Source organism: Arctopsyche grandis, chromosome 3, assembly GCF_051622035.1.
Source record: "Arctopsyche grandis isolate Sample6627 chromosome 3, ASM5162203v2, whole genome shotgun sequence".
NCBI classification, from domain to species: Eukaryota; Metazoa; Arthropoda; class Insecta; order Trichoptera; family Hydropsychidae; genus Arctopsyche; species Arctopsyche grandis.
In genome coordinates, this window is record NC_135357.1 from 16,830,002 (window position 1) to 16,974,180 (window position 144,179).

At 33.1% G+C, this 144,179-nt stretch overlaps 8 protein-coding genes across 11 annotated transcripts in view; 4 read left to right on the plus strand and 4 right to left on the minus strand.

Moving 5' to 3' along the window:
* Window positions 1-3,273, plus strand: part of salm (spalt major) — a 13,198-nt gene extending 9,925 nt beyond the window's left edge. The window contains exons 7-8 of one of the 2 annotated variants that reach the window (XM_077427860.1): window positions 973-1,152; window positions 2,563-3,273. In XM_077427860.1, the coding sequence (XP_077283986.1) occupies window positions 973-1,152; window positions 2,563-2,988 (606 nt within the window). In that variant the 3' untranslated portion in view covers window positions 2,989-3,273. The remainder of the gene's footprint in view (window positions 1-972; window positions 1,153-2,562) is intronic. The other variant, XM_077427861.1, reaches the window with a different exon arrangement.
* Window positions 3,274-5,516: 2,243 nt separating this feature from the next.
* On the minus strand, window positions 5,517-8,512 carry Rpn7 (regulatory particle non-ATPase 7). The gene is made up of 6 exons (XM_077428142.1): window positions 8,015-8,512; window positions 7,738-7,912; window positions 6,671-6,830; window positions 6,303-6,487; window positions 6,054-6,229; window positions 5,517-5,969 (listed from the first exon to the last, which is right to left on the minus strand). The coding sequence occupies exons 1-6, from the start codon at window positions 8,278-8,280 to the stop codon at window positions 5,756-5,758; spliced, it is 1,176 nt and encodes a 391-aa protein (XP_077284268.1). The 5' UTR covers window positions 8,281-8,512; the 3' UTR covers window positions 5,517-5,755.
* Window positions 8,513-9,516: 1,004 nt separating this feature from the next.
* Window positions 9,517-11,854, plus strand: FRG1 (FSHD region gene 1). Its single transcript, XM_077428393.1, has 4 exons — window positions 9,517-9,690; window positions 9,792-10,168; window positions 10,260-10,455; window positions 10,602-11,854. Exons 1-4 carry the CDS (start codon window positions 9,632-9,634, stop codon window positions 10,747-10,749), a joined length of 780 nt encoding a protein of 259 aa, XP_077284519.1. The 5' UTR covers window positions 9,517-9,631; the 3' UTR covers window positions 10,750-11,854.
* Window positions 11,855-12,364: 510 nt separating this feature from the next.
* bchs (WD repeat and FYVE domain containing 3 bchs) lies at window positions 12,365-30,514 on the plus strand. The gene is made up of 50 exons (XM_077427037.1): window positions 12,365-12,539; window positions 14,506-14,731; window positions 14,810-15,055; window positions 15,546-15,704; window positions 15,783-15,975; window positions 16,091-16,155; window positions 16,253-16,374; window positions 16,524-16,562; window positions 16,688-16,892; window positions 16,987-17,306; window positions 17,390-17,784; window positions 17,880-18,049; window positions 18,124-18,291; window positions 18,370-18,515; window positions 18,585-18,741; window positions 18,828-19,039; window positions 19,120-19,278; window positions 19,358-19,644; window positions 19,731-19,955; window positions 20,029-20,178; window positions 20,258-20,427; window positions 20,510-20,884; window positions 20,960-21,244; window positions 21,326-21,906; window positions 21,986-22,141; window positions 22,212-22,518; window positions 22,589-22,709; window positions 22,777-22,985; window positions 23,059-23,268; window positions 23,343-23,700; window positions 23,794-23,996; window positions 24,074-24,258; window positions 24,332-24,590; window positions 24,667-24,827; window positions 24,904-25,093; window positions 25,574-25,809; window positions 25,902-26,007; window positions 26,092-26,241; window positions 26,328-26,546; window positions 26,625-26,904; window positions 26,979-27,213; window positions 27,286-27,512; window positions 27,588-27,841; window positions 27,919-28,152; window positions 28,233-28,424; window positions 28,497-28,743; window positions 28,818-29,186; window positions 29,675-29,947; window positions 30,020-30,171; window positions 30,245-30,514. The coding sequence occupies exons 2-50, from the start codon at window positions 14,528-14,530 to the stop codon at window positions 30,512-30,514; spliced, it is 10,836 nt and encodes a 3,611-aa protein (XP_077283163.1). The 5' UTR covers window positions 12,365-12,539; window positions 14,506-14,527.
* Window positions 30,515-33,874: 3,360 nt separating this feature from the next.
* LOC143909574 (uncharacterized) lies at window positions 33,875-43,734 on the minus strand. Of its 3 annotated transcripts, XM_077427620.1 has the most exons (14): window positions 43,319-43,734; window positions 40,148-42,685; window positions 38,829-39,031; window positions 38,453-38,756; window positions 38,027-38,364; window positions 37,828-37,950; window positions 37,528-37,697; window positions 36,601-36,702; window positions 36,333-36,523; window positions 36,008-36,254; window positions 35,838-35,942; window positions 35,627-35,739; window positions 35,475-35,542; window positions 33,894-34,197 (listed from the first exon to the last, which is right to left on the minus strand). In XM_077427620.1, the coding sequence occupies exons 1-13, from the start codon at window positions 43,509-43,511 to the stop codon at window positions 35,490-35,492; spliced, it is 4,680 nt and encodes a 1,559-aa protein (XP_077283746.1). In that variant the 5' UTR covers window positions 43,512-43,734; the 3' UTR covers window positions 33,894-34,197; window positions 35,475-35,489. The 3 variants fall into 3 exon arrangements, with proteins under 3 accessions (XP_077283747.1, XP_077283746.1, XP_077283745.1); XM_077427621.1 differs by lacking the exon at window positions 35,475-35,542 and having other exon boundaries at window positions 33,875-34,197; XM_077427619.1 differs by lacking the exon at window positions 33,894-34,197 and having other exon boundaries at window positions 34,455-35,542.
* Window positions 43,735-48,384: 4,650 nt separating this feature from the next.
* On the minus strand, window positions 48,385-55,243 carry LOC143923086 (UDP-glycosyltransferase UGT5-like). The gene is made up of 4 exons (XM_077446590.1): window positions 54,197-55,243; window positions 49,267-49,489; window positions 48,973-49,189; window positions 48,385-48,895 (listed from the first exon to the last, which is right to left on the minus strand). The coding sequence occupies exons 1-4, from the start codon at window positions 55,040-55,042 to the stop codon at window positions 48,592-48,594; spliced, it is 1,590 nt and encodes a 529-aa protein (XP_077302716.1). The 5' UTR covers window positions 55,043-55,243; the 3' UTR covers window positions 48,385-48,591.
* Window positions 55,244-57,932: 2,689 nt separating this feature from the next.
* Window positions 57,933-58,886, minus strand: LOC143909137 (UDP-glucosyltransferase 2-like). Its single transcript, XM_077427038.1, has 2 exons — window positions 58,047-58,886; window positions 57,933-57,977 (listed from the first exon to the last, which is right to left on the minus strand). Exons 1-2 carry the CDS (start codon window positions 58,884-58,886, stop codon window positions 57,933-57,935), a joined length of 885 nt encoding a protein of 294 aa, XP_077283164.1.
* A 24,056-nt stretch (window positions 58,887-82,942) lies between these two features.
* LOC143909477 (uncharacterized) lies at window positions 82,943-85,127 on the plus strand. Its single transcript, XM_077427474.1, has 2 exons — window positions 82,943-83,401; window positions 83,746-85,127. The coding sequence occupies exons 1-2, from the start codon at window positions 83,053-83,055 to the stop codon at window positions 84,768-84,770; spliced, it is 1,374 nt and encodes a 457-aa protein (XP_077283600.1). The 5' UTR covers window positions 82,943-83,052; the 3' UTR covers window positions 84,771-85,127.
* Window positions 85,128-144,179: the final 59,052 nt, after the last annotated feature.

Sequence of the window (144,179 nt, forward strand, 5' to 3'; positions counted from 1 at the left end):
CGCCTATGTGTCTATCAGTGGCGAGCCGTGGAAATCTCCCTGTTTTTGTCTCACAGCCTTACTTACATGTGCGCGAGAACGATACAATAGTATTAGGCGCACACGTAAAAATACTGTGCGACAAAAATAGAAAAATTTCCACGGCACACCACTGGTGTCTACATAAGTGAAATTCATAGACATATAATAAATGTGTGCAGTAAAATTATTTGGGATTTTTATTGATACTGTTCGATGTAATGTCATTCACTGGTTGCGTACTGTCACTTTACTATTACTGTTTGCGACGCCTAGAGGACATTCATGTAACTGCTGTGTTTTTGTATGTTAGTGTGCGTGTTTATACTCGATGCTCGTATGCGCCCGTATAACCAATAAGTACCTAAAATAAAACAAAAGCACAATTAGTAAAATCACGTGGAAAACTTACGACACAATGAGCTATAAAATCGCAATGTTTAAATATTTAAATAAATAAAAAGATACAGCTTAAAATATATATGTGAATTTTTTTTTAGTCATTCGTATGAGAAAAAAGCTTTTAAAAATACGCTCGTCTGATAAAGGACTGTACGTCCATGTGTTTGTAGATAATTATAGAAGCAAAAAAATGTTTATATTAAAAAAAAATAGTCACAAATTATATTATTTTATTTTATTTTGATCCTTATGACAGTACCATTTGATGTACGGATATAATAGATGTAAAATTTTGTCAAATTGCAAAAAATATCGATACGGCGCAATCTTTTAATTGCTAGTCGGTGAGTCCCTCAACATCTAATCGAATTGCTATTTACTAACGCTTCGCCATTCGCTTCACTCACATCCTAACATCTAAGTCCTCAAGCAATCATTTTTTTTTTTTTTACTTTTTTTTTATTCACATCGCATCGCTAACATTATAAAATACACACTTGTAAAATAGAATGTGTCGAGTGGTGTAATTTCAATCATGTCTGAACATTTCAGGTACATATGGGTACACACATGTGGTCGAACGGGGCGTCGCGACGCGGACGCCGCATGTCCCTGGAGCTTCCTCCGCGTCCACTTCCTCTCAGCCCCCAGGACTCGGACTTCCTGCAGCGACGTCCCGATCTCTTCTACCCGTATCTGCCGGCCCCATTCCTTAACGGCATGCAACAGAAGGTAAGCAAGACATGTCAAGCAGATTTTATCCATAAAGACAATGGAAACGACGTTCAGATTACATATGTTCATACAAGTTTTTCATCAGATCCTTAGAAACCGATCTTAAGTAACACATTTACTTATATACATAGTAGAGGTTGCATCTATTAGTAGATTTTATATACATACATATGTAGGTACTTCAATTGAGAAAGTGAACGCTCATCTGGGTAAGCATTGATCAGCTTTTGACAACACCGAGACTATCTTTCCATGGTACGTGGTATATCCGGAAATGAAAGCTTGTGCTTATTTCGCTTATTTGTTAAAATCCAGTCTCATACACATTCTTTCCAATTCGTCAGACTGAAAAATTACTTGATGATTCTTTGTATTTATACAAAATAAAAACTGCAGTTTTATATACATATGTAAATATGTAACTAGTGTTGTACCCAATGAAATATCATCGCATGGGTGTTGGCATATTAAGTAAAAAAAATAAATAAAGAAATGTGTCGGTCCTGTGTTCGATCCGCACGTGGTTGAATTTTTTTCAAATACCTTAATATATTTAATTTAATGATTATATTTAATTGTTTAATATGAAAAAAATAGTAAAAACTACCTACCTACATATAGGTTTTTCTTTCCAAATTGACCCTTTTTCATTCCAAATTGACCCTTTTTCATTTCAAATTAAACCTTTTTCATTTCAAATTGACATTGTAAAGGGGTCAATTTGAAATGAAAAAGGGTCAATTTGAATACCGATAGAAAAATTTATTGAACAATTAAACAAATTTTCAATAGATGGTGGTAAATGCTCAGAGACTTAGCGCCGTCTATTAGCTCAGAGGAAACATTGGTAGCAAACAGTATATATAGAAGTTTTTTTTATTTTGTTATTATTATATATTCGTATGTTTTGTTGGCATTGTTTTAGCTGTGACATACATACATATGTCGAATCAAATGTTATAGTATGGCGAGCGTTATCTTACACAGACACACAGAAAAGTGATATTACATATATAAATGATATTAATATATATATATATATATATATATATATATATATATATATATATATATATATATATATATATATATATATATATATATATATATATATATATATATATATATATATATATATATATATATATATATATATATATATATATGTATATATATATATATATATATATATATATATATATATATATATATATATTGTATTAACTCTATACTATTTTATCAATATATGATTCAAAAAGAGAAAGAGTTCGTTTGTAAAGGTCGTTTCATTCCTAAAGGCCTACCCGTTAGACGGAAAAGAAGAGTTTTGTGCACCATTTCCCTGAAACGGGGGTGGTGGGCCATCATAATGGGACTAGTTTTACAGTATTTTTGCTTGATTTTCAGCTGAACGAAATATCTGTGATACAGCAGAGTGGCGGTCAGAACGGGTTGACCTCTCCTGGGGGCAAGTTCCCCGGCTTGCTTGGCTTTGGGCCGTTCCCACCGCCTCCACCTCCGCTGTCGCAGCCGGCTTCGCCCCTCAGCGACCGGCAGGCTTCGTCGCTGGGGTCTCCGCCCCCAGACCGGGACGGGGACGAGCGGAGGCGCGATCTGAACGAGAGGGACGCAGCCCTCCTGGACGAGAGGCGGCGTGAGCTCGCCGAGAGGGACGCCGCCCTCATGGAGTTGGCTGAAAGGGGCCGCCCTCCTTGGGAGTTGCACTATGAGCGTAACAAGAGTACTGAAGGTGGCGAGCGCATGGGAGGCTCCCCCGGAGGGCCTTTGCCCCTCTTGGGGGCGCCGCCGCGAGGAGAGGGACTCGCCGCGTGACTGCCTCCACACCTCGCCTTTACCACATATCGGACACTCGGACAAGTGGCATCGTTTCACACCGAGTAATAAAACCATGTAATTAATCCCAAAACCCCCATTTAAAAATACACACACCCTCCCCCAGCATACATATATACTCGATGTGATTTGTAAAATTAAAAGTATTTTTCCACGGAGTCTCTACGATTAAAAATCATTAAAAAAATAAAATAATAAAAAGTGCAATCGTTCAAATCGTAGAGTTTGTACATTAGCGGTGAGTCAGTATATAAATAAAGTTGTAAAATATAAATATAATAATGAAGAGAAAATGGTATTCGAAAGACTGTTCCGAGGACGCAAGCAGACTGGCAACACTAACGAGGATGAAATTGTTCCTAAATGAAAACTAGTCTGTAATTCTACATAATCTGCATCAATCTTGTTGCGAAATTCCATAGTTAATAAACCGTGTGCACGATGATCATAGTGGATATTAATAATTGAGTAGTAGCATCAGACGTGGGGGCCGAGCGTCCTCTATAGATCTATGTATTGCATTCTATTTCAATTTGTCCTACAGTTGTACCTATAATTATATTTAAAAAAAACCATTATCAGCAGTAGTACATAGATTGACCATAGTATTATTATGAAAAATCAGTTTGAAGTAATTAAAATTAGGATGTTCACTAAATTTACTCAAAAAGTATATATATTAGGTATAATTTACCTCTCTCTCTCTCTCTATCTCTCTCTGTAACATGTTTACATAAAAACCCAGTGTATAGTAAATTATCATCAGTATTAGTTGATAAGGTGACAAAACGGATGGTGATACCGGTGGACACTTAATAAACACTTTATAAATAGATGAATCTGATATAAGCATTTGTGCGAGAAGAGCAAGCACTCTCCCATCTCTAGTGGTTAAGTATTTTAGCATGTAAGCACTATCGGGCCCGAGGCAATGATCTGTGAACCTGTGATACACACCTGAGCCAACGGAGGGCTGATGTTTTGTAATATTTTTAAAAATTAAAACATGTCGAATAATCACCGTCACCACTATTTATTATAAAGCATTTCTTTTGTACTGTGGCTGCTCTATAGCGATCGTACACAGTCAAATTGTGTATAAAAAATATTATATTATAATATACGTATATGCTAATTTCAAAATCATAATGCTGATTTTATTTATTTATTTATTTGGAAAGTTCAAATGAACCTTCAGTATTAAAAATATCGTGTTCAAGTATGTATGTCCGAGTACAAAATATTTTATTTGCAATATTAAGAGAAGTGCATATCACGAGGAAATTATTTAATAATATTGTAATATAACTTACATATACTACATTTCAAAAGTAGATTGATGAGAAATTTTTCGAGGCAATGCCTCAACAAACCACTTTAAAATCGATGAAGCTGATAATTGATACTAAAACTGCTTGAATAAACATGTTTTATTTATTTTTTATATGCATCTTGCTGTGGCAATTAGTATATCAATCAACGATATTCATATCACATTTGAACTTTCGCACAATAAAAGCATTTCGATGAAACGGAACAGCATTTAAAATTGAAATTATCATATATTGCATTTCTACTGTGTTGCGGTTAATTTATAGTTGCAAATGTGTAATATATTTGTTCCCACGACCGAATCTATAGTGATTATTTAAACGTATATGTATTAATTGATATGCAAACCGAGTCTCCGTTGAATTTATATATGAAATATATATATATATATATATATATATATATATATATAAATACACTTATATATCACACATTTCGATTTTATTATTATTGTACATAATAAAAACTGTGACTGTAATAGATATTTGATGTAAAAATGAATATATTATATGTTTCTAAAAGTATTGATATGAATGAATCTTGATTACGTTGATGAAATCATACGAATTGCGAATTTTATATTTGATACGGTGAAGTTTATGTTTGAGATTATTCGAGTTTTTTTTTATTTATGAACCGAGTTTCCGCCCAACAAGCATAACAATTTTTTATCTTAAATTTTACATTATAATTTAATTTAATTGAAAAAAGCAAATATTTAAATATACATATATGTGTATATATTACACAAAAAAGAATATATACATATATATTATTGAATATATACAAATATAAAATGAATTATATTGTTACCCTTAAAACGAGACTTTTATTTTACTCCAACACTGACGTGTATGTGTGGCATTATTACGATTATATTATATTATTATCATCATATTTGTACATAAGTATTATTAGATATGTAATTTTATGGAAATATTTTATCTATTATTATTATTATTATTATTGTAATTGTACTATCAGTGACTGCCTAAAACAATATTGTAATCAGATTGGAAATATCAAAAAGAAGAGGACGAATAAATAAATGTGTGCTTAATTCATAAAATATAATAAATTATTGTCAATCCCTAAACCCATCCTTCCTCGACGAAGACATGTAAAAAATAAAACCAACATATTTTGAAGACATGTAAAAAATAAAACCAACATATTTTACAGAATTACTTTATTGCCATAAATTTAATAACACATTCAATTTTATAATTTTGAATGATAATTTTCACTTAAATTTATAAAAAATATTAAACAGTTGTGTGTGTTCTGCAATATTTAAATAAAATATAATCCAACATTTGGAAAAGACATCTGAATATTTGTTAAGATTTGCTTTAGCCACTTGACTAATTAAAATTAATTTCAGTACAAAAGAATATCAAGTATTTTAAAAGCCTTAAAAATTAATAACACTGGCTAATTTCTTCACTCTATTCAAAAGTAGATCTCCTTCACGAATAATGCCTTGATATAGGGCGCTTCTATCCGTGGCACCTGGAGTACTACTACCAGCTCCGCCACCAACAACAGCTACACCATTTGCAGCACCAGTAATCACACAACCGTTAACTGCATCAATTCGGCATTGCAGACGACCTGCGGCAGTAAATCTAAACCAAAAGATTAAACAGTACAGCCACCACCCTTTAAATATCAAACAAAACATACAAATATTTTCATGATCAAATATTTACCTTGAAATTTCATCCTCGATATATTCTCTAGAGAGGCCGAATGTAGTAGCAATATTATTGAGACTGAGACTACGGTAAGCGCGCAACAATTGTATATATGCTTTAATGCGCATCTCGCGAACGTAATAGTGATAGTGAGGATGGAATACAGGATCAGTACAAATTTGAGTCTCAACCTAAGCAAAAATAGTAAAAATTAGACTCTCAATTCATAACAATAACTGAAAGTTAAATAGGAAAATAACACACCCAAGCAAGACTCTTCATAAAATCGGCGTAGCGACACTCATGAAGAGACTCTACGAATTCTCTCAACTCGGGAAATTGGCATCTCAATGCTTGAACTGTGGCGCCTTGTTTCTGCAGAGTAGTCTGTAATTCGTGCCTGGCCAGAGCTATCATGCATGCCAAGACACAATATTGAACGATTGTACCTGAAAATATTTTGATTGAATATAAAATTGGATTCTAAATGATAAAATGTAATAATTGTATTGATGACCAAACCGAGCAAAATGGCAAAGTTTGAAAACGATTGGATAAGAACCCAAACTTCGTCAGGCGACAAAATCGATTCTGAACTAAGAGGTTAGTAATAAAAATAAATAAATTATTACCAAAGTCAACCAATTCGTAAGATTCGAAAGTGGAGACACAATCGATGAAAAGTTCGGCAGCGTGGGTGTAATCTCGCACTGAAAGACAATATATTGCTTCATATGCTTTCAATTTGTTACGAGACCTCCAATCTCCACCGCGATCGACCAGCTCATGCGCCTGGAAAATATTAAATAAGTTTGGTAATATTAAGAAGAAGCCAACTATATGTATTTTCTGTAGACTTGTAAGAATTTTTAGAAGTTGACCTTCTTTGGGGCCATCTATATACATATGTTTTCTATTGTCAAGATAAGTATATGGAAAACATTTTTTTTCATACAATTTTCTTGTAAAAGAAGCTAATTTTATATAAGCAACAGCATGGATTAGTGGTGAGCATATAATGCTTTCAAAATGAGTTTTCACAGATTCAATCCATGTACGGTACTGCTGACCAGACATTGGATATATTGATCATTTACTATCAGAGTTTGCCAATTTATCTGAACTCATTTGAAAGGATTCCAACAAATTGACAACCTTGTCCTATTTCTTCTGCATATCAATATATAAAATTCTGCTAAAATGTTTGTTAAATGTATCCATAGATGCTTCTATGATGTTCTACAAATTGTTTTATCGGCTTTTGTAAGTGGCCAGGAAGGCGCATTGAGGTTTACCTGCTAGGCCTTCGTGGTATATTTATAATAATAATAACAATAACAATGAAATGACCAGTGTGACCTGACAGGTTGCCCCAAAGCGTCACACCAGTTTTACATAACAAAAGAAAGAAAATAACAAAATAAAAATTTCAATCATTCATTCATTCAAATAGTCTCGTGTTGAGTCTCAAGAAACTAACCGTTATACGTTAAATACGTATACGTTAAATTTAAAAACATCTTATATTTGGTTTAGTCATTGTTGGAAACCATAGTCTTATCCGGTCAATATCATTTTCATATCCATTGAATACATCAATCACACTACTATAGGTTACTATGTATAAGTCTGTACAGACATATCTAACAGTTGATTGAAATGAAATTCATTTCTTATAGCCAAATTGAAGTATAACTACCTTGTGGATAGCTTTTCCCATATCTTTAACATTGCAGCCGTGAAAGTAAGCAATACGGAAAAGTGCGAAAACAGCATCTAAGCGTTTGTTGGTAGTGAGTGATGTATCTTCAGATTTGCTTATAGCGAGTGCCGTGGCTTCGGTTTTGTCACCAATGGAGCACAAGTATTCCAATCTGAAAATATCAATAATCGATTGGGTTACAAAATGTGCACACACAACGAGGAATGTAGAAAGCAATTTCGAGGGGTGGGGGTGGGGGTGGGGGTGGTATAACCTCTGTGGCCAATGAGGCGTGTCGGTGTCGTCGTCCTTCAGCTCGTCCAGTTTGGTCTGCACTTTGGCCTGGATGGCGGCCAGCCTGGGTTCGGCCGGCCACGAGAACTGTTTGGCCAACGAGACGTACCAGGGAGCCATCTCCAGCTGGAGGACGCGCGACTTCAACTCGGTCTGCAGCGCCGCGTCGCCGGGCCGCAGCGAAGCCCGGAATCGCAGTTTCGACAAACACATGTACTCCGGGGTGACTCCCTCGGCCGGGTCCATGCTGCTACACAATTTGACAACTTTTGACTGGAACTTTTCTCACCGCTTCGGCACTTCCTTCCACCGCACCAAAGACAAGTCAACTGTCAAAAGTCTGCAACTCACGCCGAGTCGCGCTCTCGTCGAGGTCCAAACCACTGCAAACTACAGCCATTTTATTTACTTATGGAATTACACTTTTGGCGTTTAATAAATTAAATTAATTATATGTAGCTAATTAAATAACACATTAAATAATAATAATAATAATGACTTTTTTCCAAACGATAAAATGGATAGTGTTTATGTCGGAGCATCGCAACGTGGTGATCGCGGAACTTGTAGTAGCGCATAACACCATATATAGGTAGATCTAACGCGTGCGAGCGAGATCGCGTGTGAGGTTTGCGTGGCTCTGGTTTATATATATAGAAAATAAAAAAAATATAATATGTAGATTGGCTAGTATGGAAATTATATGTCTATGGGGCCTTCGACATAATATGTAGTCAAGATTTACTAACAGTATCAGCCGTATACGGGAGCTGGATACGGGTGATATTGTTAGTAATATTGACTGTATCGAAGGCCCCTATGTGAAAACTGCGTGCTGTCAGTTGTAGAAAGAGGGAATACGTACATGGTACATATGTATGTGTATTAGACAGAATGATAAACTCAGTTATGTTTTAACGAAATTATTGTTCATTGATATATAAATTGGACACGTATATTATACTAATTATGGGATTGAAATACAGATATATAGTACAACAAAAATTAAAAATGTAAATAAATAAATATGTTGATAAATAATAAAAAATAATAGCTGCTGCAGCAAAAAAACAATTTGACGATAAAGGTCTGTTCATACCTATCCAGCACGACCCGTATCCTGCAGGTGTCATGCAAGTGCGGATAGTATTCTTTGGTACATTATATGGACGTATTCATACTCCATTCACGCATGCGCATCATTGATAACGTTAGAAGGCTGATTTTATCTTAAGAATGACATCAACGTGAGGTACGTGACTTTCCACAAATATCTGCAACGCACTGCCACCTTTTAGTAGCCCGAAAAAAGCAAAGTAGCAGTTTTTGTATTGTACCCTTATCTTCTTTATAGTATTCTGCCTATGTCTCATCCAGAATTCTCCAGTATAAAAATAAAATAGTTGTCTCTTCACATGATAGTCATAAATCATACGATTGTCTTCGATTGTTTGGATTAATATATATTTTTTAAAATGATAATTTTTTTAAGTGGTAACACTTTTGTTTTTGACAGTTCGGTTCTTTGTACTCTATTGGGCGTCTGTTGCTTTAGGTTGTTCTTTGCGAGTGCTAATTCTGTCAACTAAATTGAATTATGTCTGAATACGATGGTGTGCGTAGAGGAAAGTTGATATTGAAAGGCCACGACAACAAGTAACTATTTTATATTGATTACTGCTATTATTAGGTTAAGTTTTTGTTCTTTTCTCTAATGTACTATAATATATACACCATTATCACACTCACTCGTCTAGGTCAAGAAAGAGGAAACATAAAAAAAGCTCACATAAAGAAGTAGACGAAGAAGCTGCAAAGATAGATGCCGATGCTCTAAACCATGGAGGGTGGTGGCTCGTACAAAACTTAGAAGATATTAAGGGATGTGTTGCTATAGAATGGGGAGGTGCATACGTGGCTGCACTGGACAGTGGACTTCTGGCTCTTGGGCCTCCACGTGGTACAGATGGTCCAGCACCTGAGGAGATATTAACTGCAGTACCCGCTGGATCGCGTAGTGTTGCTTTTAAATCAGGTTATGGAAAATATCTTAGTGTAGATCAAGCTGGTCATATAATAGCACGCTCCGATGCTGTAGGACCATTAGAGCACTGGGAACCCGTCTGGGAAAATGGTATGAGCTTTATTTTATAATTTGATTTAATTTAATATGTGTTGGTAAATGATTCATTATATCATTTATGATTTATGTGTTTTTATTTTAGGTAAAACTGCCATATTGAGTGGTTTGGGTACATTTATTACTATAGATGAGGACGATTCTCTCATTGCTAAAAACAAAAAAGCTTCTGATGCAGAATATTGTACCATACGCTCATCAGCTTCCAGAATAGTTGATACCAAATCAAACGTGCCATCTGAAGAAAGGGGGAATCTTGACGAAATCGAAGAGAATTATGTGTAAGTATATTTAATTTATTAAAATAAATGTTACTACTCTTTTGTTCACTTTTTGATAACTATTGATTTTTATCTTTTACATTATTAAAAAAACAATAAATGTTTCCTGATGCTTTGTTATTTTTTTTTTTTAATATGAATTTCAGGAAAAAATTCCAGAAGTTTCAAGATAAAAAACTTAAAATTAATCAAGACAGCCGTGACAATTTAATGACTGCTAGGGTTGAAGGAAATCTTCATGAGACCTTGTTGGATAGAAGAAGCAAAATGAAAGCAGACCGATATTGCAAATAAATTATTCTTACATACACTACAATGTTAGCACATATTTTAGAATATTTTATAAAGGATCCATATTTATAAATGTAGTGTACACATTTAATTTATAATTAATTTTATTGTGTGTAATTAATTTTCTATCCACTGTTTTTGAAGGTTTGCTTATGACTAACAATGAAATAAAATTATTTTCGATCTTTATAGTGTTGTATATTATGAATTATAGTCATTAAAATTCATGTTTTTGTGCCAAATAGTCATTTTTACAAGGTTTATATTAAGTTTTATTATTAAATACGACTATAAGGTAATTATGGAGAAATTTTTTTTTTCAAATACATTTAAAGTAAGCACTCACTGATTAATATATTTTAAAGCTAATGGAAGAGTCTTACATTGCTATTGGATTAGAGTGAATAAGATTTTCATTACTGTTGATATACATAATTTAACATTAGAATCTAGAACATTAGAACTACAGACGAGACTGAAAACTATGGTTTCCCTATTTTGGTTATTTGGCCAAGTTCGTCACTATCTTGATCCATATACAAATTGGAATACCTAAGTAATTAGATATGTAAAAGTTTTTTTTGTCTAAAATAAGGAGCGAAAATAATACCAGTGGCGTACAGTGAGTGTTGATATCGAATACGGGCTCGGTGATTATTGGGGCCATCGACACCAACAAAATTTTCCATATCCAGTTTCCATATTGCAACCCGTGGTTGCTATTTAGGAACTGGTTATGGAAAAAAATTGTAAATAATATTGTAGGTGTTGACGGCCCCATAGCGCTCGCCCAAAAGTCACTAAAATCTCTATAACGGAACATATGGCAGCCGAAAAGTCCATCATACTAACGAAAACTCGAGTGTCAAATATTCCGTATTCGCGATATTCGTGGCAAAAATTGTCTTTTGGGCGATCGCAATGTGCGTAATAATCCAATTACCCGAATATGCTTTGTAAAAAACGAAAAAAGTTTTTATTACAATTTGTTGGTTAATGTTGTCAAATAAAAATGGTTAAATCTGTTTTTAAATCATTTGGAAAGTTTTTTATATTCATATTTTTTATTTGTAATTTGTTTTAGTTGAAAATATAGTATTAGAGAGCGAAGAAAATCTAATTTTGTATGAGTGAGTAAAATCTAATATCTAAACATTACAAATTGGTTATTTCAAACAATTGTGATGTAATTTGAAGAGGTTTAATTGTTTACAAAGTTATCAAAAATTTGATTAAGCATTGCCAGAGCTTTTTTCCCATGTAACGCGATGGAGCGGCACCTTTTTTCTCGGCATTTTTTTATGTTTCAAACGAATATTCTATATAATAAAGTTTGAGTATAATCTCTTCAAATAAAAAACTTAACAATAAGTGAGATCCGGCACCTTTTTTTTCAAAAAAAGTCTTGAACAGTAACCAAAATAAATTGATTTGAACGAAGGTTGCGATACTCATTCACGAGGAGACTAAAGTATATAGAAACACCTCAGGAGTGGGGAAAAAGTGTGGTGATAATTTTAAGAACCTTAATATAGCATTAATAGTATGTATAATATGTGAATATTTATTTAATTTATTTGACCCGAGATGGGAACACTCGATTGATTTGTTATTTTGAACGGTCGTCGAACACGAGGCTTAGGCCAAAGCCGAAGCGAGACAGAAGTCAGCGAGTGAGCGAGAGCGGAAAAGCTCTGAAGAGAGCTGCAGCGGCGCCGCGGGGCTCCGCGCCCCCCGCGCCCCGCCCCCCCACCACCCCACCACCCCTCCGCTCGCAATCACAAATGCTGACGGTGAATATGCGCGCATCGTCATATCCCATGCCTCGTTTGTTCATCGTTGTGCGTCGTGACAGTTGACATCGAATGACAGTTCCCGTGACGTTATCGACACCACCCCGCCCCCCTTCCCCTCGTTCCCTTCATCCTTCCTACCATTTCTGGTCTCCCATCAGGGTGATTTTAACCGTGGACGATTATTCCATAGCCATTATTGCATTTTCAGATTCAAATCGATAATTTGTTCTGTCAACATTTTGTACACAATTGGTAAAGCTTATAGAACGCTGACCTCTGATTATAGTGTTGACATACGATTGTCATCTATATATATATGAAATTCTAGCGAGTAACTTGTATTTTTCATTTTGCGCAATTGCGTCAGTAGTTGACTTTAAGTTCAATTATATCATATTAATTTTAAGTATATTTTAATCAGGGTTGCCAGACGTTCCTATTCTAGTGGGACTGTACCGAGTTCAATAGACAAATCACAAGTCCCGCATTGCCTCTGAAAAGCCCGACAACAAAATTTGCATATTTACAAAAATACAATATTTCAAAAGTAACAAATTTCAATCCATTTAAGTCTTGTCGTTAAACCAAACATGAAAATCGAATTTTCTTCAATTGAAGAATTAACAAAATTATTCTATACCAAGATGTCTGTTTATTAAACAAATTTTTACTGAAGCAAACGAGAATAAAACATTGTGTGAGAAATGGATAATATTTTTTTAAAGATCATTCCGCTTGCAATAATGTATATAGACTTGTGGATCACAATTTGCGAAATAATATTTAGCCTAATGAGTGCAACCTAGGGAAAGGAGAGAAACGGATTATTATTAAAAACCGTAAAAGCTGAATTAATGCAATTGCAATGACTGTAGACAATTTTTATCAAGCAAAGCTGGCGAACATATTTTGAAACAAGTTAAAAGCTAGGAAACTTTTAATAAACTTGTTATGATTGCATAATTTTTTGTATTTAAACCAAAATATAATTCCTGTAATTGTTCCATTATATTTTAATAACTATGATTTATGTGGATTATTAAGTGACTATTTTTTTATTTGTTCTCATCTACATATATACATACTTATGTAGTTATGTACTTATTTACATACATTATTATTTAATTAAAAATATTTTTTTCTTAATTTCTTCATTAATTTGTTAAACATAGTTTTTTTGTTGATCGTTCGAAACAGTGAATGTCCTGATCTTTAATTTTGGAAATCTGGCAATCCTGATTGTAATTGAAAATGATGCCTTCAACTCTTGAACTATGTTCAAATCAAATATCCGATGTTTTTTTTTAAATTAAGTTACCCGATTGCTAAAGGAAACATGATAAGGAGATAATTTTTTATTTTAGATACATATTTCGACATAAAAGTCAAATACTAATCGACTTTATACAATATTTATTTTATATGCTATAAATATGGACGAAGTTTTGCACGTTATTAAAAAAAAACATAAAAAAATGCTATAGCCAAGTTCCATTAGATAAAACGATGTCTATACATTTAATCTAGGCCAAGAATTCTATTTGAGGTTTATTTTGTTGCTTTCGATAATATTTTGAAGCAAATTTCTCAATTTGCGTCTTACGAAATATCGTGTATGGAAAGTGAGCTATGACTCATTACCACTTATAATATGTTTAAATTGAACTCAGTTATCATTTGGCATTTGCCAAGTAAAGTGCATTGAACGTTCTATTTGTTACTGTGTCATAAGCTTCAAATTATTATTGTTTATATGTACATAAATACATTTGTAATATAAAATCAAATCATTTTATTGTTATGGAAGGTGGCTTAAAGAAAAGTGGAATTATGATGTAAATTATGTTTTGTTATCTATTATGACTGTGTTTTCCTTTGTATCGTTGAATATTATATACAGATTAAATATGAAGTAATAGAAATGTTATAAATACATTCAAACATTTTTTATCTATTCTTTCAGTAAAGGCAAAAATATATTCAAGATGAATTTAATGCGTAAATTACGCGGCACGAGCACCATGGGGGGCTCCGAGCCTTCCGAAAGTACATCTGGCAGTTCACCGCATACCCAACTTGGATTAATGCATCTTAAAAAGCTTTTCTCCGAATATTCTCATCCACCGCATCCACTCTCCGATGTGGAACGCGACGATAAATTATACAATATGCTTCCGCTATTTTATAAGGTTTGTTGTTTGCTCTTCTATGGTTTACTTCGCAAAAAATTGTTTTAGAGATTTTACTGATTTTTTTAAAACTTTTAGGTGTTTGAATCGACTCCTTCGAGCGATATGAATGGAAAATTTTGTGATATATTAGCTTTTTGCCAACAAGTTTCTAAATTGATGGTCACTGAAATCAGGCGGCGTGCATCGAACCAAAGCACGGAAGCTGCCAGTTGTGCTATAGCAAAATTTTTGGAAATTGAAAACAGTGAGGAATCTAGTAATGGTTGGATGTTATTGTCAGTACTAAATTTATTGGCATCTGGAGACCAGACTTTAGTGGAGGTTTGATTTGCATTGTATTTATTTCTTATATATAATATAGGTTACAGTACAAGTGAACATTTCGTTCGTTCATGAACATACTAGTTTGTTTTATACACAAACCAATCTGACCAGTATAGCAGTTAAACAAATTGACATATGTACAAACTAGTTTGTTCATTTCTCAATCGTCTGTTCCATCTTCTATTACATATTTATGATTACCTTGGATTGCAATATTTTAAAAATTAGCTGAAACGGGAATTATAGCAACATTGTAATGTGGTTTCTATAGGATTTTCCTTTTAAATACTCAGTGTTTTGAAATCTCAAAGGTTTTGACAGCTTAAACTTTAATGCAATACCTGGTGGGTTTATTTGAAGATAGACTTTGACTGTTTTATTCATGTATGAACAAACTAGTATGTTCATGAATGACCCGGAGTAAATATTTGGACGGTAACATACACACACAATTAGAATGGTGGAATTTACTCAATGTCTTTCAAAGGTAATGACAAATGCTGCAGTTCCATCTACTCTGGTGAAATGTCTATATTTATTTTTTGACCTTCCGGAAATACCTGAGGATGAAGCCGATGTCCAAGATGGTACTAGAAAATTTACTCTTCGTGAAAGACGAATTCTTCTTCAGAAAACTTTTGTTCAAGTTTGTATTCAACGATGTATTATTTGGCACTTAATAATTTTGATGTTTCGTAATTATTTTCATTGTTTAAAATTTTAGGTTTTGGTGAGATTATGCAGTCACAGATTTCCTTGTGAAGAATTAGCTAGAAAAGATGACTTAAGTCTGTTATTTTCTGCTATTACTTCATCTTGTCCATCACACAATGTAATGTGGAGAAAATCGGCTGCTGAAGTTTTAGTCACTTTGTCAAGACATGGGCTGTCACAGAACGTTATTCAATACATACACAGTATGTATACATAATTACGCCTTTTAAATGTTGAAATTATCTCTTTATGAATTCTTTTGAAACTCTAGATTTTTTTTCAATTAACAAAATTTGACTAAACATGTTCATTTTTCAGATAAAGGATGTGTGTCTCTCTGCTTGGAAAATATGCAAAGAGTGCCTGAACTATCTCCATTGGAGGTATTACATTGTTTTATTTTTAAATACTTATATCACGTTAAGATTATCTTGAAAAAGTTCCTTTGTCCAATTCAAAATTTTTTCTCTATCTCTTCAGGTAGTGGAAATGTTTGTTGCCGTATTTTGTTTCCTAAAGGATTCAAGTGATATCAGTCAGCTTCTATTAGATGATTTCAGAGCATTCCAGGGATATCACTTCTTGTCTGAATTTTTACTCAAGTAAGTGCTGTCAGTTTATTCTATAATTTTTATTTTCTTGCAATTTGTATTACGTTTATTTTTTTTTCTATTTGCAAATGTTTTATTTATTTTAATCACAGATATTTATGATTTTTTATTATTTTATGTTTTTGATTTTATTATTTCAGAGAAAGTAAAAAACTTGTACCTGATAATTTAGCCAATAGGTCAGTGTTATTTAGTTTTATTTTTTTTCCTACTCACATATTATCAGATGTGCTGATTATGTTGTATACTTATGTATTTTATCAAATACTAATCAAGATTTTATAAAATTTCTTAACCATTTTAGATTAGAAGAAGAACGTACCAGGTCTGCCGAAGGTAATGCTGCAATTCGAAACCTCGTGTTAATGGTGTCTTCACTTTGTTCATGTGGTTATACCGAATTAAGACCTCATCATGCATCGGCATCAGAATTATTTCAGTTGCAAGGTTTTATTTTACCTCAACCATCAAATAGAGGGCAAGCAGTAAGAAATGTGCATGCATTTCAGGTGCTTAGTTTTCTTATTGCATTCATATAAAATATTTATGAGAAAAATCAAAATAAATTTTCAGAATATTTATCTTTCAATTATATTGTTCTAGGTTTTGCAATCTGTTTTTATCAAGTCGACATCACCAGCTCTATGTTGTACAATATTAGATGCCATATCGAGTGTTTATCATGCTGATAATGCCAATTATTTCATTCTTGAAAGTCAAAATACATTGAGTCAATTTTCCGAGAAAATTTATATGAAAAGTCCTGAGATACAAGAAAAGTTTTTTGAACTACTAGAGTTTATTGTATTTCAATTAAACTTTGTTCCTTGCAAAGAACTCATTTCTTTATCAATATTACTAAAAACGAATACTTCTAGGTCATGTAGCATACTATGTGTAAAAACTTTGCTGAACATACTAAGGTACTTATACAAATGTTATAATGAATATATGCAATGTGAAATTTTTTAAGTATATATTTAAAATTATTTATTATTTATTGCAGGCATAATGCAATATTTAAAGATGTTTATCGTGAAGTTGGACTGTTGGAAGTTTTTGTGACATGTCTCTCGAGATACTCCAAGTTATTAAAAGAAAAACAAAATAATTTAGAAAAGGTTGACAACGAAAATCCAACCGCTCAGGATTCTAACAAAAATCAATATGGCAATGATATTAGAAAACCACCGAGACGAAAACATTTAGAGTCAAAACTTATCAATAATGACATTTTGAAAGATGGTTCAGAAGAGGAGGAATTAGGATTTTTGGTGATGGAAGGCTTGACCGTTCTTTTGAGTGGGAACATCAGCAACTGCAATTTGTTCAGGGAATGTGAAGGGGCAAAATGTGTCCATAACATGGTGTCCTTTGTCGAATGTAGAAGTAAGGCTCTAGGTATGAAAAAACACTTGATATATTTTTAAATATAATTTCCATTTACTCTATTGAAATTGTTACTTATTTCGTTTTTACTTTATGTATGTCTTTAGGTATTATAAGGGAATTAATTTTGAGTGTCGGTGGAGAGGATGATATGGCAGCTTTACTCGAAACATTACATTCTGCCCCGTCAAGTGCTTTGATATTAAAAACTCACATTTTGAAAGCTTTGTTAGCTTGTTTGAGGGAATCTCACAGGACTCGAACGGTTTTTAGAAAGGTTCATTTTGTTTTGTTCAATTGAATTTTTAAAATTTTGTGTAATGAAAAGTATTATAATGATTATTTTTGTAGGTCGGTGGGTTTGTATATATTACAAGTGTGCTGGTATCACTCGAAGGTAAATTGGGAGAAGGAGAACAAATAAATAAGGAATTGATAACACTCTTGCATGTGGTTTTCCACACAATAAGTACTGCAATGCGATTCGAACCTGCGAACGCAAAATTTTTTCATCATGAGGTTTGAATATCTTAATTGACTTATTAAGAGTTTACATTCTTTTGGATTTTGTATTTAAATTCCTTTTTTCTTTTTTAGATATGTTCAACAAGTCTTTGTGATACTGTTCGACTATTAGGATGCTTCACATCATCCTTATATTTGGAAGTCAATAATGAACCCGTTGATCCACAATATTATGACACTATCCATGCCCTTTTTACTGGAAACATTCTGGAATCTAAGTAATATCTCTTTAATTAAAGTTTGTCCATTATCAATGCTGCATTTATTAATCATTATTATTTTTACAGTATTTCTGAAGACATTCCACCCGTGTTAGCTCACGCTTGTGTAGTGCTTCGACTCATGTATGATGTTGCATTAGATGCTTTTGATAAACCCGTATTTTGCGGATCGCTTGCTGTAAGATCTCCAAGCTTGGTACGGCAAAGCAATGTTTCATCTGAGGTATAATTTTATAAATTATTTTTCACACATCTGATGTAAGTTGTTTTATAACATATATCAATTTGTATTTATTTTGTATGTTATAGAGACAAAGATCGTTGGATAGTAATCGGTCATGCGTATCATCTTTAAATCTGTCTCCTCCAAATCCGGAGCCGTTGGTTGTTCATGGCGGTGTAGTTGTTTGCTTGATGAGGTTGTTGCCATCTTTACCTCCCTTAAATGATAATCCAAACCATCCACATTCAACAGCACTTCAAGATTATTTAGCGCATGTTTTAAAATCATTAGTGAGGAGGTATGTACATACATAAATATGTTTATTTGTTTTATTATTATATTCTATTTGATTAATTATTTCATGTGTATAACTTTTAGTGAACGAAATCAACAAGTCATGTGCGAAGCAGCATTGACTGGTGTCCTATTAGAAATAGGTAAAGTTGCTTTGCAAGATGAACAACATTGCATACATGCACCTTTACAATATTCCCTCGAAAGACTTGCTGCGCAATCTCTTGAACCAAAAGATTTGAGGTTTTTTCATTTAAAAATGTTTATTATAAGTTTTACGTTGATTAATTACAAAAAAATTAATTTTTATTGATGTTTTCAGGGAATTTCTTCGAATGGGCAATCCACTCAATTGTATTTCTCCTGAACAAGGAGCAGCATGTAAACCAGGCGGTCCTGTACCTTTGACTCGTATTAAAACTCTAGTCTCAATGACAACACCTAGAGATTACAGATCTCATGGATCATGCACGCTTCCCCCATTTGTAGAATTTGATATGTCAGCTGAAGGGTTTGGCTGTTTGTATCTGCCGAGTATTGCTCCACAATCGGCTAATATAAATGCGTTAGGGCCTCAAGATAATTCAACTGCGGGTGGTATCGGATCAGGTAATTTCTCATACAAATGAAAATATTCATAATAATTTTATCATATCCAGCTCTGTATTAGTATTAATATTTGTTTTAATTTACAGGTGACCGAGTGTTTCCACCACAGACTGGATTAACATATTCAACTTGGATATGCGTTGATAAATTTTCTGATCCTCGTACTGATCCACATTGTGTTAGATTGCTCACTTTGGTTAGAAATTTGAATAACAGCGCACGAGATGAACACCTCGTTTGTCTTGCCGTCGTGCTTTCAGCTAGAGACAAAGCAATCATTGTATCGACACACGAAACCCTCGTTCCACACAGTAATGAATTATTCAGTAGTATTGTATATTTTGTACTATTTTTGAAATTTTTTATCATACTACTTCTTTCTAGATGTTGGAGAATGGGAACCTGAAGGTAGTGGTGAATGTGGGGCAAGAGTGTGGTGTCCAGATTTATTGCACGAAGGACAATGGCATCATTTGACTTTAGTATTAAATAGAGCTGTTCTTAAAAATTCTTCATTTTCTCTATATCTCGATGGTAAAAATATATTCATTGTTGAATTTTCATAAAAATAAAAGAAGTGTGTAATTTCAAACATTTGTGCTTTTAAATGTAGGTCAACATATGCATTCTGGTAAACTTCATTATATAAGTGTAAATCCGGGTGGCGGTGCAGCTACTTTAAGTGTTGCTAGTGCTGTATATGGAGTTATTGGTACTCCGCCACCATGGCGTCGTTATTCAAGATTAGCTTGGCGTCAAGGACCCGCTCTGCTTTTAGAGGAGGTAGCTGCTTCTTTTCATGCTAAAAATGGTTATTTATCTCTTACATTTTATATCACAAATAATAAATTTAATATTTCATTAGGTTTTAAGTCCGCAAACAGTGGCAACTATATATCAACTCGGTCCGCATTATGTTGGCTCTTTACAATCTCCTTGCATTGGGGGAGCAAGCCAAGAAGCTCTCACCCCATTAGTTGCTGAAGAAAAGGTAATCTTCGGTTTAAATGCAAAAGCTATGTCACAGTTGACTCTGGCCAAAATACGAAAGGTATACAGTAAATCTGACAATAAAGCGATTGCAAAACAACTCGGAATGTCGTCGCATGAAAATGCAACTCCTATAAGAATTTTACACAATTCTGCTGGACATCTATCTGGCCCTGCCAGGTGTTTGGGAGGCACTGTTGTCGGTTATTTAGGAGTTCGGGTATTTTGTCCCAGACCTGCTGCGATTATGGTAAATAAATTAATAATCAAATATATTTTATTTATTATGAAAAATATCCATATTTATTTCATTTTGTATTTTTAGATCGACACTGTCGGAGGTTGTTCAGTGTTGTTGGGTCTGATTGCGATGGCCCAGGATGTAGAAAGTTTGTATGCTGGCGTAAAAGCCTTAGTCTGTGTAGTCAAATCGAATAAATCAGCTCAAGCTGAAATGGATAGACGCAAAGGATATCAAACACTAGCTATGCTTCTGAAAAGAAAACGACAATTACTAAATTCACATATTTTGCATTTGACATTTGGTCTAGTTGGAACTGTCGATAGTCAAAAAGAAACATCTTCCATTCCCAATCTAATGGCTTTCCAGGTTAAATTTTTTTTTTTAATAGTGTATATTATTTCAAACATTGCTTACATACTATAATGTCGGATTTCTTTATTTTTTTAGGATCTTATATGCGAATTGGAAGTCTGGCTTGGTGCTCCTGGCGGTTTAATTAAATCTCTTTTAGAGCATTTGTTAGAATTAGCTACAGAAGCAGCTCATCGGACCCACAACTTACGAACAATGCGTGAATTGCAGTTGGTTAATAAACTTCTGCATATCATACCTGAAGTGAAGAATTTCAGCACAAAACAAGTGCTTCTTCAATTACTAAGTGTCCTTTTGGGTGGCCAACCGAGACCCAATGATCTTCTTTGTTTCGGCCAATTCATTTCATCCACTCTACCCATTGCGAATCAATCTGAGAAAGACTTAACTTTGAGAGAAGGAGATGGTGACAACGAAGGGGAAGGCGATCAAATCTTACTTAGAAATCGTTGCTTTCAACTATTGCATGGTCTTCTCTTCACTGCAAGAAATACAGTTAATGGAATTGTGTGTGAAGAAATAGCGCGTGTTCTGGGAACAGATTGGTTGATAAGTTTTATGCAACTTCATATTCACCCATCTACTGTTATATGGTCTATGAGACTTTTAGTAATTTTATGTGCTGGTCAAGGTACTCCTTCACCTCTATTGCAAAGGTAATAAATATGTCAAAATACTTGGCTTTTTACCGTTATCCTAAAGATTCTGAATATATCTATTTTTTTTATTCAATAGGTTTCGTGATGGTCAAGGCAATGGTGGCTGGTTACGACATACAGAATTAGTCGCACACTCTCAACAAGTAGGAGTTGTACTCGGTGGTTCGCTTACTAATGGTGGTCAAATTAAAACTGATCTTTTACATATTTCTGGCTTTCAAATGATGGGATGGTATGTGAAGCTCCATCTGTAAATTTTCTAAATGTATATACATGGTTTTCAATTCTTTGGTTTCTTTTAGGCTTATGCCCTCTCATTTAGAAGTCGGTGAAGTATACTTTTTACTCGTGGGATTATTGTTGGGACAACCTGTAAGACTTTTACCAGCTGACACTAGACTAGCCATGGATACAGTGTGGCCGTTTTTGTGGGGCATAGCTCCGAATCAAAATGCGTCGACTAAACAGAGCATGGCTGCCGTTGCTTCACGCATATCTCTATGTCCAGAAGCCATGATAGTTCTGCTATCCATGGTGAGATGTTTGATACATTCTGATCAAAACAGTCTCCCCGAATGGATTAAAGATCATCCCGTTACCATTGTTCAGGTAAATAATTGAATTTATTTGTGACTTGTGATGGAAAGCTTTCATGGTTGTAATCAAATTTTAATTTTAGGTTCTATTCTCACTGTATCACAACTTTCCCGATTTCGCTCCAGTTGTAATGACAGCTGAAGTTCTTACAGCTCTAGCTTCAACGCTATTCACCCCAGTGCCGTCTGATGAATTACAAACAGGTTCATTCCATTTTAAATCAAATTCTGTCATATTTAGGATCTCAGCTAATTTGATGTTAATTTGTAGTAACAATTGGAAATGAAAGTGGTGAAAGTTCCGGAGCATCTACTCCTGGTTCTGAGCAAGATGCACCAGTTCTTTTAGGCAACACAAATTATCTCAAAGATGCAAACGTTAATCTCACCGAGCATTCTGCCAGAAAGTTTGTTATGGATTTTCTTAGAGTCATAGTTATCGATTCTCTTCCACTCGGTGTTACTAGTAAACAGGCGCCAGTAAGATGATTTAAAATTATGTATAGATTAATATTTATTAGAGAATTTTTATTATAATCCCAATTTTTTTTAGGTTATTGATTTGGTTCTTGATGCATCTCCACCTAATGCAAGCAGCAATCAGCAAGTTGAATATCAAACTGAAGTCCTATCAACTTTAATGGAGCATTTGCTATCTATGGATATTTTTTCGAGTGAATCAAATGTGACTAATGTGTGTTATTTGAGTGCCAGGCTTGTAGACAAACTCTGGCAAGGACAGTTATCACGGGATCCTCACGAAGTAATTATTTAAAATTTAATAAAATATAATGCATTACGTATCTTTAAAATTTATAACAACAATATTTATTTCAGGTTTTCGATTTTATTGTCAAATTAGTTGCGCAAGCAAAACGTAAGTCAAGCTGTATATCACTAGAAGGCTTGCATCACTGTCTCAATAGAACAATTCTGTTTTTATTGTCTCGGTCTACTGAGTCGATAGCCGATCAAATGTCTGTATTAGAAGCCCTTCATAAGCTTACTACGAATAGATTGCTCATATTCGGTGCCGGCAATCACGAGTTGGAATTTATCGGTTGTCTTACGTACTGCCTCTTGCAATTAAGCGCTGATATGAAAATAATTCTTGACTCTCATATGCGTACTACTTGGCACGTGAATCCGAATAGCGATCTAGAAGCTAGAGATGACAGATTAACTCAACATCAAGGTAAGTCTGCCATTTTTGAAATGATATATTTCAATTTTTTTTACTATATTTACTATATTTACATGTATTTTTTTCGACTATGTTAATTTTTAGGCCGTAACTTAATGGCAGGTGCAGCTCGACGCGTTTGGGAGGAATTATATGCGTGCAAAAAACCCGCTATAGAAGAAGTGTTTAAAATGTCTCTCATTCCTCCTGCCGCCAATGCAAAAGCTCCAGACCTAATGAACGTAAGAGAACAGCTTTGCGAGAGTGCCACTAAGCTTTGGTTACATTACATTGAAACAGAGAGAAAGGTTTATTTTACTACAGAATTTTTTATACATGACTAGTTTGTTTTTCACTGTGTTTTATATACATCATTATTTTTCAGGCTTCTTATCGTATTCCTTGGGAATTGCATAACCAAATACAATCGAAAATACAAAAAGTTACAGGAGGTCTCACACGTTTGGCAAGTAGAACCAAAGTGAAAAAAGAAGACCCTGCAAGAGTCAGGGTAATTCTCACGAAGGACCAAGCTCTTTCGTATACCGATTGTCATGTACAATTAGTCAGGTTAGTTGTTTATTTTAATTATTTGAAATGTTTAAAGTTTTTGTGGTTTTCATTGGGTGTTATATTTGTTTAGGGAGCTTTGGAGTTGGCGTTGTACTCAGCATATGAATACCCAACAGCATACTCAACGCTATGTACATCAAGAGTGGGTGCAATCTGAAACTGAATTAACTAGGGAGAGAGGTCTGTGGGGTCCTAAAAAAGGGAGCCACCTCGATAAATGGATGCTTGACAGCACCGAAGGCCCAAATAGAATGAGGAGAAAACTGAGAAAAAATGATATGTTTTATCAACACTATCCATATCGACCTGAAATGGACAATCCGGAAAATGTAATTATTATTTATTAACTATTGTGTAATCTTCCATGTTGTCTTTTTTATTATATTACTTGTGTAAATCTTTTAGAAACAAATTAAATACAAAGTCGCTCATAGTCTCGACAGCAAAGAGTATTACAAAGTGTATCAACAGTGGAGAGTGGGAAGCTTTGGCGATGTCGATAAAACTGAAAATATTGGATGTTCTTCAGAATCACAGACATCTAATGCCTCTGAGGACAATAATGGGTTTGTGTTTCGAAGGTTTTCCTCTGTAATTTCTCAAATATCTATTTTGTTTGTGATTTATTCCTCTTGTTAATAGGTCGAAAGACTCTCAGGATGTGTCACATAATAATGGATCACCCTCGAGTATAGTTGGAAATTTGAGTGCAAGAGGTGCTTCGTCTTCTGTAGACGCTAACGATGATGGAAAAGAGGATGAAGATGAGGAAGAACAACCACCTCCTCCCGATAATCAAACTCTGCTACGTTTGTTAGAACATCATGAAAAGGTGTGGAAAAATATCGCATAAGTTGTTACACAATGTAGTTAACTATTTTAATTCTCCCGTGCCTTTTTTAATCTCTTGCCCGTACAGTTCTTTATCGGATGGCTCCTATTCCAAGAGCTATCCGACTTAATGAAATCGTTGTTGCCTTACCTGAATGTGATATTCTCCATCTCAGCGAGCGTAGGTTATTAGAGATTATTTTAACCTACACATTTGTCTGGTAGCCTGCGCTCATCATTATTTTCATAATTGGATGTGATGTTTGAGTGGAATTTTGATCTTCTCTCTTCCATTTGGGCCTTGTAGAGATGTTTTGTATTTACGACTGGTTCTATATATTGGTGCTGGCTGTGGATGCAAGACATCCATTTTTATGTATTCTGTGTATTTGATATTTTGTGGCGTAAATATAAAGGCGTAAACCGTAAAGGACCAAAACTATAAATAAATAAAAATAATTCTATTCATACATTTTTCCAGATAACTCACATGTTCCGATGTGCAAGAATACAGGGATTGGACACAACTGAAGGTCTTTTGCTTTTCGGCAGAGAGCATTGCTACGTGATTGATGGATTTACGCTTTTGAAAAATAGAGAAATCAGAGATCTAGATAGTTGTCCATCAGATTATGAGCCCATATTACCTGCCAGTCAGGGATGTTCATCTAAAGGCGTTCTGAGACTTTGTTCTAAATTTTCATATGAAGACATAAGGTATTTTTCTATCACAGCCAGTAATTAATGAGTAAATAAATTATTATTTTAAATCGAAAATATAAAGTTTTTTGTTTTGTTTTTCGTTTTAGGGAAGTTCATAAGCGGCGATATCTCTTGCAACCAATGGCTTTAGAAGTTTTTTCTAGTGACGGACGTAATTATCTCTTATCTTTCCCACGAAAAGTTAGAAACAAAGTAAGATTTGTGTTTTACGTACATATTTTTAATACGAATTATTAAACTATTATGATTTAAATAATTAATTATAATATATTCTAGGTTTATCAAAGGTTCATGTCATTAGCTACGGGAATATCTGACAGTGCAGCAGGATCTGTTGCTGGTCAAAGAAGAGGTGTTGCTGTAGAACAATCTCAAGGACTTCTTGCTACTTTGATCGGAGATACATCTGTGACGCAGAGATGGGTCGTACGTATCAATTTTAACCGAATTTAATGTCTAAATGATAGTGTTTTATTTTTAAATTTATCGTTTTTTGCATTTTTATTTTACAGCGTGGAGAAATATCTAATTTCCAATATTTAATGCATTTAAACACATTGGCTGGTCGGTCATACAATGATTTAATGCAATATCCGGTATTTCCGTGGATTCTCGCCGATTATGATTCGCATGATTTGGATTTTAGTGACCCAAATACTTTTAGAGACTTTTCAAAACCCATGGGAGCTCAAAGTAAAGATCGTTTGGAACAATTTAGAAAACGTTACAAAGTAAGTATTGTACAATAAAGCACGATACATAAAATTCGTTGCAGATTTAGCATGTTTTGTTTTCTTTAATTTTATTAGGAATGGGATGATCCACATGGAGAAACTCCACCGTATCATTATGGAACTCATTACTCATCTGCTATGATCGTTTGTTCGTACTTGGTAAGAATGGAGCCATTCACCCAACACTTTCTGCGTCTTCAAGGTGGTCATTTTGATTTGGCAGACAGAATGTTTAGTTCGGTAAAAGAGGCTTGGAGATCTGCGTCTAGGCATAACATGGCTGATGTGAAAGAATTAATCCCGGAATTCTTTTATCTACCGGAGTTTTTGGGCAACTCAAATAATTTCGATTTAGGTAGTATTCTATTTTTATAATCATAAATGTATTTCTGTCAATAAATTTTAATGTTTTAATATTTAACTACCCAGGTTGTAAACAATCCGGTGTCCCACTCGGCGATGTAGTATTACCGCCATGGGCTAAGAATGACCCAAGAGAGTTTATTCGTGTTCACAGAGAAGCTCTCGAAAGTGACTATGTTTCTCACCACCTCCATCATTGGATTGATCTTATTTTTGGCTACAAACAGCAAGGACAACCTGCAGTCGATAGTCTCAATGTGTTTCATCATTTGTTCTATGAGGGAAATGTGGATATTTACAAGTAAATTTTTTTACTTAAGCTGATTTAAAAGTATGTGAATATATGTTATTAAAAACTGTATGTCAATTCTAGTATTGACGATCCATTGAAGAAAAATGCAACTATCGGATTTATTAACAATTTTGGACAAATTCCAAAACAATTGTTTCGTAAAGCTCATCCTAGTAAAAAAATGTCCCAACGTAGTTCTACAATATTAGATCCAAATATAATTAATCCAACTGTTGGGATAACACCACCGGAGAAACTATTCTTCCATAATTTGGACAACTTGAAACCCACTTTACAACCTGTTAAAGGTATGCATATCTCATTGAATCGGTAATTTAAAATCAGTGTAGTGTACATTTGATCATAATTTTTCAATTTCACAGAGGTCAAAGGTCCAGTTGGTCAAATTCTATATACGGATAAAGCAATATTGGCTGTCGAACAGAATAAAGTTTTGATGCCTCCATCTTATAATAAATACGCTGCGTGGGGTTTCGCTGATCATTCCTTGAGGATTGGAAACTATGACAATGATAAGGCAGTTTTTGTATGTGAAACTGTCGCTCAAGCGTGTGGAGAAATCGTTTGCTGCGTTTGTCCATCATCAAAAGCTCTTGTTACATCTGGAACTAGCACGGTGAGAATATGATTTTTTTTATTAAAAAGTGTTTTGATTTCAAAAAACTGTACGTATATTTTATTTTCTTTCAACAGGTACTTACTGTGTGGCAGTATGATGCAAATCGTAAACTTTTATCAGTGAAACAAAGTTTATACGGTCACACCGAAGCTGTAACATGTTTGGCGACCAGTCCCGCATATAACGTAGTTGTGAGCGGAAGCAGAGACGGTACGGCTATCGTCTGGGACTTGTCTAGATGTTTGTTTGTTCGACAATTGACCGGTCTTGCAGGACCTATTTCAGCCGTTACTGTGAATGACCTTACGGTTAGTCAAAAACAAAATCCTGATACAGTTATTGATAAATAATATAGAATCTGGAATTGAATTGAATAAATATCTTACAGGGTGATATAGCAACTTGTGCCGGCACATGGCTACATGTTTGGTCCATCAACGGAGATGTTTTAGGATCTGTAGATACTTGTGTCGGGCGGGCTGATAGAATGCAACAGATTCTCTGTGTCGCTTTTTCTCAAACCAGGGAATGGGATCCTTTGAATGTTATTATTACAGGATCTACTGATGGTGTAGTGAGAGTAAGTGCATTTCAATTTGTGTACATATTTAGTTTTGTATGTATTTTATTGTAATATGTTCTGTTGCTTTAGATGTGGTCCATAGATTATGTTCAAGTTCCTGCCGATGAAGAAATTTTGACAGATAGCATACCGGTATCTCCGATAAATTTGAAACACAGAGTTTTGAATAAACTTGATTCGAAATTATCTAGCGAATGCAGCTTAAGCGACAGTGAAAGAACTGTGAAAAGTAAACATTTGTCTGATTCATCATCTAGGGCTAAAAAGCATGTCGAACAACTTGTCAAGCAAATCAGTTTGTCTGCAGAAGATAATGGTAATTTTGCTCGAATTTTTTATTTGTATTTGTGTTGAAAGGTATGTAAGTTAATATTTTAATTTGAACTTCAGGCGTTTTAGTTAAATCAGGTTCTGAAAGTTCTCTTTCGGATGCAGCTGAAACAACTAGCACAAAGGAATCGTCTCGTATACATGAAGAAAAAGAAACTTGCAGTGACAATGATGAAAATCCTAATGATAATACTGAATATCCGTCAAACGATCCACCTGATAATTGTAAATTACGCACTGAAACATTAACGAGTAGTAAGGATGAATCTTTTCAAAATGATTGGGAAAGAACACCTTCTATACAAAGCCAAGATGACGATAAACTAGAAAGTGAAATACAGGTAGAAGAAGCAAGGCAATTGCAAAAACAAGGTGCTGTAATTTTACGTAGAAAATCAAGAGGCAATCCGCTATTTAGAAAGAGTGAAGGTGTGTATCTATATACATATATATAAAAATTTATTTTTACCCGTCTGTCACGTATGCGTTCCTATACCATTCAACCGATTGCGATGAAACTTACATGAGTTATTGTGTGCATGCCCGCAATGGTTTTTGTAAAAAAAATCGCCCTAAAACGGAAACAGTAATGAGTGGCATTGCAACGCAATAATTTCAAATGTTTTCAATTTCAAATTTCAAATGTTTGCATTGTTAGGGTAAAATTAACAAACAATTGAATAATATCAATGTGTTCGTCGCCTGCGTTTTTCCAACAAATTATCATTACTGTAATTTAATTTGATTATCAAGTATTAATTTGAAACTGAAACATTTATCGAAACACGTCGAGAAACGGGAATGGGAACCGGAATTGCATGCGTTATTGTGGCATTGCAACGCATGCCGGGTTCAGCTAGTACAATATAAATTCATAAATAATAATAATTTTTTTAAAATGAAATTGTACTTTATAGGGGGGAGCAGTATGGGGGATTCTACAGATTCTAGTGGTCCTCCCGTGTCAATAGATAGTCCTTTACCGACATCTACTTGTCATTCTGATTTATCTGGAGTTCCTCAAGATGATATAGCATACTCTCAATCTAACAGCGGTATGCGAGCGAGTAAATCAGACACGAGTCTTACAGATTCCTTTGTTGTTATACCTCCAGTTTCCAGTACTGGCCAAATTGACGAATCAAACTCTAAAAGGAAAACAGTAATAAATCAAAATTTGCTGAAAGAAGGTATGTTTATATCGAACATTTTTTACATCATAAGCTTTTTCCTGTTTATTTACAATTGTTTTTAATGTCAAGGATTGAAATGGCAAAGGCAACTCGTCTTTAGAAGTAAACTAACGATGCATACGGCCTACGATCGAAAGGATAATACCAGTCCCGCTTCCGTCACCTGCGTCACAGCGGCTAAAGGTGGTAGAGGAGTCGCCGTTGGAGATGCTCGAGGACGTGTATGTTGCGTTTAAGTTTGATTGTGTAACTCGAGTGCGAATTGCATGATGATATGATTTGTTTAAATTGTAGATTTTCCGATGGGCAGTGTGTGAAGCTGGTGGAAAAGGTGGGGATCATTGGGTTCGGGATGCCGGTGCAGTGGGCTGTGCTGCCTGCGGCACTCGCTTCACGTTGTATGATCGCCGTCATCATTGCCGGAATTGCGGCAGAATATTTTGTGGTCGTTGCTCTCGGTACGAAGCCCTTGTCGCAAGGTTGAGGATATTGAGGCCTGTACGGGTCTGTCAATCTTGTCACACGGAACTTAAGCAGCTAGACTCGGCTGAATCATCTACGTGAATCGGAAACTATACGAATTCAATAAATTTATCTAAGAATTGAGAAAATGCGGAGCTTTATCTGAGTGTATTATGTAATTAGATTTTGTTAGATGATACTTTTCAGGTTTATATGTATATTTTGGCGTTTTCTTCAACGAATGTTGAATCTTGAGATGGTTTGTGTTTTTAATGCTGGAAAAATGTATGCTGTTTGGATATTTGGTCAGTATGCTATTTTTTCATTTTATTTTTCATTGGAAATGGTATACTTTGAAAAGTGTAAACAAAACAGATTTTATTGAATGACATTTGATACAACAAATACTAATGTATATTAAAATATTAAGTTATTAACGTAAATGATTTTTTTAGGTCATTTTATCGTTTTATAATCAGGCTTTATTATCAATTATTTTTATTATAAAAATTATTTATTCTTAATTATATGTACATGAATTTCTGCATAATAGCACAATTATCCAAAAAATGTTATACGCTTTAAAATTTATTTATTTTCTAATATATTTATGTATAATTTATTTTTCATGCATGCATACATGATATTTAAGCTGAAGTATTTATGATTTTTTTTGAAAAACAATATATATATTATACATATAATTATATTGTATATGTGTGTGTTTATTTTGTATTTGATTTGGTTTTTCGTTTTAAGGTGGATATATCATATTATAATAATACAAATTTCGTATTTAAACGGTGGAAAATCAGTAAATTCATAGTAAAAAATAAACATGTAGTAACAATATAAATATACAATATGGTAAATGAACAAAATTCTTGGTACTCATATTGGTATTCAAGGATTAAGTATTATATAACCGTGAAACGTTAAGTAATATTAATAATGAGATTTTATTAAATATAATGTCTTCGCATCTCATACAATTGATATTATCAATTTGTGTCCTTCAGAAGATATTGGAAATATGAACACTAATTTTCTTGTAATTAGTAAACTCACATATTAATACATAGTAATGTTTGATAGAGCACATATTGATAAAATATAACTACTATTAACTATGTTTATAAGAATGTTTAAATGATTTATTTAAACTCTATTGTTGACATAAAGAAGCGAAATTTTTTTTTGTTGAATTTTGTTATATCTTTTCTTGTTATTAATATATTAATGATTTTTATTTTTTGTGTCGTGTGCAATTTATTTATTTCATCATGAACATTATTTTATTTGATATGATATACATTTTGCAAAAAAAAATCGTGCACATCTGTAAATATGTAGGATTCAGCCTTAATTTATTTATATATAAAATTAACAATTGTTTTTTTATTGATTGTGGATGATGATATTTCGGTTGCCCAAATTTTTTAATGATTTATTGCATTTGAAAAAAAAAAATACATTCCCCTCAAATAATAAGACTTTAAATGTAAGAGTAGTAGATTAATACATTGAAAAAATTTGAATACCATTTGATGATGTATTTTAAGAAAAATTAAACATGAATTTATTATTTATTTATTGTATTAAAATTGGCTTTAATGCATAAAAGCCTTTGTCAATTACTAAATTGTCTTATGGAAGCTAGTCTTTTATTATTATATTTTAAATTTCTCTGCACTGTTGATTTTTATTTATTAAAATATTGTGATTGAGTTAATTTTCTGATCAAATTTGAACAATATTTTTAGAAATTTGCTCGCCGTTTTATGATTTTCTTAGTACTTAATACTTTTATAATATTTTTATCATAAACAAATAAATTTTAATACAATAATCATAATCTAAATGAATTATTGACGACAAAAATGATTTCCTTTATATACTTATAATGTGTTCTTTTATATTACATATATTTAATCTGGAATGTAATAAATAATGTTATTATTTTGTAAAATGAATTAAACAGGGCACTCTAAATGTACAACCAAAGTAGGAATACGTTTTTATTCAAAGTGTTTGCCTGGAAAAATGTTTAAATCTTTTCGATCAATTCACCGAGGTAATAATTTCCATTTATACTAACATTCATTAGAAGAATTAGGAATTTTTGTACTAATTCTATAATAATTACGTCAGATATTTGGGATTTTCCCTTAACATAATATATTGAATATTAGTTCTAGCATACTATACATAAATACAAACGTTACGTTTTATTTAAGTTTCACTACAGAAATTTTGTAACGTTTTTAAAAAATTTATATTCAAGTCATAATTTGAACAAAAATACATACCTAATATATAACTATGTAGTTTACCGAAGATCGGAATCCATCAACTATGTAAAATTAACCTGTATAATGTTATTCAATATTTCCCGTTATGGAATATAAATATTCTGCTTCGACTTATGCATAAACGTTTATTATGTGAATACATAAATATATTTATAATTATAGTATTATATATTATATAATGTTGTTATATTGTACAATTGGAACCGAGTGTGAATAATTTAAATACTTTAAAGGTTATCAAACGTTTGCGTGCTATATTGCATTTATTTTTTCCTGTCCATCAATTTTGCGACTTTTCATGTATGAAATCCATTCAATGTTGATGCATTTTCCATTTCGTTCATTCAACATTGTTGATGACGATAGTGCTTTTAAGTTACCGTGTCTTTTTTTAATAGAACATCCCCCGAAGTGTAAATATTGTTCAGTGTCACCTCAACATATCTTCAATAAGTATAGTTGGTGATTTGATATATGTATGTAGTATCACGTTCGAGTTTGGCAGAACATCTTTATAAGTAGGCAGATCTTTTTTAAGTATTGTTCACACATAATATGTACTACACACAGTTGATGTAAGGCTTTAGAAAGATATTACGTTCCGACCTTTTTACATCAGTATTTCCATTTGATATTTTGTAGAATGATTTCTAATTTGATTGTATGTATCTTGATTTTTGACTAGGTGTATATGTATATACATATTTAACTAATACTTCTGTATTATATTATGAACTTTGTGAATTTATTATTGTGATCGAATTTTGAAAAAAAGCCATAAAGACAGTATTTTCCTAATTTATCGTTTTAAGTTATCGGTTTCCATAATCTTGATATTATTGATTGTGTATGTAGATACCAATTGTAAAAAATAATTAAAATATTTATTCTTATATAAATGCATTTTGAGATTTTGAGAAAAAAATACATATGTATGTATGTATATTGTATACATAATTCTATATAGAACAGATTTTTAATATAAACATATTTATTTGTATGTATGTATGAGTTGATTTTAATGGATCTCGTGTTTATTCGATAGGTGTTTTAATTTATTTATGTCCTCCGTGTTTGTGTTCTTGAAATGCATGTAAATTTATTTTAGGGTGTTGTCGGTAGGTTTGAATATTTGGCGAAATTGTATCTTCTAATTTAAACCACAGTTTTATTCAATTAGTTTTATTTAAATACTGGTGGGAATAAAATTTACACAGGAATATATAACAAAACAATATAACTAATGCACCGTCTCAATTTTGAATTCCAAAATCTGATTGGATGTTTAAAAACAGACATAATAAATAATTATATAATTTCTGCATAATTTGATTGATTAATATATAAACGAACATCCCAGCATAATACTGTAAGTACTCATGCATTTATTTGTATATTTTGAAATTCAGCTGCGAGTTTTCTCTTCTTCCAAACTTTTGCCGAGAAGTTTTCCTTTTCAATATTATGACAGATCTGTAAAAATTATCGAAACTGTAATAGTCAATTGCAAATTTCAAATTAAAATATGATTTTTGTTAAAAAAAAATATATTCATGTACATATATGCACGCGCACATACACACACACACACACTCGTATATGTACGTATAGTAAAGTTGAAAATGTTGGTTAATCCAAAAGTATTAAATTTTAGGTATTATATTTATAGTATTTGACAAATATTTTACTGACAATGTGCAAATAAGATATATAGTTTTGCTTTGACTTACATATATTAGATACTATAAATGACATGTATTTGATTTGCACGTTTCCATATTCGAATTACAAGTGATTTTAGGGCTTTGTAACGCCCGGTTACGATTCATTTTTGACTAACATATTTTGATTGAAATATTCTTTGTATATTCTGATAAAACAGTATGCAGACAATATAAACATGTTAGATGTAGATGACCGACTATGTAATAAAATTTGTAATCTACTCTGGTGTAAAAAATAAAATTGATGTCTAAATTATATCTCGTTTCATTACATTATTATTATACATATGTTTATACTTGATGAATCACGAAACAGCAGTTTCTATGAGAATGTATGGGTGATATATTAAATTATGTACACGGAATATGTGAAAAAGCGAATTTTAATCAATTAAGTATATGTACATAAATACAAAGGTGACATAGTTCATGTAAATAGTGAGCGCCCATTTAACATACAATCGAATTTATTAACTACATATTTAGTCATTCAAGTGTGTCAATCGATTACATTGGAAAGATTCAGGCATTGTTTCTTAAATCGCAAAACAAGGAATAGTTTTAAGGCAATATATTTGTAGTATGAACACTTATGTAAATAGTAAACATTCATTCATTTGTTTTTTTTTATTAAATTTATTTGAATCGGAAAAAATGAATAAACAATAGCCAATCAGAAACGAATTGCACACACAATTATGAAGTAGAATTACATATTATGTAAAAATAATCAAATCCTGGAAAATAAACATTACTTTTCCAAGTCACTCTCTCACCATATATGTACATAGCCATGAAACCATATTGAACTTACTTTTATATACATACATACGTCATGTTAAAAAGATCTAAAATAACTTGTCATGCTAGAGAGGTAGTGTAGAAGTAAATATAATCGGTTTATAAAATTAAATTACTAATAACTTATTTAGGTAAAAATATAATAAAAGGATTACACACAGCGTATGTTAAATGGGCGTCAAGACTGTATTAGTTTTTAAATATATGTTATAAAAAAAAATGAACCGCAGGAAGTTTGATTTATTTATATTTTTCTAATGAGTCGGAAGATTGGCCGGAGCCGGAACGAGCACCTGTAAATAAAACACATGCACACACTCCGTTACGTATAAGGATCACAAATAAATAGAAACACATATAAACATATAAAGAAAAACCTTTATGATTTCTAGAGTTTGGAATTGGCGACGGTGGAAGAGTATTTACAGGGCTGAAATCAGTCTCAGTCTCATATCGTCTCGAACGCCTGTCTTCCTCACTATCATAATATCTGAAAATATTTGTAAATTGTAATAAACATAATATATATGTATGTATATATATTTCACTCAAAAGTCACAACTCATTAGGAAAGTTTTGGTGACAAACCTGTCATCGTATCTCCTATTATTGTAAGCTCTTCTTCGTGATTCTGAATTTGAAAATGGAGATCTTCCCCTTTGTTGCGGGCTATAACCTCTGTCAGGGCTATACCTGAAATGAATTGATTCAATAAAATCATACCATTTAATAAGTTGAATTAGTTTTATTATACATGCCTAGAATCTGGTGAGTATCTATCTTGACGCATCGATTGTAGAGGTGGTGGACTGCTCAGTCGGCCGAGTGGTGGTGGTCGATGTGGAGGCAAAGGTGGCAAGGGTGGTGGCAACATCATCGGTCCACCCAGAGGTGGTGGAAGAAAACCTAATGGCGGTGGAGGCAACATACCACCAAGAGCACCGAGTGACGGCAAGAATGCCGCATCAGGTAAAGATTCACCTGTGGTTAAAGGAGATACGACGCCTGAAAATAAAAAAATTGGTGCTTTAGGATTGGTATGTCAAATGTAAAGTATAGCTGAGTGAATATTTGGGGTCTGACGTTTATCAGGAGACGGTACGGCCAGACGCTGCCGTAGCGTTTGAGCTTCGCGGGCTGAAGCTTCAGCAGAACGTTCTGCAGCACGACGGGCCAGCCAGTGTTCATGGGAACGCTGCTCCAATGCAGCAACTTTGGCTCGCCAAGCTGCCTCTTGTTCGACAACTTCACGGCGTATGCTTTCAGACGTTTCTCTGGAAAATTTATAAGACAGAAATATAAATTTCGTTTTGAAATAGACAAGAAATAAATGAAAATTTATGTTATTTACTTGTGTTGTTGAATTTCTTTCTGTAAACTTTGTATTTTTTCAACTGTTGACATAGCTTCACCTTGTTGCGACATCCATAAAGATTCTTTTGTACTTAACTCCCTACGATAGTTAAAAATTAATAATAAAAAATGTTTTAATGACACTGAGCAACAACAAAAAAACAACACGTTTTTGAGTAACCGAATGAGAGACTAATCAATCTTTTGGTACTAAGTTTGACCCAATGAATTTGAATATGATAATGATTAAAGAAATGCGAAAATTCTTGTTTTTTGACTTTTGCAGACTCAAAATCTAGTATTTCTGTTCTCAAAGTGAGCATTAGAATCAACAGTCAGGTGTTTTTTTTTATATTGATAATGATTTTTTATTGCTTTAAAATACTCGTAATTAATTATCTAGCAAATTTTAAAAATCAAAAATATATATTTTACATGATAATGTGAGATTAGGTGAGTGGCGTTCGTGGTCCGATGATCACCTGATCTCGCGTTCGCGTCAAAATGGCCTCTACGTGTGGAGGAGTTTTATATAATTAAATAAATAAATAAATAATGGTCAATAGGATCGCGCGACTCATCGACCAATAGAATCTCGCGAATATCTGTATATAGAGAGCGCCCGATGAGTATAAATATTGGACGCTATTGAACTGTAGAGCATTCAGAGCTGGAGAGCCGACGAGTGCAGACTAATAAACAACGTCTACAACACTACTGCGTCTTTCTCTCCGATCCTAGAAACCCCTCTTGACGTCCACGCAACAATATTATACATTTATTTTGCCATTTTTTCATTTTGTAAGGATTAATTTTTATCTAAACGTACTAATTCGAGCGGTAAATAATTGATTAGTCTCTGCTCTGGAATTTTTTTGTTCTTGCTAAGTATTATTAGTTGCAATAGTTACAAAAGTATAAGTACTTGAGTAAATCTGCCTCTTTCTGATTGAAATAATTTGTTAGTACTTCGAGGCGAGTCGTAGACTGGAGAGTTTTCTGATCAGCTTCGTGTAACTGTTCTCTTATCTCCGATATCTTCAAATTTTGACTGTCAATTTTCGTATTCAAATCGGCAACAAGTGCATTCTCAGCCTAAAATTAATATATGAACTTGATGATGGTGAACATTTTGTACATGTATTTATGTATAAATAAGAACCCAAATATTGTCAGACGAAAAAATCGAAAGCAATTTGATAAGAGGCTTGTAAAAATGACTAACCTCAAATTTCTCAATGAGTGAGCTTTTTTCCGAAGACACTTTAACTAATTCAGCTTTAATATGACTTACATCTAGAATTGCGCTAATATTTTTTTCATCCATATTTAACATTTTAATACTATCCTAGAAAAAAATACAAAAGCAAAATAATAACAGAATAATATTGTTAATCAAAAATGTTTACGTAATATTAATTTACCTGCAAAGACAGTACTTCATGACTGCTGGCTTTCAACAATGCCTTCGTCGTATTGAGGTCATCCTTGAGATCTTTAATTAATAACTGTAATTCCTTAACTTCGGCATTTTTCTGAATTTCTGCTTGAAGCAAACTTCTTTCTAAATTTGATGCCAACTCCAAAAGTTGTTGCGATTTATTTTCATTCTCTTGAACAGCTTGTTTAAGCGATTCTTGGGTATTTATAAGTTGTTTTTCAATAGAAGACGACCGATTATTGGCATCCATAATTTTTAAAAGCAACAGTTCATTTTCTTCCATCTTGGCAGCTAACTGAGCTTTCGTAAGATTCATTGTGGCTGAAAGATAATAATGCAAAGGTAGCGGAAAATCAAATCACAAATACAGTACATATGTATATAATATTGAAAAATATGAATAAATTACTTTGTTGGTCATCGAGTTGACTTTGAAGATTGGTTATAGTGAAAGCTAACGATGAACTGCTTGTATCTTTAACCGAAAGCTGCTCATCCAGAATGGATTGAAGCTCTAAAGCAGCTTCAGTTGAATTTGCCAACTCATCTTCAGCAGATACAATCTTTTCTTGCAGATCAGAAATGACTTGTTGAGAATCAACTAATTCCTTTTTTAAGCAAGCGACCATTTCATCTGCTCCAAATGAACTGTCTTCAATCCCTATTAACTTTTCTTTTGTTGTAGTCAATTCTTCTTTTAATATGATACATTCCTAAAATAAATTAACATCGGTAATGAATTGTTCACAGCATTCTTCGACGGTGAAGTATTAAAAAAAAAATACCTTTGATGAGCACAACAGTTCTTTCTGCAATGAATTTACCATCGCAAGTAATTTCCCATCCTGCTTTCTATTCTCAAGGTAATAATAGCCGAGAGTAAACATTAAAACACTAATAGCTGATATGATCAGCCAAAATATGAAGTCGGTCGATACATCGGATAAGCTCGGTAAGGTTTTTTCCTCAGCACTGCAATGTGATGTTTCTAAAATAATTAACAATTCTATTAGATTATTTAATTTACAATTAGCTACATACAGAAACATTCAGTATCGATTAGATTTACATATATGTATACACTCCGTAAGATAAATGAAAAAAATTAAGTGCGAAAATTACACATACAAATTTGATTAATAGACTCGTGTTATGTTTTATGAAATATCTCATAAAGTTAAATTACATATCTTATGAACATTACAATTTAATATTATCCATCCATATAATAATGTGTTACGCATAAAAGCAAATATATACAACGAAAATATAGTGATTATATAGATAAATTATTATTAAATACCAAAGGCCGTTGAAATAAGAATAAGGTACGATTTAACTGTACATTGAGAAAAATACTTTGTATCTTAAAAAAAATGTTTGTGCATTAAAAATTCGCATCATTTTCGGTGCATTAAACAATCTCGTATTGTGCATCGAATAAAATATTTTGGCATTATAAAGTATTACCATTAAAAAATATGGAACGATCATTCGAAAAAATAGATTTTAGCATTAGAATGGATACAAAAAGTGGCAACGTTGCAGTCTTCCGCTATAGACAATTGTCAACTCTCAAAAGTGTTTACTTTTGTTTCTCATTAGTTAAATTATAATCTCACTAGTGAGATGTAATCTTAAATAAATTAAACCAACCCTAGACAAACCATAAATAAATAAAATCTAACTGAACATTGGTTCGTATTTTAGTATTCGTGACGTTGCCGATAAAGTTCATCTGTCATTTCATCCATTTTTTCAGTAGCAAATATTTTTTTCAATGATCATAGCAAACTTTCTAATGCAATCTGTATCCGTCATTTAGAAATGCACACAATTTTTTTGTAATGTACAGAAACATTTTTTTATCTACAAAATTTTTTCTAAATGCACATTTATTTTATAAAATGGACGTTTAAATTGTTCCCATAAGAATATATAGAATTATATCATCTAAAATTTACATACATATGTAAGTTGCCAAATAAAAATTATAAACAATATTTAAGGTTTTGTGAATTCAACATAGTAAATAGATGTGCAAATGTAAGTAAAGCTAAGGCATTATAACACAGAGAAAAATTTGAATGATAATAAAACAAACCTGTTAATACGGGTATGTATTTGTTGGAATGGTGAGCATTTTCGTACTGCTGTTGATATTCATTCGAATTAATTTCCTCGGTGTTGAATATGTTTGTGTTAGCTTTTTCGACGGTGTTAGAAATGCCATCCGATTTGAATATGTTAGATATGCTTTCATACATACTATTGAGTAAAATGAGAGGACTGGAAAAGAATGATTTTTCATTTGCAATGTCGGAATCGAGTAGATTGGACGGTTGATAATCGTCGCTTAGATTTTCTGCATAGTCAAACATGTTCATCTCAGTCGTAGAAACGGGCAACGATGCATCCATATCTGACGTCGAATCTGAAGTGTCAGTTGCAACGGTGGTCGGAGCAGGTTCAAACATAAACTGTGATTCATATGCTGGATCGTTTGTTAGCGTCGTCTCTGGTGATTCAACACCAGATACATAACCCTGAGAAGTACTTTCAATTTCTGGATTCACATTTGTATTAATCGGTGGAGGAGAAGACATTATAGTGTGTATAAGGGGGATTTTATAAAACGGTGCATCATTTCCTACTTCTTTCGACGGTGGCGTAATTTCAGGCACATCGGTTTCATTTGAATTAAGTGAATCAGTTTTTTCATTTTCATTATAATACTTTGATTCTTCAGTTTGAGCAACTTCTATAGGTTCATATTTTGTAATGATCACGTCTTGGGAAGGAAATTCATTTGCATCAGTTATAGTTGTATTGGTGTCATTTCCATCTTGATCTGAATTTAAAACATTGTTTTCAGTAGGCAGAATATTTGATTGAACTTCATCGTTAACTGATTCAACAGATGGCGCAACTGTTGATGTTAATTCAATAGATTCTGAATTATTATTTCCAGACTCGGTTGTTTGTTCTATATTAGTATCTTTATTGGAAAATGTAATGTCTGAAGGTTTATCCAATTGCTCTGGTGTATTTTCAACACCAGTACTAGATACGGGAGATTCTTCTGGAATATCTTTATTAATGACAATAGAACTAGCATTTTCTTGATTGGAATCTACTGCAGCCTTTACTTTATTACTCACAGTTGACATATTAGCAATGTCGGTATTTTCTTGATCTGCAAATACATAATCTGAATCAACCGTTTCTTCGTCGTTTTCATCCTCTTCGTCAATGTCATCTTCATCATCATCATCATCATCCGACTCCTGAGATGTAACTTCCTTTGGTTCAAGATTATTATTTGATGTATTATCAACATTCGAATTCTCTTGTACCATATATGGTGTAGGAGTTAGATTTGAAGAAAGAGTGTTTTGTTGTTTTTCATCAACGTCAAGAGATTTTTTGTCTTCAGTAATATTTGATTCGATTGCAGTAGCTTTTTCTTCAACACTTTCTGGTTTATTAGTTATTGAATTATTCACATCCTTGGAAGAATCATTTACAGTATTATCATATTGTGAAATTTTAGAATTTTTATTATCTTGATTGTACGGTGCCTTCTTATAAATTTGTTCTTCACTTTTCATGGAATCGTAAATGGTTGTTCCATCAATAACAGTGACTGATTGTGTTGCACTAATATTTTCAGAATTGGGGTCACTTTCTGGTAAAGCAGATGATATGATAGGCTCTACTGTAGTTGTGCTTAATTGTAACTCTTCCGTATATTGCTTTTTTTCCCTCGGCATCTTTGAGTCTTGATATTTTTCATCATAATAAGATGGATCAGTTTTTTCGAATTTTTCACCATCAACGGCATCTTTTTCACCATAGTTAGGTGGATCAGTTTTTTCACGTTTCTTATGTGAAGGCCTTTTGAAGTCGTCACCGTCAGCGGCATTGTTTTCATCATAGTTAGGTGGATCAGTTCTTTCACGTTTTTTATGTGAACGCCTTTTAAAGTCGTCACCGTCAACGGCCTCTTTTTCATCTTTGTTGGGCGGATCAGTTCTTCTGTGTCTTTTATGTGGAGGTTTTGTAGGATCATCTTCGATTTTACCTTCAGCATGTACGTCATCAGTATCTATGTAAGACGGATCGGTTCTTTTACGTTTTCTGGTTGAAGGTTTTGTAGAATTATCTACAAAGTCATCTTCCGCGTATAAATTATCAGCATCTTTTACATCTTTATAAGGTTGATCACGTCTTTTATGCTTTTTAGATGGGGGTTTTGTGGGATCCACTACATGGTCATCTTCCATATATGCATCTTCATCATCTTCATCTTCTGTATCTTCATCTTCATTATCAACGTCCCTGTTTTCAATTTCTTCAAGATTTCTCTTTGACTGACGTTGACTGTCGTAAGAGTTTTTAGATAAAATCTTAAAAAAATCATCAATATTAACTAAATGCTTAGCACGACTGAGAACACCACTTTCGCGTAAAAACATTTTCGGAACAAATCCGAAAGCACCATTCATTTCAACAGCCCAATATTCTTCTTTATCATCTAAAGGCTTTGCAATTACTCTTAATTTAGTATTAGAATTAAACGATAGCAAAAAATTATCTTGTTTAATGTATTTTGACGTGGTTGTTGCGGTGGAAATCACTCCTGAAATTAAATGGAAATGGACAGTGTTAAATTGAATCCAGCGCATAGTTAAAACAATGAAAATGAGCGGTAATATATTGTTAAACAATACAACGCAGTTTATATGTACCATATATGTAAGGCAATTAAAATATTACAAACATTTACCGATCACCTGTAAATTAAATTAAAGAGTTAATTTAAAGAAAAATTATATTACCCATCCACTTTTCAAGAAACGATATTTCATTATTGAATCAAATACAAAAATTCGAGTGTCTTTAATATTGTACAATTGTACAAGTCATAATAAATATTTCAAAACCAAAAGTAAAATGAAAAATGGTATAAATTTGATTATTAAATACGGGGCATGAAAACATACATTTGAAAATAAGGAAGAGTGGACATGCAAATCTCTTACATACATATAGCGGAAGCGAGTAAATGTAGTGCACACATCGGATGTCGACATTACTACCGTCACCGAAATTTGGAGTCGTTCACAGAGTGCGTTGTCAATCATGAACGACAGAACTACTACATTAGTGAAGTAAGTGAAGACTGCAGAGTGCAGCCGTCGAAGTGCAGCAGCTGAGCTGGTGAGCCGAGTTTACATAACGGGGCGTATTTACATAACCTATAGAGTGTCACCTAAGCAGCTGGGATCGACGCAGAGGACCTGCGAAGGTGGCTGCGCGGCTGAGGCCGAATCGGGAGCAAATGTCAGCGGCCACAGAAACACGAGGGTTAGAAGAAGCGGCCAAGACGAGGCCGCTGACGAGATGCTGTGGCTGAGGCTGAGGCTGAGGCTGCTGCGGGACCCCGCTTCTTGGCGACCCCTCATCGCTCGCACTCTGGCTGTCGCCACATCACCGGTCAGCGATCACACTGACAACCACTGCTGCCAACTTACCACTACCTCACTCTTATAATTGATGAGTGACGACACGTTCGCGATTCGTCACTGCCAATTGTCGTCGTGAGATTTTTCCTTGTTAAGAGGGCTGCACAGCAGCATCTTGTCCATACAAACGTACTATACTTCTCCCTTCCTCAATTATGGCACTAGAGAAATTATTTTTTAATATCCTATGGATATCCACCATTGGGGTGCATCTATAGTTTTATTTTTTTGATTAATTATTTTTTATAGGACATAGGATTTTATAGATGTTTGGAGCCGCCAAACATCTATAAAATCGCGTCTTTTTTACACCCATGAAACGGGTCCAGCGTGCTTATTTAACGGTCGATTTAAAAAAAAATACGCCGATAGATGCATAGAAAGTATCTTTCTCATACCGATGATATATATTTTTTTTAAATTGGTCCGGTTTTGGAGATGAAAATAGTAGAATACGAAACCTCGATTTTGTCAATTTAAAATACGTTTTATCTGGTCGAAGCGCAACGGTCGCATTCACTCAATATATATATTGATATATATTGTCGCATTCACTCAATATATACATACACTCAATATATATATCGAAGACAGGAACGGTAACAAAATTAAGGTTTCGGGTGTACAGCCCTCTTAATATTAATTCATTTTTTAATATTAATTTGTTAATATTAATTCATATTTCCTTGTTAATATTAATTTACATTTTTAAATATGTAAAATAATTTTAAAGTTGGCAAAAATATTCTCAAATTTATTTGGTTTATAATAACGTTGAATTCAGTAGATATTTTTAGAAATATTTAGGTACCTCCCCAGGTTCGGTGATTATTCCGCACCAAACGATCTCGCACACGCCACTAAAATCTCAATCTCGGAACATCTGACACCCGAAAATTCAATCCATCGAGATTTACCCACGTGAAATACAGTGGCGGCTCGTCTATATGGGCTGCAGACCTCCCAGTATAGTACATATTCATGCTATTTTTGTCTGCTTCTACAACCCGATTAATCTCTACAGCCTCCCCCTCTATGAATTCTTACGAGCCGCCATTGGTGAAATATCATACTAACGAGAACTCAAGTGTTAGATAATCCGTATTCGCGATTTTCGTGGCAGATTGTCGTTTGTGTGACAGCAATGTGCGAAATAAACCATTCACCACGTCCCCATTATCTGGAGCAATTTTTTTGGGGAGGTACCTTTTATCATATTTACACATGTTGTTTTCATTTTGTAATTTTATTATTTAGCATAATTTGTATTTATGTTGGTTTTATCTTTATTTATATATGTATGCTATTTTTTATTTATATATATATATATATATATATATATATATATATATATATATATATATCATCATCATCATCATTTACAGCCATTCGCCATCCACTGCTGGATGAAGGCCTCTCCAACACGCTTCCACTCGTCTCTGTTTTGCGCAACACTCATCCATCTCATTCCGCACATTTTCCTAATTTCGTTCACCCATCTTCCTTGCGGTCTTCCTTTTACTCTTTTGCCTTCTCTCGGGTACCATTCAAGCACTTCTTTTGTCCACCTTTCGTCCATCCTCCTAGCTACGTGACCCGCCCATTGCCATTTCAATCTCTTCACTCTATCCACTATGTCCACTACCCTTGTCATATTTCTCACCCACGTGTTCCGCTTCCTGTCTTTCCTCGTTATGCCAAGCATACAGCGTTCCATACTTCTTTGAGTGCATTGGATTTTATTTTGCATCTTGGCGTTCAGTGTCCAAGTTTCACATCCATACGTCATCACTGGCAAAACGCATTGATCAAAGATCCTTTTCTTCAGGCAGAGTGGCATTTTTGATTTAAAAACAGCATTCATCCGTCCAAATGCACTCCACCCTAATTTCATACGTCTCTTTATCTCTTCATTTTTACTACCAGACATGTCAATTATTTGACCTAAATATAAATAATTATTTACTACTTCTACTGGTTTATCATCTAAGGGGATGCTATCAGGCATGCAATAACTATTGAACATTAGTTTAGTCTTATCTACGTTAATTTTTAATCCTACTTTTCTACTTTCCCTGTCCAGCTGTGTTAGTCTGATAAGTAGGTCAGCTGAATCACGAGCTACTAAAACTATATCGTCTGCGAACCGAAGGTGACTCAAAAAGCGACCATTGATGCTTACTCCGGCTGTATCCCAATCCAATTTCCTGAAAACTCCCTCAAGCACCGCATTGAATAACTTGGGCGAGATTGTATCTCCTTGTCTTACTCCTTTTCCTATGCTAAATCTATCTGTACCTGAAAAAATTTTAACCGAAGCTGTGGCATTCTTATATATTGCAGCTAACAGTCCCACATAGGGTTCCGGCACTCCCTGTGTTTTTAGAGCGTTAAGTACTGCATTATGACTAACTGTATCGAAGGCTTTCTCATAATCGACGAAACCTAGGCACAATGGCCGTTGATATTCGTTGGCGCGCTCGATTAGTTCGCCAACTACTTGGAGGTGGTCCATTGTGCTGAAATTTGCCCTAAACCCTGCCTGCTCTATAGGTTGGTTCTCGTCGAGGATATTCTTCAGCCTTTCTGTAATAACCTTCGTGAAGAGCTTGTAGACCGCTGAAAGTAGACTAATGGGTCGGTAGTTCTTGATATCGCTTTTGTCGCTTTTTTTGTGTATTAAAATGATAGTTGCGTTATTCCATCCTTCTGGTATAGCTTGGTTCTGGATGCATTTGCTGAAAAGCCTAGCTAAGATATTAATTAGGGGGGGGCCGCCACATTTTAGTAAGTCAATGGGAATATTATCTTCCCCTGGGGTTTTACCGTTCTTTGCAGTTTTTAGCGCGGCCTCTACTTCGCTAGGCAATACTGCAGGAACCCTTTGGCCGTGTGTCGATTCCAGAGCGGGGAATTGGCCGTTGTCGTTCTCGTATAGTTTTGCATAGAACGTGTAAACTCTGTCTATGATTTCTTCTCTATTCCTAATTATTACTCCGCTCTCTGATCTGATTGCGATCATTTGGTTTTTGCCTAAGAAAAGATCCTGTTTGCACTTTTTCAGGCTACGGTTATTCTTAATGGTATTTTCTATTAGCTTGCTGTTAAAATCCCTGACATCCCTGACTATTCTCTTTTTAATTTCCTTATTTACTAGATTGTATTCTTGCTTATTATTATCCCTATCTAAATTCCTTTTATGCTTAATTAGGTTTTTTGTTTCCGCTGAAATTTTGCTTAATTTAATCTGTTTCCTGAATCCACCTAATTTCTTACCTGTTGAGGTTAGAACCGAACTAATTACAGTGTTCAATTCCTCGATGTCTGCTTCTGGGTTTAATTTCCCGTATCGATTTCCAAGTTCGAGTTCGAATTCCTTTTTCCTAGACCTTAGTTGAGCGAAATCTGGAGAGTTACTGCATCCTTTTATTAATTTCCTACGTTCGCAATTTATATTAATGGCCATCTTGGCACGGACTAATCTGTGATCGCTACCTATATCTACTTTACTTAAAACACTAACGTCTTTAACGGAGTGCAGGGCATTTGTTAGGATGAAATCGATCTCGTTTCTGTCTCCTTTAGGACTCTCCCAAGTCCACTTATTGTTGGTGTTTTTCCTGAAAAATGAATTAGTGATAAAGAGCCTGTTGTGTTCTGCGAATTCTATGAGGCGATCGCCTCTGTCGTTTCTTTGGCCGGTACCAAAATTGCCTACTGCTCTTTCTGTATTTGCCTTTTGTCCTATTTTTGCGTTAAAGTCGCCCATGATTATTTTAAAGTGGTGACGGCTATTATCGTATGCGTCCTGTATTTTTTCGTAGAAGTCTTCTATTTCCTCGTCTGGGTGGCTAGATGTGGGGGCGTACACTTGGAAGATTTGACAAGTGTACCTGCTCGAGATTCTTAATACTATATAGCATATACGTTCCGATATGTCGCTTATTTCTATAATATTTCTTTCTATTCTCTTATTGATAAGAAACCCTACTCATCCTATTCTACCATTTGGTAGCCCTCTCCAGTAGAGACAGTTACCACTTTTTAGGATTATTTGGTTTTGCTGTTTTCGTCTTACTTCACTAAGTCCTACTATATCCCATTTGATATTTTCTAATTCATTCTCTAATGCAAGCACACTTCCTTCACTCGATAACGTTCTTACATTGTACGTGGCTAAATACAGGTTTCTATTAGCTAAGCTATCATCCATCGTCACTCTTACCTTGTTGGAAGTTTGGATATTATTTTTCTCGCATTTATCCAAGATGTGTTGAGAAAAAGGCGGTACTTGAGAGAGATTTCCATTCAAGGAGTGAGTTCTTACCGCCATATATATATATATATATATATATATATATATATATATATATATATATATATATATATATATATATATATATATATATATATATATATATATATATATATATATATATATATATGAGTAATTTATCTTTATTTATGTGTATTTATGTGTATATGCATGTATAATGTTTGTATGTTTATGGATGTATGTAATGTATGTGTATGTGTATATGTATATGTGTATGCATGTATATGTGTATATGTGTATATATATATATATATATATGTGTAGGTGTGTATGTATGTATATGTATATATGTGTATTTTTATATTTATGTATGTATGTATGTGTATTTGTGTATACGTGTAAGTATTTGTGTATATATGGATGGTGTACATATATGTTTATATAATTGTCTTTGGCCAGGAAGGCGCATTGGGTTTACCTGTTAGGCCTTCTTGGTGTAAATTAAATAATAATAAAAATAAAATAAAATAAATAAATAAAATAAATCAATTTTAGCTAAATATGTAAAAGACTTGTTTTTATGTTTTTATTGATATGAAATTTAATGTTTTTAAAACATAACCAGATAATTATTTTATAATGTATTACAAAACAATGTAAATAAATTATACGATCTTTTAATATCACAACACAGCAATATCATCATAGCACAATAAATCTAAACATTAAAGTTAGTAGTGGTATCTATTCATTTTTTGATTTTCCTTTTTGATTAGAACACGATTTTTTACTTTTGATCAAATAACAACACAATTTTTTAGAGATTAAAAATAGTTTATAAATAAGATATAAAACTAAGAAAAGACACACTACTAAAAATAATATTACATCAAGTAAAAGAACTTGGTGAGGTAGAAGATCTCTCGCTGGACTTCTGCGTCTCTTACCGCCGTGGCGAGCAACACGTTCAACTTCAGCAACGGCCACATCCAATGGATCAGGTCGATCTCTCCATTCATCTGATAAACTTTTTGCAGATGCTCGCATTCTATTAAACAATATAAAATGGCATTAATTTCATTTCCATAAAAAAATGTTCAATAATTTGATGTACACACTACTTACTCAGTAGAGAGAACTTTCCCCAATGCACTTTGAAATCGTTGTTTATTTATTTCTGAGTACGGCAGCATTACACCAAGACCATTTTCCTGACCGGCTGCTGAATTAACAAATTGATCTCCAAAAACAGGTAAAAACACCATCGGCACTCCAGCGTGCAACGATTCAGTTGTACCTAAAAGACCGCCGTGGGAAATAAAGGCTACAGTTTTCGGATGATCTGCAAATATAAATGAATAACATTAACATAATTTAATCAAAATATATACAAAATTCATTAATTATATTGAACCGTACGCAATATTTCCATTTGGGGTGCCCATTTAACAATGTAAACATTTTTAGATAGTCCCGGCGGCGGTTTGGACTCCCATTTCCAGATTATTCTTTCTTTTAGTGTGGCAAAGGTCTCAGTAATGGCTTGAAGTTTATCGGCTGGAAACGAGGATGCTTTAATCATTGAACCCATGCTGAATAGTATTACACCATGCGTTGATTCATTTATAAATGTTTCTATGTTCTGAAATGAAAAATGATTGGACCGTCAGTTAAAATATTTTATAAAATTCTAATTTTAGAATATATTTCTGCTAAATATAATAATAAAATCAATGGTACTTTTTTAATATTTTATAACATGAAATTGGTGCAAATTTTTTCATATAAATACTAACAATTCATAATTCACACACATATGTATGTATATTTTAAGTGTTGAAACATGTTTTGAAAGGAAATTTTTTTGTCATTGTTTGAAGATCTTTTGGGGGTCTTTTACTTGAATGTGAATTTATTTTGATTAAAATACATGACCCAGGTTCCTCGTTTAATATTGGCACTCACCGTGCTCAACGGAGATAAAGTCCTCCTAATGTGCATTCCACCCACTTCGACAACCGAGGGCATAAAAGGTTTCACCCCATTTAACGTATAATGAGTGTTGGTTAACATTGCGCTTGTATTCTTGGCAATCTCCCTCAACGGTGGAATGCTGTGGTTTAAATTCCTTTGGATTATCTCGCGCTCTTTCCTCAAAACGTACTGCTCGTAGAAATGCTTATGAAAAGTTCGAAAAATGGTATTTTCTAATCGTTGAAAGAAGTTCATTTTTGGGCTGAATCTTAAAAACAAATTCGGAACATATGCTGGATTATCAGGTTGATCGAACATGTCATAGGACCACGGCATCATCGTGTGTGATTGTAGAGCTACAACCGGAGCATCTAGCAAATGAGCCACACCCATTCCGCAATCACTGATGAAGTGTTCGACAAGAATGATGTCGAATTTCATATTTGTTTCCACCATATATTTAACTTCTGGGCTTTGCGTCATCAAGTCACACATTTCTAACGACATGTCGGCTATTAAGAATGTATCCTTCACGTGCAAGTGTCGTCCTAGCATACTCGAAAAAGCGACCAAATCGAACACCTCCGTACAATCTACGTGTGTGTTGTTGCTCAGATTAATTTGGTACCAATTGGGAACGTCGCTCTTTGGCGGGAAGTGAGACACGATGGTCAACTTGTGTCCAGTCTTAGCCAGCTGAACCAACAATGGTTCGAAGACATCGTGATGACTTCGACCAAGATGAGGGAATAGTCCTAGTATATTATAGCACTGTACACTATTCAATCGTATGTGCAAGGATACTATTAGCACGAACAAACTACAAAAACGCATTCTTAACGATCTCTGGATCCAGACAAGTGACACAAAAATACTGACTCGATTTCATAGGAAAAATCTTTATATGTTATCACGCGTTATATGGTATTACAACATAGCATGAATAAAAAACCTTTAGAGGTATATACATGTTGAAATTCCATATGTTGCTGTGTAAACAAGTCACTGCATACAATATTTTAACTAATACGCATATAACAGGTATATGTTTAAAATATGAGATCGATTGCTACTTTGCTAGCGAGTAACTGGGTCTACTTCACGGGCCGGAATGTGAAATTACTGAAAACGCAAATATCGGAAGGCAAAGATCGAAAATCGAAAGATCTTAAGTCGAAAGATAAAAAAAGGGTGCATGGTAAACGGTACATACTCACGTACATACTCACTTAATTTGCGCGAGCAGGATACAACAGGAACAAGAGGAACGGGCTTTTCCTCCCGTATTCTGCGCGCGCACATTAATACGGGAGGAAAAGCCTGTTCCTCTTGTTCCTGTTGTATCCTGCTCGCGCAAATTAAGTGAGTATGTACCGTTTACCATGCACCCTTTTTTTTTTGATCTTTCGACTTAAGATCTTTCGATTTTCGATCTTTGCCTTCCGATATTTGCGTTTTCGGTAATTTCACATTCCGGCTCGTTACGGAGACCGCAAGTAACTACATCAGTGGCGGCTCATGATAATTTTTAGTGGCGGGGCTGCACTGAAAAGATGTCTATTAAATGTCACCATAATTATTCTATCATGTCATAACAGGACAAAATAAGTACAATTTTTGGCGTACGACCACTTACATGTGGATTTAAGTATTATTGAAAAAAAAACTAGCAAAATTCACCACCCATTAAAGGGGTGCGTCCAAACGCGATGAAGATTTCGAAAAATACGCTGGTACTCCAGTAAGATAGCTAAAAAAAATTTGTTCTTGCTGGTTTCGCGACGCGGATTAAAAAAAACCCCAAAACCTTTCAAAAACTTAACCCCCTAATTCGTAACGAAAAACATTAACCTGTAGACAATGCATCGATACATCGGTTGTTTCATCTGCCATAACAGCTAGATAAGTTGCTTTTTTTTTTCAGCACTTATTTGTTCCCTACACACGTTCAAAATACAATCTAAAAGTTCATTTTGAATAGTTTTTGATGTCCCTTTAAAAACCGAAGAAGTTTGAAAATGTTTTTTTAAAGAATCGTCGAAATTTTGTGAATATTCTAGAAGCCCCCGAAAAACTCCTGGATTTTTTAAATTATCTGTTTCATCGTGTCCCCTCATTGGCATTTCAAATTTACCGCAAAATTTAACGCAATCAATAATTTTAAATAAAACATCCCGATTTTTTTTGACGTTTTCGTTATGCTTATCTATTTCCCGCCGACAAGCTTCCCAAAATCGTGAGATTGCACACATTTTTTAAGTGTTCGACACTTCCCTCGTGTTTTTAAATTTATCGTTCAAATGTTTTAAGTCAATAACTCCTGTTTTCGTCCAAGATGCTTCGCCTGGCGACTCGCCTCCAAACAAAAGACACGGATAACAAAATAACGCGTTTTTTTCTGTACATCTCGTTAACCAATTTTGGATTTATTTTATAAATTTTATAAAAAAGACAATTTATAAATGTCTGGATTAAATTTTCGCGAGTAACTAAAAGATCTACTAGTTGCAGGCTGTGAAATAATTAAATTGGGCGTGAGGCAGCCTAATGCTTTTATAGCGACTTTTTCGGTAAGTTCTAGTCGCGAAAAGTGCAAATTTTGTAAATATTTTACTGAATTCTTTTGTTGTTCCATTTTTGAAAGAAAAAAAATCTTAATATATTTAAATAAAAATTACGAGAAAAAGTTAAACAGATTTGAAAAAAGTTTGCTGTTATCAAAATGAAAACGACTCACCGAAGATTTGATGAGGGCTCGTACACAACCAATTAAGAGTAACGAAAACGAATAAAGCTGTGATCGTGCGATTCAACTAATCAAATGTAAGATCAAGCGCGCGAAATCTTAAACAAACTGACAGATGAATGTCGTTTAACAGGCGAAGGCTGCCGACTGTCCAGCCCAAAACGGCAGAGTGAGTGAAAGAGAAAGAGCTATCTGCAGTTGCAAATAGCTCTTTCTCTTTCTCATTCCGAAACTCCGGGCTGCGCAGCGTTCAGCGCGGCGCTGTAACACTTTACAGCCAGTACAGCAACATTTTAATTCATCTGTCACCATACAAGTTAGTGGGGTCTTCGAAACGGTCAACATTACTTACAATATCACCCTTTTGGATATGGGTGATATTGTAAGTAATATTTACTCTGTCGAAGGCCCCAATAGTTCGTCCATCCAACTAATAAAAAAAATATCATTAATAAATAAAATATTAAATGTATTATCAAACATATATCTTAGAATTTTATAGGAGGGGCTGCAGCCCGGCAGCCCATTAGGACGAGCCGCCACTGAACTACATATTTAAGTAGTTACTACAAATGTAAATATATTTTCCTATGATGCCATTACGGGTTGCCCCTTAGCGACACCTATGGTATTAAGCTTGTGCATATATAAAATTATAGATTATAAATTTGGAATCATATTCAAATAGTGGTGACATAGTAGGTAGGATAATTTTTGCCAGTTTGACGAGGAACCGTTTCAACAATAAAATCAAATAAATTGGCAAACTATGATAGGAAACAATCGACATGGAGTCACAAATTTTCAAGTCTGACCAGCAGCACTACAGAAATACTCCGAATAAATTATTTTTCAACCCAGGGCTTGAACCCGGGAGTTTCTCGGTGGTTAGCATTAAAACAACTACTAAGTTATACCAGTATATACATACTGCTGAGTATATCTGTCATCTATTATAATTAAATATTTTAAAAGATTTGCTGTTCTATATGTAATATTTAGATCAGACGCGAAAAATAATTAGTTTTTTATTGAATGCAATACGGTTCATCGATTGCTATATCAGTTTGATTTCAATAACATTTTCATAACAATTTGTTTTAATTGTAATAAAAATGGAATAAATCATTTTCCATTTTTTGATATTAATTTTAATTTAATTTCAATTTTGATTTTAATTTTAGGAAATATCTGCAAATTACAAGATCATATTTATCAAGTTCCTCTTTTAACAAAATTTTGTCACTATGTATGATTTTAGAAACATCATTATAAATCATAAAATAAAATCTAAGATATGCCAACAAATTTATTATAATTTCAAATTAAATATGTTGTAGTTTGTGACAACTGTTACTAAGATGTAACATCAGAATTACTCAATAGTTTCTAGATATGAATTTGGGTTAAGTGTTCGTTAACCTTGACGTACGTTATATTTGTCATTAATAGGTTGAAGTGTCAATAAACATAAATTTGTGGTACCTACCATTTTGTATCACAGATTAAATAACGTTTTTATCTTTAATAGACATACATAATTTTAACGAAATCACATTGTTTGTATGCAATGAAAATAATTATAAATGTATCTAAGAATTAAAACTTAAATGAACTTGAAAATATTACCTTTTCCAATGGATTAAAATTTCTTTTTAGATGTATTCCTGCGATTTCTACGATTGAGGGCACCATAGGTTTAACTCCGTGGAAGGTATAATGAGTATTAGACAAAAGGATTGATATATTTTTGGAAATGTCTTCGAGGCGTGGTATTTTTCGATTGAGATTTTTCTGAATAATCTCTCGATCCATATTCAATGAAAAGTATTGGTAAATAATATTGTTAATATTGTGAAACACAGTATTTTCCAATCTTTGTATAAAGCTCATATGTGGAGGAAGTCTCGAAAATAAATTCGGAATGAATGCTAGGTATTCAGGTTGTGTGAATCTTTCAAAAGTCCACGGCATTATGGTGTGGGATTGTAATCCGATAACTGTGGTATTCAGAATATGTGCAATACCCAAACTGCAATCGCTGTTAAATTGCTCCACAAATATGACATCAAATTTCTCGCGCTTGTCTAGCATTTCTTGAACTTCCGGAAGCTTGGTCATGACGTCACACATCTCTCTGCCGAATCTGATTATCGTGATCGCATTTATTAATTGCTTTAACGCATTATATCCATAGCCCATTTCATCAATCATCGACAACTCCACAAAACCTCTGTAATAATTCGAAAAATTTCCCATGCTTATAAAACGCCATCCTTTCGGCTCTTCTTTGGGGTTGAAGTGTGACACGGCTGTAATCTGGTGACCTTTACCAGCCAAGGTCAATAGAAGAGGTTCAAATACATCATGATGACTCCTTCCATGGTGCGGAAATAAGCCTAGTATTTTCAGACTCTCACAACTGCACGAAAGCGCGATGAAAATGAATGTTATTACGTTTAAATGCATTTTCATTTAGTGTTTTGCCAAGAAGAACATGCTCTAAGCAAGTATTAAAACGTTCGCGTCGAATAGAACTATGTAGATCACTGTGACTGTTTTTGCCAAAATCTATTTTAATCCGCCGCGTGTGCTCTTCCCAGTGTCGACTAAAGAACTGATTGCCCCTCGCTTATACTGATAGTTGTTATGTCATATTTTTCAATTGGTTCTATAATCATTTCATTGGCTTCCCTTGGTTATTTTCTTATAGTAGTTTACACAGGTGAGTTTTATACAGGTGAGTCAAATAGCAATCATGAATTTGAATCATTGATCAGAAATGAAAAGAATTTTGGATGCAATAAAATTATAGTAAAAATATGGTGTTTAAAAATATATTGATATCAAATACTTCTTCACAATAAATTGTAATATTAACTCGGTGGTATTTAATTATTTCAAATTAATATTATATTTATTTTATACATGTAAGTCGATTTGGATGGTTGCTTATTCATTGAACTTTGATTTATCGATCTTTTGTATGGCTTGACTTGTTCGGTTAGATCTGGTATAAGTATACGTACATATCTCGATAGGTCGAGCTACAACGATTTGAAGTCAGATTTCTCGATGACCTTGGACCCTTTATTGACATGTGATTAAGGTTGATAAATATAAAATCATTTCATAATTAGGTATTCATTTTAAAACCAGAACTTTTTCAGTTCTGGTCCGCAGAAAATGTTGACACATATGGAAATAAATCTCACCGGTTATGAAATTTTGGAAAGTGGTTAGTTTTTTTTTTATAGAATACCTATGTACAGGGCCGCGCCTATCATATGTAAATGATGTTGAGTATTGGTTGGTCATCGAGAGAACAATGTCCTAGATGTGGGATTGGGGGTAAAAACACTATATTTTCATGAATGAACTTGAAAACGTTATCGTCTGGTCCTGTTTAGAACTAAGCGTTTTAGTTTTCTGTATATTTTCTGGCTAATTTCTATTGTGATAAAAATTTTCAACACTATATTTCATTTTAAATTTTTGCACTACGCGTATGAAATTCATTTTAAATTTTTTTATTTATTAATATGATTTATATGTACATATGTATATGTATGCTGTAAAATTAAAGAGCGGCCGAATTAAGTTTGCACACATTCGGCTGAACTCTTAGGCGCGGCCCTGAATATGTATGTACATACATATGTACGTACATACACATGTAAGTATGTACAGTTCTCAAAATTTTAGATTATTTTTTTTTTCAAAAAGGTTTCTATCTACGTCTATAATATAGAATAAAGTTTTCGAGAATTATATTATAATTTTCAAAAAAATATATAAATTTTTTAAAAATGATTTTCCTATTGGAGATTTTTTTTGGCAGTTTCTTATCTATATTGCAAGATACAATTGAGTTTTTACGGTTTAAAATGTAATGATATTGACCATGGTAACAACCTTGGTATAGTATGAATGGTATCTGATTTTTATTATATAAATATAAGCATGGTTATAAGTGATTACTGATTATATGAGTGATAACTGATCACATGAGTGATAACTGATTGAGTATGAGTGGGGTAAATAGAGGATAATAATAATAGGGTAAATAGAGAACACGTCGTGATATTTCGGTTATATATAATACATATGTACATTTGTATGTACATATATGTACATATGTATATCATACCAACGAAATTGAGAGTGAGCGTCAAATGACCGATAAATTAGTTTCAACCTGTCGATCAGTTGCTTGGTGATATCGCTGGAAAATTTTCGTGTCTAGCCTAGTTTATCGCTTTTTGGAAATCCAAACTAAAGATTTTTGTCAAATTTGTAAAAAGTAACACTTTCTTAAAGTAACATTATTAAGGTTTGATTTTGAATTGGTAAATTTTAATTTACAGCTATGAATGTCCGCCTAATTTAGAATTACAAGTGAGATGGGGATCACTGTAATAGACTTACTATGATGAAACCAGGGCTCAAAATGGACGAGAGCGAATGGGAGCGCCGCTCTATCTCGAGAAAAATCCAAAATATATGTACACCCTTTCTTAAATTTTCAAAATAATAAAACTACCGAAAATATTCTGCCAATTTTATCAATATTGATTGACTATGTAAAAGGTTAAAAAAAGTTTTTACATTATCAGTTTATGACTCTTGTGAATCACAATTGTTGACAGCAAGTAAAACGCTTTAAATTTCAATTCCCTCAAAGGCATTTATCTATCTATTGCCAAAAACCATTTAAACTGTTATTGTGCTTTTAGCAAGTTCGGTGCAATAATGTTATTTGAAAATAAAGGATTCTTAATTATATTTAATCCAGGTTTTTATGAAAACCTGGACTATTGAACTAAATGACTGAGGAATCAAAGATTAAAATTTGTTTAGTCTTTCATGTCAATTGCCTGAGAAAACTTGAATTTAGCGTACGTATTAAATAAATCAGTCATGATTAATTTGAGAAACCTTGACTTGTCACACACAAAGATACTCTTCTTCGAACTTTGGCCCATTGAGCTCATATTCTACAATAGGCTTTTTTAAACATCCGAAAACAATTTACGATTTTTTTTTAATTGAACATCTAATCTATAATATCTAAAGAAACTTTGTATGTATGTTCAATATTTATGTAATTATGTAAGGTTTAATATAAGTTTTGGGTGGTAGAATCTAGAAAAAACCTGTACACGAGCATTTAGCGCCATCTATTAAAGATTAATTGAATTAATAATTGAATTTTTCTATTGCTGTTTTATGTTTATATGTATGTAGGTAGGTAAGTAGTTTTTACTTATAATTCACCCGATGAAATTTTCATCGGGTCTATCGCAAGTATTTAATAAGAATAAAATTTTATTTTTAATATTCTACTCTTAAAAATATATAAAACTTATGTTATACACACTATAATATAATCTTTTGTCCTCGGTCCACTCTATGAGTTTTCAATAGTGTTTTTTTAATAACATTAAAATATATTAAAAATAAAAATATGTATACTCACTGAGTTTAATGGTTCCAAAGTTCGTTTCAAATGAACTCCACCCACTTCAACAATTGCAGGAACTAATGGTTTTACTCCGTTCAATGTATAATGCGTATTGCTTAGTAATATGCTGGTATTTTTTGCCACTTCTTCTAAACGTGGTATAGTTCTATTCAGATTGTTCTGAAGAATGTTTTGATATCCTTTAGAAAAGTGTGCGTATAAAAGTTTATCAGAATAGTGAAAAAATGCGTTTTCCATTCTTTCGAAAAACGTCATGCGAGATGGAAACGGAAAGAAAAAGTTTACAATGTACGACGGATTTTCTGGTTGGTCGAATCTTTCGAAAGTCCAAGGCAGAAAAACGTGCGATTGCATTGCAACAACTGGTGCATCCAGAAGATGTGCAACGCCCAGATTGCAGTCGCTTTCGAATTGTTCCGCCAAGATAATATCAAAATTTTCACTGTTGTCCAGCATTTTCTTCAATTCGGGAAGCTTCGTCAGCGCATCGCACATAATATAGCCGACTTCATTCAGAACGAATAGGCCCGGCAAGTTGATGAAGCTGTTATATTTCACCAAGATCATTTCGAACATTGACAAGTCCATTGTATTCTTATGAAGATGCGTGAAATTTCCCATGTTGATGTGTTTCCAATTCAATTTAACCGTTTTGGGCGCAAAATGGGAAATAGTTGTCAAATGATGTCCCCTTTCGACCAAATTCAACAAGATAGGTTCGAATACGTCGTAATGAGTCTTTCCAGGATGGGAAAATAGTCCTAAAATTTTCAAACTTTCCACGTTGCACGACAGCGCAATGAATGTGAATAAAATTTTTAATATTAGGAACATTTTAAGATATGAATTTGAATTTATAACACACTGTTTCTATCGAGGCAAAAGTACTACTAATTGCATTGTTGATGACAATGTCGTGCATTCATCTAAAATGAGGATTGAAATTGCTGCCGATTATTGTAATGTATTTTCAAATAAACCTGTTTTATTTTACTCAAAGTCGTATTCGAATGCATGGGCCATCTGGAAAGATATATTAATCTCAATATATGCATGTACATGTTGTACGGTTAATAGCGTTTCACATGCGAAGGTCAATACAAAAATTCACATAAATATCCGTGTGTCAAAGTCGAGAAAAGTTTACGAGTTAAATCGGAGGCATTGGGAACATTGCCAATTATGATCGCGAACAATATCAGTTTAGCGCTCATTTAGAACATTATCCAGAGGATGTATTAAAGCGGACTATAAACCAAAAATGAGCCGAAACTAACCGAGCCGGTAGGTTTTGGCACGGTGCGGTCGGGGCTTTAGCAAAGCCGCTGCAAACCCCAACTTCTTTGTAAATTAGCAACATTTTATGGGACGTAAGGAAATGATCACGAGTCGGCTTCCAAACTTCGGTCCATTAAGACTTAAAGGGCACAGGATACAATATTTATGCCGGTTATCACGAGCCACGAGAGAGAGAGAGAGGAATTTCTGATTATTCCGCCCATTTAATCTTTACTGCCCAAACCATGCCGTTTTGCCAATTTTTAACATGTCTACAATGACTCACAATATATGTATGTACGAGTACATATGATTATAAGTTCAAATAATAAATTTGAAATCGTCGATTAATTTCGTTTTTATTTAAATACTGCAATGCCGGCCATCAAGTCTATCGTCATTTTTGCATGATACGATAGATGGGATCAAGTATACTTGGAGATATTTGGCTGTGAATTACACTTGCCACACACCTTCAAGTATACTTGATTCAATCTATTGTATTGTTGCATAGGAGTGGGAATCAGGATCCAAATGAAATGCCAAAGTCGCTTCACAGCATTTATTCAACGATTCGGGAGGTCCACATGAAACTACTGCTCACTCCAGAATTAATCTGATCCACCATGTGTACCTCCCTGTTAAGAACAAGTTGCACACCACAACTTCCCCGATCCATTTATGTATCTATTGTCTAGACACGTAAAGGTCTACCGTGGAGAGTATATTGTTTACGCACGCACTCGCCCGGGTGTGAGAACTCCAGCGTATTCTTTTTTCGGGCACTTACTGAGTCCTGTTAGCCTAGTCCGGGGTGTCTACTGTTCACCCACAAATGTAATTAGACAGTGAATACTCTCTCTCATGTTCTCACGTTACAGTATCATGCAAAATGGACGATAGTCTTAAGGTATGGTGGCCGACATAACAAAGCGTTATATTTGAAAGTGGCGGATATCCAATTTTCAGTTCCAATAACACTACTGCAGTTTGACTTAACTCACAAATTGTTATCACTTATTTTAATTCGATATGTCCAGAATCTCAGAAAAGCAGAATAAACGTATTACAGGCCACCAGTACTTTCGAATATTGTTAAACGCAATTATATTTAATGTTTTGCGAAATATTTCTTGAAATGACGAAAAGTGGACTTAAGCCACTTTCAAATATAACGACTTATATGAATGAAAAAATGACTCAAAATCGTACCTATCATTGTTAATACATACATATATATATGCATATATATATATATATATATATATATATATATATATATATATATATATATATATATATATATATACATATATATAATATTATATAGATAAAACTATACCGATTTAAATTTTTGTTTGATTCTACAATTTATATACACATGTCTGCACTTTAACGCTTTGCTTTGGCAAACAAATAAAATATTATATAGTCGGGTAATTGAATTTTGAAAGTTTTTCCATGTTAGATAACACGCAGCTAACTTGAAGCATCAGAATCTTACAAAGTAGTTTCTGATTGCGAAGCCTCGGTTTCCGGAGACTGGAACAAACTTCTAATGAGAGTGTAATCCGACTCGGTCAAAATTACTGGATTTTGACTTTATTCTACTAGTTTCAGATCTAAAATAGTACCTTCAAATAATGAAGAGAGCAGACTGTCATTAATCATCTTGCACAATGATAAATATAAAATTGCTGCAATGCTTGATAAATTCACTATCTACAAAATTAACTTGAGTAAATTAACTCATTTAGAAATCATTTAATCATATCGACAATATTAATTACCTATATATTACAACATAAATATATAATAATAACCATTTTTATTTATTTCCAATATTTTTAAATACATGAACATAAATAATTAAATGCTAGTTTGAAGAAAAAAAATATGCAAAGATTTAAGGATAATATTTCGAACGCTTCCCAAATGATGATTTGCCTTTGAGTGGATATGAAAAATGTGAAGTCGTTTAGAACACGTGTTCGGAACGACTAAGGTATGTAGAAGGCCTATGAATATTTACAACGCACTGTTGCATATGAAAAATGGTTTTAAATCTTATCATTAAAACGTATTTACATTGTACGATAACTGGTAATGTATTTCTAGGCTAAATATAAAATATACCTTCATACGTTGTAGGCAGATCATACATAAGAAAGGTAGTAGTTAATCTGTTATTGGAATGTTATTATAAGGGCATTAGACAATATGTACATGTATAATACTATACAATTATTTTCTATTTATAATATGGGTATATTGTGTACAGTCAGTTCCTTGAAAAGTACCGCGACAATTAAGGTTATAAATGATTTCTATGGAAATAACAAAAACTGTTAAAAATGTACGAACAAACCTGATCTTTTGCTACATTTGAAATCAGTATCGAATTTAATTGCTATTTTATAGTTATACGAAACAGATAGATACATACTATGTCGATAAAAACGGTTTTGTGTACAGTTATTCAATATCTCCATCAATATAGCCAAGTTTATCTGCCCGGCTTATTAGGGGGATGGAATGGGGTAGGGATGGGTGGTTGCTCCCGTGGGAATGTACGAACATCATTAGTTTCGGATTAAAAGTTTTCGCTCGGACGCGTGTGTTGCGTGTTTGTGAGATCAGAGCCTAGAGATTGACTGCCAAGTTACTGGAGGCTAATTGGGTTTTAGGATATAAAGGGAGACTAGATTCGATGTTATATTTGTCCAAATTAGCGAAATCACACGAGATGTAGCGGGGAAAGATTCCTCCACTACGATGAATCCTTTTTTGTTGGATTTTTCCAGGTTTCTGTAAACATCTATTTTTCTTCAATAGTCATTACAAATACTACCTAATATATATATATATATATATATAAGTGTGAATTTAACTAATATAATTGTATGTTGTCGGGTATTGATTTATATGTGTATATGTATGTACATATGTATTTGTAAATTGAGGAGATCAATGTCAGACATTATTACAAATAATCACTTATTCGGATAGGTAGTAATAAACAATAACATGTATTATATTGTGTTGACATTTTACTATGAACTACACAAGGATGATTGATACATTTAATTTATATGACCTTAAATGAGTCACAAACATACAAACACATACGCATATGTAACGTTAGTAAATTGCTTCATAACTGCTGGTAGGCGTGTCACAAAATGCATGTCATTACTTACCTCCTTTATTTTATTATCTTTCAATTGCCTTGTAATGTCTATGATAGTTAGTTAATTTGTAAAGATCTACGATTATATATCTTGAAGAACGATACATGCTGAAAGTGAACATCGCTTCTTTAACATTTTGATGTTCTTGTAATAGTAGATTATAAAACTGCTATCTTTATTGTTATTTTACACAGATCATCGTCATCATCATCATTTTCCGTCATTCTCCATCCACCGCCTCTCCCAACACGCTTCCATTCCTCTCTATTTTGGGAAACTCCCGTTCATTTCATCCCGTAAATTTTTCTAATTTCATCCACCCTTGCGGCGTTTCTTGCTCCATTTTACATTATCTCAGATACCATTCGATCACTTCTTTCGTGTATCTATAATCCATTATTTTAGCAACGTGACCCGCCTATTCCCATTTTATGTAAGAAATGTAATATATGTACAATATTATATTCATAATGCAAAGCAGTGGTGTGCCGTCATTGGCCAGTCCCCTAAAATCTTTTACCTAAAATTTAAAAATATCTACAATTTAATTCAATAAATTCAAATTTTTGTCCATATTGATATTGTTCATACGGATAAGTGAAGTTTGAAAACCAGAATCGGCCCTACCTGAGGTAGTGGTAGTGCTGGTGGATTGATATGGTATGGTCCACCGCGTCGTTCGCTTGCACGGACTCGCCGTCTCAATTCTGTTCCCTTCGTGGTACTGGCGAATTGTATCGTCGAAGACAAAACATTTTTTATTTATTTATATCTCTTCATTCGACATACAAAAAATAATCAACTGAGAATGGATATTATAAAAGACAACGCTGAAGTTGAGTCCAGTAGAGAAATTATGAAAATTATGATGAGTGTTGTTCATTAGCTAGACAAGAAGTCTCTGTTAGAGGGGACAACAAGAGTACAGATTCTCTCTTTAATGGAGAAATATAATTTGTGAAATAAGTGAAGTATGTAAAAAATGAATGTATGTAAATTTGAAATTTATCTTATTTGTTACCTGCAATTAAAATTTTTTTTTTTTATATATTTACATATATATTTTTTGTCCATACCTAGTCCCCTATTTTTAAAGTCATGGTACGCCATTGATGCATATGTAGTTACATACATACATATGTATGTACGTATGTACATATAAAAAATCTTGAATATTTTGCTTTTATATGATTTTTAACTTATATTTATATGATTTAGTAATTGAGATGGTTTCATACAAATTTTGTCTCTATGTATACCAGGGTTGCCAGATTTGCAAAATCACAAATCGGGACATTCACTATTATGAATGATCAAATAAAAGAAGTTTAAGAATTAATGAAGAAATTAAGAAATAAATAATTTTAATTAAATTATAATGTACATATGTAAATATGTAACATATAAAAAATGGTCACTTAATAGTCTACAGGAATCACAGCTATTAAAATATGTTGGATACAATTACAGGAATTACATTTTGGTTTGAATTCAAAAATGTATACAATCATAACAGTTTCATTAAAAGTTTTTTCCTAGCATTTAGCTTGTTTCAAAATATATTCTCCAACTTTGCTTGATAAAAATTTTGCATTAATTCAGCTTCTACGCTTTTTAATAATAATCTATTTCTCTCCTTTCTCCAGGTTGCACTCATTAGACTAAATATTCTTTTATAAATTGCAATGAAATGTAGAATTGAGATGTGGGCCACAATTTTATACAAACGGAATGATCTTTGGATCTTATTACGGAACGGGTATTATCTGTTTTTCATACATTATTTTTAGTAAAAAATTGTTTAATAAATAGACATATTCGAATAGAAGGTCAGCATTGCAAATATATTATTAATTCTTTAATTGAAGATAATTAATTTTCATGTTTGGTTTATGGAGCAGACTTTAATGGATTGAAATTTGTTACATTTGAAGTAAAAAATTTCTTTCTTTCGTAAATTTTTTACATATACAAAGATGGGATTTCCAGAGGCAATGCGAGACTCGGAATTTGTCTGTTGAACTCGGGACAGTCCCGCTCAAATAGGGACGTCTGGCAACTCTGATCTGTATATGTTCTTTTACAATATTTAGCTAAGAGATATACATATGTATGTACATTAATAAAACCTTTTTAAAAAAGATCTTTTATTTAGTAATGGAAAAAAACCTAAATAAAAAGAACTAGGACCAACCAAATTGAAGTCATCTCGCCGATGACCTGGCAAACGTTCATATGGGTTACTACTATGATTTTTTTCCACCACGACATCCAAAATATTAATTTCAAAAGGAATTTCAGCCAAAGGTATATGAAATAACAAATCGATTTGACGATCGGAAGTGGTACCTTGTCCAACGGCGTACAAAGTCATCCCAAATAAAATGTGATGATGACTTTTGGTTTTGAAGCAAAACATATTAAAATAAAAAAAAACCACAAAGCTCTAAAGTAAAAGTTGAAATTCCGGCTTAGGTAAAAATATTTATAAAATAGTACATAGTGTATGAAGATCATCATACCTATGTATTACTACATGCGAAAAAGTTTCAGCCCAATCCGTTAAGCGGCTTGGGGGAAAATCGAATGCAAAAACTAAAACAAAAAAGAGGAGACCTATGTATAAGGGAGGAACCACTTCCGGTCAACCTACAATTTTGAAAAATATTTACAGTATAACATTTCACTATAAATGATATTAAGTTTTAGTTTGATAGGAGTAACGGTGTTCGAACTATGTATCTCCACATTCTACTTGAGCAGTGATCGATTCCCAGTTCAAACAAACCGAATTTTCTCATGATTACAAAACGTCATTTATTGTTACTACATATTATACATAGATAAAGTAAAAATTGGGCATTTATGATGTTTCCACAAGCTACCGAAAACGTTTGGAGACCAGTGCGTTAGATAGGCATGCGGTAGGCAATATTGTGTTGAATCGAAGCGCGTCGGTTCATGCGCCAATAATGCGGCCCCTCTGGGTAAAAGCACTTTTGATATACAGACGATGTGGCCATAAATATTAGGGGGAGGGGTGGGAGAGAAGCCATAATCTGAAAACGAACAAAACGGTGGTGCGCGGTGCCGCATGTTCCTCTCAACATTTCGCATACAGATAATATAAAGTTCCCGTTTTGTATGCGCGCGGACGATTCGACGTGGCCGAGGTCGTTACGAATTTTTCATTGCTGAAACCGCGTGACTGAAGAATTCCGTCGGGGATTTTTTACACCCCCTCCCCCCCCATTTGTCCTCTTCTTTGCTTCGAGACGTTTTCACATCTGAGATAGGGGTGAGTTTTCCGCAGTGGACAATGCAGATAATACCACCAGGATTGTCGGATATTCTGAACGTATTTTAAGCGCAAAAGCGGTTCATTCTTGAACTCCATTATGGTGGATATGAAGCAGTGATTTATTATGGAGTGGAAAACTTGTGGATTTTTCGGAATTTCTATTGGAGTTTATGCTATCATAACTCCAGGTCCGTAGAATTATTTTTTAATAATATTGTCACAGGTATAATGAATCAGTATACATATGTATGTACATACACTTAACCTTTCCGTATCTATGAAACTTTAATGTACACAGGGCTAGTAATATAAAAGTGATTGAAAACAATTTGAGCCGTTATAATTGAAAGTGGCATAAGTCCACTTTTCTTCATTTATGAAAATATGAAATATAATGTTTTGCGTTTGACAAAATTTAAAAATGCTGGTGACCTGTAATACGTTTATTCTGCTTTCCTAAGATTCTGGATATATCGAATTAAAATAAGCAATAACAATTTGTGAATTAACTCAAACTGAAATAGTGTTTTTGGAACTGTAAATTGGACTTCCGCCACTTTCCAATATAACGGTTGATTTTTTGGTGTAAAATTTTTGAAACATTGATATATTAATATATACAATTTGATAATAAATAAAAGAAAATCTTATGAAGTAAAATTTAATTGATATTTTAAGACTTGAAAATCAATTTAAAAAAACAAATTTGCATCATACTGTTGCGTAGGGGTGGGTGGAGGATCCAAGTAAAAGGCCAACAGTCGTTTCACAGCATTTATTGATGATTCAGGAGATACACGTATTGCCAGTGTTCAGTCCAGAATGAATTATATCACCTACGTACCGCCTTATAAAGGGTAGATCTCTCAGGACGCCTAATCTGTTTACCTGTTGTATAGTCACGTATTCGGATATGTATTTCCAAGACATTGGGTCTTCCCGTAGCGATTCTGAGAAATAACTAATAACGGTCATTGTTTAGCCTAAATGTACTTAGAGTCCAGATATAATCTTTGGATGTAAGTGCATGCATTTAGTTAACCGATAACAGATATCCGTTGGTCTAAGTACAATTCGCTCAATCCACGGCGTACGTAACAATACTATAAAATATTTTGTTGAAAAATTTTATTCTTTATACATTTATATATTTTGTCCTATTAATTTATTAATAAGAATTTTTTTGGGGAGGTACCTATTATCAAAATAAATTTTAGCTAAAAATATTGTTGCGTACGGGGTGGGTGGAAGATCCAAGTAAAAGGCCAACAGTCGTTTCACAGCATTTATTGATGATTAAGGAGATACACGCAGTGTCACTGCTAAGTCCAGAATGACATGATATCGCCTACGTACCGCCTTATAAAGGGTAGATCTCTCAGGACGCCTAATCTGTTTACCTGTTGTATAGTCACGTATTCGGATATGTGTTTCCACGACATTGGGTCTTCCCGTACCGATTCTGAGAAATAACTAATAACGGTCATTGTTTAGCCTAAATGCACTAAATGAGTCCAGATATAATCTTTGGAAGTAAGTGCATGCATTTAGTTAATCCGATAACAGATATCCGTTGGTCTAAGTGCAATTCGCTCAATCCGCGGCGTACGTAACATTATGAAATACTTGTTTTTAATTTTTTATTGATATGAAATTTTATATTTTTAAAACATAACCAGATAATTATTGTATGTGTTACAAAAAAATGTAAATAAATGATATGATCTTTAATATCACAATACAGCAATATCATCACAACACAATAAATCTAAACATTAAAGTTAGAAGTGGTATCTATTCATATTTTGATTTTCCTTTTTGATTAGAATAAGATTTTTTAAATGGTGTCAAAAATTATATATGTAACGTATATTTGTCGGTTTCATGAATATAAATACAATGTAAATTCACTAGAGCAATTCTATGGGGAGTCTTTACTATGGCAGACAGTAAAATGTTTATTTAAATGAAGAAGAAACGCCGGGAACGATACAAGGAAAAAATATGCAAGCGATATATTATACACACATGAATTCAATGTGAAAGGGAACGTCAGGTTTTTAGCACGTTTTCCTCAACTTATATATCAAGATGCAATTGCGAATTCAAGAAGCGTTTCGTTAATTTTGCACAAGGGTACATCAAACACATTTCGCGCGTTTTATGCGCGTGCGTAGTTAACGTTTGCTCTCAGTATACATATGCACATATATACATATATTTGCGGCAAGGAAAGTCGTTGCGAGAAAAACCTGAAACGTACGGCGGCGAAGAAGAATGAAGTTGGATATGTGGGTTGGGGGAACGGGGCGGAACAAGTTGGGAAAAAATGATGATGGCTTTTCCAATATGGCAATAGTCCCATTTTGTAAAATAAAAAACCGCCCGTGGAAACTGGGGGGGTTGAAAATGGAGGGCGAAACAATCGTTCGGGGAGCGATATTCCTTATGGCGATATTGCAAGAAGACTAGACCCGGCGAGTTGAATACGTAACACGTTAACACACATATGTATATGTATATACAGGTGATACAGTCAAAACCGCAGGAAATTCATCTGCAATGACGTATGTATGTACATATGTATGTATGTATGTACGAACGTGTACTCGAAAATTTACAGGATTAAAGGGAGACCTTAGTTGGCATAATATTGAGAGCTTCAAGTATTGCCTGGGAGCTTAGTTGGCATATACCTTAGTTACATACATATCGAACACAATGAATTTATTAATAAATGTATGTAACATAATGAATTATTGCTTTTATCAATTGTTAGTTATTTGGTTTACAATATTAATTAGAACAAAATATACTGACGCATAGTAAAATTATGACAGGATAAGTATTTTTAATGGTAATGGTTTTTATAATGGTAATTTTAAATGCATTGAACTTGTCTATATACATATATGGATATACGGACGGAGTGAAAAATGTGAATATTGGGTTTCTCACGAAGGATTTTGGGTCGTTTTCGCGGTTTTTATCGACCACCATGATCGCATGATCGATAAATCGAGTTTCCTGTTTCCTGAAAGTTTTGGGATGTCACAGTCTAAGAATGGAATTTTCTTTGGTGGTTTCAGTGAATAGTGGACCTCTGCCCTCTGTTTCACCTATTTTTGGACAGTCCTACGCCTTCGGTCCAATCCCTCCACTCTTTTAAGGACTTTTTGCGACGAACTCCAGCCACATGGGTGTATTCGGACACACGGACATCAGGAATCTGATGTTGTCCGCGAATCCAACCACTGAACCTGCTCTGGAAGCGCAGGGTCGAACCTGCCCTCTAATTTTAGTTTAACAATTTTAAAATTTTACAATTTTTTCTATTAATTTGTCATTTTTATCAGATTTTTAAATTTAATTAATTGAATGAATGTGTGTGTGTGTGTGTATGTGTCACGCGATCCAACTCAGGCGCTCAATATCGGGAGCACATGTCAGCCGCTCAGGTCCCCACTTCCCAGCTACCCCGCTTCCCCGCTTCCCCGCTTCCCACGTCTCCTCGAAAACCATCATTCGTTACGCCACGTCCACGTATACTTCTGGCGTTCTAAGATTTGTTTTTTTTTAAATATCCATACTTGTCCACGCGTCCGCCACAACCCACATACCCACACACATATATAAATCTCGTCCGTTTTCACGACAATGAACCAGAAGAGTTATTCTCAAAAATGTTGCGAAATTAGTAAATGAATATGAATTTGAACTAAATTTTTTTTCTTTCGTTTGCTATTATGAATGTTTTCTATTTATAAAATGAACAAAAATAAACGTAATTGTTGAATAATAAATAAAAACGATTACATTATTCCCTTAATGAAAACAATAAAGGAAACATTAAAACATGCAAACACATTACGTTTTACGAGAAGACCATTCACATGTTAATAAAGTGTATCATACCAAGTCAGAACGAGATAATACCAATTAGTTTTGGCGTGAATATACGCGCAGTGCGGTCGATAAATATCACTTTTATAGTTATTGCCAAGAGTCCAACATACACATAGAGTTCGAAAAGGGTCCGAGTTCGATTTTGCGAGACAAACGAGTATTGCCAACCACCTCGGGGCCCATGAGGGTGGGTACCAGAACTGGGTACTACACAGTACACCGTTGTAGTTTTCCAATGGCCCCATCTCGGTCCAGGGGGGTAGTTCATGTAATTTTCCACCGGACTTAAACGCACCCAGAAGTGGCAGTTATCCGCTGAGTTATGGATATGGCATAACAATGAGCATTACTGAATGATTGCGGCGCACTAAAAACGCCACTGACCCTTCATCCCACCTCCGCAGTTCTACTTCGGGGGATGCTGCGGGGGTGCGGCTTTTGTACTTTCGTATACGTGAGTATATTCATATATTTATGTTTTTTTTGCGGCGGGGTCGTATTGATGGTCGGGTGTTTTAACGTCTAGAATTGTTGCATTATGCATGAGGGTTATTGTAGCTTTGAATTTTGTATCATCCCCCCGATGAGACCTATTTATGCTGGAATTTATGACTACGGTGCGTTTGCGCTATATTCGATTCGCACTTTATCTGAGAATATTATTACATATTTCAACGTTTTATTATATACGAACCGCTTGGCATGGATTCAAGTATATTGTAAAATAATATTTTAAGCTTAGCTTGATTTTAACAATGAATTACGATAACCATTAATCTATCAACGTTGGATTTGATATGATAGTAAAATTCATATGCTTCCTCGCTTATACATTACGCAAGTTGACCTTTTAGATAAAAAATAATTACTATTTTTAATTTATTTTATTGTTGTACATATACATATGTATGTATGTACATACATATGTATGTAGATAGAAAACAAAGAAACCAAACATTTAATATGATTTTTCATCAGTTTTCTAACTAAGTAATATTATTTTTAAGTATAATATAAATATACTACTAAGTATTCAATGTATAAAATTGATATACGTATATATATATATATATATATATATATATATATATATATATATATATATATATATATATATATATATATATATACATACATACATATGTAAATGGTTTAGTCAGATTGTACATTTCGCTCTTTCACGAACATACTAGTTTGTTCCTATATGCACCAATCTGTTCAGTTATAGTGTACACAAAATAATAAATTGAAAAAACAAATTAGTTTATTCATACACTAACTATAAGTCATGAGTGTAAGTATTCTAAATCGTTTGTTCCATTTTCTATAAATGCTTAACCTGCGTTGCAATATTATAAAAACTAGAAAAAATGGGAATAATGGCAACGTTGTAATATGGTTTCCATAGGATTTCCCTATTAAATAATTGTCATTTTGACATTTCAAAGGTTTGACAGCTTAAAGTTTTATGGTGAGTCTACTCGAAGATAGCTTCATCTAAATTTGTATGCATAATAATTATTTACTATTATTATACGTAATACTGATTGATAGCATTATGGAAGTATCCTGCGCCAAAAAAGTATCCTGGGCCATTAATGAACTTAAAAACACAATTTCCGAAGTCGATATGCATGTTTTCTTTATATATGTTATTAGATTGATTGGCTTTTATTTATTTGGTGAAGCTGGAGACTGTAAGCAACCACTAGATATGTACCTATATTGTATAATTTATATTTGAGAATTAATTTACCAAAGTCAATGACTGTTGGTGTAAAAAGTTTTTAGAAACGTTAATAAAAACCTTAAAAGGATATTATAGTATCTAAAGTTTAGATTTTGAATATTTTGGGCTTATCTTTCAATCTTTTCCAATTTCTTGGAGTTTTCTCACATCTCTGTGTTGAAGTTGATATTGAAATTCATAGTTGTCAATGTGATGAATATTGGCTTTTATCGTTAATTGTGTATAAGTTCGTATAAGTTCGTACAAGTTCGTATATTATAAATCTGTGGAAAATATGTATAGAGTTTGAACACTAAATATTTCAGATAAAGCTTTCCATGCAGTTGCATAGATGGCAGTAAAACAAAACGTATTTAATTTTGTGGGATGCTTATTATCGTCATAATAAATATTTTTACGCAAATTTGACAATTTCACGATTAAAGATTACACATAATATTGTAAATATAATATATTGTATAAAAAGATGGGGATGAATGTTGACACCATTCACGCGATCGTGCTTCCACTTTGATCATCCACTTTGTCATCGAATGCCACTTAACATTTTCCTCGTATTTTGTCTACAGAACGCTCTTCTACCATATTGCCTCGTAGGAATCCTTTTTATTGAAAATTGGAAAGGATACGCATCGTCTATGTACATCGGAGACTACGTCGATATTACACACGCTCTACAGCCGAATGTGTCACACGTATCTTAAAGAGCTCCGACTCGTCGAGAGATATGCAAATTGGCCATATGAAATTCATATTTCGTTTTTTTACTAATACCGATACATAGATATTTTTTTCTGCCTGACTGCGATTTAATATTCACCGGAAGCGACTGTGTCCGGCTTTAATTTGATGAAGCGTTGGCAGGATCCGCACACTGACGTTTCCGGTACACTATCGCACGCCGTTATTTTGACTTTCATTTCCGCATGGACTGGGTTTTGTATGTGTGTGTGTCTTTTTTAATACAATTCGAAACCAGATATGCGCACGTTTATACTAGTGCACGTTTATCACGTCTCAAAAATTGCTGCCAACGTGTAGGGGAAAATATGTACCGTTGTTAGAGTAAATTGGGATGAAATTGTCTATTTAGGTACATGTATTCCTACATAAATATATATGTATTTATGTTAATGTATAAAATATGTAGAATCTAGGCGAAATTAATGCAATTTTATTAATATCGATTGAGCGGGAATTTACCCATTCGGTAAGTTTAGATTAATATTTTGTCGCCAGTTGTTTAATTCAGCACTAAATTGGTGTGATACGTGCATCACAGCATATTATTCAAAATGTATCTAATCGGTCCAGAAAATCGGATAGTGTAATTTCCGCAAGAAATAAATATGTGTATGTCAAAAGATCACAAGTGATGTATTTTCATCTACATAATATACGAGTATAATTTCGAAAGACACTTTGTAAGTATGTATGTAATGTATGAAAAAACAAATGCATATTTACTATCAGATTCACTATATTTAAGATGTTTATATTACAAATACTGAGCGAAGCCGGGTAAAACAACTAGTATTCAATATTTTCAAATGTAATAGTTTTTCGTTTATTTATTTTTTAGAAATTTTTATCTTCTTCTGCTCATACAATTTTTTTTACTATTAAAAGAAAAAGACATTCGAATTTAATCAACTGTTAGGTATTAATTTCAGTGAGCAAAAAATCAGGTTTTTAGCTAAGAGACCGGAGTTTACTAAGTTTGACTCATAAAATTCGAATATGACAATGATTTTTGTTGATTTTGATTCAAAGCACAATTTTTACAGTTTTTTGGCTTAAGCGGTCAGTAACTCAAAATCTTGTATTTTGTGCTCAACGTAAGTATTTGAATCAACAGTCAGATGTGTTTTTATTGATTGTGCTTTTTCATTGCATTTAAGTATAATTATAATTAATGATCTAGCGAATTTTCAAATTCAAAAATATATTTTTTATACATTTTATCCGTGCTATTATGCATTTATAAGAATTTGTTTTTTATGTGAATTTTTTTTAACCAAACGTACGAAATTGAGCGGTAAATGGTTTTAATGTTAAAGTAAAGCATTTTTGATATAATTTATTTTGTATACATAACTACACATTTAATAATTATAATTGTATAACTTAACCATTCAACTAAACAATGCTGATTGTATGTATTTGCATAAAAATATTGTAACTGTAAATTTGTAAATATAAATTTTTCTGGTACAGGTCTTTCATTTGACGAAGTCTCATTGTGTAAAAAACACTGTTACCAATACACATGTATTGCTAGCAAAAGTTTGCATTTTCTGTCGTGGCGATTGTGTGTATACCAGCAGAAACATTTAAATGGTTTAAAGTTTTAAATGGTTCGGTGACTATTTCATTACTAATAATAAACCTTGCTGATGATTCGGGTATCGACGTGGATTCGGAGAATGTCCTGAGTAATATGTATTTGATTTAAATTTATGTTTTATTTCTTAAATGTCATTTTTTGTTATACTTTATTTATTTATTAAAATATAAATTAATTAATTAATGAATTAGGGTTTTTTATTATTATAATATATTATGCCTATATATGTATGTACATACATAGATGTGTACCATAAAATAAAACTGAACAATATGTACTGCCGGCTAAGTGATATTTCTGCCGGTATACAATTTACACGCATCCGTTTCCAATACATACACAAATTATTAATAGATAAGACTTCGTGAACTCAAATATTTGTACTCGATATTAAAAACGTTTCATTTCGAATTCCGCACCATTTTTACACCTATTATTTCATCGATGTATCAACATGTCAATCAAAATACCGAACATATGTACATATACATATATATGTAATTGAAATGGTAGCTATTTTACACCTTTTGTATAATGTCTTTAAGAGTCGAATTGTTACGATGAAGCGTAATGGAGAGGGGAAAAGAGAGGAAAAACCGTTTTATTTTATTTATTGGTCACCCACACCCCGGCGACCGTCCGAGGGGACGAATTTTCCGGGGGTCGCAATTCGAGCAGTCGACGACCTGCGAAAGCTTTTCGTTTTAATTACGGGACCAAATAAAGCGCCTCGCCGAAAACCACAATTAGGATTCTAATATTACTGCGGGCGGCCGAAAAATGGCCCCCCAAAGTTTTCTTCATACGCTCGCGGCCGGGAAAGCGGTGGGGAAAGTTATGAAAGCAATTAGGCGGAAAGACAGCTCACTCCCGGACGAAACTGATAATTTTCGCAAATTCACTTTTCTTTCGCCGGCGGAAGTCCAATCCCCCTCCCCTCGGGGTCCCCTACTCCGTCTCGTCCAACCCCCTCTCATCTGCGAAGACAATTATTTTCCTTTTTCGGCAGCGGTCGGCATTAGCGCTAATAGCGTGCGTAATGAAACGCCATCCCGCTGAGCTATCGCCGGGGATTATTATAATGTCCTCGAGTATTATTTGCACGGGGGGAGGGACACACCTCGCTAATAAATAGGTCGTATTTAAGACGCTGGAATGCTGCGTCCCAGAGGACGCACCGCCACCGCTTCTAATGGCTGCATAATAATGATGGTCGCCATTATCCGGGAACGTCTCGTCAAAAATTTGCCACAGATTAAACCGACTGCATACTTTTGTATTGACGAAACTTATATACTTCTCCTATTAAAAAAAGTCCCCAAAATACACAGGAACGCACACAGACACACACACATTTCTTCTAGATCATGAAAACGTGATAAGTGATCGATTCTGAGTTCGAATCAGTCAAAATATCGAGTTTGAATTTTCGCATGATCACAAAACTTCATCTATTGTTATTACGTACGTAATATAAAAAAACTGATACAAGAAAAAGCCATACGCTTGATCAATGCCGGATTTGACTATTGGGAAGATTTAAAATGCTAAGAAGCCAATGAAATTTCAGTATATTTTAGTAGCGCTGTGTAGTTCTAATTATTTTTATTTATATATTTTTATTTTTTCAATTAATCATGCACACCCGCCTAATAGTGTGCTAAACAGATTAAGACTCCAGAAATTATATTTTACATATATGAAATACATAATTATTACATACATACACATGAAAATCGAAACAATACCTGACATCTATGGTCAGACATTACAAATATTGTATACAATACGATCAATAACATTTTTCATGTCACAATACATAATTTTTACATTAAATAAACATCCACAGAGACATACATATATGGAGAGAAATCTGGTGAAACCTGAGATATAACAATAGCTCAAGGTCTGCAAAACAAAATTAGAGAGGAAAAGCCAAGTTTTACAGGAACCGTTTCAATGAAAATCAGAAAAATTGGCAAATTGTGATAAGAAACGATCGATCTCGACAAACCAATGTCTGGTCGACAACGAGAGTCTAGTGGGAATCGAAACCGTTACACGTATTTATATACAAGTTTGGATATAGGTGTCACTTTGGGGCAACCTTTAATGGCACCTATGATGAAAGATAAATACAAATAGCATTTGTGAATTTAATAAAAAGTGCATTTTTGAAATCGATGAAGTGAAAAGATCACTCACCCCGAGCTAAATGTCTTTTCTTATTTCAGATCTGAAGAGACGTATGTAAATGCGAACGCGAACTTGAACAACGAACTGTTCAATATGGTGGGGTTGAAGAAAATTACAAAAACAAGAAAACAAATAAAATAGAATGAAATGATATAAAATGTCAACGAATGCGCATTGGGTGTCTATTTTAATAAATTGACAAGCAAATATTACCTTGGAATATTAACATCATATCAATATAACAATATAAAAAATACCATAATGGTAAATATTTAGGTAGAAACATAAAAATATTATAAAACATAATGGATGAAAGTAGTGGATATTTACAATATTCTATGGAAAAACAATGTGCTTGTACAGAGTTAATAAACTGATCATGAGTCATACTAAAGATGTAAAGAAAGGTATGATCAGTTACATATTGGGGTAACCTGTGAAGACACTGTGGTATATTTTAAAACAAATAAACCAATAAACAAATATGTACATACATATGTGGCTAATGTTTTTGGAGAATTGAGGAAAATGCTAGACAAATGTATACAATAGGCGAAAATGAAACATACTCATGTACGTATTCTAAGACCATTTTTTGGTAGACAATACTAAAATTTTGTAGAATTAGTGGATTAATAAAAATACCACGAAGTACAAGGAACATGTGCCCTGTTAATTAAAAAAAAAATTACGTCGTATCGATAAGAATTTCAGTAACCGATACTAAGTTTCAGTTCGATAGGACTAACGGTGTTCAAAAAATCACCAAAATACACAGACACACATTTTTTCTAGATAATGAAAACTTGATCAGTAATCGATTCTGAGTTCGAATTAGTCAAAATCTCGAGTTCGAATTTTCGCATGATTACAAAACTTCATCTATTGTTAGTATGTACATACATACATAGATTAAGTAAAAAAGGTAAAACAAATATTATGATAATATTAGATATTTAGGAAAATGGAGTGTTGCTTATGAAAATGTTTCACGATAATAATACAAATTAAACATTTTATATTGTAGGTTTAAAAAGGAGAAGGCGCCTGCAATGGTGGTTATTTTTCAACAGAAATGATTTACGAGCATTTTGGTCGCCCAATAAAAACAAAGTGAATATTGTATGATGTATTATAGGGGGTTGGAAATATGGGGGAAGGGGTGTGAAGACATCTTGGAATCTAATAAATATGAGAAGTTCGATTGAAGTTTGGTCACGTGTCACCGTTGAGCAAACAATGCTGAGCTGCCATTAGCCACCTGGCGTCGTATTAACAGTCGGCGCCCCTTCTGGATGATAAATTGCCAGCGACGTCAACGCCACCTCACTTGTCAGGCGTCGCGACGCCACCAACACCCCGTGGCTTCTGATCAACACTACAATGACAGCTATATTATATTGCCTATAGCTTTTGGCATGCTTAAGACAAACAAATTAATCTAAGTGTGGCGTGACAACCGCTTTTCAAACCTTTTTCTTTCGTCTTCTGTCGACCTCTTGCTGAGTAGTACAATTGAGTCGACAGTTTCGACTTTATTACGGTTCAGTTGTTGCTTTTCATATATTCATATACAAGGTGTTCGGTAGCTATGTATGTAAGTTCAAAGCCTTAAAAGGTTGATGGCTCATATAATTTAGAACATTTTTTTAACTTCACGGGTCTACGTGACTTGACAGAATGTTAAATTACAGAAAACGCAAATATCGGAAGGCAAAGATCGAAAATCGAAAGATCTTAAGTCGAAAGATCAAAAAAAAAAAAATGGTGCATGATAAACGGTACATACTCACTTAATTTGCGCCAGCAGGATACAACAGGAACAAGAGGAACATGCTTTTCCTCCCGTATTCTGCGCGCGCACATTAACACGGGAGGAAAAGCATGTTCCTCTGGTTCCTGTTGTATCCTGCTCGCGCAAATTAAGTGAGTATGTACCGTTTACCATGCACCATTTTTTTTTAATCTTTCGACTTAAGATCTTTCGATTTTCGATCTTTGCATTCTGATATTTGCGTTTTCTGTAATTTAACATTCTGTCAAATCACGGAGACCGATTCATATACAAGGTGTTCGGTAGCTATGTAAGTTCAAAGCCTTAAAAGGTTGATGGCTCATATAATTTAGAACATTTTTTTAACTTCACATACCTCAGTCTAAAGTCTTACTGTTTTTTTTTTTAATTTCATTTTAAAATATTTTTAGTAAAAAACACCAAAATCTCATAGTTAATTGCTAATACTGCCCAAGTTAAAAGTGGTATGTTAGTCAATTATTATTGTTTATTCAATCAAATAAAAATAAACACACCCATCTGTCTCGACAGAAAAAAATATGAGAGGCACAATAAGTTTTCAAAACTTATAGTAGGAAAAATCTGACTTTTTTTTTGTATTTAAAAAAATAACAAAATTTTCTTTAAGATGTAAAACTTTATTTTTATTTTATTTTTTACATATATACTAGGAAGGCCTTACAGGTAACCCCAATGCGCCTTCCTGACCAATTACAAACAATGCATCATTTACTGAAAACTCGCAAATTAACGAGACATTTATGAATTGTACATACATTTTATTGTACATTAATCATACTCAAATAGTGGTGACATAGTAGGTAGGAAGAATTTTAGCCAATTTTAATCGGGAACCGTTTCAACAATGACATCAGAAAAATTGTCAAACTCTGATAAGAAACGATCGACCTGGAGTCAAAAATATCCAAGTTTGACCAGCAGCACTACAGATGTACTCAGAAAAAATCTTTTCAATCGAGGTCAGCTCATGGGATTGAACCCGGTGCCTCTCGGTGCTAAGCAGAAGCTTAACGACCGAGCTATGCTGCTGGCTGATTTTTAAAAATAATTCCTGATTATTGCCCTTTCTTTTAAGATATCACTCATGCAGATGTCTTGCCAATTATTAGAATTAGGGTGTAAAAACATAATTGAAAGAGCGCGCCGAACAAAGACCGCCATTAACAAGCGACTTTAATTTTAACTAATAATGTCAAATGTAACAAAAAAATTGATAAAATCATTTATTGTTTATGTTCAAATGTCAATTTAGTCAAGTAATTTCTAACGCTGGAAATAAGAGATATAATGTGTCAAAGAAAGAATAAACTACTTATTCTTGTATAAGCTGCGTTTTACTAGATTCTTATCAAACTTCCTTACAATGAATTCCCACATATGCTCGTACATACGTATATGTCTAAAATATGTGAACAAACGTGAACCTTAAAACACGCAATTCATCCTGTCAGCTGACCAATAAGACTCGCGTATTTTTCTCCCCACTGCAAACAGCTGTGAAATGAAATGTAGTTGTATAATAGTGCGTGCACTATAAATTTGTTAGTAAAATAGGATATAAATATTGTAGTATCATGATCAATAAGACATAAAGATAATTAATTTATAATGTAAAAAAAATCCAAGAGCCGATTGTGGATCTAAACACCAACTTCTAGTTGAAAAAATGAAGTTCAAATTAAAGAATAATTCACATTGATAAGAAGTTAGATCTACCAATGGAAGACATTTCAAACAAAATTTTCCTGTAAAAAAGTTCACGGATACAAATAGAGTTAATAATAATTATCATGCTAATAACTTGTAAGATAATTGGTCCCTATTAAAGAATATCATCACATCAAGCAATAATTAATGTAATGGTTCAAGAAAACTGTCTGGAAAACAAGTATAATGGATCTCCGATGTATAGCTCAATAATACACTACATATGTAGATTAAGCCTTGAATTTCACTTCGTCGCCGTGCGACCACCGGTGAGTACTTAAGCCAGGTTTGAAATTACAACGCGCCTGCCTCTAAATTCAGCAATATTATTTTCGGTTTTTTACAACGATATCCATCAACAGCTTTTAAAATAGAAATTTGCAGTTTTTAAAAATTTTCGATAAAGGTGTTTACAAAAACATGAGAAGATGAGCTTTTTTTAATTTTATCATACTTATTATACCTTTAGAGCACAATTAATGTTTAATTGAGTTATTAATAAAGTTTGGTTCATATTTTATTTTGTATTGAAGTACACTGTTGACATTTCAAAATAAGGTCACATATTTTGATAATGTAGTGTGTAAGTTTTTGCATTAATGTAAAATTATATATCAATTCTTTCTCATTGAAATGTTAATGGATGAAACAGTGCTGTTTCATCCATTAGCATTTATGGTACTGTTTATTGGACTTATTTATGAAAAATTATCATGTTATTATTCAGTTCGCCTGATTGATTGGAATGTTTATGTAAAATGCTGCCCTGACTGATCGAGTCTTGTGGACATATCACCATTGTGATAAGTCGTCTTTTGTTAGAAGTTTTTATTGTCAAACCCTGGCAAGTATTTTATTGAAATGGTTCAAGGTTATCAATATGACAGCTGTACATATGTACATATATTCCACGCGATAGTATTCTAATTATGTACTATTTCATTTCGTACAGCTTTCCATCTTTAGTGGTAGTTTGGTTTTGCGTTAGTACAACGTAAATTTCGTTTGATTTGAAAATGTATAATTGAATTCAATAAAATTGATTGCAAAATTTAAAACTGTTTAAGAAACGGTTGATGTAAAAAATATTATGTAAGATAAAAGAAAGGATATTTGGCAAACACTGGGGGGGTACATACACGTTAGAGCGTACTGTCGCAGCCAGTGTTGCACCTGCTAACATTTCGCCATTAACTGATTGTATCCGAACGAGAGCGCCAAGAAGCAGCTTTGGCTAGTAAAATAATGAAACGATAATGGATTAGAAAGTCGCTTTTCATTTCGTTCGAATTGCTCATTTTCTCAGGAAAGAATAAATTACAGCGCGAAATTCGCACAAAGAAGCACGCTAAGAGACCTGCTAATCGAGAAATTTCGATTAGCGATTTTTTTTTTCATTTTATATTTACAAAATTGCAAGATTTGAAATTCAAAACGACTTAACTTATTTCAAAATATTGATACTGAAATTTCAGACCTACGATATTTTTTACATTATATCTAATTTATTCATTCATCTTAATATGTACATACATATGTTTATTAAACACCAATTTCATTATATTAATAATTGTTCGTACATATGTACATACATACCCTACACCTACATACACATGTACATATGTAATACAGTGCGCATACGCAGTCTATCAACTTACATCACACTGATTGTTCATATAGACTTCATAACGATACTGCGCAGTTTTTTAAACAGTGCTCATTTTATTAAAGTTCTGTAATTTTTTAAAAATATGATTACAACTCTATATATTAATAAAATCTGACAAAAATAGTAGGGGGGGGGGAAGTCAAACAAAAAAGCTGAATGAGCTGTCACTGTCTTCAAAATTTATGGATTAATAAATGTGTTTATTATGATTATTTTTCACTATCGAACTAGCGGAAGCAATTTAAATCTCTAACGGTTATCAAACCACGCAAATTGTCAAAGTTTCAAACCGGTTGGAAGAATCAAGGATATATTGTCAGACCGATAGGCGAATTAAAACTAATAAAAGTGATCAGTGGGTTCGATCCGCTATACTGCTGGTTAGATTTGGGGGTATTTGTGACTCCAAATCGATTGTTTCCTATCAGAGTTTGCCAATTTTATCTGATCATTGTTGAAACGGTTCCCCAAAATTGGCAAAAAATCATCTTTCCTGGTGTATCAAATCTTCTATATTTATTGTATGTACAATTTGTAAAAATTATATAAAAATCTAAAATCCATAGATGTTTCAATGGATTAATTATTTAATTAATTAATTAATTGTTATTTCGTGCTCTGCAGCTTCTGGAAATACAGTGATTTATGTAATAATAAAATGCTGCATTGTTTGTAATTAATTATCCAGGAAGGCGCATTGGGGTCTTCCTAGTATATATCTATGAAAAATAAAATGTATCAGTCGTTATATTTGAAAGTGGCGGAAGTCTAATTTCAAGTTTCAAAAACACTATTTCTGTTTGGCTTAGTTTAAAAGTTGTTATCCCTTCTTTTAATTCGATATGTCCAGAATCTCGGAAAAGCAGAATAAACGTATAACAGGCCACCAGTATTTTTAAATGTTAAACGCAAAACATTACATTTATTGTTTTGAAATGTAGAAAAATGGACTTATAATATCAAATATAACAACAGCAACACTGGATCAGGGCTCAAACCCGTGACCTCTCAGTTGTTAGCATTATACGCCAACCACTGAGCCATGTTGTTGGACAATGTTGTTGTTTATATAAAATGTATATTTCGCCACACGGATGATTTTAAGTTCAAACGTTACGCCGACAACTTACTTTTACGTTCAGTTACGGTTACGTTTCAAAAATATTATTAAAAGTTTATTTTTGAAACGGAGGTTACTTTTTTACTTAGTACACGAATGTGTCTTCTTAGGTACTATTATAAAATAAATAGCATCTGAAAAAATTATTTTATATACACATGTACATATGTATATAAAATATATCGATGAAGTAATGCACAGATATTGTATGTCCATTTTTGAATTTGTATCGAATTCAAAGTTTTTAGATGGTGGAATAATTCAGGTTTTTCCTTTCAAGGTAATTTATGTATAATACATAAATTACATTGAAAGGAAAAACCTAAATTATTCTACAAACTTAAAATTCGATACAAATTCAAAAATGGACATACAATATCTATGCACTTAGCCATCGATATATGTATTTAGTATACCCATTGTATGCATATATGTACATATACATACTTATGTATATACATAAATTGATTTTAACAGGAAAATATGTACGTGTACGCATTTTTATAAATAATTTTTAATATCCATGGTCATCCTCATTAAAATTGTTTACTACCATTCTATGATTTATACATGATACGTAAGCACATACAAGTACTTATCTGTAATGCTGATAATTTTGTTAGTATGCGAAAGTGTGTCGAACAGAAACAGTCGCTGTTACTTATTTTTTTTTTATTTTTTTATTTCTCATTTATTTTAAATGAATTGTTCTATATAAAATGAACTCATTGAACAATTGTTTTTTGTTGTTGGCGTTTTTGGCACCTTTTGGAGTCTGCTTTTTACCACCCGTGAGTTTAATTGTGTATTATCCCCTCGGATTGAAAGCCTGCATGAAACATGAGAGAGGAATTCAAGAGTTTTCTTTCTACGCGAATGTTAACAAAAATATAACAATATGGAGAAATGGAGAAATTGAAGGATATGTCAAAAAACCAGTCGATGGCTATTGGTGCTTTGTAGAGAAAAAAACGAAATTAAGGCCTGGCGATGTTTTATCATATTGGTATAAAGCTAAAAAAGGATTTGCCAATATTGCAGCTCCCGTTACGCGGAAGGAATTAACACGTGAGAATTTATTATATTTGTTTTAAAAGTTTAAATATATTGTTAACAGAATTTGAAATGTACATACATGCATACATATGTACATACATATACATATGTATGTATGTAGATATGATTTAGGAAAAATACATATAATATTCACATGTAACTAGTATAAAATTAACCTTTAAGCAAACTCAATTTCACGAGTGAATATGTTTTTATGGATATACAAGTTGAATAATACACAATTTAATATACATATAATATAATAAATAAGCGTTGTCGAATTTTTTTAGAATTCGTACATAAACATACATTTGTGATATTTTGATGGTTAATTATAAAAAAATATTCAATTTCAGAGTCACATTTCTTGGATGATTATAATACGGAAAATTTATATTTGAAGTTTGTCGGAAAAGTTGAAACTTTCACAAAACCAGTTAACAAAACCCGTTCAACTACAACTGAAATTCCTTTAATTGAAAAAAGTACGCAAAGCTTTAATACGTCAGATTTAGGTACAATTGGATTTCAAATCAATGATCATATACCAAAAGTAAATGCGTTTTCAATATTACACGAAATAACGAATGAAACGATCAAAAGAATGAATGCGTATTCACCTCATATTATTAACGTCACAAGTTATGTTACAACAACACCTAGATTGGAATTTAACAATCATCACAATGTCCAAGATGAATTTGATCCTACTAATGATGAACTAGATCTGAAATCAAGTGATGATTTACCTAATCCTGAGCCCACGAATGATGTACCAGATCCTGAACCTATTTATGACGTACCAGACCCTGATCCTATATTGTATACGATAAATTTCAAACCCAAAATGCCGATAATTACAGCAACAAAGCAACTAGATGAGAGCAATATCAAAAACACTTCAGAAACTACGACGCAAAAAGCTAATCAAAACGAAACTGTTTGCTTGTGTGAAAATACTTCTACTCCAGCCCCATATGCAAACGAGCGAATGAAAAATATGGAGAAGCAATTGGAAAATTTGAGGTTGTTAGAATTTGAGAACAGAAATCTTAAAGCAGATTTGGAAATGTACAAAAATTTTACGAAAAATTTAATCACTATGTATGAAAGTAAAATTATGAATAAAAATAATAAGCTTATTTTATTCGGAAGAAGTCCATCCAGTGGAGAGAGAGGATTCTTAATCGAGATCCTAAAAGATATATTAGATATTCCACCTAGTGATTTTACGATTGTTTCACACGAGAGGATAAATAAGGATCAATTAGTGTTTGAACTGAAAACGTTTAAAGAAAAAATTAACATTCTTATTCTTGCACAAATCAAATTAGCTGAAAGAAGATTTGGAATAGCCGATTACGATGGGAATTCATCGTAAAGTATTTTTCTTACATTCTTTATAAGCTATTTTCACAGACATTATGTATTACGACTATTAATAAATTATATGTAAATAAATTGAAATTTAATATATTTATTTTAAAGAATGCATTATATTATATTTTAATATCAATATGAATCATAAATAATTATCTACATACATACATCCGACTGGTTGATTTACAGCTCGTGAGTCATATTTTGGTTCGTATAAATAATATGACGACGTTGTTATATGTTATATAAATTATTAAATTGAAAGCGTAGTATACGTACATACATTTATAGTTTAACATAGTAACTTTGGGTTAAAAAGGGGTGAGAGTCTAAAGGGAATTTTATCGTCTGATCGGCAGTTATTTTGTCTTCCAGCCGTGAATACAAAACAGAAGAACAATGCCATGACGAAAAGAAAACAGGTCGCAAAATTTAATTATGTCTTAAGGTGGCGTGGGGTTCTTTTAACTTCCGCTCTTCCTTTTGATCTTTGAAGGAAAGTTGTTTGTTGGAACCGGCGAGCGCGTTGACAAATTGAAAATACGCAGAAATCATAATGGCCAAAACTAAAACGGCAATAATAATTATACAAGAGCGCGAGCAATAATATTTATTAGCTAGGTCTAATTTTGAACGCCAATATTGCTCGGAACCCCTTGATGAATTTGAAATTCCTTTCTGTTTCATCGCAATTTGATTACGGCCGGATGATTAATGAAGACTCGCTCTCGTGTCACAGCCGTCGGGCTTGTTTGTTTCCGGCGGAAACGCGCAAGAAAACCGTATTTTCCGGCGTATCTACCGACCAATCCACCCCGCCTCTCTCATCCAGTTGTTCCAAGAAAAGTAACGTAGCAGAAGGTCAACATTAATTGGTACCGAATCAAATATGTAGCAGCATCTCAACGACAAGGCCGGTTTGTGTCGTGCGAACTGAACCGAACTTCAAAGAAGTCGTCGACTGGAAGTTTCGTCATTTTTAATTCAGAACTAATTTTTATAAAAACATTAATTCTTGCAAAAAAATGAACACGGAAAAAAAATATTCACACTGTATAGAAATGATAATATAGTGACTGCGGTGATTATAATTTTATTCAAACTCAGAAAATCCGTATAAAATGTTTATTGTTTTTGAATGACGTGAGTCAATAGTAGATAGTTGCTATCGTGCATTTGACACTGGAAGACGTATTCACGATAATTAACTAATCAAGTGAAATATTACAATTCTGTATAATATGAAGCTTTTATTGACTGTGCTGTTATTTCGAATGTGTTTGTGTTATGAAAATTTTGTTCAATTGAATCCATTGCAACCCAAAGGTCTCGTAGCTTGTGTAGAGATAAATAACAAAATACGTTTTTTTTCAATTACGATAAATGTTACAATATGCAATACACAAGAAGAGATTGGTATCCCTGGTGAATATTTTATACGTAATGATACACTGTGTTTCTATAATAATAGTATCAAATTGCGTCCAGGTGACGTTTTAAAATATTTGACGTATATAGAAGATAAATTCGGTGTGAAGCAATCAGGTGTTTTGTTGAAAAGTATCAATGGTGAGTTTTTTAAGTATTCATTATTATACCTATTGTGCATTATTATAAAAGGTTTTGTTTCAGTGAAAGAGTTTCTAGCGGCAAAAATTTTTGAAGAGTACTATCAAAAATCAAAATCAGACTTGGAAAAAGAGAATATAAATACAACTGAAGATATGGATAGAGTAGAAAATATTTCAGGTAACGATGTACATACATATATATTTACATTTAATTAAAATAGAAATTCGCTATTGATTTTCATTTTAAATATTTCAGTATATCCAAAAATTGCAACCGATGAAAGTACTACAGAGACAACTACAAACCCCGATTTTACAGCGCAGGTTTCAAACAAGAATGATACTTGTGAGTGTAATCCAAGGTCAAATGGCACTATACAAACGGTGACAGATTTCAGAAATAATATTTTGGAAATTATAGTGCTGAGTGATGAAAATGAAAAATTGAAAGAAGAACTGATTTCTTATAAAACAAAATCGGAGAAATTAATCGGGTTGTTTGAGAAGAATTTCATGGACGATTATAATCAGCTTTTGTTGTTAGGAGTAATTCCAAAAAACATACCAACAACAGATTTTATAAACGAATTGTTAAAGAAATCTCTTGGAGTATTGAGTAAAGATTTAAAAATACTAAATAGTGAAAATATTAAAAAGAATACAATTCTTTTTGAAATGTTAAATTTTAAACAAAAATTAACAGTATTAGCTAATTGGAAAAAAATATTTGATTTGACGAAATTAGAAATCGTGGACATTAACATGTCGGCACATTTGGACTATAGTGATATAAGAAAATAGTTACTCCAAATTAAATATATGTTCATATACATATGTATGCAACGGGTCTACGTGACGAGACAGAATGTTAAAGTCAAAGTCGAAAGATCAAAAAAAATGGTGCTTCGTAAACGGTACATACTCACGTACATACTCAATTGATTTGCGCGAGCAGGATACAACAGGAACAAGAGGAATATGCTTTTCCTCCCGTATTCTGCGCGCGCATATTAATACGGGAGGAAAAGCCTGTTCCTCTTGTTCCTGTTGTATCCTGCTCGCGCAAATTAAGTGAGTATGTATCGTTTACCATGCACCTTTTTTTTTGATCTTTCGACTTAAGATCTTTCGATTTTCGATCTTTGCATTCTGATATTTGCGTTTTTTGTAATTTAACATTCTGTCTCGTCACGGAGACTGGTATGCAACATTTCGTTCGTTCATGAACATACTATTTTGTTCATACGCGTCACAATCTGGTTGGTCATACTGTATACAAAAGCATCAATTTAAAAACGTACTAGTTTGTTCATGCATAAACTATTAGACATAGGTTTGATATTCTCAATCGTTTGTCCCATCCTCCATGTACATATGTTTGCTTACCATGGATTGTAGTATTTTAAAAATTTGTGAAAGCCGAATTATAGCAACTTTGTAATGTTGTTTGCATAAGATTTCCCTTTTAAATACTTGCGATTTTGACATCTCAAAGGTTTTGATGATTCAAAAGTTAAAACTTTTGACAGCTAAAAGTTTAATTCGAAACCTGCCAAGTCTATTTGAAGATAGCTTTTGACTGTTTGCACTTAAACTAAAACCAATAGTTCGTGTATGATAAAACTAGTATGTTCACGAATGAATAAAAATGAATACTTGGACTGTGAAATATACATATGTACATGTATGTATGTACATATGCAAAAATTATTTGTGATGTATACATTTTTCAAAATAAATAAATATAAATTTTATGTTTACCGATTTGTAAAATAACTACAAACATACGTCATACAATTTGGCTTTTATACTAAGACGATTTATCTTCAGCACATCATACAGATGATCAAACTTAAGGTTAAATCAATTATATTTTTAGATATATGTACATATAATAGTTTTAATATATTTTTTTAACCAGCAGCATTGATTAGTGATTGCCATGGTGATCGGATAAATGCACTCAAGAGAGCCACACTCTCGAGACATCAAAACTTTCAAAGATGCTCAAGAAAGACTAACGCAACAGAATTCCACAAAAAAGCGTCAGATGCTAAAGTCTTTGAAAATTAGGATATCTCGAAACTGCGCCACTATTCAGTGCAATTCAGTGAATTCTTTCGGGTACCGATTGGCATATAATGCTTTTAAATAAAGTGGCCAGGGGTTTGATTTCTACTGGTTGGTGCTGGCCAGACCATAGATACATGACTCTAGGTCGATGGTTTCCTCTCAGAGTTTGCCAATTTATCTGATTTTCATTGAAATGGTTGGTCTATAAATTGGCATCCCTGTCCTATCTCGCAAAAAAATTCTATAAATGCTGCAAATTTCACCATATATATGTCTCTGTGGATTTTGATTGTATTTGCCTTTTATAATGTTTACAATGCTTCTGTACAATGTTTGGCCATAGATTTTGTATTTAATGTAAAATATATGTATAATAATTTGTATGTATTTATAATGGAAATTTCTTGATCTGTATAGTACATTCGTTGCATTGGAACGCTCTGTAATGACGAAATAATTAATTTAAGTTACTTTTTAAGCTATACATTATATTTCAAAGTTTCTACAAAATGTCAAACGCACGTAGCTCGGAAGGGTCACGGGTTAACTAGTTAAGGTTTCTTCAAGCGTCCACTCCTTTCGTCGCCATAACTCTGTTCGGTAGGTCTTCCGATACCGGGGAGATGGGAAATGGAGGGAGAGGTGGGTCCTCTTCGCTTCTCAGCCACCTTTTGTTTTAATATCCTCCGGGAATGTATTTATTGCCGCGGGACCACCTCGTCCAAATTAGCTACGTGAGCTGAAAGATCCGACCCTAATGGCGGCCACTGGCGATAATGGATCCCGATGGCGATAATTGTGGAGATTACGATCCTCCGAAGACTTTCGTCTAATACTTTAGACAGCTATTCCTCTTTTACTTACTATGTACATATGTATATAGTCCTGTAGAACACATTTTAAATGTCGGTTTTCTTTATTTGTATCACACTCTTCATTATACCATGATATTTTAAAAATCCTATCCTTTAACAAACTTTCTGTCAGGCGATGACTCACTAATGCTACATTCTTTTTTAAGCTCCTAAATGGTTTCCTTGATTGTTCCGATTTACTGAGTAAGGTTGGTTTCAGTATCCCAGTTAGTTATTTTAGACACGTTGCACTCTTTTCACTTAATCCTTTCAAAACCAATTCCCTAAAATATTTCTATCTACAGCGTGTTATCGTACGCTTAACTAGGAGCTGAATGAAGTTGATCTATTTGTTATTTCCTTACATCAATTCAGGACTGCCATCAGGAGAGTCTTGATTGATTGATCCATTTATTCAATTATATTATATCACTTTATGTTTAATTATGAATTGTCCTATTTTAGTCATATTTTAGTTTTTATTCTTTTATTTTTCATTTGTTTATATATATATATGTACTAGATATATCATTTATTTTGTAAAAATCTATAATTGGCTGAGATATTATTTTGTTATATTTATTCTTTATTTTTATGAATTTCTACATCTGAGGCCTGTTGATTTTTCAATAAACAAATAAATACCATTACAAAATAAAAAAGAGGAAGTCCGAATTAATGTCTAACAATACCAGCATTTTCTAACTGGAGATCATATTTGTCATATAAATTAAGAAGTGTTTGACTACTAGTTCTGTTTGCTCTAAGTCTATTCTATATGTCTATAATTTAATTGGAATTTTATTGAAATTATTCCATGTGAAATTTTATGTAGAACATTTTAGTGTAGTGTCTATATTTTGTTTGTAAAATCAATTGATTATATTACAGCGGGAATTACTACCAATGGTAAAGTCAAATAAAATTTTACAAAATTAAATCACGTAGTGAACGAGATGTTCAGACATCAATCGCCTTCCACGTTCTGGAAACATCAAATGAGAGGAGCGTGAAATGAAAAGTCGCAAGATACTTCTTGGAGCTGTATGTGGGTGGGTAGGTGTGCCTCCCTTATTTCTATGTGTGGCCTATCCTGAAGATGAATGGGTTTTAATATAAAATTGAATTCCGCGCTTCATTGATTTTCAATTTGTGTGCGCCACATACTAGCGGGGTGAAGTACCTATGGGGGCGGACGACAACACCCTCGACCCTTAACCGAAGTATTAAACAGATACAAAGTCAAACAGAAACGCACTCGGTCAAACTCAAGACGTTATTGTTTTTATATAGTAGTCATTTTATATATTTTTAGTCATTGTGGTCAATTTTTTGTGAAAATGAATGCATACATACAACATACATATATTGTATTCGTTTTTGAATCGAACACAATCTAAAATATATTTTATTTGAAACATCGAGTCTGATTACATCTCGAAGATTTTGAATTTCAGATGTCGTTCGATTATTTTGATGGAATATTCGATGGAAGTATGTAGTATAGTATCCCGGCTATTGTTCGTTTTTCAATAAAATCAGCAAAGTGTTTAAATTTCTTTTTCACGACGTTCGTTCTTTCAACGCGAACGAAAAGCGCTGCATCAATGAAAACCGACGAGGCGATAAGCGCGAGAAGTCGCAGATCTGAAAGAGTTTTTCAGGAAAAGCACCAGATTCAACTCACCCCAATCTCCCTTACAAACCTCCTACCCCCCCCCATGGAACTGATAAAAGGTGAAGTGATTGCCGTTCACATAATGAAATGGCGATGTACAGATCCTCGGGGCGTTGCAAATATTAAAGCAAAAAAAAAATCATTGAACGACTTCAGCATCTTCGTCTCGATCTTTATTGTTGCAGACTCATTTATTATCGCACGAAATCTTCAGTATTACGCTTGAAAGTCTTATTTAAATTTTAATACAATTTAAAATTAGACAATTGAATTAAAATAAAATTGTTTAGTTGATGTGGATTGGATACATTCTGTGGAAATCAATTTCATTACATCTTACGTCCTAAGTTGTATATACAGATGTATGCATGTATGTATGGTAATACGGAGTACAATTTGCAATAATTTCCGTTTACCGGTAATCCGATATTTTTACTTTATTTTCTATCAATTACATATTATATTTTTTTTCAATATGAAAAATAAACTACTTTTTTTTGCACTAAATATATTTAACAAAACTCTAATAAACATTATTTATTATATACTAATATTTATTTACCAAAAAAAAAGGAATGAGTGGTATTGAATTCTTTATAAATTAATATTTCATAATGGAACACAAAAATATTTATTTTTTAAGAAAATACCAATAGTTGTGATCTAATTTTTCCGTTTTATTTTATTTCATCAAAAGAGTCATTATCTTTCTCACAATTTTTTTTTTCTTCTGGGTAGGTAGGTCCCTTTCTTAAACTGACTAGTTTTATTTATAATAGCTAATTGAAGCATTTATTTTACTGATAACAAACATTTTTTCGTAGATGGAACTACTGCAATAACATCATCGGAATCTGAAACAGATTTAAATCTTCCTTGTACATCTGTTCTACATAATATAACTATTATTTCATTTCATTATTGTATATTTTTTTCTACCGAATGAAGCACTGGATCACTGGGAATATAAAATGAAGAAGAGGAATGCGATAAAACGCGGCCAATTTGTCTTGTAGATTTATCGGTAAATGTAATAATTTACCGATATATTACCGAGTTATTTTTGAGCCATTTACCGGTAAACCGGTAAATTAAGTTGCCGTAAATGAACTCTCTTTGATTTTTAAATGTTTTTTAGTGTTTATAATTTATATTCACAATACATGTTACTTATACTGATTTACTGATCATCTTATATTTTACAAACGATTTGTTCTTTTGTTTGTATGTATAATATTATCTTATTTTTTTGTTAGTATATAGAATAATAGGGCTCAAGCTGAAAAAATGTTTTTACGGATGAAATACTACAGACGTTAACAGCTGTTGTCATACACATATTAATAATGGACTATAAGTAAGATTTGGAGAAAAGTTCATCAGCTATAAATGTATATGAAATGGTAAAAAGGTATAATGTGAATGATTCGGGAGTGACATTCATCGCAATTTTATTATACACGCTTAAATGTTGGATTGAATAGTAAGTGTGTAAATTTTAGATCTTGAATTTACTTTTGAGAGTCACGCGTTACGAAATGAATATATTCAATAAATTTTTCTTTGAAAGGATATAGGGGTGCCATCCCGTATGACTTTTAAAGAAAAACCTTTCACAGGCGAAATGTGATATACATTACCGCTTCATGGTTAATGTCTTCGATGCGTGAAAGGCTTTCTCGGTACTCAATTTGACATCGAAATAAGCTTCGTTTGGAAATCGTATTAACGACAAAAAAGCGCCGAGTAAAAGAAAAAGAAAATAAAAACATTAAAGGGAGTTATGGCCGAGCGCTCTTCGACCCAGCGAGAAAGCCCTACGGAGTCTTCCTCGAAAAGAAAAAGCACCCGCTCCATTTGTGAAAGACTTCCGTTTTAATTCCGATACGAAAAAATATGAATACATTTACATATAATTACACCGGAGAAAACATTCAAGAAGATGCCAAATAAATTGGTGGTATTTTGTCGTGCGGTCCAGAGCCTCTCTGATGACGCAAGATAAATTAGGTGAAAATATTGTCGCCAAATGACTGGTGAAACGACGTTTTATTTTTGATAGAAGTACACCTACTGAATTTTAAACATGCTACATTCACATTTTGTGACGCAAACGACAAATAAAAGAGTTTGTGTATATAAAATTATACGTACTTAAGAGGGCTTTCCGATTTCATAAACAAATTATTACATACATAATAATAACTGTCAATACATTTTCATATCTTTTGACTTATTAAAATTATATTAGCATACGAATGCAATATACGCACTTCTTGTACAAACATAGTTCTAAATTGGTAAAAAATTTGATGATTGCAAATAGTCATATTGGTCGTAGTAATTTGTCCCATGAATAACTATTGGAATTGGCAAGATGGTCTGAAAAATTAGGAATCTTTTAATATGCAGTTCTCAAAGAATAGAAACGTTAGGTTGATTTTTTAATTGGTTCATAATATTCTCAACATTTGACAAGAATGGTTTATTATTTTTTCACACGTTTCATATTCATAGGAATACTTTTTGACATGTTGAAAGTTTTCCTTTGACTGAAAATAATCATCTTTTTACAAGAATTTTATTTGTTTCGCTTACTATGCCTTCGGCCCAGAAAATTTGTGAGCCGATTTTGAACCACTTCAATGAATCCACTATTTGATATTCCTATCGCTTTGATATTTTCGACAAACAGGAGTTATGTAGATCTCATTAAAGTAAGCAAATGTTTTCATCGTAAAACTAAAGGAATTTAATAGTCAACGAAATCATAAATAATACGTCATTGACTGTTAGATCGAAGTGATGACAGTTGGCTATCAGATTTCTGCTCGCGGCCCCTACATTACTTCACAGGTTACATACTTGAACAGTTAAATAATACTAAAGAAGAATATTATAAAAACAAACTTGATGATTCTGAAAACGACAGTAAGAAAGTTTGGATAATAATCAATGAAATTCTGGAAAATAAACAGAAAACTAAAAGTAATACCATAAAAAATATAATAAACTGTACTGAGGAACCCAAAAAAGGAGCAAACGCTTTTAACGATTTCTTTGCAAATGTTGGAAAGAATCTAGCTGATAAAATTACTGTAAAAAAAAAAAAAATTATATTGAAAAAACTGCGAACATAGAAACTAAACTAGATCTCTTCGAACCAACCAATCCGTCTGAAATAGTACAAATTATATCAAATATGCGAGGTGGCTCTGCTTCGGGTTTTGATGGTCTCTCCGTAAAAACACTAAAAATAATTAAAAATTACGTTTCTACACCAATCTCTCATATTATAAACAATAGCTTTAAAACGGGAATTTTCCCGATCACATATAAAAAAACCATAATTATTCCAATATTTAAATCTGGTAACCCAGAGGATATCTCTAATTATAGACCTATTTTACTCTTATCAAATATATCGAAAATTTTTGAAAAAATTGCTAAAAAAAGACTAACTCTGTTTATAAAAAATAACTCGATCATAAATGAAAATCAATTCGGATTCACAGAGGGAAAAAGTACCCAAGATGCCATTGCAAAAATTTCATGTATTATCCAGAGTACCTTAGACAAATCAAATAAATGTATAGGAATTTTCATTGACTTAAAAAAAGCATTTGACAGCATTTCCCATAAAAAACTTGTATTAAAATTAAAAGAAAATGGCATTGACCTCATAGCCCTTAAATGGATAGAAAGCTATTTAACAGACAGACCTCAAATTGTAAAATTAAATCAAACATATAGTACACCAATTACAAGTATATTTGGCATTCCTCAAGGCACGGTCCTCGGACCATTACTTTTTCTAATATATGTAAATGACATTTTCCAACAGAAAATAAAGGGTGATTTAATCTCTTATGCAGATGATACTGTATTATTAGTAAAAGGCCAAACTTAGGAAATAGTTAACAAACTTGCAAATGAAGATATTAATACTTTAAAATCATGGTTTGATAATAACCTACTTACACTTAATGCAAAAAAAACAACATATATATTATTCTCATTACAAAAAATACCTATAGAAAAAGTTAATATTATAATCCATGATGAAAAATGTGACTATGTAAACTGTAAACTACATGATCCTGTTTGTACTGTAATCAACTCTTCTTCTGAAATTAAATATCTCGGTGTTATCATTGATCAAAACATGAAATGGACAAGCCATATTACAGAGCTAGTAAAGAGAATAAGGAAATGTATATATATATTTGTTAGGTTAAGAAATATTTTAAATGTGAAAATAATAAAAAATGTGTATTATGCCCTTGTCCACTCTCTGCTTATCTATGGAATTATAGGTTGGGGAGGATCCTACAAAAGCAATCTAAATTCAGTAAAAGTTTCGCAAAAAATTATTATAAAAGTAATACTTAAAAAAAACTCTACTTTCTCGACAAAATCGCTTTTTAAACTATTTCCAGTACCAAATATCGATGACATATTTAAGCAAGCTTCCATTATAAAAATGTGTAAAGAAAAAAATAACAAAGAATATCAAGAATTTTATAAACTAATGAGAAATGGAAACCAATTTATCACACCAAATTTTAAAACAACACAAATGCAAAACCATTATATTTTCCAAGCCATAAATAACTATATTAATCTCCCTTCTGAATTGCGCTGTATTGTTAACCAAACAGAACAAGTAAAAAAAATTAAACACTTTTTCAAAAAAAACTTGCACTGAAAAATTTTAATGTAATTTTTATATAAAAAATATTATAATAGATTTTAAGAATTTATAATAGAATCGTAGCTCCCTTATCAGGCACAAGAGCTACTCTTATCTGATAAGGAATACATGTCCAACTTTGTAATAAACATTATATCCTGTAAATATATGTATATGAATAAATAAATTAAAAAAAAAAAAATAAAAAAGTTATAACTAAAGATCGGAGTTTGATGAATGATTTTCGCACAAAAAATGGTTCATTATTGTCATTTTCTTAGAAAAACCATGCTTGATTTAAACAATAATAGAGCAGTCTATTATTATTTTCAAATCATCCATCAACCACCTAAGACTAGTTTTAACAGCTACTTTTTTCACACTATTTTATAATACACATTATATAACAAGCTTTCACACATTCTCATTTACATACATTTCAATTCACTAATAGATTATTATCGTAATATGATATTTAAATTTTTATACGGCTTTATTTCGGTTGAATTTTATGTTTGTCTGTATCAAATTTTCTAGTCCATTTTTGATCCACTTCTACTGGGTCGATTTCATTAAAATTTTGTACATATACCAATTTCAATACAGTAATTTTATTTATAAAAAACTAATTTGTACTAATTTTTTATTTTCATATTCGTTTGTATGCATACATATGTTACAGTGAAAGCATATTTCAAGTGAAAATATATTTTCACCAATTCATGCAGTGAAAATGTATCAAAGAAAGAACTTACAACGTTTAACTCTATAAATTTAACCTACCCAATCTCGAATGAATAGGGCTAACCTTTACTTAACCCAACCTATCCTAACCCTTAAATAATACCAACCTTAACAATCTAAACTTAAATGAATAAAAAATGAATGAATGAAAATGTAACTGGTTATGGTTTCACTTGAAATATAATTTCACTATGACCCATATCTCAGGACCAAGATCAATCAAGAATGTTGTGGTAGTTAAATTTGAACTAATTTTAATTTTTTTTTTATATACATATTATATTTTGTATAATTTTTATTTTCATCAAAATAAGCATCATTATGGCATGTATATAAAATGCATGCCGTCATGATGATATGAAGTGTTTAATTATACGACGGAAATTCGCTCCGTTTCTCTGGAATATTAACGAGCCGTTTTTTCCCTTCTCCCCGCCAACCGTAGATTGTTCGACGAGATCGTAAAGTTTGACATGACAGTTTGGTATTTGCACGTAATGAACAGGAGTGTTTACTAGATAAGCGGCAGAGTGGCGATTTGGCGAACGGGGTGAGGTATATCCTCTGGCCGATCTGATTGATGATGCTGAAGGGATTATCAAAAAGGGACGACCGACCGACAGATCCGAGGCCTGGCAACACTGCAATGCAACGAATGGCCTGCGGTAAAATTTCATGAAGCGTAAAAGTTTACGTTTTGCAACAACTTTGTTCGGTAATAAATGCACCCGAGCCGACGGTTAATTCCCCGGTTTAAAACTAGCTTAAAGTACCGGATCGGACTACATACTGATTCTGGGAAATTTGCCTATGTTCTCTTTCTCAGGAAAAAAACAACGGATTCGTTGTCACTATATTTTTCATCGGAAATTTTAATTCACTCTAACAAAACCGGGAACAGAAATCACAATATTCCGGCTATTCTTTTAGATGTACATAAATATGTATGTATGTGTAAGCACAGTGGAGGCAGATGTATTCAACTTTTTCAGCGCAGATCTGTATTGAAATTAGAAATTTAAATGGAGGAATAAAAAAATATTTCTTCCTTCAAGTTAACTAACTGGGAAGCATCATATTTATTTATTTATTATACACTAGTGTTTTTATCCGGCTTGACTCGGTATTAGTAATATAAACCGCTGAATTTGTGGCCAATCTAATGGTAAACATTTTATTAAATTTATTTGAATAGTTTTATTTTATTAAATTGAACGTCACGGATCCTACGACCCAAACAAACAAACATACGTACATACAAAGTGTCTTTCGAAATTATATATTAGATAAGTACAAGATTATTAGATATGTACGAAATTATATATTAGATATGACAAGTTGCCTCAAGGCGACAGTTATGGCAAAATTGTATTACTAAACAATTCTAAATATTAAAATACACTTATTTTCCGGAAAAAGCGTCACCTATGGACAGACAGGACAGGAAAATAGTGAATTTTTAATTTTGAAAACACCTCTAGTTGGAAAAGATGTTCTGTATCATAGGGAATCCGTAAAGAAATATATAAAAATTATAAAAAAAATGCATTGCCACCAGCCCATTTAAGTTGGTGAAAATTGTAAATTTTAGCGATTTTTGAAGGTTTTTTTTTTAATTTAAACTACTCAAGTAGTTTATTTTTTAAATTTACCTTACCATATAAATGGAATTTAAAAACTTCATATGGGATGTTTTTTATAAGGTTTTATTCACATTGATAAGTCTGAGACTTTGTCGCGCATACCTTCAACGTTAGTATTAGCGCGTCTTCAGCCCACTGTCGATGTTCCTGAAGTATCTTTTCTTACATCCATTATTTACTTATATTAAGATTATTTTGAAATAATTTTATATTCTGATCGATTTTGAAAAAAAAACCTTTTATTTTCACATTGAACAGTTGGTATTGAAATGAACCTTAACTTTTTGCTTCCTTATGTGTGAACAATCACGATTGAACACGTATATTTAATATGACTACTTATTGAATACCGATTAAGAGTCTGTATGGTGATACTTAAGATGTGCTTGATTCATATGAAAATTATAAAGTGTGCACGTTATGATAATGCTAGAAATGGATTAATGCGGTATTAAAGCGACATATTTCATATGCGAGTGGAGAGACCTTGGAGAGTGTAGTATACCAAGGCAAGAAAGTTGCAATAGATCAAGGACAGTTTGGGTCCTGCTGGCGACAGTTATGGATAAGAGGGTCGGCAGTAACTCCGTCGTCGGAGACTACCGGCCCTACTGGAGGCTACCCAAGTCTCAAATAAATTTACCGGCCCCTGTTTCAGCCCTGGAGGCGGTAGTTCCTCTCGCCCACGTCGCTCTTAAATATGCAACGAAATAATTTCAAATTCAGATGAAATTTCCCAAGAGGCTGGTATGCAAATTTGTCTTTGGCTTCAAGCAGATTTGTAGTTGAATAAGTTAAAATTTACCTTCGGTAACTGGGGGCCGCTCTTTGGGCCACTGTGATCGCTCTACCGGGTTTTTGCTTGGTGATGACCGATTTCGATGTTGCCTACTATGTCTCCAACCAACAGCGGGACGTTGTTGAATTCGTAATTTGAAACGACTCGGAAGCGTGAAAATTTGCAACAGATGATAAAACAAGTTAAAGTTTTGGAACGGTCAATCGTTCACGAATAAAGTGTAAATGAAAATTAATTATGATTATTTTGTACAAAATACATACATACATACATTTAGTTTATTTTGAGCGCAATAGCATTTTTCAGTCAGAGAGAAAGGAATTATGTTAAAACTTTTACTACTCGGTTTACAGTCAGCAGTGTGTTCTAATATGAGAATAGGTAGCTCAATTTAATCATTTTATTTTTTTATTTTTTTTATTGAAAAATCAACAGACAACATGATGTAGATATGTATAAAAAACAAATAGTAAATATATAATATATGTAAAATCCGAGTCCAATAACAGATTTTTACAAAGATTATAAAAAAAATGAAGGAAAACAAATGAAAAAGAAAATTATAAAGGCTATAACATGACAAAAAAAACATTGCATAATTAAAATATAGTATTAAAATTTTGGGAAAAGGTTATAAAATAGAATATAAGAAGAAATTAAAATTTACAAATATAAAACAAATGAAAAAGGTAAATACAAAATAAACAAATGAAAAGGAAAAGAATGAAAGCTATAACATGATTAAATAGCATATTACATAACTAAACTAAAGTATAAAAATATTGGAAATATTGGAAAAAGGTTATAAAATAGAATAGGAGAAGAAATGAATCAATCGGTCAAGATTCTCTTGATGTTAGACCTGAATTGATGTAGGGAAATACCAAATAGATTTTGTTCTAAAGACGTGATATATACAATCACATATATGTAAACACATTTATCATAGTCTACGTGTACATTTTGTTCGTTCTTGCAATATATTAGTTTATTCATACACGAACCAATCTAACCAGTTATATTGTACACAAAAGAACAAATTGACAAATTACTACGTAGTTTTTTCATGCACAAACTATTGAGCATAATTTTAAGTATTCTCAATCGTCTTCTATGTACATATGTATGCTTACCCTGGGTTGCAATATTTTTAATACTAGCGAAAGCGGCAATTATAGCAACGTTATAATGTGATCTTCACGGGATTTCTCATTTCAAATACTTGGCGTTTTGACAGCTCAAAAGTTTCACGCGACACCTGGCGAGTCTTTTGATTGTTAGCACGTAAATCCAATAGTTCGTATATGAACAAACGAGTATGTTCATGCATTAACCGGAGTAAACACTTGTACTGTAACATACATATATATTTATAGGTATGTGCATATATCTCAAGAATTTGGGTGTGCCTTATATTTTACCTGTTTTCAATTATTTTTCTATTTATTCTAAATATGGAAAAAAACATATCTTTTGCTTTTCGCACTTAAGTAGTACTGTAGTACTAAATAAACTATATGTAGTACTACATTTTTATGTACTTTTATAAGACAGTTAAATTATGTTCAATTAAGATCTAAAAAAAATTCAACTAAGGTAAGTGGACATATTAAAATTAATAAATATGTATATGAAATATTTTAATCAATTGTGTATATATTATATTTAATATTTATTATTATATGTATGTATGTTAGTAAATATAATAGCACAAAATAAAAATACTTTGATTTTGAAAATATAATATCATTTTATATTGATGTTAAGTAAATCCATATGTTTTCTTCTAAATTGTTCAATTTGTATTATATGTAATTTTTTTTACGACGGAGAGTTAGTTTATATGTACCTATATAGGGAAAATATGAAATACTGAGATCGCCATTTTTTAGATTATAATTTTAAAGAAATGTAATCAAACAAAGAATGAAGAATAGCGAGTGCGAGAAATAATAAAAATCGATGCAAGTTAAACAAAGGATTGGTCTGTGAAAATGTATAACGGAAATTAAAGGTCAGTGGGACAGGTGACTTAATAGGTGATATCATACTAAAATAAAAGGGTGTGTTGCACGTTATTAAAGTTAGTACCTATTAACGAAACTTAATGAAACAGACCACAAAAGCATTTATTATTCATATATATTGAACGTAATCCGATGAACGGTATATTTTTTATATTGTTGAAATAATGGAATCTGTCAAAATATGCATGAGACCTTTGAAGGGTTCGCCTTCATCGCTTTGCAGGGTCGGATTTGCAGAGAAAATACACATAACAGAGTAATGATCGCGGTTCTCTCTTGTTTGTGACTTTTCTCATCCATCCATCTTGTGTCAAAGAATTATAACAAAGTTTATATTGGCGAAAATTCTTTTCAAGAAATAGCGTCGTTTTTTCTTCTGCCTCTCCTTTTTCCACTATACCTTTTGTCTGCGAGAGTCCCCTTTGTATCAATAATCAATCAATTTTGACGCGTCCCCAATAAGTGTAATGGAAAGCGGACAGATAATGACGCACAAATTTTATTTACACCTGAGTCTTGCGAAACGGGATAAACGGCAATACCACAAAGATATCGAATATTGGAGTTTTTCTGATAGATAGTGTATCTCATGAACAAAGAGTGTGTTAAATTAACGCCGTCTATATTTGATTTTGCGACTTGGATTCTACAAACGAAATAAAAATAAAAACACTACAAACAAATCGTACTGCAAATTATTTCTTTCCAAAGAAAAAAGAGATAATACGAAACTCGTGGTGAAACCGTGTGTATGACAGAATTCGAAGCGAAACAACTCAAACAACAATAATCATCACGTTTGTTGTGTGATAGCTCGGAGCGCGTATTTTCAGCTGGTATTTTTCTCGTTTTTGTGATAAGAAAACTTTTAGATTTTTTCCATTGCCTAGTTATACGTGGACCTATCTAGCAGATTCGCAAAACTTTGGTGTCGACCATGATAAAAACGAACGCAAGTGTTTTTCTCCCGTATGAGTATTTATTTACCTATACATATATATGGGTGAAAAGTAAAATTTTGTTATTGAAGAGTATATGTATGTATTATACATATGTACATATGTATTAACAGCACGCGTAACTTTATAATGGAAAAAATCTTTCGAAGCTTTTAATCCAAGCGATGGACTGAAAAAGGTCTCAAAGTTGGATTCGGATCGCGGTGATAAAAATAATCATGCAAATATTTGTAATCGAATCGGTGTAGGCTAGGGTATCTCATATTTATAATCGCAATTCTAAATATTTATAATATTATAATATTACACGCTAATTTTTAAAATAAATATCGGATGTGGATTTACAGGAACGATATTTTTAGCATTGTTTTTTAAAAACGATACGAAATGTCTCGAAAAAGGAAATCTATGTATATTTTATCATATTTTTCCATATGAAGATACTAAATCCTTTACAATATCCGTTACTTTTTGTTTTATAAAGTGAACGACCATTGTTCGCATTCTTCATCATCCTTCTCGAGTGCATTCGACATGTTGTCACTTCAAGATTTTTGAATTCTTTATTAAATCTAGCAACTTGTTAATATTTTACTCTGACATTTTTATTCAGATTCCTCAAAGTTTTTTAAAACATCTTTTAATTTTTGGAATAAAGATTATTGCTTCAGGTACATTCACATAATCTCAAATTTCCTTCGTCGTCGGATTTCTTTTTTACGCTTACAATGTGTCCTAAATAAAACTGATATAGAATCCGACAGCGCAAAGAGAATTTAAAATGAAAAAAGTTAACAAACAATATTTTTAAATGTCACTTTATTACCATTCACAAAAATAAATTCCTAGTATTTTCTTTGGCAAAAAAATTGTCTTTGGGTAGTATGTTTATCGTTAGAGAAACAGAATTTTGGGAGATCCTTGATAATAATATAATAATGTATTCCAATCGCATAAGATAAAAGCATTTGTTCCCTTTTTGGCCGTCCTTACAAGTACTGACAGCGATGTGGAAAAGTGAGCGAGGAAAATTCGGCGGAAATTTGTATCTCGCACGCTACGTGGCTCACAAGGTATAAGCAAGCCGACGGGCGAAAGAATGGAATGCCGAAGGATGATATTGGATTTCAAAAACATCGAACTATTTCCCAATTTTAGTTTGAATTTCCCCTCTTTTCGCACATGTTCCTTTTCGCTGTTCCGCCGCGTGAATGGTGAATTTTCCGATGAAAAATTTGAACGAATTTAAGGAAACGCTTTTCGCGGAATGTTATTTCAATATTGCATGCGTATGAAATAATCAAAGATATCAATAATCATATGTACATTTATAAGAATATTAAATATAATAATCTCTGTAAATATTACATGTAATTTTGTAGCTTTGAGATTGAAATCAAATGGAAAATTCTACTTATTTCTTTATGTAGGATGTTAAATAAAGTTATACGTATATAATATGTATGTAATTATATTGTTATTAAACTAGCTGAACCCGGCACGTGTTGCAATGCCACAATAACGTATGCAATTTCCGTTCCCGTTCCCGTTTCAAGTGATGGTTGGATCTCAACGTCGTGGAGTAACGTACATATCTTCAACGCCGTGCCGTCATAAACCAACCTGTTCTCTTGGTTACCAATATACACATTTCCTTGACTACACAATGGCGCTTCATTCTTTCGCGTCGGTAAAATCTTAATTACGAATATTATTATTAAGATGTTTTTTCCCGTTTTTATTTCACAGTAATCTTCCCGGACATGCATACAACAAATCCTGAAAGTTCCATCGTAATCGCTTCAGTGGTTTAGGAGCCTATTCGAGACAGTCAGACTGACAGACAAACATTCAATTTATATATATATATATATATATATATATATATATATATATATATATATATATATATATATATATATATATATATATATATATACATATATACATTACACGTATTATATTTATTTAATGGAAAAAATTACTTCAGCAGATACTTCTTTTCAAGCAAATGATCTATGATTCCTGAAAATCTTTTCATTCCTCTTTTATATGCGAAAAAAAGAAAACCTGAAAAGGTGATGATGACAATGCCTTAGCTTTTAAAATAAATAGGTATCTATACAAGCTGCTCTTTTATTCACCTTGGCTAAATCGAAATTGCCCTGTCATCCCTAGATAATTTATGAAAATTGAAAATCTCATCTGAATGTACATTATACATATATTATATTCACAGATTCAAATGATATTTTTGTATGATTGCATTATCATACTTGGTGCAAGTTGATCGACATTCATTAGGCACATTAATTCACTACCGAAGTTCCCTTTGAGTCGTTACGGAGAGCCAATTTGTATATCATCGATGGGTTAATAAACGCGAGATTCGAATATGATTTATAAACATCAAAGCTGGAGGAAAATCGAATGCGTAATTTCTCAATTATTATTTCACATTGGAAACATCCAAAGGCGTCGCTTTCGCCTTTGACGAGTTAAATTACTCATAGTTTCACGTACGTGGTATGAGATTTAAATAAATGTCTAAGTTGTACCTATGTATGTATATATGTAATACTCGTATGTATTATGAAGATGATCGTCTTTAACTATTGTTGCGCAATTGCCATTTGGGATATTTTAATCCAATGTGACGCCATTAAAGAAAATTCTCAACGAACAATTGACTGTCAAGGGAGTTTTCACCGGTGCAACAAGAGTGGGGTGGCTTTGGGGGTTGAGGAAGGGGTTGAACGTATTAAGGAAAGCGAGGGTTGGAAAATGTCTCACAAAATAGACCGAAATAATACGAAACCTTTCTTTCGGTTCGCCTTTCATGCGTTGAGCGTTCTAAAAGCCAAAATGCGTAACCTTTTTTCAACCGCGCGCGGCTGAAAATCTGAAAAGACGAATAATTTATTAAAAGCAACATTTATCATTTTGAATGGAAAATATGCAAGGTAATAAGTTAACAGCTTCTTTGTGCCGAGCCAAAGGTGAAGTCCAAAAGGTGATAAATTAGTTTATAATGTGATGTATTTAGAAACCGTATCGGATACGTGATAATAGTGGATTTACAAAGTTTCTTTAACAATTCAATACCACCGTGTTTTCATTAGTAGAATTAAATTACATTATTTGATTCACAGTTTTATCTATCAACAGTTTCAGCAATCATAATAGGTGATGTATGTCTTTGAATACTTTTTACGAATTATACGTGCAAATTAAAATGAATAAATAAAAAAATGAAAAATTAAAAAATATACATACTTTTATATGTGTATTATATACCCTTAAATATTTAAGAAAAAAATGACAAATATCTTAAATTTAAAGTTAAAGACAGCTACTACCTGCCATACTGCTGAAAAGTTTACTACATCTTGAATGTAACCACTTTTAATTTTTTGACTTAACATATAATAAGCTTTTGAACGGTTCTTGATTTAAATAAAATCTGACTACAATCAGAGTGTCCCTTCGGATCGTTCATGAACGTACTGGTATGTTAATATACCAACGATTTGTTTATATTTATGTTAATATATCAAGTTTGAGTGCTAACAATCAAAAGCTATCTTCAAATAGTCACCAGTTGTCGCATGAAATTTTAAGTCAAAGATTTTGAGCTGTCAAAACGATTGAAAATACTTAAACTTTTGGCTAATAGTTGAACAGGAACCAACTAGCTATTTTGTGTACATTACATATGTATGTAAAACTGGCTTGATCGGTTTGTATATTAATAAAATAGTATGTTAATAAATGTACACTCAAACTGTAACATATATTATATATACTCGTAGTATGTATGTACATTATATTTTATATCTTCTTCTAATATATAATTTGAAAAGAAACTTTGTATGTATCACTGGTTGGTTGGGTGGTCTTTGGTTGGTCGTTGGTTGGGTGGGAACAACACGTTTATTTTTACTTTATCTATGTACGTAGTAACAATAGATGAAGTTTTGTGATCATGCGAAAATTCGAACTCGAGATTTTGACTGATTCGAACTCAAAATCGATTACTGATCACGTTTTCATGATCTAGAAAAAATGTGTGTGTGTGTGTGTGTCTGTGTATTTTGGGGATTTTTGAACACCGTTAGTCGTATCGAACCAAAACTTGGTATCGGGTACTGAAATTCTTATAGACATGACGAAAATTTTTTTCAATTTTTTTTTCGATTAGGCGCCGATTCGATTTATTTTTTAAAGGGCAAAGGCTTAGGGGGGTGCCGAGGGCGAAGCCCCAGAGGGCAAAGGCTCAGGGGGTGCCGAGAGCGAAGCCCTAGAAGGTAAAGGCTCACATGGCTTTCGTGTTAGTGGTAATTTTTATCTCTTATCCGATCGTTTTCATACTTTACCATATTGCTCATTTTGGTCATCAATATACGTTAATATATCGTCTGCCATAACGTTGGAGATAAAATATCGTATACAATGCGTATTAAATATCCAGAATCTCGGATACGGTGACGTCTATGACGGTACGTAAGGCTACCATAATCTATCTTCAACCTTTTCGCCTTGATATGCCCATTTCAGATTTTAATTGTTTAAACGCCTATAATTCACTCTATATTTTATAAAATTTGCTCTATTTATTACGTAATTTAATTGGCATAACCGATTCCCGTTTTCTGTTTCAGTTCCGATTCCGATTAATTATTACTATTCATATTGTTACTATTTTAAATCAAGTATCAATCCGAAAGCACCCGTTGAAATTTCAACGGGCAGAAAACTAGTATTATACATATATGTATGAGTCAATTTGTATTTGCAATTTATCTAGGAACTTAGTTCAAACTCTTATATTCTTTGGAAATTTTTACAAGTTGCCCAATCTGACAAGGAAAATTGAATCAATTGTTATTTAAAGATATAATCGTCATGAAATCGGTCGGTTTATAGCGTGATTCGTATGCAATAGCGCGATTCATAATACTGCATCAAAACTAAATACATTATGCATGGAATGCAGTTGGGGAGCCGCAGTGAAGTTTCGATCAGTGAGACGCGACATGTGTAAGATATATTTCGAATGCAAATTGAAAGCGATTCAATAAGCTCCAGAAATTTATTGGCCACGGTGAAAATTGACTTTGAATTTTTTCACAGTGGATTTCCTCGCAGTCGGTGAAAAATGCGCATCATTTTTCACGCAGGGAAGGTGGTGAGGGAAGAAGGGACGGAGGAGGAAGAGCACTGGTCTCGTCCCCTTTTCTTCATGTTCTTATTTACACGCGGTTACATCGGGAGAGCCACGCAACCCGGTCTCTCATCATCCCCTTTATGGCATTTTCAGAAGCATCCCTTCGTTTGTTCGCAATGATAAGTGGGGTGCGCGCAAAAATGCATTATAAAACTCTACACAACGCGAAAATAATGCGTTCAATTTTTTACACGAAAATTACTTTTCTCATTGCATTCTCGAAGAACGGGATACAAAAGCGAGAAAAACAAACCATTCACAAAGAATAGTATATGTAATTGTAGTTTTATCTGAAGATTTTCTCAAGACAAAATATTGAGGTCGAGTTTTCATCGCGATGAAAATACTTGGGTACATGTATGGGTGGATTTGTGTATTTATTTATAAGCGATCAAATGTTGGGTTTGTGTGTACTAGACGCGTCTAGTAAAATTTGATTTTGTCGATTTCCTCGAGTGTAAATATCAAAGTGTTTTGTACGCTTTCAATAACGGCCCCACGTCTTCAAAATCAACGAGTTCACTCTAGCAAACATCGAACGAGAGGCATTTCGAAAATAACGAATTTATTCCGACCGTAATGTAAAATTTTGAAATTTTTTTCAAAGCGTTTTGAATTATAGTGGCATAAGAGTGAGGTTCACTATTTCAAAGTAAATCTTATGTTTTATTTTATATATGTAAATATTTCCAGTCAATCCAAATGCAGCAAAATATTATAATATTATATTCATGTAAATATATAACAGCATTTATTTAACTAATGATGGCAATCTTAAATTGGTGTTGGCTGTACATTTTATTTATTTTATTTTTATTTTTTATTTAATTTACACCAAGAAGGACTAACAGTTACACCCAATGCGCCTTCCTGGCCAAAGACAATTATATAAACATATATGTACACCATCCATATATACACAAATACTTCCACGTATACACAAATACACATACATACATACATAAATATAAAAATACACATAGATACATATACATACATACACACCTACATATATATATATATATATTCACATATACATACATATACATATATATATATATATATATATATATATATATATATATATATATATATACATGTACACATACACATACAATACATACATCCATATACATACAAACATTATACATGCATATACACATAAACACATAAATCATTACAATTACTTATTGAGTTCAATTGACTCATATTAAATAGTTCTGACATAAAAATTAATTCATTAGGAACAAAATATGTAGATGCAAGAAATTCTCTACTTTGTATGTATTTGTATGTAGATAAGTTCACTGCTTATATCTAATATATAATTTTGAAAGAGACTGAAAGTATGTATATCAAAGTTTCTATGACGACGATTCGATATGTTTTTTTTTCGATTCAAATTAATTTAATAAAAAAACAAATGAATTTTTACAATTATATTCGCCATATTTAATCTGTTTATATTACAATACTGAGCGAAGCCAGGTAAAAGAACTAGTAAATAATATATAAGAAACGCTTGTAAAGAAAATTGTAAATGGCCTAAAAATATGATTTCAAGAATGTCCTATGCTAATATTTTATAGCAATAATATTGAAATTATTTTCAATCCCCGTAATATTCAGACTAAGCATAGCTAATAAAAAAAATATTATCGTATATAAAAATTATCTAATGCGTGTTCACGTGTGTGTATGGAGAGTGTGTACAAAGTAAACCATGCTCCGTCTCTATTTCTCCCCATGGAATTGTATATCGTGGAAAGAGACGCGATCTAGTGTGGGCTTTACGCATATCACTGCACGAAGTACTCACTCACCATACTCCGTCTCTCTTTCTACGCTTGGAATCGTGAAAAGAAACGTGGCATACAATAATAATATTTAAAATGTAATTAATGATGTGAAAAATATTATTTTATTGTTTATGTCGGCCGATCAAATGGAGGGCACAATTATGTGCACGCAGGCCACTAGTATAGAATTAAACAGTATATATGTACACATTCCGTGTGTACGTAAATATAATTAAAAACGTTATTCGTAATATACAAGTGTTGTACACTCATCGTACGTTTTTAATTGAGCGCTAGTGTCTCTTATAAAAAACAAACGTCAACGTCGTCCTTTCTTGTTATCATACTTCTCTCTTATTAGAGTATTTTCCAGGAGTTCCTGTCGCGTCTTGCAAACATACAAAGTTTTCCTTTTCTTTCGTAAAGGGAAACAGCCTTCGTACATTTCGTCTGTAGTATTTTTTTAAGCCTTGCGAGGATCATTAGACTGATAGCCGCGAGCGACGGTCATGTTATTTTTTCCCACCACCACCATCGCCATCCCACTTCATTTGTATATGTTTGAAAAATTTTGTCATAACCATGCTACGAGACGTTCAAGTTTTCCATCTCAGATATAAAGTTTTTCGCGTGGGCTTCGAGGGAAATCTTGGACAATCTGCGCGCGTCCGGAAAATTGTGAAAAATGTTCGGTATATTTCACATAGACACTCGCCGATGGTCAAACTTTGAAACACAATCAATTATCAACTAGCTGTTATCAATTTCAATACAAAGTTTAAACTTCAATAAATACGTGTTTGCGGTTTTAATATTCGAGGAGCGTCGTCGTAGTCTGGTCGGGATTTTCAGAAGTCCACGGGTCCCCAGACATGTGTCGGGACTCTCCTGCCTCCCACCTCTCTTTCCACCCATCCTTTGGCCCAGACACACGCCGCGTCTGTTGGCTTTCCAATCCATCTGCCATGAGACAAGGTAAACAAATGGTACCCGAACAAACGGCAGGATGTGCCCGGAAAATATATTATACGGCGGGGGGATGCTGCATCTCCCTCGACCCACTCCCCTCCTTCCACCATGCTACGACTACGAGCAAATAATAAAAGTAAACACTTTTGTGACGGATTAATATCGCAAATAGACCGCTACGCGACCAAATATCTCAAAAAACACCTCGTCCTTGCTACCGAAACTTCGTATATCTTACACCGTGAACTACCACACAAAGTATTTAATGTAGCGAAGAACAAAGGAACAAGTCTCACGTTAATTATATTATATTCACAGTATATAATTAAATTGCGGTTTTCCCACGGAAGAATACTAAGGTCGATTGAACGTAAATATTGTTGCCGTTATTGGGGAAAAATGAATATTTTGCGAAACTTAATTATATTCCACAATGTTTGTTATGAATTTAAAGCGACTTTCCATATTTTCAATTTCCTCAATTTGATCAAGACTTATCGAATTCAGAATACAAAAAATATTTGAACATTAAAGCTCCACAGGTAAAGTTCATTTGCATGTATGCAGAAGATACAGCTATTTAAGTTTTAAGTTGCACATTTCACAACACAAATTTGGTATAGGAGTCAAGGATATCCAACTTTTTAGGGGTTGGTAGCTACTTTTCATTGTGATCGACTTGTTATAAGAATCGTAGAAATAGTTTTTAGTTCTTTATATCAAAATAATTTTTAATTTTTCGTAATTCTTTTCATGTCATAAATGTCTTTTGAATATGCGTATTTTTCTGGATTCAATAAATTCCATTTATAAAATGATTTCTATTGTATCAACGTCATTTTGCAACTCAATCAACTGTAATTCGAAATTTCTCACATTTAAAATCATTGCGATGATTTTTGCTAGACTTATTTTCATTTATATTTGAAGGTGAAAAAAGATGATGGTGATAACTACAAATTTTATGAAGCTCATTAATGTGAGTTCACTTCTTGCTAGATTAATCTAATATTTTTGTTTTAAACGCCATTCCTTTTATGAAGATTTGTCGCATTATTATTCTTTCTCTCAATAAAAAATGTAATAACTATCAATAACTATCGAAACCTTACATAAAACATATCCTTTGCTCAACTTCATTGCGAATCTGCAAATGTGTCTCAGCTTCCAAATTAATTTTGGAGTTTTAATTTAAACAGAATTAATTATTTTTTATTATTTTATTTTGAAATATGATAATAATAATTATTTTTAAAATTCAAAATCGTGATTGAGATCGACCAGTTGGGAATCCTGGTATATCAATATTTGTAAATATTTATTATGTTCTTGAATGGGAAATTTTTCTGAAAGGAAGAAAATTCGCATTTTATATAAAACTAGTGTTGTGCTCGTTGATTTCAACGGATGGTTTCGGAAAGGAATTGATACACGAATTAAAATAAAGTTATATGTTATATATAAATATTATGTAAGGTAATTTATAGGCGCACGCGTACGTATTAATAAAAAAAAGTTGAATGCGCGCATTACACGCTTGTCGATCTAACCCCTTCACCCGTTCGAAATGATGAATGAATGTGCGTGTGTGTGTCTTCGTGGATGTGTGCATGTGTGCACGTTCCCACGCATGCTTAGGCGCATCTGATGCTGACGTCACCCGTCGCTCGGCTTTCAATATCAGGAGTTGGTTGTTGGTTGACGCGTCCGACACACAAACCCACAAACATACATCGAACCTTTTTGTATCTAATATATAATTTCGAAAGAGACTTTGTAACTATGTATGTAAGGTTTATTGGCAAGATCGAAAACAAATCAAAGTTTCTATGACGACGATATAAATATCGTTGAATATATTTTTTTTCGATTCAAATAAATTTAATAAAAAAACAAATGAATGTTTACTATTAGATTTTTTTACCATGTTTAAGCTGTTTATATTACAAATTCCGAGCGAAGCCGGGTAAAACCACTAGTATATTATAAGCATTTATAATTTGAGCGTGTATATTTTATGTGAGCAAATGAGCTTATAGCTATATTTAACAAATACTATGTTGCAAATGAGCACGTTTTTTAACAGCATGTATTATATTTAAACACAACTTCTCCTGTTCTACCGCGAAACCTTTTGAAATTGGATCGTAAGAATTTAAGTAGAATAGATAGAGTATTCCTCTTTGTTAATCTTCATACACTGCCAGTCCCTATCATTTCTTCGTTCTCGATTTATTTAAAGACTGAGTTCAAACGTTATTCGAGTGGAGAATTTTCATAAAAATAAGCCTGATAAAACTTTTAGAATTTGAGCCGTTGTTGGCTTGTACATAGAACGCACGACCGTTTATCATAAGTGCAATGTACCAAAGGTACAACGATGCGGTTAAGCATGCATATCCCATACGGGCTGCATACAGTGCATTCGCGACGAGAGCAACTTGGTATTCCACGTGTGAGCCCAATATTGCACACGAGCACACAACAAATGTGCAGCCTACCCTTACTTGCAACCACCCACCCCAAACTAGAGACGTATTGAGTCGCATTTTTGTATGCCACATGCAGGCCTCCGCATTTCCTCTACCCCCCCTACCCTACCATCCCCTTCCCTATCCAACATAACCCTGTTCGTTTTGTAACCGCTCGCAAACACGACAAACAAAACTGAATCCAAATGGTACTTTATCTGCAATGGTAAGACCTGTATTATACTCCCCACAGACACAGTTGGGAAAAAATTTCGATATATTATATTTGCATACTACGTATTACACTTAATGCTAATCAAATTTTGCAATTTCTTCTTTATGCTGTGAGTTTATGAAGTTGTTAATTGTGGACGTTTACATATGTGAATGAAGTTCACAGATTTGAACATTGAAATGTTTTATGTTGGAATCATCAAGAATAGGTGTCGAGTTGAGCAAAAATAGTTGATATTGCATTCCTACTGTGAAACGAATGCAGTTGAATGTTGTTCTAGCAGATAAATATTGGTTACAATGTTTTCAGTTGTTCCCACGTATGTACTTCTCCCGTGAGTTTAAACGTCGTCGTAAAAATCAACTGCTACAAAAACATCGTAACATTCCCCCGTAGTATATATTATAGCTTTTTGTATAATATAATATGTACTACCCATCTAATATATACTACCCATGGCTTTCTTTGAAGATAGTACCCCATTCGATGCGATTAGCACTTTGACGGATGACCGTTCGGAAGGTTGACATCGACATCCCTCAAACCTTCGATTAGTCACGAGATATCATTCAATATAGAGTAGAAAAAAAACTAGGACGTTGCCAAAGGGATCTTGTGGGGGATGCGGGTAACCATCCATAGTGAGGGACGAGTTGCTGTAATGGCGTCACGTGCATCAACGACGGGCACCGCTCCAACCGTGGTCGAAACAAATTGAAAATAAACAAATTCAGTGGGCGGTTGGGTGGTTTTACAGGAGGTGGGTCTCGGTACATATGCTGGGGATCTTTTGGCGCCAAATCGTGCATGTCGACTGCCCGCCCCTGTCGAATTCACAAAGGGCTGCGCTTCGAATCTCTTTGCTCTTGTCAAAGATACCAAACTATAAACAAGCACACGCTACGTGGAAAAGATGAGCAAACGACTTACAGAATAAGCATACATACTAAAAGTTTTGCAATAGTAATTTTTCAAAAAGGTACATCTTAGATTGCGTGCATATTAGTTTGACGCGACATGACAAAACTAACATCGTGTTAACACTGGATGTATCGATTCCTAAATGAAAAAAAATAATGCTAGCAGTATGGCTCCGCACCGAGCACCGAGATGTTCCCGAGTTCAAGTCCTGAATTGATCTCGATTAGAGATAATTTATTTGGAGTATTTCTGCAGTGCTGTTGGTCAGACTTGGATATTTGTGACTCCAAGTCGATCTTTTCCTATCAGAGTTTGTCAATTAATCTGATTTAATTGTTATCCCTATATATCCATCTACTAGCCATCCTAGTCGTACTATCTACTATTTGTCACAACTTTTTGAATGTGATTTCAAATTTATAATCTATAAAATCATATATGTACAAGTTCAATAACATAGATGTTGCTCTGCAGTAAAACCCGTAATGGAATCTTGGTTAAATTTAAATAAAAAAGCAAGTCTATAAGTATTGTATCTGAATATTGGAAAATAATAATAAGGGACAGTTGATTTTGAATAAACATACCTATGTATCATTGGCGTGCGGTGGATATTTCTCTGTTTCTATCGTACAACTTTATTTATATTTGCGCGAGTAGGAAACAAGAGGATAATGTGACGTCATAATGCATCCTCTTGTGTCCTGCTCGCACACACGTAAGTAAGGCTGTGCGACGAAAACAGGGAGAATTTCACCGCATCCCACTAATATGTATGTATGTAGGATCAGGATGCAAGGATTCTAAATGATGTACGCGAATTAGATCAAATAGCCTTGATTATTCGTCTTTACGACATGCCTGTCAAAGGGCAAGTGCCTTATACACGATTACACGGCTAGTTTCCACTCTGCCCATACACATTATGCACTATGCAAGCCTGCTAGCCGCTCCTACTGCATGTCCAAAAATCTTTCCTATATGAACATATGTACAAATTCATAGTCACTATCGTGTTAAATATTTAATACATAAACCTATAATAAACGTATAACTAAAACTAGCATTGTAACAGTTGTGGTTCTTATTCTTTTATACATATAAATTTGTATTGTTACTTATCCCGTGTTGCTATAGCACGCCTTGATCTAATTTGAATAAATATTTACATGAATTGTAAATGGAAATAAAAAACCATAAAAATGATAAGATAAAATAAACTGCCTTAAGATTAACATTATATCATCAGATTCATTATATAAACCTTACCCAAAGTACGAGAGTTTTCTTTATAAGAAGTTGGTCACGTTGAAACATCAGACCTTGTCATTATAGTAATAACTGACATACCCCCTGTCCTGTTTTCCGAAAAATTCGAGTTTACAGCAACGCGAATTCACTGATTAATAAAATGTTGCAGATTTGTCCATAGATGACTTGCGAATTTAGAGTTATTTATAAAAAACAGATGTCTCTATGATACTATGCAAAATTTATCTATAAATTGTTTATCAATATTTATAATTGGCCAGGAATGCCTATTGGAGTTAACTTGATATGGCCTTTCTGGTATATATAATATTTATGTACATATGTACTCGTATGTAAATAAAAATATCATCCGATTCAACGAGTCAATCGGTTATTTTTAAGAATGCAGTCAAATTATGTAGTTCTTAATAATTAGTTCTACGCGTCTCATGAGTTCATCGTTCCAATAACAAGTTCTAGTTGTAACAGAATATTAAAACTTAATCAAATAATAGAAATAAAGAAATATTGGTTGGAATGTTGTCATAGTTGAAATCAACTTTTTAAAAAAGTTAAATACTGGAACGTGACAGTACATATTTACATATGTTATCACTAATAAAATTACGTTCTACATTGTTTATAAAACACATAAATACATTTTTGGAAATATGAGTTTAACTTACGTAAAACGATACGGTGGAATTGTTAGTAGAAACTATCCGTATTGTGTGAGAGTTTTCATTCATATTTTATAAAATACGTATCTTTTTTTCAATTATGCCAAGACTATGCAACTATGCTATTGTTTCTATAATATGTATTTTTATATAAACATTTTTTTTTAATTTTCATATTAGAGCTTTTTGTATAATATAATATGTACGTTCAACATGCGTTACTTTGTCATAATAGAATAATCTAAAGGTGTTTTTGCAAAATGTATTCACGCACGTGGCATGCCATGACGCAGATGAAGAGGGAAGGGATGTTTTTACCTTGTCAAAACTAACATCGAGATCGAAAGCCGAAAGTACGCCATTTTTTTGTACAAAATGGAACGTGAGAGATAGATAGAAAGAGTAAGAAGGGAAGGGAGAGAGACGAAGAGAGGGAGATTTTTTTGTGCTTTTACATATGTCAGCATTGTTCACACGTAATTCTTCGAAGTACTCTCACCTTAACATCAATTCGCGATCTCATCCATCAAGCTCCAAGTCTCCCCATGCCCCCATCGTCCTCGCCCTGTGGCTGGAAAAAGGCACCTCCCCACCCTCCCAGGATGTGTAACACCCGGAGCGAGGTCATGTCGGCCCACCTGCTTTTCCTCCCACTCCATTAAGATGATGAATATGGCGTGATGCTGTAAAAACAATGCCATTCCTATTATTTCATAATTCACAAAAAAATATGTGTATGTAATACATAAAACGGAACAAAAGAATAAGATATTATTTAATAAATAATATCATATTCTTTTGATATTTAGACGTATGTATGTATGTATGTAGTAACCCATCATCTAATTTTTGATATTTTGATATTCATAGATATTTAGACGTATGTTGTAGTACCCCATCATCTCATTTTTGTTTTTATATAAAAGATGTATTCTTAATTTAAATCATATAGCTGTCGTCGTATACAATAATAATGTAATACGAGTCATATGATTTATTATATTATATTACCTTTTTTATAATATATTAAATATACAAATTCATTACCAAATTGTATCCCACATACACACTTATGTACATATATGTAAATAACAAAATTCAGGTTTATACTATTTTTATAACATGAAAGAAAGAGAAAATTTTCCCTTTTAATATAATATTCTAAGAAAGGCTGAAGTGGATTACTCGAATAATGGTCTCGAAAAGTTAAATAATATGAACGAAAATATAAAGAGCTTCTCTATTTATTATACACTAGTGTTTTTACCCGGTTTCGCTCGGTATTTGTAATATATACCGCTTAAACATGGCCAATCTAATAGTAAACATTTTATTAAATTTATTTGAATAGTTTTATTTTATTTAAATTTATTTGAATATTCATTTGGTTGATAACGTCGCGGATTTACGAACCAACAATACTTACAAAGTCTCTTTCAAAAATATACTCGTATATTAGAAGATATGTACATTTAAATTGACATTCATTTTAAATATTTAATTTATCTGCATTGCTAGCGCGTACACAGCGTAAGAAGCATTTGTCAATAAAATACATTATAAACAGTTGTCAATAATATGCAAATAAAATACGAAAATAGCTACTTCGTTCTTTGAACTTCGATTTATAAGAAGACCAATTAAAAACATCCAGTATCAAATGAATGTTTTTCTTACTGTGAAATACGATACAAACGTTCTGGTCAGAAATATAATATGGAAATTTATATAATATACTATGTACATATGTATATATTTTGAGAGATACATAAGTGACTTACTCTGACACTTTCGTAAGCATGTGTTCTTATATAAATGATATAAAAATCATATCAGAAATTTCTTAAGAGGTGATCATAATGGGATCATCATGAGTCATTACTTGAATAAATCGAATTTCATATGTTAAAATAACTTGAGATTCGGAAGCATTATGTGGAGGGGGAATAAAATCGATTAACTGAAACAGCCTAGGCATGACGAAAGAGTCATTTTGAAAGAAAAAGTCAGAGATAAAAAGCCAGAGGCCGGGTATGAGGGGGTGGCCGTAGTAATACAGGCCATCATCAGAAGGTTGGCCGGCACGCATGAGGGCCATATCGGCGGGTATATTTTGGCAAATGGTCGCAATCAAGCGGCGGTGTCTGACGACACGGAACATTACCCGTAGAATGTCTCAATTTTCCACGGGTGACATTTTCCCCGAACCGTGAATTCGGCGACTGCGACATGCGAAACCTTTTTTCCGACCGAGCAGGTTGATTGGCAATACGTCTTTGTGCCGCGAAAGAGTAATTCCGGTAATTTATACTGTTAACTGCGTCTGATGGCGGTTAACTCGAGCCAACGATGCCATTCTTTATATTTTTTCATCCGCCTGCCAGCCGCCATTTTGTTCGGATCGAGGGTTTTCGTTTTGTCGTGCGAGAAAATGTCGCATTCGGTGAAACGCCGTCATAAATTATCGATATGACCAATATATTCTGAGATATCTGAGCTTGAAAGTTATAGAGTAATTAATTTTTATCCTCAATTTGTATTATACATATATATGTTTATAGCATTAGTGTTTCTAAATGGTATTTTTCGAAGATTTATAAAAATATAGTTATATTACTGAACAATTAATATTTGGGAATTACATACATATGTATATACATAGATATGCACGTATTTTCAACTTATTGTAGTGAATGTTATTAGTAAAGATCCACACTCAGGTCTCTTTTTTTACAAGCTTTTTATAAGCTTCAATCTGTTAGTTCAGTGACATTCTTGCCAGTCAAAAAATTGTGATTTTATTTTGAACCACTTTTGAAGTCGCTTTAATATCTTACCAATATACGAAGTTAGTTAATATTCAGGTAAGCTATTTTCTCCAACATGAAAGTAGAGCAGTTGACGAACTCATTAAAATTCACATAGGAATCGTGTGTCAAATCGAAGCGATGACAGCTCGCCATCAATATGGGTTTTTCTAATGCTCAGGAAAAACCAATATTTCCTGGTTTGGGTCGCATTGTATTGACTGCGGCCCGAGTTTACACAAACAAGGCCGGTTGGGCTTACCTTTTACTTCTTCAACACCGACACGGACAAATGACAACGCCGCCTTGTGATAAAACGTGGGAGACACCGGATTCCACACATAGAAGTCAACCAAAACAACGGTGCAACGTTATGGAAATAACGACCGAAATTATCATTTTCTTGTGTAAATGAAGTTGGTAAATTGCAGAAATTTGGAATTCCAAACAAATTGAAAATTCGCTAATAATCCAAATTAAATTTCAACAAACAATTGGTTTCAAAACAATGTAACTACATAATTGATAACTTAAAAAACTTTAATGTTAATTTTGCTACTATATTTTGGTCAGTTACTAAATATAAATACGGTCAGTAACTAAGTAGAATAATTATTATCATTCATAAAAATCATCACTAATAAATACTAAACGGTCAGTAAAAACGATTATCAGTCAGTAAAATACAATATTTTACAGAGTAAGACACCACATATTTAGAATTATCTGTTTCTGGTATCTTGGTATGGTTCTAGCACCACTGTTCTACATAAATGTGTATGTAAATATTTGACTAAGACTAATTGTCAAATAATTATATATTTCCATCTATTTTTTTTATGACTGAAAGCCCCTTTCTAGCAATATTTCAAATATTTTATGAGAATGTTCAAATCATCTTAAAAACACATTAACGAACTATTCATGTTATGTCCTTCTGATTTACTAACTGTTTAATTTTAATAATAATCCTTTCATGAAAATAACTGATTATTTAAATTAATTACACACCTTTTAATTTAATAACTGACCACAAACACACTGACCGATGGATGCAGAACATTTATAATATAGTACTATCTGACTGTTTTGATACACATATACATATGTATGTGCATACATATTGCTGACAATGTATTTAATATGCATAAAAAGGGTAACATACTATTTAAATACAGGCCATTAATTTTAGCATGTTACTAATGTCCGTGTTAAATTGAGTAATTTTGACAGAAAATTTGAAATCTCGTTTTTTAAAACGATTTCATTAGAAATATGGACTATCCATCTAAAATTTAATTCCTTTGCTTATATCTAATTGTAATGAAAATTCAAGATCATACATTTATCAAGCTTTATCTTGAAAAAAAAGTGACTCCAATGTACATATGAATAAAGATATTGCTCTTTTTGTAAATTTAATGTTTTATATATATATTTTTGTGTATTTTGTCGACGAGATATAGGCTAGTATAAGAAGAACTAACCATTAATTTAGTTATGGGGATTGTAAAAGTTTATAAAACGTAGCATCAAAGCGTGTTGAAAATTGTTCGTGTATGTGAAAATTCATCCATGTTTTTGCTTAAATTAAATTTAAGAAAATAAAGTCAGTGTAAATAATTTCGTACTGCTATTATAAACTTTCTACGTGCGAAAAATTTATGTGCACACAATATTAGGTATGTTTAGTTTTAGAATACACATAAACTATGTGAAAATGCTTTCACTAAATTTGTAAACATGTAATGTCTGAGAAAAAGTATCTTAAACAATTTGTTGCAGCATAATTTTGTGTAGTAATAAACAAGGAAAGCCTATGCTGTATAGTCACATAGATATGTCCATACATACATATAATAATAAAAAGTTTGTAAATAACAATATATCTTCGACCGGGATTCAAATCTGTGAAAACATAAGTTGATTTTGTTATGTATGGCGAATGCAGTATTCCCAACACGTAGTGGTGTGACACGGTATTTAATAAGTCGTTCCTTATTACGTGTCATCGGACACCGAAAGTAGAAGAAAATAAGAACCTGAATTCGAGTCTCACGAAACGATGTGATTGCCTCTGGGAAGGGGGAAATGGTACATAGGGGGAGCACTGAAGGGGGACGTAGATTAAAAAAGTTTGAGGCTCGCTCGTAAACGATGGCTGAATTTTAATATCTGTAAATATTGTAGGCGAACGAGCTGCTGTTTACCGACATGTCGACATCGTATTGCTCCGCAACCAATTTGCAACATATGGACTCGACGATAACGCTTTACATACGTGCATATACATATGTACATCCGTATGTATGGTAATTAGTATAATATAATTTTGGATCGAGAAGAGTTTTAATGAAAATATGTTTTAGGTATCAATTTATCTTATTTATTAGTTATAAATAATTGATCATATACAAAAGCTTTCATACATACTGATTTAAATATTCAGTTGACGATTTTGAAGCTATATATATACATACATATATAGCAGAGCTGTGCAGTCGGACTCAAAGCTAGGACCGTTAAATATCGAACGACTCTGACTCTGATTTCGCGATTAAATCGCATTTATTTTTACTTTATCTATGTATGAATGTACATATGTACATACATACATACATATGTACGTAGTAACAATATTTGAAGTTTTGTGATCATGCGAAAATTCGAACTCGAGATTTTGATTGATTCGAACTCAGAATCGGTTATGATCACGGTTTCATGGTCATGTTCAATTCCGTAAAAAATTGGTGTGACCAGAACACTATCCCAATAAACATGTTTTAATAGAAAATACTCAATATAAAATAGTATTAACAGTGGGGAAAAATCCCAAGTGACAATACGTACTTTTGACTTTTGATTTGAGCTGGAAGACTACTTAGAGAGAAGCTGAAAAGTACTAAAAATGAAAAATAAAATACCCGACTACAGATTACAATATTCATTTTGAACAGAAAATTGACAGATTTTGAGACATCGACCGAACAACACCAAGATATAGAAAAATCACGCGATTAAAAAAACACATATTTCCGAATCTCGAGCCGATCAAAATTTTTATTACCAGATTCGTGTTCACTGGGCATAGATCTATAAGAACAATCATATCTCGTCTCTGAACCACAAAAAAAATTGTCATTTGTCGAACAGTGTTATTAGTACTAAAACTAATATGATAGATTTGACATTTAATATTCAACACTGAGTTCTGCACCCAATGAAGTATTTTTTCTTGCATAAATGCAAGTATTGGTATATATGTATGTATAATAGTTTGGCCCGAGTATATGATGTAACTTTTAAGCGCCCCTCGCGCAATATAAAGCCTGTCGTCTTGGTATTGTTGCTCGGCATTATCCGGTTTAGATAGGGCGCACACCCAGACGAGACATAGTTTCGCATTCGAGCATTGTCTGCCCGAGCCGCAAGATTAAATGAAAGTTCTCGCAGATGAACGGTTGAATTGTGCGCGGAAATGCTGCGAGCGTTGTCTTGCACGCGGGCAAAACAAACTGCACATGTCACTGCACTGCTGCAGTGTGCAATATTCGCCAAACGGGAAACAAATCTACTTCCATAGTGTGAAAGCGGTCGTGTTCAGCTCTCGTAGTTTCAATTGGAGTATTTGTATGAATTCTTATAAATATATATGTACATATAATACATACATACATATTTATGTGTGAATTTAGAATTTTTACAAGCTTTTTACTTACCTCCTTTACGTTTCACATGGCTTTCGTGTCAGTGGTCATTTTTATCTCTTATCCGATCGTTTTCATACTTTGCCATATTGCTCATTTTGGTCATCAATTCACGTTAATGTATTGTCTGCCATTACGTTGAAGATAAAATATCGTATGCAACGCGTTTTAAAAACAGGGAAAGTAAATCTTCCTGACGTTTAAGAAGCGTTGTTTAACAAGGCGTAAACTGTTCGCCATGACACGGCCTTATCAATTTTATTTGTTTAAACGCCTATAATTCACTCTATATTTTATGAAATTTGCTCTATTGGTTCTCGTTATCTATAATATATAAATATTTATAGTTTTAACTCCCATATGTATATATAAATTTCAAATTTGGCGTGTAGCTTCTTGTAGGGTAATACACGATATATATTGATTTGTGGCCAAAGATGTCAAATCTGACATTTCACGGCTAAAAGTATATCTCTTCATGGAGTTTTATCTGCGAGATAAGTATTCAATAAGAAGTTATGCTGTATCTAATTGTTAATATGATTTACAATAAGCTTACATACATTTAGTTTTTTACAATAAGCTTACCTACATACAATTAGTTCAACAGCTACCCATAACCTCAAATTGCATTGTTTATTTCTCCAAAACAAACTTTCTAACCAATACAAGCTACACATGTACACAGATCAAACAGTGATAGTTTTATTTTTAGTTATCAGCTGATTTAATTTATCTGATGATTGAAAAGTTCATTTCTGTAAATACATAAACTCATTTATGGACAATCATACATTGATAAACTATTCTTAACTGTATGGATTACATTGCAATTTCATTGTTAATATGATTACAACTTCAATTTTATCATTAAAGCAATCTTAGTATTAATAAGCTATTCTAAACTGTAAGATTCCCGGCATAAATGTGTATACATAATTCCATAAATTCCCGGGATAAATGAGTATACATAATTCCATCCGGCATAAATGAGTATACATAATACATAAATGAGTATACATAACTCTCGTTCCGTAGATGCATATATATGCCTTGGTATGTATGTGATGATCTAAAAGCGGCCCATACCTCTTAGTAATATATTTAATTACATTAGTTTAAGCCGGGATCATAATTTTGATTGAAACCCCAATAATTGAAATCTTTTTGATTGAAACACCAATCATTGAAATCATTTTGATTGAAATTTTAATCCCACACATTTGTACATTTGTTGTTGAAATATTGATTAAATTGCCTTTTTATTTGTTTATATACATTTATTTTACTTGAGTTTTTTTTAATATAGTTTTTTTACTTAAGTTTGTTATATACATTTATTTTTTATATTTTAGTAAATTATTTTTTATATATATTTATTTTGTTACTTGAGTTTTTTAATAGTTTTACTGACTACGTGGCGCAATATTTGTGAGTTGATTTTGAACCACATCCACACTTCCGATCGCTTTGGTATTTTACTGACATACGGAGGTTAACTCTAATTAAAGTAAGCAAATATCTCAGAAATAATGCTTCAGGAATTTAATCATTAAATAAATCATCAAAATTTCACCAGAATCAACTGTCAAATCGACGTGATGACAACTGGCTACCAGTTACGTCTGCTCGTTACCTCCACTTAACTCCACAAGATACATAGTTGAATAGTTATAGCAGTTACTTTGTTCACACTATGTCATATAAATTTTTAATTCACTAATAAATTATAGGGTATAAAGAATTATTAGATTTAAAAGACAGTGCAAAATGTTACAAGTATAGGCATTTTCCTACCTGTTAACTTGAAAAGGATTGAGTTTCCAAGTTTGAGAAAAGTCATTTCTTAAAATATTGCTAAGTAGTGATTTTGTCACATCTTTACTTTGAACATCAATATTCACTTGTATTATTCTAGATTTTTTTTAAACACTAGCTATATATGTACATATCTTGAAGGAATTAAGCGTCAAATATGTATATAATATATATTTTGAAATCATTTGAGGATGCACTTGGGTATTGTACTAGAAACATCTCACCTGAAATGTCGACAACAAAACGTGAAATTCTTTCAGAATGTTTTTTTTATAACCTTTTTTCCAATTCAACTACGTTTTGAAAATACAAAATACAATTATTTATTTAAAATAAAAAAATTTTAATACTAAAATTGTTGGACAAAATATGACGGTCTTACATTACGTCCTTGTCAAGGCTTCCTTTTTATAATTATATTATAAAATTATGCAGACTCTTGAAAATTAATTTACATTTGACTAGGTAGTGTGCAACTGGATGCAGTCTCCGAGAAATTTCCAAGAAGGAAAATAGTTTCAGCTTATAATGTAATATAGTGTCACAGAAACGAAAAGCTTTCAGGTGACATTTTAATTAAATTATTCAAATTTCTCGCAATCGAATTATGCAGCAACTGCCGTCGGAAGTATGCAAATAGATTATCTGCTTGCTGATACATACATATATAAAGAGACAAGCGTTAACTTCAATTGGTGAGTTTATTAGTGCTTAAATTATCGAACGAAATTTACATTTATAGGCGTGTCAACTTTTATCTGTGAAATGTTGGAAATAAAATATATACATATGTATTTTTACAAGAATGTATTACTAGTATAACGAAAATACACAAATTTTCAACGGAAAACACACACACGAGTATATATTTCCTACATTTTAAATTTTTGAACGCGCAGAGTGTATGGTTTGCCAGCACGCATAGTGCAGTGCGTGTATGGGGCGTTTAGGAACTACATATTTAACTGTGTAACAGGGCACTTGCCCTATGGCAGGCCTGACGGATAGACGCTAAATAAAGGCCACTTGACTAATTCACCCGTATTATTGAGAATCCCTAGAACCATGATCCTACAAATATGTATGTATATATTTTATGTACAAATGTATGTACATTTTTCAACTGAGAATTTAAATACCGCTTTAATTTTTTTTTTAGACTTCGGGAAAATTTATTTTCGTCGGGAAACGCTGGACATGTATTAATCTATTATACAATACTGTTTCGTAGTGGTGGGTTCAGGATCCAAATGAAGGGCCAAAGTCGCATCTCAGCATTTATTCAACGATTCAGGAGGTCTACACGAGATCACTGTTCACCTCAGAATACTTGATCTACCATATGTTCCTCCATATAAAGGACAAATTGCCCAGCATAGCGTTCCCGATCCGTTGGCGTGTCTATTATCTAGGCACGTAGGTCTAACCCTGTTCTGTGAGAATCGCAGCGTATCCTTTATTTGGGCACTTAGTCCCGTTAGTCTAATCCGGGGCTTCTATTGTTCACCCACGAGTGCTATTACTCTCTTCCATGTTTCTACGTTACAATACCATATTTTTAAATACATATATCTGTAAAGAACCATTAATCATGTATTGGAACGCACCACAGCCTCATGAAAGTTTTATTTTCCAAAGTAAATTATTTGCCTGGTGTAGCCCAGAAATGCTCAGCTCTACTGGAAAACTAATATAATTCTGATTTAATGGCAACTATACATTCATAATCCATAAGTGTGCTTTGCATATATTGCGTAAGATCAAAACACAAGCTCTAGTAATTGAAACGGTAATTATGACCTACGTACATGTTATATGTACATACATATCTATTGATGCTGGATCGTACACTTTAATGATTTATAGCTTTCGATTCACGTCCGGTCGATCGAATCGTACACGTATGTACCTACCTATTCATGAAAAACGACCTATTTTTTCGTGTGTAGGTGGAAAAAGGCGGTAATGGGTGCGGTAAGTCTCCAGGGCATCTTGGTCGACGCTATCTTGACCCTGAGGCGAGGGGTCGGGGTCCCGCATACCCTGAAGGTCCATGACGATAATCTCGTATCACTTCACACGGGCTATGGTTTGGGCAAGGGGGCCGGGAAGTGGGAGGCTGGCAAAGGAAGTGGGGTGAGCACCATTAACTTAACGAGCAAACACTTTGTTCCTCTCGGCTTTTACGTCCCACGCAAAGCCTTAATCTTTGCGTCATCGGGAAAACCATCGTTAGGTACAACGCACGCGTTTTTACAGCGGCATCTTTGTCCCTGTCCCCTGTTACGGTTGAATTTTCCAATCGTAACGTTTCATTGTGTCGTGCACAAGAAATGTGGTTTTCCGAGGGTCAAAAGGTTCACCTTGAGTCAAAATATATTAAATCCAAGTGAAAGGGAAATAGAGAATTAAAAATTTCTCGTTTAATTTAATATTTCAAAAAGTTTTCAAATATTAGCATGAGAAATATGGACAGTGAGAAGACCTTGAATATTTGATAAAATGTCAGTGGTTGTAAATATTTTATTAGATTACATAAAAATATGAAGTCAAAAATATACGTGTTATGAATAGTTAAAAATTAATATATATTTTTTTGTTGTTAAAAAATGGGAAATATTATTTTCGACGTAACGTGTAGTAGAATAAATATTTTATAGAAATAAAGGCTAAAACCCTTGTCAATATTAAAACATAAATTTAGGAAAGAAAAATACCATATGCTTATGTACATACATACATACATATGTACATATAATAGTATGAAAAATAAATTGATATTAAAAAGCTTTTAAAAATGGACGTTTTCGATCTTTCCTAAATACATATGTATGTATTTAAAATACCACAATGGAAAATTACTCGTAAAAAAGAACTGTGTGCTTTAATAAAGTATATTATTGAATAATCGTAAGTAGCAACATAGCTCAGTCGTTAGCATATAACGATATCAACTGAAGGCCCATGGGTTCATTCCCTGGCTCAGTACTGCTGGCCAGACATTGGATATATGTGACTCCAGGTCGATCGATTCCCATCAGAGTTTGCCGATTTAGTTGTTGAAACAGTTATTCTCATTATTATTTTAATAAAATTTCAAATTTATAATAATAATGCTATACATTTAAATATAATATGTATCGATAGCTTGGTGCACAGATGCTAATTTTTGAGTTTGTATTGAATTTTAAGTTTGTAGATGCTGGATTCTGAATTATTCCAGCATCTACAAACTTTAAGTTCCATAAAAATTCAAAAATGGACAAACAATATCTGTCCACTAAGTAGTCATCGATATGTACAAATTCGGCCATTGATCGGCATAGCCCCTAATGGCACCATGATTAATATAAATTTAAAAAATAAATTATGTATACATATACATAAAGATCCAACTATGTATGTATGTATGTACATATGTACATTCATCTGCAAATGACTAAATTTGGATTTAATTTAATAATTTAACAATTTTATATAAAGAAAAATAGCCGACTATAAAAAAAATATCGGTTGCAACTCGTTCTGGATCAGTTGAGTCTTCCTCAGGTTTTCGATATTTCAAGATTGAATCAGATATCTATTATATGTACATATAAATATATAAGGAATACCCAACTATTGACCAAGCACTCCACGTGAATGTTTGGATTAAAATTGAGGGATGTTTCCACATTTCCGATAAAGTTCGAACATCGTTTTCGCACATTTGTGCAGTTGCAATAAGCATCAAACGCGATAGTGCAATAGTACGCTGGTCTCGCGGGAGGTACATGTGCGCGCGATAAAGATGAAATTATACGTTGGCCGATGTGCACTTTTACCGGAACTATTTGTTTCAAATGCGCGCGAATATTGGCAATGCACAATATGAAACTTGGCCAACGGATGCACACCCCGTTTGCCAGATACGGGCGAAACAGCCGCACTTCAATAAATATTTCGAACAATCGAATGACTATTAGGACCGGGCATGAATTAAAATAAAATTCTCTATTCAGAAAATTTAAATACAGAATTTACTATTTACACATAATACCGAACTATCTATGCAATATATTTCATTTTAGGTGGTTTGGACTAGACCACTATACCGTGAAATACAAATATTACCACATAACATAATTTCAAAAGCTTTCTTGTTTTATTTAATTGATTGTGATTATGAATAATATAAATTTAAGGCAGATGAAAGTTAAAATGTATTTATAGAGCTCAAATTTCTTCCAAAATACGATTGAAGTTCTAGATATACATATTTTAAACTATGGAATTGCATATGAAGGCTTTGCAACTTCGAGCTCGAAGCACTTTCTAGAGTAATTTCGCTCGAATTAGTACGATTAAATAAATAAAATTTTAAAATAGAAAACCTTATAAATGCAATGACATAAAAAACTGATCGTATCAACGCATGATAGAACGCAAACAGAATATTAAAAAAATATATATGTATGTATATACATATGTTTGACTTTTAAAATTGGCTAGAAAATTTATTAAATAAATATTTCGCTTGATAATTAATTATGTATTTTATAGCACTAGAAGATTAAAATCAATATAAAAAAATCTGAATATTGATTCCCATACTCACTTTAAGCATAGCAATACTAGATTTTGAATTAAAGATAGCAAAAAAAAGGTTGGGACTATTTGCAGGTACTATATCTGCAAATTATTGGCTATTCGCAGGTACTATATTTGCGAATTATTGGCTATTTGCAGGTACTATATCTGCGACAGGCGCAAAGCCTTCTGCGCATGCGCGTGAACTGTCGCTGTCAGCGTGTTTATTCTTAAAATTTTGTTTTGAACCTTTTAAAATTCGTAAAGTGACGTAGAGTAAAAAATATAATCCAAATTAGTTAATATTATTAATTGTTAGAAAATTATTATCATATAAAACGTACAATACCTACATACAAGTACAAGCCGCGAACTAGCTAAATGATATAAATCTATTATAATAACGTGCGAGATTTATTTGCCTCATGTATAATGAACGATTGATTAAACAAGTCTAGCACACATTAAATGTAAGAAATTATAATCGGATTATAAGTTCACGCATATGCGCAGAAGGCTTTGCGCCTGTTGCAGATATAGTACCTGCAAATAGCCACAATAAAAAAAAACTAAAAATATTATATATTTTAAACGCAAATATCTCATTAACGAGAGCGAATCAATAAAAATTATTATCAAAGTCTAATTAAATGGGTCAAATTTAGTAAAGATTCATTAGCCTCCGTTCTGCAACGACACTATTGTAACGTAGAGATTAGATGATTAGTGCTCGTCGACCACTGGTTTACTAGCATTGCATTAAATCACCTGATCTTGCGTTTGAGTCAAAAAGGCCTCGCATCATGAATCAACTGTATACAAAAACCAATCTCATCGACCAATGAACTCTCTGTGATGAGAGTACACGCTGTGTATAATTATTTGGTTGATATATTCCGTGCTTCATTCGGAGCTGGCTGGCCGACAATAAACTAGTTTAAACTAACAATAAACTAGTAATCATCACTTGTTGCGTCTTTCACTCTGATCTCGGAAACCCATCTACACATGCCACACTACCATAAGTTTATGCACATTTTCTAACTTAACCTTGGATTAATATTCTTCCTATCATTCACAAACTGTCACCATTTTGTACCATTAAGCTTCTATAAGCCTACAACACTAAATAATTTCATTGTATCTAAGTTACAGTGAAACTCTTATTTTCCCTGAAAATGTAATTTACTGACGGGAGCAGTGAGTACGGATATGTACATAGCATGTATTTACATAAAAATATAATTAAAAATTTGTAATTTGAATTACAATAAGTACTATAGAATAATTACCAACTTTAAGAACCTATAAATCTTAAATAAATAAAACCAACCCTAGCTTAACCAACCCTAACTTAACCTAACCTAACCTTAAATAAAGAAGTGTTGGTTTCTAAGATATTATTATCTACATATGTGTTTACTTCCGCTTCCAGTCAAAACAGAGAGTGGACCATGAGGAGAGTGGGAATGGACAGGGGCGGGATTGCGGGGAGGGTGTGTGAGCGCGAGTTCGGCATCGGAGTGGGGATGGAGAGCAGCGGGGTAGCGACGTGGGGTGGCGCGATTCGTATCGGCGGCGCACTATCATCCAACTGTCAAAATTATAATTTCACTAATAGGCGCCAGTGAAAATGTAATTGGATATGATTTCACTGAACTATACACAGTGAAAATCTAACTGTTTATGATTTCACTGTGACATCTATTATACACATATGTATCTTGTCGATCTAGAAATATGAGAATTTATAATATTATATCTTTAATGGACAAGCGTCGAGGTTTGCAATACGTTGTATTGTGCGTACAATTAAGATAAATTGCGGATGTGTGTGATTTGATGTATGACGTTAAATTGGAGTGGGTGGGAAATTTCGAGCGAGCTAATTGCTAAATTTGCCAGTTCGCTCTAATTATGCGTGAAGCGTCCCACAGTGCGAATATCATGCACACGTGACACACAAATTAGTTGTGAAAATTACCGAGAGAGTGCTCTTGACACGCTCCGCGTCGCAATAATACCCCGATGCAACGAACATCTGTCTCTCGGATATCCTGTGACGTTGCGGCCGTTAGCGAACCGACGAAAGCCAACCCTGTCGTTATCGAACGTTTCATTTTACTAAATTTCACATATTATATTCACATTACATGCATGTATATGTATTCATGCACGGTGACAAATGCGGCAGGAAATTCGAAATGATTCACGCATAATGAATCAGGGGAAGGTATTCTATTTTATGATACGAACAGGTACCACGATGAAATTTAGAGAATACAAATGAAAACACAAACTTTTCATTTTTAGTTATCGATACAGTTCTATAAAAAAATTGGAATAGCAAAATATAGGTTGTTCTACAGAAAACTTTTGTAATAACATTGGCCAAAGTGAAACTAATAAAAACCTTGTAAAAATTTCCTATCATGAAGGAGCAATTAATCGAGTGTGATTTTCAGTAGCATAAACTGTGGTAAATGAAAAATCGTTCATTTTATGATTTTATAGAATCTCTAGATTTTACAGATTTTGTAGAATGTATGTACATACATTTTAGCCATCAGCATAGCTCGGTCGTTAAGCTTCTGCTTAGCAGCGAGAGGCGCCGGGTTCAATCCCATGAGCTGACCTCGAGTATATCTGTAGTGCTGTTGGTCAGATCTGGATATTTGTGACTCTAGGTCGATCGTTTCCTATCAGAGTTTGCCAATTTTTTCTGATTCAATTGGCTAAATATCCTTCCTACAAATACATATTTTGTCACCACTATTTGAGATTGATTAATGTACAATAAAATTTATGCACAATTCATAGATGTCTAGTCAATTTGCGAGTTTTTCAGTGTCTCGCAATTCAGCGACTTGGGGTTTTCTGTATGGCCTTCCTGGTATATATGTAAAAAATAAATAATAATTATTGATAGTTACACTTGCAAAAAATTCCACTACCAGCATCGCATTTTTACTATCTTTTCTGATTTTCTTTTTTCTTTTATTGTTAATTTTAAATTATAAGATTTCATTATATGTTTTTATTATGTAATTTACTTAAATGGGTTTTTAGCTGTATAAATAAATAAATAAAATATTACTAGAAATTCCTTTATTGTTTAACCGAATTTTCTCTTCCTTGACATGCTTCTTATTTTTAAAACTTGCGTGACTATGGTCAACCATGCTATTGTTACGTACGCCGCGGATTGAGCGAATTGCACTTAGACCAACGGATATCTGTTATCGGATTAACTAAATGCATGCACTTACTTCCAAAGATTATATCTGGACTCTAAGTGCATTTAGGCTAAACAATGACCGTTATTAGTTATTTCTCAGAATCGGTACGGGAAGACCCAATGTCTTGGAAATACATATCCGAATACGTGACTATACAACAGGTAAACAGATTAGGCGTCCTGAGAGATCTACCCCTTTATAAGGCGGTACGTAGGCGATATAATTCATTCTGGACATAGCAGTGGCACTGCGTGTATCTCCTTAATCATCAATAAATGCTGTGATACGACTTTTACTTGGATCCTCCACCCACCCCTACGCAACACTATTTTGTTATGTTGCTTTGTTTGAGAAGTCTATTGTTTTTTTTAAAGAGTACCAAACCAACGCCGACGCGTAGAAATGGCTGTATTAGAAATGTATTATTGCATATTAGTATGTACCTATACATAAAATATTAAAAAATATATAGTAAAAGCAATTACATAAAATTTTATATTTACTACAAACTAGGTCAAAAAAATAAACAGCCATCATATAATGTATAATTTATCATACAAATAAAAATATTTATTGAAAACCTTATAATCATTAAAACCGTATGAGCTTTATACTCATATGTAATTTGAAAGAAATACGATATACAAAGAATTGAGATAAATAATTCAAACCTTAATTTTAGTACGCATTGGATGCTTATTATATGTATGTACATACATATGTACATAGCTAATTATATGATTTCATTAGAAATAATGGAATATATCGTAGGTTTTACGTAGGCGTCTTGAATAGCTATTATATTATTCATATTAAATTTATTTTAATATGTTTTTGGCGACTTAACTTTATTTATAATATTGTTAATGCATATGTAAATATATGTATATATGTAGATATTTTGACACTGAATTGACGTTAAATTTTTCATTTGGCACTGTCGCAAATGAAGCATGACGAGAAAGAAATGAAATCCCTCAGCATCACTAAGCCACCAGTACATCTTTGGCGCTTTATGAAACCGGATGACGTCAAAAGCATACAGAATATGTGTGCGAATGATAAAATAATGCGAGTTGAAAATGTCGAAAAGAGAATTTTTACAGGCCGTGACGGGAAAATCCCGTGGTGTCCGTAATCCTCGTCAGCGCAGTAATGGGATCGTTCCCGTATTTGTTTTTCAGTGGGCGAACACTTTTTTAACGAAACACCTATGCATATAAAATAGTATAAATATTGCACAAATGGTAATATACATAGTGCACACAATAATATTCAATGAGATTACCAGTATGTTTGTAAATAATATTGCGAGTCTCCAGTTCTCGTGAAAATGTAAGTATTTTACGTATATTTACGCAATTGTACGACAATATCACGTTTCCATTCCCAGATATAATATGTACGTATATGTAATAAAACATTCAAATATACTTACATACGTATTTATTATACACAAATAGCCACGCCCAACGGTCAGTGTTAGAATGATATCCGCTTTGGAATGAAGGCTCTGCTTTGACCGTCATTTTTTCATTTCGTGCACTTATTTTATTTTATTCCACGTTTAATACACGATAGAGTGATTTTTATAGCTAATTACAATAATTAACCTTGCAGATTTTGCATTATTTTAACATAAAACACACATTTTTAGGTTGACGCTTAGAGTCCAGCACAGTGGCTAGCGGATTTTTAACACAGTAATGTTGAATAAATTTAACTACCTACAAAGTTGAATAATTTATTTTTCGTGCAGTATATTTGTCTTGATTGTACATTATTTTTACATATCTCCTTTACATTTCACTTACGATTACAATTCAGGAAAAAGTTTGCCTTTATCCGATCGCTCATTTTGGTCATAAAAATAAGTAAATGGATCCTCCGCCATTACGATGGTGCAAAAATATCGTGTACGACGCGTTTGAAATTTGAATTTCTGAAAAGTGCCTGACGTCTATCCAGTTTTTAGTTTTAAACATAGATGGCGGTAGTAAAATAAAATTATAGAAGAGGTATGTTTTTCAAAAACTTTTTTTTACTCAATTAGTAATTAGATTTCCAACATCATCCAAACTTTAATTGATAATCATCATATCTATAAATACGATAATCATTAAAAGATATTCGCCATTTACTGTTGGATGAAATCCCTTTTAACACGCCTCCATTTACGTTTTAGGCAACTCTCATCCATCTCATCCCACACATTTTGTTTGATTTGATCGACTCATCTGTGGCCTTCCTTGTATCCCTTTACAATATCTCGGGTACTTTATTTATACTTCGAGCATTTTTTTCATCAATCTATCGTTCTTTCTACTTCATAGCTACGTGACCCACCCATTAGAATTTCAATCTCTTTAATTTCACCATTAGATTAACCACCTTTGTCATACTTCTAACCCGCGTATTCCTATCTCTCCTCGTTAGGCTAAGAATACAGCGTTCCATATTGTTTTGAATGCGCTGGGCTTTATGCATTTTGACATTCAATCCCCAAGTTTCATATCCATAAGTCATCAATAACAAGACACAACGGTCGAAGATTCATTCGCCCAAATGCACTCCATCCTAATTTCATACGTTTCTTTATTTTCTTTCCCTTATTACTGGACATGTCAATGATTTCACCTAGACATACATAGATAATTTATAATCCCAGTTTTATTGTATTTTCAGTTTAATTTTAAAATTTTAAGTTTGTACATACTAGGGTTTCTGTATTCCCGGAATTTTTCAATTCCCGGGACACGGGACGAAACCCGGGATCGTTCCCGGGACACACGTAAAAAAAACATTTTTTTTTCAATTTAATATATTTTTTATTAATAAAATATAAAAAAAAGTAAACAATACATAATATATGTATTAACTGGAAAAAATGTAATAATAAAAGTAAACTTATTTAAAGTAGCTTCTTAAGAATATTAAAATATTTAATTGAGAATCTGAAAGCCTATTTCTAAAATTTGGTACAATACTTTCCAGCAATGGAAAAAACTCTTTCAGTTTCGGTCGAAGTTGAGAATATTTTACGATTCTTTGTGTATTTGATTTATTATTTCCCTTCGTGCAGTTTTGAAAATGTTGTATATTTTCAAGATTTTTTTAATTCCAATTCCCTGAATTCGAGGTAAGAATTCCCGGGACAACAAAATTTCCGTGAATTCCCGTTAATGTTTGTCCCGGGCCGACCCGAGTCAGAAACCCTAGTATATACATACATACATATATGGTGAAACAAGCCAACCATATCAAATTTGCTTTGATGGATCAAAATTAATAATTCTAAATTAAAAATATCCTTATAGCCCCGAACCCAAAATTCACTTTGACAATTGGAAACTGCATACAAACACATCTGTGCAGATATATTTTTGAATCGGGAAGCAAATCGAAATTGACGAGAGCTTCTTGCACAATGTGCCCTCGTTTCAAAAGCAGTCGAAGCGTATAAATCCCCACGCTGGGAGCGAAACCCTGCCATTGTACGGCGAGAGGTATTATTATGTTTATGGCTCCGGCTGCAGTGTGATATGATAAGTAGTCTCACGTATATAAGTTACCTGTTGTCCCCGTTGTGCGACGGTTAAATTGTGCACACGAGCACCGCTTTGTCTTGGCAGGGTTCGGTCGGATAACGTGTTCGTGTCGCGTAACGGCGTTACCCAATTATTTCCGTCCGTAGCACATAACGCTCGTCGTTGCTGCTGCTGCTACTCTACGTAGATACGAGATCTACGACATTCTCGTAGACCACTCCAGCACATCTTGTTCGGTTGACTGGGTTGTCCACTAGGAGCTTATTGCATCTGGATTTCAATGGAGCTTAAACTCATTTCAAAGCAATTCAAATGACTGTCAATTTGTTTTATGCAAAGCAATTAATTTTACATTTTGCATCATAATACATATGTATGTATATTAGATACACGATACTATTGTTGTCAGTAAATTGCAGGCGTATTTTTGAGATTTTAAAGCGATTAATTTATCAAATGGTGAATTTTTTCACATGTAACTACAAAAAAGCCTCTTATAACGCAATTAATCTAGTTTACCAGAAAATAAATATAAAAAAGTACTTCAATATAAAAACTGTGGTCCCAGCTTAAATGACAACCTTAGAGGAATATCTTTATACTTTATTTATTTATTTAAAGTTTGGACTATTGTGGCATAACAGGAATTACTAATGCGCTACAATGATCAAAAATATAGCAGAAAAGGAATAAAATAATTACTATAGATTATATTCTTTGATAATGTAACGTAGAGATTAGGTGAGTAGCGCTCGTGGACCGATGGTTTACTAGCGCAGATCACCTGATCTCTCGTTCCCGCCAAAATGGCCTCTACGAATGAATGAGCCGTATGCAACGGCCAATGGGATCGCCTGACTCATCGACCAATAGTTGTTGAGCCCAAACGGGTATAAATATGGGGCGCTCTCGGCCTGGAAACCATACCTTGACAAACACGTACACAAACTCGCCGTGAACTACTTCAAGTCTCTAGGCAAGATAGGCTACTAATGGAGAAACTCACAACACGCTACGGCAATCGGACGTCCGTATACCAACACTTCGAGGAGGCCAGCGTGAAGAGGGGGCTTCCAGAATCGGAGAGAAAGACGCAGGAGTGTTGTAGAAGTCGTTTATTCGTCAGATCTCGTCGGCGCTCCAGGCCAGAATGGTTTCCAGGCCGAGAGCGCCCCATATTTATACCCGTTTGGGCTCAACAACTATTGGTTGATGAGTCAGGCGATCCCATTGGCCGTTGCATACAGCTCATTTATTTGTAGAGGCCATTTTGGCGGGAACGAGACATCATGTGATCTGCGCTAGTAAACCATCGGTCCCCGAACGCCACTCACCTAATCTCTACGTTACAATATAATATGTATAATAGAGCATTAATGTAATTAAATATACTACTCAAAACCTTGGGTCGTGGAGTGATATAAAGGCGACCCAAGATTTTAAGTAATATATCTAATTACATTAATTCATTACATAAACAGACCCAACGCGTTATGACATCATAGTCATACATACATAGTTCAGTCGTTGAATACATCAACAATGAGGTTTTCGAACAATAAAACTATTTGGCCTAGTGATTTGTTATTCAGAATTTCGTAATTAGGCCTAGTATTTCGTTAAAGTTACGTATGTATATCAAAAAACCCTTAAATGATCGCAATATTATAAATTCTAATGATTTTTACAAATTTAAATATTCACATACATAAGACAGTGGTTAGTAATATATTCTCTGTAAAATGGAATTTTAGTTTATATTTTTGTTGTCGTATGAAATCTTAAGGTATAGGTATGTACATACATATATCTATTAATATGTTTGAACAAAGCGGGAGAATTCACTTTGTTCTCGGTATTTTGAAATAAATTTTTAAATTGATACATATGTACATTGGATACATACATTACACTATGTATATCATCATAAATAATTGAGAAATGCATTGAGCAAGGAAATATGTACATTTGTGCAACTTTTGGATACATTTAAAAACAAATTTTATTCAGGAATTGTTCAAAAATATTTAAATATGTATTTTCCCTATTCAAAGCACAAACACCGAAAGTTTTAAGTTTGAATGAACTACACTATACGGAAGAAAATTTCAATAGTTTTATACTGAGTGACCCGTTTTGAGTCCTGGGAAATATGGACACCCTATATATAATTCGAAAATCATCATCATTATGCGACATATTATTGTGTGGCTGTTATCATTCCAAATTTGACGATTTCCTACTTTTTAATGTAATGAATGTAATAAAGTGCAACTGATGGCTTTACACACGAAATTAAGCTTTGTGCGGAATGCAATTATTTGGATTCGGTAAATAATGTAATGTACGTATAATCACCGATTCTCAAAGTGGGGGAAGTGATTAAAATATATGTATGTATGTAGTTAATTAATACATAGGTACATTCATATGTATATTTATATTCAAACAAGAATATGAAATTTTAAGCGAAATACTCGTACTATGAAAAATTGGAATTTCAACTACTACAATACATACATAGTTTGAGCATCAGTATTTCTGACGCACATATGTACATACATACATATACTGTCCAAATATGTAAAGAATGCTTGCAGCAGTGAAAAAGCGCACGTCGAACGGATATTAAATGCATTTCATTGTGATGGTCCGTTAAAATAAACACGAGCAGGATAAAATGCTTTATGGCATCATCACCGACAAGAGTTTTCAATCGAATTTCATGTTTAAATGTATAAATACGTACAATGTATGTACATATGTATGTACACAGTAGCAGCGTGCATCGATTGTTAAAACTGACGAATATGTATGGACTAGTGCTTCCAATCCCGGAAGGTTACTGCAGCACCGGGATTGCGGTGCTGGGAATTTCCAATCCCGGGATCCCGGTGATGCACAAAATTTGATAATCAAACATATGTATGTACATACATATGTACATACACGTTCACACATACCTGTTATGAGCATTTTCAATACAAATTGAACACAAATGTAGGAAAACTTACACAAGACTAAAGTTCTACTTCCGGCTTACGAATTCCGACCAAAACTTTATCAACTCTATGTTAGTACAAAAAGAATACAAATATAAATTTTCAGCTAAATATGTCCAGGGCGTGGAAAGAATCGTTGTCACAAAATTTTTGACTTTTCTAAGAGGAAAAAATCCCGCTTCCGGTTTATTATATTTAATGATTTTTTTTTTTCATCACATTGATACAACAATTATACTTGAAATTTTACGTGAAGATCACACATGTTGAAGGGGTCGAAAAAAATAGTGGAAGAAAAAATTGAACAAAAGTACACAGCCACTTCTGGTTGACGGATGCTTACCAACTTTTATACATAGCTTGGTAAAATTTCAGTTCAATAAATTAAAGCATTTCTTAGAAAAACAAAAAAAAAACACTTGTTTCTCTAAATTAAAAGTACTACTTTCGGCTTAGGAAAAAATATTGGGGTATAATATTAATAATTTCTATTACAAGTAATAAATTTCAGTTCGATTTGATGAGTGGCTTGGGAGATAATTCAATTCAAAAACTTAAAAAGAAAGAGGACACCATTTCCGGTCAACTTAAAAATTTGAAAAAAAAAATTACGGTGTCAAATGACGTCTTAAACGAAGACCGTGTGAAACGTAAAGGAGGTTTGTAAAAAGTGCGACTAAAAATATGACATCACGAAATACAATTGCTTAGAAAGTGAATTTTCAGAAGTATATGTATGTCGTGTTTATGTTATTTTTTTACTTTACCAATTAATAGTGTCAGTATTGAAAGGTCTTTCAGTAAGTAAAAAAATGTTAGACTACAAAATAAACTCTATCAGACAATCAAGACTAAATAATCTCGGATTACTGGCCAATGAACATAAATAATAGATCTTCAAAAGCACTAATAAAAAGATTTAGCCAATATAATAGTGAGAAAGAAGAAACTTTAAAATCAGTGAGCTAATTTTCTATTTATTTTGTTATTTAAATAATATATTATGTACATACATATATGTATATAAATAAAATTATTTCACTTAATATAAAATAAAATTATTTCACTTAATATAGGGGCTCCTTACACAAATTTTGCATGAAGACCCAATATTTATAACTACGCCACTGATATGAAAATATGCTTATAGATTATCTCATCTCACTAGGAATGCTTTTTGTAATATTAAGACAAATCAAAACAAGTGTTCATGCTGATTCTGAACAAAAGCTGCAACGTACGGTTTGAAAACCTCTATTGTAAATATGTACATTACCGCTGAAGTTAAAGTATTTTTATTTTCAAATGGTCGCAGACTATTTGATATAAATAAAAAGTTTAGCAAAAGTAAACAATTGCAAAGTGTGAAAGCTCATCACAGACGAGTCTCCGTAGCGCAGCACTTCTACTCACAGCTTATTACGTGTGAACGCGAGTTACTAGAAAATGGGGGAAAAAACTGTTTCAGAGTTTAACCCTATAACGCGCACCTGCTCGGTTTCGCATTCGGTTTTTCGCACACGTAATGCAATTAAGAACATCGGCGAAAACGTACGCAAGTACACGTATACGGTGCGCGTTAACCGCCAAAATCTAATAAGCTCGATTCGAAATTTGGTACTCGGTGTAGATTGGACCAAGGGTCATGATGTATAATGAGAGCTGTGGACCGAAAATGCCGGGGATTTTATGATATGAATGATATTCATTAAATATAATGGACACATATAGTGGGATAATTCCCAAGTTTTTATAAATACTAAATTACACAATTGACCTGGATGTTATCATTTGTATACATATGTATGTATCCAAAAACGTCATACATAAAACAACAAAACAATTATATATTTCTGCCTTTCAATACTTTTAAAAATTGTGAACGAGATAATGTACTTACTTAATTTTCAGTAAATTTGTATAATAAAATATAGGTTTGCACATGTACATATATTATGACGCTGTATTCAATACAGTATCGTATATGATGAAATTAGGGGTTTTAGTAATGCGTGTATGTCAAGTTTTGGAATCAAGTAGCATCTCATCTAATCTATCCATTCGGAGAAGTGACAGCTTAGCGAGATTGGGGATTTACATCCCGAATCGTATTTACATATCTCCTATTACGTCCTTTTGTGAGCTCGAAAGCTCTCGCACTATACACTTACACGCTCCGTACTACGTTACAGTTAATTGAATGCGATCTTAAATTTCGCGAATGGGTTAACGCGAAGCGCGAATCAATTTATTCAATAGTGCTCTGTAAGCACTTCGGTTTAAATCGACCGAAAAAATAAAATAAAATTGAGAGCATTTTCAACTAAAATTACTACGTCTAGAAAGAACTTAATTTTCTTCAGTACAATAATAATTCCTCGAATAGAAAATTGTCATAGCGCTCGATGAAATACACATATTACTTTAATATTTTGAAAGAAAACTGAGAGTTTATATATTCGGTACTAGTGTTTTTATGTGTGTATGTGTCTGTATTCGGTTCGATATCGAATTTTGTTTAAAGTTTAAAAGAATGATTAAATCAGTAAGTTGGAACAATTTTAATAAGCATTGCAGTTCTTGTGAGAATTTTGCGGAAAACGTTCATGGTAGTAGTGTCTCAGTGTCGTCACAATGAAAATTCAGTGTCGTCAGAATAAAAAAATGTCATTCAAATGTATTAAATAGATACAGTATTACAAAAATTACAAAATTAAATTATCCATTGCGTTGAGATTTTCCAATCGATTGCTGAAAGCCAGTGGCGTAGCTACCGCACCCGCAGATCCCGCAATGCGGGAGGGGGGGGGGGGGGGGGCGAGACCTGGTGGTCACCACGAAGCGCACCTTTTTCACTTATTTTTTAATTTGTTCCGTAATTTTTTTGAAATAATTTTTTTAAAAACATCTCTTGTTTTTCAACCTATTTGTCGCGTAATTCAGCGAATTATTTAACAAAAATGCTGCATTGTTTGTAATTGGCCAGGAAGGCGCATTGGGGTTTACCCGTTAGGCCTTCACGGTAGGTAAGATTCGTTGTTTCCCGTTTCTCTTTGTCGAGGAAGTATATACCAACTTTTGAATTTAGGCTTGCACTTACATACATATATGTACATTTAACGACATCGGTCCGTCCGTCCTTAATAAACATTATTTTCTGTTTTCAATTATTCGGCTCTATTATTTTTAAAATAAAATTAACACATCTGCTAATAGCTAAATAATGTCTTGCTTAGAGAATATTGTTTTCAGTTAAAGTAATTTCATACAAAACAATCTCAATGAACGGGCATAGCAGATAATTAAATAAGTATTCATTGCAGCTATTTCTTTCCAAAATATGTGAGAACAATATAAATGTCTTGACTGGTATTCGACCTTTATTAGTCGAAAAAAAAAGGCTTCACGCTCAAAATATAAACTAAAAAAAGTTCACTTGGCGAACAATGCCTGAGGTTAACATGGAAAATATAAATTTTTAATCAAGTATTTTTGGATTCAAATTAAATTATGTATATAAGAAATAATGAGAACCTGTAATGCTAATTTTATAAGATATAGTGTGAAAATGAAAAAGTTATAGGCGTTTAAACAATTAAACTCCAACAAGACGAGTGGATGGCGAAAGGCCAAACAAATACGACAACTAACTATTAAACGTCACCGTAATCAAAATTTTTCGCTAATTCGGACTTGGTTATTACGATTATTTTCACCAATCTTTTGTGAAAGCGAACTAATAAGAGGCTCGTAAAAATAGTGCAATAGAGTCATGATTTCATATTCCATATTATGCCTATTGATTTTGCCCATCTTCGCTCAATATTTGTAATATTATATAAATTGCTCAAACATGGCTAATTTGATAGTAAACTGAAAATTTATTTGAAACGAAAAAAAAAGAATTAACGTAAGCCAATCAGAAATAGGAATTGGGAATCGGAACTGAAATCGGAACCGGCGTTCGGAACTGAAATCGGAATCAGAAATGGGAAATTAAAATTAAAAACGCCAAACCTTAATACAAATAAAGTCTCTTTCGACATTTTACATATATTAGATATACACATTTACTTTTTAACTAGCCTCTTCTTACTTTTTATGACACTGTCCAAGAAAATATATCATCATACAAAATTTTAAATAAAACATCATATTTATTATTCTATTTTTTATTGTTAATTATTATACTTAAACAACTTGTTGCTTGGCTATATTTAAGTCGTCTATATATCAGAACTCTACAACTGTTTAAACCCAAAAGTTTAAATTATGTATTATAAAACGAATTTTCCATAAAACCTCGAACTAGGAAAAAAATGTCATAGAGGAGAGTACGGATGGTTGTAGAGACGATAATAAGAGTCTTTCGAAATTGCCAGGACGTAGATCGAGTACCACGCTTTTATCGCGCCATCCGAATTATAATAGGGTGAACGAACAAGTACCCAACCCTGTATATATACACGGCTTGCTCCCGGATCTCAATGGTCCCAATCACGAGCCTTCTTACACTCCCCCCCTCATCTCTGCTCCTTCCGGTTATTACAAGTTGTAAGTGTATTGTGAGATGTTCGAAGCGGGCGCATAAAGCCCGTTGATGCATGAATGATGCTCTCTAGTCGAAATCTTTCCCCACGTATGTATGTATGTACGTACATATAATATGTACGTACATACTTAGATATTCTCTCGAACAGAGGAAATCGTAACGCGTGACGCTACGAAATCGTTACGTTATGAACGAGGTGCGCCGTACAATTAAAAGCGTACGTATGAAATGAGATTACCGTTTCGAGCAAAATGAATTCGCTACGCCTTAACAACTTCGTGTCGAGAGTGTGTGTTTCGGCGCAAATTAATGGGTTGTTGGAAGGGGAGGGGGGCGAGGGGGGAAATGGAATAGGATGTTCAAAAGCGTGGGTCGCGCTACCGATCTCATTGGAAAAGTGTAACGTACATACATACGTACATATGTATGTATGTAATCGTGCGAAAATGGAGTCAAAGACAAAGATTAGTTGATGGAATGAACGATGCTTGTTTCCTCATCGAGATTGATTGGAAGAATAGGTTTTGACGTTGTTTACAGTATCTACGAGATTGAATTATTGTTGATTATTACCATACTCACAATGGGGATATTAGATCGTTGAATATAAACACCCATATATGTATGAACATACAGGAGCTGCTCGTCCCAAAGAGCACTAGTACGCCCCCGAGTCAAAATTAACAAATTCAAATCGCAAAAAAATGATTGGGTGTTTCAAGAAGTTTTACATATTCTACGCTGATGAATCATATAATTGTCCGTACCGAGTCTGTTGCGTCAACGACCTATTTTAATTGTGCGTTTTTCTTTGCATACCTATTGAAAAGTTCCATATATAATAATATGTCGAACAAAAACAAATGAACGTGAAAGAGAGCACTCAAGTGTTCCCGACATGTTAAACAGATATATTTCCATACAAAACGGGGTAATATAATATGAACGATTCCAAAGGTCACCGATCGCTCAATACCTTGTTCGTCGGGTAGTTATTTTTCGCTTTTGAGTGTGAAAGGATCGTTTTTTATCGTCAAAATTTTTGTAACTAGTGAACTACCAATGAAATTGTTCACCAACCGCTATTTCATGTGTGGTGGTATATTACTTTATTTACAAGTTCAATGTAAATTTTATTTCATTTTTTTACTATATCTTATAAGTAGTCACCGGAGCCTGAGGGGGCCGTGTATTGTTCAAAGGTTGTAAATGCATTGTTAAAGGTTTGCTGAGCAATGGATAGCACTGTGACTATCCTACCTCTACTTATAAGGATGTCTTTTTTCACTCACACCAGTTTTCTTTAGGCGAATGCATTGAATAATGATCAGAAATAAGCTAGTCGTTAGGTAATTTCTTAGAAAAATCTTGTTTTTGTAAGCTTTTTTGCTCTCTTACTCTGAATAATGATAGAACGGTCTATTATTATTTCATCTCAAATGATGACAGTCCAAATACTGTAGGCTCGCCAATTTTTAGTTAATTTTTCAGGATACTATACGGTGACTTAGTTCTGACTATATTTGCTATGTGATCTATCCATCTATCTAAACTTTTCAATTTTTATTAGCTTC

Coding starts and splice junctions, on each gene's coding strand:
- FRG1 (XM_077428393.1), top strand. CDS start 9,632: ATGTCTGAATACGATGGTGTGCGTAGAGGAAAGTTGATATTGAAAGGC. Junction 9,691..9,791: donor TTGAAAGGCCACGACAACAA/GTAACTATTTTA, acceptor TCACTCGTCTAG/GTCAAGAAAGAGGAAACATA. Junction 10,456..10,601: donor GAAATCGAAGAGAATTATGT/GTAAGTATATTT, acceptor TATGAATTTCAG/GAAAAAATTCCAGAAGTTTC.
- bchs (XM_077427037.1), top strand. CDS start 14,528: ATGAATTTAATGCGTAAATTACGCGGCACGAGCACCATGGGGGGCTCC. Junction 26,242..26,327: donor CTGTGACGCAGAGATGGGTC/GTACGTATCAAT, acceptor TTTATTTTACAG/CGTGGAGAAATATCTAATTT. Junction 28,425..28,496: donor CTACTGATGGTGTAGTGAGA/GTAAGTGCATTT, acceptor CTGTTGCTTTAG/ATGTGGTCCATAGATTATGT.
- LOC143909574 (XM_077427620.1), bottom strand. CDS start 43,511: ATGAGGGGTCGCCAAGAAGCGGGGTCCCGCAGCAGCCTCAGCCTCAGC. Junction 39,032..40,147: donor ATACATACCCGTATTAACAG/GTTTGTTTTATT, acceptor TAATTATTTTAG/AAACATCACATTGCAGTGCT. Junction 36,703..37,527: donor AAAGAGGCAGATTTACTCAA/GTACTTATACTT, acceptor TAACTATCGTAG/GGAGTTAAGTACAAAAGAAT.
- LOC143923086 (XM_077446590.1), bottom strand. CDS start 55,042: ATGAAAATGCATTTAAACGTAATAACATTCATTTTCATCGCGCTTTCG. Junction 49,490..54,196: donor ATTTTAATCCATTGGAAAAG/GTAATATTTTCA, acceptor TTTTCATTTCAG/AACATAGAAACATTTATAAA. Junction 49,190..49,266: donor ACCCCAAATGGAAATATTGC/GTACGGTTCAAT, acceptor TTATATTTGCAG/ATCATCCGAAAACTGTAGCC.
- Rpn7 (XM_077428142.1), bottom strand. CDS start 8,280: ATGGACCCGGCCGAGGGAGTCACCCCGGAGTACATGTGTTTGTCGAAA. Junction 7,913..8,014: donor ACGCCTCATTGGCCACAGAG/GTTATACCACCC, acceptor TGATATTTTCAG/ATTGGAATACTTGTGCTCCA. Junction 6,230..6,302: donor TTATGAAGAGTCTTGCTTGG/GTGTGTTATTTT, acceptor ATTTTTGCTTAG/GTTGAGACTCAAATTTGTAC.
- LOC143909137 (XM_077427038.1), bottom strand. CDS start 58,886: ATGTTCCTAATATTAAAAATTTTATTCACATTCATTGCGCTGTCGTGC. Junction 57,978..58,046: donor CTTTGGAACCATTAAACTCA/GTGAGTATACAT, acceptor GAAAACTCATAG/AGTGGACCGAGGACAAAAGA.
- LOC143909477 (XM_077427474.1), top strand. CDS start 83,053: ATGAACTCATTGAACAATTGTTTTTTGTTGTTGGCGTTTTTGGCACCT. Junction 83,402..83,745: donor TACGCGGAAGGAATTAACAC/GTGAGAATTTAT, acceptor ATTCAATTTCAG/AGTCACATTTCTTGGATGAT.